The sequence below is a fragment of the Lineus longissimus genome, chromosome 2 (genome assembly GCF_910592395.1).
Source record: "Lineus longissimus chromosome 2, tnLinLong1.2, whole genome shotgun sequence".
Taxonomy (NCBI): domain Eukaryota; kingdom Metazoa; phylum Nemertea; class Pilidiophora; order Heteronemertea; family Lineidae; genus Lineus; species Lineus longissimus.
The window spans coordinates 7,805,605-7,927,500 of record NC_088309.1 but is presented as its reverse complement, the minus strand read 5'-3'; the positions used below and the strand labels follow the sequence as shown (position 1 = coordinate 7,927,500).

Sequence of the window (121,896 nt, the reverse complement as noted above, 5' to 3'; positions counted from 1 at the left end):
ACGAACATGCTTTAAGGATATGTATGGTATATAATTAATCAATTAATTAGACATATAGATGAGAGTAAGAAAGAGGAATGTACGCCTGATATGTCTCATCCCATTTTCACCAACTGCACCTCATTCAATTTGAGTCGACTTGACATCGGGGCCAGACGCGTTGATACAACAAGCAAAGCTACATTATCCTACAGTGTAAATTGAAACATCTTTTGATGAAAAAATCCTCCCGCTGACCAGCAGCTACTGTTTTTGGCCAACAGCCAAGTCGTTCTCTTTTGCCCCGGCTTCTAAGGGAGATGTAAAAAGGTTACCTCGACATAAGTTGTGATAGTCCAGTTCATGATCATGAACAAATGCCTATAAATAAACAAGCCTATAGATCTGATTTGGAAAATTGGTCATATTTTGCTTCAGATGGCTTGTTCTTGGAAATATGATGTTAGATTCTGCCATAATGAGTGGTTTTAGATACTTTGGACTTTGAAATTTCACATGCCAACATAGAACATTTTCTGGTGAAATCAACAATAAAGTGATCCCATGCTCAGCGCGCGTAATGGCGATGTAAGCTTGTTCCAATCATTGAAAAGGCTGGCACATTATTCATTTCCCTTCTTGTTCACGCACGCGACACAAGCTTATTCATTTTACGCTGCACTGCACCCAAACAAAGCTTTCGTCGCATGAGTAGGCAAAACGGATGATAGAGCATCATTTCATGAGACGTTCGAAGCGCAGTTTTAGAAAAAGATTGTGAACGATAATGTTCGTCTATCTACACTTTGTCGGCCAATATGGGTAGCACAAGAAATAGCACACCCGGGAAGAACAAAAAACGACACTTAACAATGACAATGGTTTGAGTAGTGGATGCAGACAAAACTTTTACCCGCTTAAAAATCTACAATACAAAACGAGATTGAAACAGCTTCATGAACATCTACGTGTAGCAATGTAATACAGGCAAGTCATTATATGAATTTCAAATTATTGTACATTTCTTTTTATGAAAACTTGACCTCAATGTTCTGAAGTTCAACACTGCAATCAAAACTTGAATTGAACGTCAGAACACGAAAAGTATTAATCTGCTCTTTGATACATGTATTTTGAATATCAACACCGACATGCAACACGTATCCAGGAGCAGAAAAAAACAACTTACACGTACATCTATGTACAAAACTGAGCGCTTTATGCACAATGCAACTTCAGCTCATCTGTACATGCCGATTTTGTACTGCTACGCCTTTATCAAATTCTATCTGTGCTACTTACTCTCTTGAACTACATGTATACAATGTAAGAAAAGTAAGATAAACCTAACTTATAAAGTAAGCCTATAGAATGTACACCTTATTTTCAGTTAAAACTCAATGTCAATTGAACGGAAAATCTTTTGATCACTTGAGACTGACGGTTAAACCCATGTTTGGATATTGTGACCACATCAGTGATGTCACTGTGATAGAGAAAATGAGAAGACATTCTTGCTCAGTGCTATCACTGACACTGCATGCAAAAATAACTTGTCGAGGAAATTGACTCGAATGTGGGCAACGCACAGACAAAAGTAACACCGCGGTGGTGGTAAATTGCATGATGCGCTGCATTTACTCACGCCGTGTAGATCGAATTGATTTGTAATGTGATTGGGTTGTGATGCGTATTTCATTTCCACCCACTCAATGTCAGTGCCCTTTCAAAGGACACGCAATCAGTGCCAAAGGTAAAGATAATTCATTTTTCGGGCGTATGATATCGTGATATTAGGGATAAAGAAGACGATTCAAGAACGAATGCTCTAAAAATACATGTAGTTGCGCGGCTTCTCGCTGCCCTATTTTTAGTTGACATTTAAAAAAATGCTAATCCTGTATCAGTTCAGTTCAGACTGAGCCCGTGCAGAAGAGCCTGACTTCTTTGTAGGTTTTGAAAACCATTCACATTTTTACTGCACCGAGACTTTTTACAATGAACTGCTGATTTAGTACATTTTGCCTCCACCATTACTGCTTTGCCTATCCCGATTCACCTTGCTTCAACGCATTACTGTGACTCTGGTAATAATCAAATAATGTGCTTATTGTATTCTTTCACAAACAAAAAGTCAGTACCAGTAAGATGGTCAATTTGTATCGTGTGACAATTGGTTCATTTGTAGAGAAAACTGGTTTTGGCCATGGAAGCCATGGATTAAATATAGCTGCAGTTATTTTGTAGAGAAAGTAGTGATGCCACTCCCAGGATCAAAGTATGCATATCTACTTGAAGGACTATTAGTACTTATCTTAAGTAGTTTGGGTATCGTATCAGGACATGGTGTATTTGACTCGTATAACTTTCTCCTCTTCAACATTTCAGTGACATTTTGAAAAGTCTGCTCGTCAATGTCGCATGAATCGGACACTCCATCAGGATACAAGAGGTAAAGCAGTCCAAAACGGCAACAGAAAGAAAGTAATGAAATAAAAATATATATGACCCGACCCGAGCAATTAGATTATTTTATTCAATCACTTATATGTACTTATAACCTCATTAACAATAAACTTGGTATGGTACCACTTTATTGCCTCTCAGAAGCCCCTTGTGTCTGTGACATGTTCAAGTGTGTTCTCAGCAACCTCTGGAGAAAGAGTCACAGCATAATGTAGCTCATTCTCGTCTAGCCTAATTGACTTTACTTGAGACTGACTGGTTGAGAATGTCTGATTGAAACTTAGAAACAAATCCAAGCGGCTCGTCGATCTAGCGACAAGTTAGAAGTTGAACCGATGCGTATTAATGGGGTTTGAAGCAACACCTAATCGTATAATGAATGTTTGAATTAATGTTCGAAACCAAACCAATTTCTTTTTGAATAAAAATAACCAGATTAAACTTCAGAAGGACCAGTTAAGTGGAAGGGAACCAAACTTTAAATTGGAAAGGCAGTCTTGAAATAACGTTAATTAAATCGCTGAAAGCCCACACGTCTGCTATAATACATCTTTATTGAAACAAATGTACATGTAGTGGCTAAATTGTTCAGATATACATGTAACAGTTAAATCAAGATACTCGAAGCTTTTTATCTCAGCGAGTCTCTGTGTTTTGTTAATATCATAGCAAGTGGCTTAGAAAACACGAGGACACTTGTGTCTCTGAATAAACTAATGATCACCAAGTCGGCAAATACGGTTGTGATTAAATTTGTTGTATTAATAAGTCTAATTGGCATCAGTTAAGCACTATTTATGTCTCGAGTTGTCGGTCTGGCAAAATCAAGAATGTTTTGTTACATTCGGAAAGAAAATGACAAGTTAGATGTTTTTGATATAAGTTTTTGTGTTATTACGTGTCAGTTTTCCTTTGATAACGTGGCCCACTGTACCTAGAAGCTGAGTGTAGAAATGTTTTCAAATCGCATGGAAACCTGCACGACCTGTGGTAGCGATATTATCATTATAATGGGTTACAATGACGGGAAGTTTCATGACTTGATGACCATGGCTATGTAAATTGTTCTACCTAAAATGATGATTGTGATGATGATGACTGTGGTGGTGGTTGTGGTGGTGATGGTTGTGATGATAATGGTTGTGATGATGGAGATTATGATGATGATGACAATGATGAAGATGATAATGATGATGATGATGACGATGATGATGACGATGACGAAGATAATAATGATGAAGACGATAATGACGGCATTGATGATGATGATGATGATGACGATGATAATGATGATGATGTAACCCTTTACATGCGGACAGATTCCACGAGAGACACTCGTACAAGTATGATTGCTTTCTTCGCGTTTCTGATGACGATACGCGATACGGCTTGAGTGAATCGTTTGATATTGGTTGAATACGTTTGTCGTAATCTTGAAAATCATGTCTTTTGAATGTAAAATCATCTATAATTCAATATCTAGCATCCTGTTAAGGAAAATGACCAACAATAACATGAAATAAAATGTGCACATCTGATTAGCTAGAGTCACTGGATTCTGAACCACGTGTTTGGAGGGCCCCGACCGAGAGAATGTCGCCTCACAATACATTATACAGTTACACGTATTATGTGGGAATGTTATAAATTAACTTAATTTAATAATAATTTGGTAAGAGTTCGCTGAAATGTATGAATTACATGTTTTAGTTAAGACTCTGGATTGGGAAGCCCACTGTACAATAACGCCGTATTCCGGTCATGTGACATTCGAACCTGATGCGCCCATCGACGACTTGCGGCGGCACGAAGCAGGAGTAGAGCACAACGCATGCGGCTGTTGAGTGGTATTTTTTTATTGTCGACTTGGTCGTTGGCTATCTAATTTCAACAAAACTTATTACTTTTTGATAGAAACTTAAAAGAGGAATGTCTCAATTTGATATAATGCCACAGCTAGCACCGATGATTATTCAGAGACCGTGTATAGATGGGATTTTTGATTGCATTAGTCATGATACTGTTCAGACTTATTTGACAAATAAACTGTACCAATGCCTTCGAATGCGTCTTGATATATCTACAGGATCTTCTACACAGGCGTTCTTTACAGCATTTGTGCCCTCCAAGCATTACCTCGCTATATGTATTTCTATTTAAAAAAATATTTAGGCCCAATAATAGTATATACATCTCCATATCAACTAAGTCACACGCAATGATCTGCTCCATGCACGTTCCCTTCTCTTACATTTGAACTGTGGTTTTGCTTTTTTTGAATTGACGAAAATGTAATTTGACCCCATTTTGCACTTACATTCTCAACTTTAGTGGTGTTGGTCCCAGTTTCACTCGGGAACTTCAGAGCAGAATTTCCAACAACATCTATGATACCATACCAAAACTCGATGGTCAGTGAAACGAACTCGCTATAACAGGATGAAATGTTTATAAAAACATCTTTATCGGCAAGCGTTCATTTCACAGCTACTCAAGTGAAGTTGCTCAAATGACGACGCCATTTTTCATTTTCTTGAAGTCCACGCGATAAATACAAAATGAGTCCTTATCAGAAATGAGATGTCTAAGCACGGTGTCTTGCGAATCGGCATCGTGTTCTATCTCAGTGTCACTTGCTATGTGCAAATCAGACATCTCGTACTCCTCAGCTATGGGCTTGCTTGTCACTTCAGAAAAGTGGTCATCAGCAGATCGTATCAGTTGAAATTGTTTGTTCTCAACCGTAGATAGGGTGAGCTCATTTGAAGAAAGGGAGGACAGCGTCGTATTTTTATGTGAGCCTTGTCTATCAATCTCACACTGCGGAGAGTTAGTTTGCGGAGCCTTACCGGCACTATTTGTTGGAATTTTAAAGTACCTATTTTTGGCATGAGTTCGGACCTGTCCTGCCCCGTGTCCTTGATTCGACGCATGAGAGAAGCTATGCTGTCTCCCGATACCATCTGTGAGGCAACAAGGGCATATTATTCTGATGAAAGTTCTTCGAAACTTCTGTCCAAAGGCACAATACAAGAGGAAATTTACGGTACTGTTAACGACCACTAAATAGTTTCTACAACTTGATAACAAAAAATAACTTTTAACATGATTTACGTCGTCTTGGTTTATAGCATAGGCAACATTGTATACTAAGGCAGGAACTTGACAAATTATAAACACCACAACTACACTCACGAGCATGATCGTGACGTTATTCTCGCGAGATTGCCGCACATTCATGTCCGATCTCTGTCTCTGAGACTCCCGAACTGCTCGCACTAAGAACACGTTCAAAACAGCTAAAACACTAAGTGGAATGATGCACATGACAGGCAAGTATAACCAAATGAAATATATCTCCTTGAACACTATATTTTTCCCGAATTCAGTTGTAACCATTGGGGCCGGTATGCCCGGTGGGACGTCTAAGGTATATTCAAACCAGCGGGGGAGATTGTATATCCATGAGCATATCGTTACACAACCTAAGACGACCCGCGCCCGCCGTATTGTACACATGGACGTTGCCTTTAGTGGATGGCAGACAGCTATATAACGCTCCACAGTGAAAGATACGGTAATCCAAATTGTTGCTGTTTGGGCTGTCAGCCCCACGGGATATACAAACGGAACCGCATAAGTAAGAGTTGGGAAAAGTATATAGAGGCTAATTAAATGAAGGGCGGTTAAGATGACGACTGTGTCCCAAATGGCTAAGGCACACAGATAGTTGTTAGTCGATGAGCGCATGCTCTTGTGTGTCAGCACCGTTATTGTAAGAATATTACCAAGCAGGCCTGGCGGAGTAATAACTATAGTCAAAATTGCAAAGATCTTGTCCAAGTTTGCTTTAAACAAGCAGTCATCATTGCAGCCGTCAGGTAGCGTGTTGGTATTATTCGACCCATTTTGATCCAGGGTAGGAAAAGGGGTCGAAAAGGAAAGTGTAATATTTCCAGAACCCGTATCGTACTGTAAGACCATATCCGGTTTTCTTTTAACGGCGCGCTCTCTAGGGTGATGAGGAAACTTTTTCTATTCTAAGAGCATCATGTAAGAAATGCACATCAAGCATATCACCTAATCACTTTACACATTCTTGTAAGTAATCGACAATGCACTTATCTAATGCTGTCAACACAATGTATTCAGCTACTATAGACTAACGTGTTCTTGACATATTATCCACTTGTAGAATCCTAGAATCATTATCCTTTGAATGAGCTCGGATATCCAACAGCGTGAAATCATAACCTACGCTTTCTGTCACGCAAACACCAGTAATTAGCTCTCCTCACATGCTCGACGCGTAAAGAGCATCAGGGAATTTACATGTAGAGTCGTGTTAAGAACAATAAAGAGAACAATCGTATGAAGGTAAAGAGAATCACAATAGAAATCAAAAGAAATCCGTCACGAGCACGAAATTTCACAACTAATACCTCCTTGGAATCATAAGTAATAGAACTCCTTTGATAGAGACATTTCGGGTATCCGTCAGAATATTATTCCTCACTGAAGTCATACCGTGGTGATTAACGTGTTGTATCCATTTTTGTTGAAAATGTGATTTGTAGAATAATGGCAGCTCCTAATCTAAGCTTCGCTCCTCGATAATGTTTTTCCAGAGACTATATCCTCAATCGATAGACATCGGGTATATCCTTCTATTCGTCAAAAGTTCACCTGTAAGGAAAAAGATACATTTATTCATAAAATAAGGACAGCTCTGAAATACTTCACGGGCAGAAAATGTATCTATCCTAATCTCACATTACCTCAGTCAATTGATTCTCTAATATTTCTCGGATGGTGTTGAGATCACTTTAGACTGTCAACACTATTTGATCAGTAAATATATCAGTATTTGCAAAACAATTCTCTGGAGTCATAGTTTCATTTATCTTCCTGCTTATATTGGATGCTCGAAATAGGTGTAAATACTGACACTTGGCGTTTTGTTAATTACACTTCAGGATCAAGATCGCATTGTTACCATAGGTGGAATTAATTAGGGCTTTCTCATTCAGCAGCTATGGCAGGTGGTAACAGGTGCTGTACATCATTTTCTGAAATATTCCATGGGTGTACAATTTGCAAAGGCAAGTCACCTTTGGAAGACCCCTTCGTTGAAATATCTTTAAATCAATATTGAAATACTCTTTTAAGGCCGAACTTCGTTGGTATAGGGGTACTTTAAAAAAATAAAAAAATAAAAAACCCAATAGTTCAGATTTCAAACTGTAGATGACCGAGCATGGCCTTTAACACTTACTCCGATTGACAATGCAAAAGCGATAAGATAACAAACTTCTGGAGAAATGTACCTACGAAAGATCAAATACTGCAATGAACTTGGGGCCTCTCACGTACCAATATGCACAAGCCAGGAAATATACATTCTCTCATCAACGACACTGTATGCGTATATTATTACCAAGTGTCTCTTATCTACATACTTGGTATTACTGGTAGGAGTGAAGCAAAATTATAACTGTATGATGAATACCCCAATGACCTTTGAGCCACCCACTCACGAGGTTATACATCTGAACAGTACCACATTACTTTGGGCATTCCCGGTCACTGCTGACATTTTCCATAAACAAACTAATCGACGGCAATCGCCCAAATAGCAAAGGGCACTAATAGACATTAGCACTAAGAGACATTCTGATCAGGGATCGGCCATTGTTTATTTCATTATAGCAGAAGCAATTGCCTCACTTGTCCGCAGCATCCCAATTTATGGCTATCAGATTTGTTTCGACTTGCTTTGACACATGAGACATAAATGAAGCCGTTGGTTGTTGCCCTTCGATTTGATCGATTTGGCCTCCTCCGGCCAGTTTGAACGGAACACAGCCCTCATATCGTCCGTGATGGGGTTGGCATTCTACGGCTTGTTAAGAATTGCAAAGAGAAAACGTAGACTCCGCATACATAATCACGCATAGCAAAGAAAAAATGACTTTCTTCCTGCAGTCGCTCAAAGATGTTGAACAAAGATTACACACAAATGTTTGTACATTCTATAAAGGCGTATAAAACGACAGGCATTTCATGCAGCCCAGTGCCCTTGAGGATAAGAGTGTTGGCAAATAAAACCAGAGTTCTCGAGTTCGAGTCCCGATGAGAGGACCTTTTTATTTTTTTCCTTCCAGAATTCTCTGCGAAGGTCCGCATCGTCCCACGGCTTGCTGGTTTGTGAACTCAAGCGCATCGAAGCATTGGAGGTCTATCATGTTTCAGGCTGTGTTCGGAAGGGCCTTTCGGTCGTTTGAATTTCTTACTATTGTCGCATGGGGTGCTCTGGTTTTGTGCATGCAGTTCAGCTTTAAAGTGACCAAACAGGGCCTTCTCCGTATGCATGTTTAGATGGAGGGAGTATAAGTATGTATCGAGTGAATTGTCCTGATACTGTCAGGATGGGTCGAGGAGGCCTCGTTGATTTAACAGAGGCGAGCCATAAATTTACAGTGCATACAGCGGATACTGTTTTATAACGATTGTGAGAACTATCATGTAACGACACAGGCCTGAAGCCTGTCCGACATACTTTCTATTTATACGCACCCTAACTATCACCGTTAGCCGCATTGCTTTGCGTGCTCAGCGTAAACATGTACATGTGATTAGAAACAAAATGTTGGTATAACTACAAGTATAGCCTACTAAAAATAGCAGCAGCAGATCTACATGAAAGTGATATAGTCAGATATTGATCGGACTGTTACACCACAGCACCCTTGAAGAAGAAAAAAACGCCTCCAACTCTTTGTAGCACCAAATTGAATTTGACAGCACAATGCATTCTTTATACATATTTCATCGATTGAGCAGTCATTTCCAACTGCAAACAAATGAACTGTCCGAAGTCTTCTAGCTACAAATGTTTCGAAACACTTGCCAGCAACTCCAACCTTTTAGCGATGGCCAGAGACGTATCGATTGTAACCTCTTATACGAAAACTATGTTCGTTGCCGTCCTTCTGATTACACTCGGGTATACCCATCGACAGACACGGGATGAAGGCCACAGCTTTTGTCACCTACAAGTTCTCTCTTATTTCTACTCCGAAGTGTAATTAGGCAACTCTTCTTACACATTCTGCTCAACTCGAACAGGGAAAAGGAGTAATATTACCACTCGACCATGTAAATATCCGCAAGCTGCTTTTGTGCCATGCTCTTCTGGTGCTGTGTTCACATAAATCTGCTGTGATGGTGATTAATTGGCTCTACCATCTGATTTACAAAGTGGGGTGAAAAGAGGACGTCTCGTCCTTTTATGTTTCACGGTAACCACCATTCATCTTCACTTTAGAGGCTTTGACACTCCCATGCACTACATGTACATCGAAAAGTGTAAGACACAAGACCTCGATGTGTATAAAATAAATTCAGGAGACCATCATTAGAAAGGACTTTTATAAGTACGTACCTCGTTATAAATCTATGTACTTGGTATCCTCGTAAAGCACGAGTTCCCGACTCAGTTATTCTGCAAAGAGATAGTAATACGTTTACTTTTTGTAAAAGTGAAAAAAGATTAAAGGTGAGCTGGGCAATTTAAAATTAAACTTCTAAGACCTTTCTACGTTAACGTACCGTATATGTCACGAATAAGGGATGAAATCGGTGCCAGAATCGGTCATATTTTCGTCCATGCCAAACTATTATGCACAGGAAGCACTCTGGAGAGGCCAGCTACTTAATTTGTCAAGTACATGTGGGTGACACGCCTAAATACTGTGTTCCGACCAAATCAATGTCAACATTTCATAGCAAAACAAACTCCAGTTATTGACTTGCATTATTTCAACTTAAAGGCAAGATCCAATTTAGCGGTGGGCTTTCTCACCGATTACTATTACACCAACAATAGCAATATAAATGAGAGCAAGGCTGATCCTATTTACTAAACAAATACAGACGTTGACAAGATTTGAGAAATACGAAAGTCAATAATGTCGTGTCAATATGGCTTACAGGTCTAGTTTTGAAAAATCAATCGAGGAAATCAAAGTCAATAAATTCTTCTAGTTTGCCAGCACGAGGAAATATTAGTAAAAGTTCTGAAGGCAGTGGTACACGTTCATGCAAGGACAAGAAAAAAGTGACAATTTGTGAAATATTGTGAAATGTACTGAACTCAAGCAAAAACAAGTGTTCATTGTGTAACGCACTTCTCGGTAAAAGTTTACCAATAAGACAGGAATGGCAAGGTCGTCGCCGAGATTTGGGGCCATGTTGGTAGTTTATCGGTCCAACCGTGTCGTGACATGCTAATAGGAGGTTTTCTTAGTTTTTTTCTTTTATTTATCTATTTCATTTTACGTGTACATCATGACAATGAACGTGTTACAAATGTACTTTAAGATAACAAAAATCACATATTTGGTATTGCAGCGCTCCTACAATGTAGAACATTCCTGTCATTTTGATTCTATTACTGTATCACTACCGACTTGCGCGCGTGCGGTACTCATTAGGCAATGGTGATACTGAAGACAGAAGCTAGGAACCATGCAAGTTTCCTCTGTGTTAGATGTTGCTTCCTGAATCAAGGAAAACAATTATCAAGCTTGGGAAGTTGCCCGAGGTTGAACTATCTACCTAGTAATTGCTCTGATAGTGTGCAGGGAAAAAAATCTACACTCATGGAGAAAATACACGTACACGACGTCAACTATCTATGAACAATGCCGATTACATCAATAGTATTCCTAGGTTAGGTTGAAATATCACGCCATGAGAATATCATTCGCATCAACTCTGACAAAGCACTCAAATGCAGGTCGTTTTATAAGCATGACTGTCACTCATCACTTCATATAAAGAGCGTCGTTTTCATGACGACAGCGCCTTGTTTCTTTTGACTACATACTTCTGTTCTTTCTATCACGACTATCAGCTAAGCTTATAGGTGATATCATCTAGCGCAGGGTTGTTGATCTTCCTATTATGCATAAGACAAGGCAAAAAAACCGTCTCAGAGCGGCGAATTTTTCACGAGTCAATTGTCAGATTTGCAATTAACGTGAAATGATTTCATGTGTGAAGATTGCAACACAAAATGGCTTCTATTCCTCGTAATTGGCTGCAAACTTGGCGCAAAGCTTCATGTGAATCTTCCACTATATGCCTCCAAACCATTCCTCTATCAAGGTGCTTTCTTTTACCGATACGAGCGCAAATAACTGCAAACCTGAAGATGTTGTGACAGTCAGAAAGGCTGAAAAGATGAGATGAAATGTCGCTACAAAAACTTTATTTTGAGTTCACAAATAAAGTCAGTAGTGTAAGTTTTTTAAACCAAAATCACTAGCTTTAGTAACAACAATATCGCTAGTTTGAACAAAAAGTTATGACCAACTGATAAATTAATACCAGTGCAAAGCCTCCAAGATTTAGGATGTTATATCTTACCACTACCCATTTGTACCCTAATACAGTGACCTTATTGCTGGCGTGTATAGAATAATCCGTAAGTGTTGCTAACCATAAAACATCACTGATGGTACTTCAATGCCTTTGGCCTGGCAATTATTCTATCAACTGGCGTTTAATGACTTTTCTTTACAGTCCAAGTAGCCTGATGAACTCGTATGACCGATACCATCCAAAGTGCAATTCACTGAGGAGGGGCTCTTATGGCTATGTGGTTAGTTTTTGTCTGATATCGCTAAATGAATTCCTATAACCGTTGAAGGCTCGGTAGTACGAAGGCCTTTCGCTAAGTTTCATGTTCAACTGTACAAATGTACAAATGTACAAATGTAGTTATTTTCGGCTACAACTATATCGTAGATTGTGACATCGTCGTCCAACGGTTTTCTTAATGGACCAAGTGACAATTGAAAACCACACAACATTATTGTTATCGTTTATGAGAGAGCTTTCATAGAACCACCACATCGTTGCGTTGCGACGCTGCCAGAACTCATACATTTCAGACATGTTAAATAATAACAATAAACGCATAACTGCTATCATTGTTTTCCTTTTATTTCTTCCGTTGTCCCTCGAAGTGAATATCAGTTGACCTACCAAAGTTATATACCTTCCTTTGGCGGCTCAGACTGACCAGCTGAGGCGCTAAAACATGCTATAAATGGATATGAAATGAAAACAACTTAATGGTTTTCTTCTTGTTATCCTCTGTTAATACAGCGGCCATTGGAATTTTCGTCTCAAAATCGATGTAAGCTTGCTCTCCTGTGGCGTTGAAGTGTGGGTTGTGATCGAGCTGCTGCGACACGGGCATGCCGAAGGCTTTCGTTTCTATACAGCCTACGCGCCAAGATATTGGTAAAAGGTTTGTGGTAAGATGTCGGCAGCTGGATCAGAGCAAATACCACCAAAGAAAAAGCTCTTTTTTTAAGACGGCGCGATGTATTGCTTTAGATAAAAAGGTGGTATTACCAATACGACTCATATTATAATGGTAGCTCATTATTCCCAACTGCGGGGATGGCTCGGTACAGCTATTTAAGTAAGGTTGCCGTTGGCTTTTCTTGAATTGGGCTGATGCTATTCCAAGAGAAAACATACAGTGGATCTGGGAACGTGAGTATGACTCAATTTTAATATTTCGTGTTAAGAATGAACTATTCTTAGACTCTTTAACAGTGTCTGTGTCACCAACAGAGATAGACTCCTTTGGTAAATGATACACAGCAACATAAACATATATAAAAGATATTGCAATTTTTCAAGAACTAAAGGGTATTAATTGGCATGATGTGAAACAGACATATTCAATATTGTCGATGAACAAACTATTGATTTCAAAGTATTTGATCAACACATAGAAATCGAAATGTAGTTGTTTGAACTGGAAGAGTATCTAATATCAAATGGTTAAATATATCGAAAGTGGTAGGTGTTGGGATCAATAGGATGAACTGACAGGAGAAATACTGCGCATTGATAACTATTATGACTAACGATGACTTGGTAATATACTGCGAAAACTGTTGTATGTGTTTAAATGATGATCTGACTTGGGGAAATGCTAACTGATGAGTCTTGAAACGATGACATGACTTGGGGAAATGTTAACTGATGAGTGTTGAAACGATGACATGACTTGGGGAAATGTTAACTGATGAGTTTTGAAACGATGATCTGACTTGGGGAAATGTTAGCTGATGAGTGTTGAAACGATGACATGACTTGGAGAAATGTTAGCTGATGAGTGTTGAAACGATGACATGACTTGGGGAAAAGTTAGTTGATGAGTGTTGAAACGATGACACGACTTGGGGAAAAGTTAGCTGATGAGTGTTGAAACGACGACATAACTTCGGGAAATGTTATGTTACCGTCTTACGTGACATCTCTTAGCCAATTATATTCACGGTTTCTCACTTGAGGTACGATACCAGCATTAACATCTCGACTAAAAAAAAGAATTTGAATGCAACCCGATTGTAACTCGGTAACAAACAGATTCTCTGAATTCCATTCATGAATATCATTGAGACAATCCCAGATAATCCCAATAAATGCGTGGTTGTAGATGCAATGCAGGCTATTTATGAGTAACCAGAACATGAACTACCCTGGTTATCCGTGGGCTGTTTCAGGAAGAACAACTAGAAAAATCGTTATTATCGAATGAATATGAAAGATATGAATTACAGGTAGTTTGAACAGCCGAAAGCATCATGATTTACTCCTTTTGAAATGTAACACAGCGTAACCGTAGATAACATAGCGCTATACGTTACAGGGACGCGCCGTTTGATAACTGGTATCATAAAAGCAGAAGTTAGCAAAAATAGAAACAAACCTGTTGGTTCATAAATGATGGTGGTGACCTTCACAGGGTAATTTTTCAATAAAAAACAAAAAATACCCGGAAGGAATACATGCATGGAAACTGGCCATGGTTACAAGCCGTCATGACAATTGTCATGTCACTTTTATTTCTTCAATTCCAGGAACGCGAAATCTGGACTGAAAAAGTACATTCGGACACTTTGATCTTACTTTATAATAGAGCATCAAACAGGGCTACATGAAATAAGTACACGTATGCAGCAAATGCACTACGAGTTATCCAAGATACAACTTTTGTTCTTATGTTGAAATTACCAATGGGTGGGACTGCACAACAATATATTCAACATCGGAAAAAATAATGTTAAGGTCTTCCGCAGTCCGCTGATCCGTTGTTCACTGGCGTTTTGTAAGTCCCGGAAATATGGTTGTATTACCACTATCCCAAACATCATTTCAGTCTCACAATTTTTGGTTTTGAAGTAATTACACCGAGTGAAAGGTCATGGCTGCCCTTGATACCGCCCCAGGTTCTTTCCCACAAACTGGTACAAATGGAAATAGTGAGCAGGTGAACGGGAAGGACAGGGAAAGGACTCTATTTCCTTACGTAAAAATATTGCCACGGGCTACTTTATCTATGATATTACATTATATCAGAGGAACAATACACCAGAATCAATAATTCATAATAATGATGAATCCTTCGCCCAAAGTGATTTTTCTTACAAGCTCGGATATCTCTTATCATAGTGGGAGGCAGTCTTATCGAGTTTGAAAGCAACAACGGTTTGAGCATATTATTGTCTGAGGGATTGGTTGAAAATCGGCGACATTTGTGAAAATCCTATGACGAGCAACGAGGAACAGTCCGATGCCGGACTCGCAGGATGACTGTCGTTCGTATCCTGTGATGAAGTGAATTGGAATTGTTAGAGAGCTGCCGACATGGACGAATCAGGACCGTATCTGTGAAATCATTTAAAGTGGTGCGCCGTTCGTATAGTTACTGGCGGTCCAGGTAAAAAGAAATACAGTTACATGTACATACACAATGCCGTGGTGCAGTAAATACTATGCATACAAATTCGCTGAAATCTGGTATGCGTAGTGTATATCTGTCTACGCCACAGCAATGTTGAAATGTTTATTCAGTACATAATTTGAAATTTTCAAAATAAATTACAAATTTCAAACATTAAATGTTTGAAATTTGTAATTTATTTTGAAAATTAAATTTTAAAGAACGGCGTAGGCCTTTACCAATTATCAATTTCCTACATGTAGCAAAACCTCACCAATCGCACCAATAACCAATGTTTTGAGCGGTTGATGCACATAATTGTTTTGAGGATGATGTTCCCGAAAAATATCTTCATGAATATAAAAAATCTTTTCTTCTGGAGGAATGTTTTTTTGATGAAACTATTGAAAGCCTGAAACAATGCAGACGATTGATGGTTTCTTAGAAATTATATTTCATTTGATTCTCATTAATGATTCATATTTAAAAGGCATTATTGAAGAGCAGTTAGCCTATCTTTTAACAAGTGAATTATCCTGAGTGTCTCTTAAAAAAGTGTCAACTTGACAAATTACCAAAAGGAAGAGAAGCATCATTTATTACCTATCAACGTGAATAATTTACGAAAGCCTTGTTCTTTAAGCAGAATGGTTGACTATTAAATTGGTAGGCATTATTGCGATTACTGAAAATGCAATGTTATTGCTTAACGTAAACGCAAGTACCTTTACATGTATTGGATTAAACTTTAAACTCGTTGGGTACTAAAGTACAGGACAGATGTTTTGGTTTTTCTTCTTTTTGTTTTTTAAAAATCATTTTATTCGATTCTGATAAGTAAAACGAAAAGATGTGAGTATTTCATAATCCACAGTTACATGTCTGGTTCAGACTTGTTCAAACAACAGGTTTAAAAACATCATCGGTAATATTTCTCGCGATATTAATACAAACGCGATGTGAAACGCCGGACGGGTGTTTGTTCCTTTCCATTTTGTTGTCATGTATTGCAACCAACAATGGAAACGTAGAGATAGAGGAAATGGACCGAAACAGCTGCAATAAAAATAACGATTTGCAGACAAATTCACTTCAGTCTCAATGACATTCACATCATCTCTCCAAAAACCGGAATTGAATGTGTCATGCAAGTTCAGCTAAATATTTGAACAAATTATACGAGAATCCCTCTTTAATAGTGCTTGTCTTTTGTTTTCATTTTCTTGCACAAGTTTTTTCCGAGATGATACAAAACGCACGCTCACTGCCATGGGCAGATCGCTAAGACATGAACTACAAAATAAATCCGTGCATTTTTAGCAGCAATAAATTAGAAACAGTCATATCATGTACTTTAACGTGCTATTTACTCTCTCAAAAGAGTACATGGCCGTCGTTCGTATTTACTGGTGGCGTAGGAAAATAGATGTGCAGTTATGCACAATGCCCTGGTGCAGGTATCATGAAACTTTGTAATGATAATCCAACATACACCACAGTTTATCCATCATTATGAAGGAAGAGCAGCAACAGGCCATTTAAAATCTTTGTAGTGAAAAATGTCACATTTTAAATTTCCTAGAAAACATGTGTCTTGTTACACGAAGTGAATATTAAGTAACAGTGCTACTTAAAGGGCTAGGCAGACTGAGATGGCCTGGGGACGAGTTGTAATTAGCACGTTTGTTGTGACGTGAAGAAACTCGACACCACCATGATTATAGCAACGCGCCTACGAAAGTTCAGCTAATAAGAGGGTTGCAGGAAAACAGAATCGACGAGTTCTTGTTAACAGCATAGGGTTGCGAGTCATAGTGGCATCCCGTAGAATCAAAATCCTGAACTTCGACCATGATGCTGTTCCGAGCATCTCACGTGGTACTGCGCAGTGACTCAGAGTCCCTGCATCGTTTCTCTGCAAAAACGGCTCTCTCCCGGTATACCTGCGTGAGCTGATGTTCGCATTCGGATCAAGTAATATTGTGCCTGTTGTGTACAGCGTCCAAGCACCAAAGCTCTGCTAAAATAGCAATAAAAAGCCAAAAAAGGCAACCAAATCACTGGATGGTTCCAACAGACCCATATAAAAAAGTGGTAGTGGGATGCCCAATTTCACCGAATCTCGTCGAACAAATTTTCTTAGAATATACAAAGACCCACCAACACAGAACGGATAAGATCATCAGCCGACGGAAATAGTACATGTTCTCAGTAAATGCATACAACAAGAAGAAGAGGATCGCCAACACGAAAAATAACAACGTTTGTCTGATTTGGCCCGTAACTTTATTCGTATTTACCAATAATGTCACCCGCCCCCTTCACAAAGTTCCTACTTCCGATGGATGAATGGGCCTTTCTATGAGACGATGTTCTTGCCTCCACCTCCTTCGAAAAAAGGCCCAGAAGCAAGATATGCAGACTAATGGAAGGTGTCTCGCTTTAACGATAACAATACGTTACTGTCTCAGTAACAGTGGGTGCATCAGTTGGTTGGTAAGGACTGATAGAAGATTTATAATATTCTGACAAATTACGTGTACACGTTTAGCGTTGTAGACATTTTTCGACAATGAACGGTGCAAGTGGTAATCCTTTTCCAGTGTCATACCAGAAGATCATTCAAATAATTTCCGTTTTGAAGACACTCAAAATATAAAGTGTTCTGTTACTTGTACGAACATTAAATTTACTGAACAATAACTTCACGTTCGATATAAAAGTATACCACTTAAGATGCAAGAGCATACGCGAAACAACCTCTTTACTACAATCAGACCACGATCGGTGCCTGCAGGCATGTCAAGATCGTGTCACCATATTGCATTCGTTTGACAGGTTTTAATTCGATTTCTGAGAAAGATCATCCTAGGTAATGGGCGTCTGGGAAGACGGTTATAGGTTTGTTGGATTCAAGATTTGTGTGCAGTTGTGTAACATGTTTATCATCCTCAACCTCATGGTATAATCCCTTTAACCGTAGCCGGGGTGTATCTCGATAAGATGCAAAAACATTGGTGTTTGATCGTGCTACATTTTCGTTGTACTCTTTCTACAATAGTTACAGGTTAATTTAGGCGATTCGAATAAACAACTTGCTTTGTCATGACTTGAAGTTCAAGACGCCCTCACTATGTCCTTGTGACTTCCCTTGAATGCTCTCAAAGGTACAGCTCTCCTCTGTCTTCTGCGCATTCTTTGATTAGGTAAGTACATTTTCAGAAACAATCTCTGTCATAGCGCTTCCAATTATTGATGGTAACGAATTGTTTGACAATTAGAAATCCACCAATACCATCAGCCTTTTGATGAATCACAAGCCTGTGGCTACACGCAAACACATCATATACCAATCCCACACAATTTACATTTACTTGATGAGATGACATTTAACCGCTGAAAAGTTGGGCGTATTTCAAAGTTGAAGTTTTATTTGATTAATTCAAAAAAAACAAATGTCAATAGTACCTGGGATTGGCTGAGAGCAATGTCAAGCCATGAAGCCTCACATCATAATTGCTGCAGGGACACCAATAAGGTACATAAATAATACAGCTTATTTTAGAAAAAAATCATTTATTTTTGGATCATCAGACAGGATCACTGAATATGACTAATATGCATGAGAGGCACATTATTTCTCAATGCATGACGAGACTTGGTGCCGTACACTTTTCAAAATAAAGGTTTGTAAGCTTTTGAATAATCTCTAATGGTTTTTCGGCCAACACAACTATGCAGTCAGGATAGGCTTTTCAGCGAAAAGGAGGGATATGTGCAGAACCGTTCCCTTAACAACTGCCCCGGCTCATCTTCCGTGATGACATAATGATTGTTTTTATGATGAGGCCATTTTATGATCTTGATGATGCGGGAAAAGAATTCGCAACGGTCTTGTAGCGGTGAATCAGGAGAGGCGAACAATCGATGCTTCGATATCTCGGCTTATGTTGGGGTTTAATCCAGCAAGGATATGGCGTTCATTTCGAAGTTTAATGAGATGGCGGTCTTTATAAAGCAAGGAAAGAATACGTTACGATATGGTAAAGGTCATCATGTCATTGGATCATTTGAAGTTTCTGTAAACACACTGGAATAAAAAATCTGAAATTCAACTCAACTAGTGAAATAGAGGCAACCTACCAATGATTTGATGTATCGATGTGGAGTATGATGTGGGGTTTAATCCGTTCACAACGAGATTGTGAAGCCGAATTAATTTTTTGTAGTAATTGAATGGCGGCAATATACGCCGTGAAAGGTCACCATCTCAGAGGAACAGTGTCTCGATTATGTTCAAAGAGCCACCAACATGTAAAATCTAACGAAGATAATAATTTAGTAGAGACAAGAACTCTTGCCACGATTATGCATAAAAGCCACCCCTCCTTGGTGCCAAGTATCATGCAGGCTTCATGCAAACTTAGTATTTTCATTCCGTCCGGGGTAATGTTAGTTCACTTTTGAGACGTCCTGAAACGAGGCATTTTTTATTGATTATGGGTTTTATACCTAGAGGATTAACAAATCAAACAAAATACTCCATGCCTCCCATTTAGATCTATCTACCAAGTATATGGCGTTTTATTTTTAAGTTAAATGGAGATTCAGAGAGATGCCTCAGGCGGACCATTTTGTCTCCATGACGATAAAGAGAGATGTCTAAACATAACTCAAAGAAAAAATCCTGATGACAAAAGCCAATGTGCCTATTCTACAGGGTGTGACAAAAAGTAATCAACATGACTTGGGCTAGTATTAGTGATGCGAATGTGTAAAGAACTTGACGCCACTGATAATGGATTGACCAGGAAGAGTGTGTTCGAGATTAGACAGACTAAGCTGCAACACCAAAGCGTGGCGCAAGGATTGATATTATAATTGAGTTGCCATTTGGCCAGTGTTCGTGCCGCAATTAGTTTCAACCTAATCGGGACATTTTAACCCAATGTCTGGTTGTACAAAACATTTGCCACAAAGTTAGTCCATTGGTGTGATCAGAAGTCTCTAAAAACCATCCTTTGCCACTGCCAGAACTGGCAGTTTTCATTAACACCGGTACGCACGGATATACACATTTTAGTCCCCCACGCAATGTGTCTGGTGACATTGACCATCATGAGTCATCGTCGTAATCACGTGTCGCTGACGAAGCTTAGGCTGTTTTTCATTCAGATGTCATTCATGTCATAAAGACGCAACCTTCAAACATTTATGTCTCCAAGCTCATAGTCGACCTTTAATTGCTAAGCCAATACATATCCATAATATAACAATATAGATTTAGTTTCTTTTGGAATACTCTTTATATCGTTGATATTACCATTCAGCTTGTACCGTAGGGTAAATGCAATATTGAATAAATTATCGATGTCTCCTGGCTGAGTGTTTGTAAACAGTTCTCTCAAGTGTAAATATTGAACAGGTTACACTTGCTTCTTTGTCTCAGTTGGACTCGCATCTCGGGAAAAAAATTAATAAACCATGGATGTTACTTTATTTGCAATATATAGACTCATCATTGCCACAGTTAATAGGTACAATGTTTGAGAAATACTTGACGGCTATAAACGACATTTGTACAAATTGCGATATATTGAGGCTATAATGTTTTCTTCATTAGACGTCCAAAAGTGTTTGTTTTACACAGCAGCATTCCATTTCGTAATATTTGAATAGTACTTGACGGTCATAAACTAGATTTGAATTAATTGCGATATACATCTATTAATTGATATAAATGACATAGAAGCCAATATTGACGCCAACATTTTGTTCATTAGAAGTCCAAAAGTGTTTGTTTTGCACATCAGCAGCATTCCATTCCATTCCAAAGGAATAGGTGAGATAGTGCTTGAATTTTGAGGACTACGATTAAAATCGAACAATTAAAAAAATGTCTTTCGATAATGAAAATTATGGATAGACACGTTAGTTTGCTCATCCGAGCTAAATGGTACATGTAACTCTGTAGTATTTGACTAAAGAGAAGAGCCAAAGAACTGTCACGGCAGTAATGGAAAATATAGATTATACACACGTCAGTAATTCATTCGCACTGATGAGTCCACATGAAGTGGTTTATCTCGCTACGACAAAATGAGTCCAAGCTTTTATTACCTAACTGCTCTTCAGCAAACCATTTCCCGCCTCGGAGAGCAAAGAGAATCCCTCAATACAAAAGTTGCACATCATTTACGACTCTCACTCCGACTTCAACTTTGAGAGTGAATTATAGTCGTTTAATGAAAATTTCGAAATAAACTGAAGAGGCAAACGCTTTAACATTTATGGACTCCGTGTGCGTGCACAATGATATTTCAAATTCCGGATCGGACCTGTGCATGAGGGAAATAATGAAGTCGTATTCCAAGTCGTGGTGATGGACATTGACTTGGTAAACGACCTGGTTACCTGTCCCATGCGCACAGATCGAATTTGGATTTTGAAATATTATTATGCAGGTACGCTTAGTTGATCAATGTGAAAAGGTTCGCAGATGAAATCAAATGGCCAGATAACTGTAACTCAACCTCGGAGTTGAAGTCGGAATGGGAGACGGAAGGGGCCACAAGCTCTCTGTGACCGCCATGACCTGTGAGACAGACAGGACAGCTAGTGCATAACTTCATGCGAAAACATACTTGCTGACCTCTCAAAGAAGTAGACTTCGTGGGAATCAAACCAACAAATGCAACATGCAGCAAATATTTCCTTTATTACATCAAACACTTGTCTTCGAGAGCAATGTTTGCAACTTATAATCGCAGTTGCATGACCCGCAAGCTATAAGAAATATTAAGTGCACTTTCTGCGGTACTGCCATTAATTAGCACCTTAGGTACATGATGCACACATGTTGCATGGCACTGAAGTGATTTGAACTGGGACAAGTTACATTTATAGGGCACTGATGCTCTTTTAGGATTGACATCAAGGTAGTAGTAATTTACATCAATATTGGCAGTATTTGAATCAATCCATAAAACGTCTGTATGTACATGTATATGACAACAATAGGTCCATTGATCCCTTTCTTATTGGCTATTGATCTAAACGCCATTCCAACAAAGATGATTAAGATAACAATAGGCACCTGGCAAGAAAATGGTGAGGGCGTCCGACAAAGGTTTTTGAGCTTGGCTTTGTCTTGCGTCGTTGCCCGAGACTATTGTTCAGGACAATTCTCATGCAAGAACAATAAAAACCCAATGTGTATGTACTTGGAGCGGTGGTAGAGCTGATGACAACAAACCGTGTACGCCAATAAAACGTTGTACATTTCCATGTAGCTGTTTGAGAAGCCAATTGCAGAAGTAGAGAAGAACGACCGGACGTTATTATGGTTACTGGCATCCTGAGTATACCCTCAAATGGTTACTCGTTGAACCTTTGCCAAACAGCACGACTGATTAATTCCCGCTGCGAGTTTCGTGTTCCTGATTTGGATGGTGGCTGCATAGAATTCTGCTCCTTACTTGAATATGATACAATCCTTGGTATTGGGCGCACTACTTGTTGGGATTTGGTGCAAAAACCCGGAGAATATGCATAAAGGGACAGCTTGGACGAGGGATTGATCTGGCAACGAGGATAATGCCCCTGCTTGACAAAAAGCGCCGCCACTGGTAGCATCACACTGATTCTGATTTTTGTTAATACTTTGTGTTAAAGCGGATTGATAGGTGCACAAACAATACATAACAAACTAACATACGAACATGACCTCACCCACCTCTGTAAAACGCCTAAGGGAAACTGGAAGTAATTTGCTAATGATGAAACCGAAGGGACCTCGGAAGTGTAACCATGTGGCTGTAAAATAAGTGTTGGTAAAACACTCAATTTGAAGCCCACCAATTGCTTAATGGGCTAAGCCACATGCTACCCATGCGGCGATCAGCTCGGGTACTTTAAAACTATGTATATGTAGCACTCTCACATTGTGAGTTGAAGTACATATTACGGGTTTAATAAGGTTCATTTAAGCTGGTCGTGATGTGTACCGGAAGTAGTAATGCGATACATTTAAACTGGCTCTCGTGTGTTAAAGCAAGTACTTAGATATCCGTCCTTTTTTCGCCCGGCTGCCACGATGACAGGTGCTTGAAAATGTTTAGATCCGGTCGAAATACCACACAGTTTCGTATCTTCAAGTGCGAGTCCGCAAGTACAAGGACCTACAATTCATTTAATTACTGACAAAAGTCAATACTGCCCAGGCTCTTATGGCGAGATGGATATGGTGTACATTTGAGAATCAATTCCCCAAATGACCGAGAATTCTATCTTAAACATGAGTATTCAAGGCAGGCCTTCCAACTTACCGAGCAGCCTGCTCTGATAGTGCCTGTGTACATGGACAATAATTTATAACATCATTCCGTCACTCCTTTTGACTTTTAATTGATTTGTTGAAAATAAGTTAATTTTACATTAGTTTTACAGGCAACAAGTGAATTTGTTCACAATTTATGAAAAGTCTTTTAATCATTAACTATTTAGAACGAGCATCTAAAACATATAGCACTACTTAGACTTCAAACAAAACGCCCATTTCGAATTATTTAATCAATACCTGGTACGATAGAGTCACAGAGGTTGATCTATTCTGTTGTGTGTAATACAGCTGTTCACAATGCAACGAATGTACATTTGACATAACCAACTAGTACTAATTGTTTTCCCTACAAGTTAACTAATTGTCATTGTGGAAACTCGTACACTATTATACAGGAAAGACGAAACCATCGGTCAGCTGCTTTGTAAGTTGCAGGGATGGAAGGCAAAACAACCTAAAGTCCTATGCATTAACCCCATCTTGCAGTTGCTCCTTTTTTTCAGCTTGTCTAACAATATACCAGAAGAGGGAAAACCTTAGGAAACGTTGAGACATCTGTTTTTCCTCTATCAACGCAGCATATATACATCACCCGCCACCCTTGCAATGTTTATAGCTTATAGTAGAATAGTACTAAATCTATAGCAATACTGTATTATAGGGCCGGGTCTATTTGGCAAGCCGCTCGCCGAACAGGCATCTTTTTTTGTCCTGTTTGCCAAACAGCACTAAAAAGCCACCCTGTTCGGCCAGCCGGGCTTGCCAAACAGGTAAAAAATCGACCCTGTTTGGCGAGCTGGAGACTTTACTTTAACATTAATGAGTTCGGCTCTCCATTCAGGACAAGAAAAAGTCACTGTTTGGTAAGCTGGGCTTGCCAAATAGTCACTTCCTATTTAGAATATAGGCCTTCTGCAAACATTCTCCGAGATAGTGTATACATATTGTTGTGTCGGCAAATGTTGACTGTGCATTACCATTGCCAACGGCGGCTATACCTTCATCCGTAATGCACCAAACCTATGCATGATGATGACGTTCTCTAACGCCTTTTCCCTAATCAACTAGGATTTATTAGAGACTAGCTGTCGAACCATACCATGTCTTCTTTGACAGGTTACCGTTCAAGGCACTGTCTTAAAAGCTCTTGTCAGCGAATGACCAACTGCTATTGATGATTTAGTCTGATAATAGTCTAAGCTGTTCTCCATTTTAACCATGATACCATTATAGCTTTTAAAGCACATGAAATCTTGCACGCCAGATTTATAACATGGTCTCAAAAGAAGCAATTGGTTCCTTCTCGTACCAAACACAAACGTCTTCCAAGTTGAACACAGTCTTATACTCTCCAAATGTAAAAGAGTAGTTAGGGACCACTCTTGCAAAAGAGTGGAATTCACTCCAAAAAGAGTGGAATTTCACTCTTTTGCAAGAGTGGTCCCTAACTACACTCTGGGTTCACTCTTTTACATTTAGAGAGTACTAAATCGAAAGTATTATTCCGTTTACATGTATACCTTATTTGTGTTTTATTTGAGACAATTTTTCTGTCATTATAACCCTGTAATATCTCCAAATGCAGACAAAACACGGATCTAAAACTAAAATGCATGTTGTTTTCCTAACGGTTAATGCATCATCAGGCAAGGTGATGTGTTACGCCCATCATCCAAGATACAGCATTAAATAGTTTGAATCAATAAATACACACTTGATGCCATCTACAAAAAACTTGACATAAATACACTTGAAATTGATGAACACTCGTGACTGTGTGTATGGAAACTCAACTGCTCGTACAGAATATGCTGGCAGTTGGTCCAGAATGTGACAAAATCTGATTGTCATGTTGTGAAATTAAAAAATGTGAGGGTATCAATTTACTGCGTTCATGTTCATACAGATGATACCAGGCCTAACGTAACACAAAATGCAGAACAATAATGCATCAACAACACATGGTGGTGATATTGTTTAAGTTTCTAAACGTAGATTAAGACATTTTAAAGGTAAAAAAAGAGGCAAGGAATGGATGCATCAATATTTGTATCATCACAGCAAAGCCAATGCTAGAGAAGCATGCATTTCACGTCACCAGCAACGAATTCTCGAGCAACTCTTTCTCCAAAGCAAACCTCTGATGAGCATTTATGAAATATCGTATGAATGTAGGAAAACTTAATGGAACCGAACGTCTTAACTTTCAAGATAGCTAAAATAGTTGGTGTTCCTAATGAATTTTATTAGCATCAGCAACTGACAATGCTAATTGGTGGTATTGATATATCGGCGTTACGCAACCAGAAGAAGCAACTTATAAGGTATCGTCCACATTTTCCCCGTTGGATCGATACAGGAGCACTCACATCCATCTGTGAAAAATATGAAATGACACTATCGCATTTGGGCTTTTAGCTATGATATATTTCGGCTCGGCCATTGATTTAACTATTTGTACAGTGTTTCAGTTGAAATAGAAGATTTACCGTGTTTGGTTCAGCGGAGGGTGGAAAATGCATACAACAATCTATGGGACAATTTCACAGCACTTTAAGACAACTTACGCCCAATCTTACGGTAATGATTGATTTGAAGACACTTGAAGATCCCCCCCCCCCCGGCAACGGTTAAGTCGTGTAGAAATTCCGATCTTCAGTATGAATTCGGTAAAAAAAGAGTCAAAGAAGAAAGGATAACGTCGTTGAGACTGAATAGACATTGACTTGCAGAAATATGCAAAATAGTTATAATGTAAACATACCTGTTCAAAATGAAATCCAAATCTTCGGTCAGATATTCCGAGAGCACTTTCACTTACGTGATCGAATTTTCGATTGCTCTTCGGAACTGCCACATCAAATCCCAATCATAACCAGATGCCACTATCTATTAGAACTAGGCTTATCAATATCACGACGAATAGCAGAGGTCGTAACGATGAACAAATTACCAAAATATTGTCGGTTTATGGTATGTCTCTTATCGTATGTCTCTTAAAGTAAAGAGAACTGCCAGTACTCCTTCGAAAAGGTATCATATTATGAGATAATCCATTCTACACAAATACACGTAACTATCTTGATAAACTACAGCAACAAAAAAACTTTCTAAAACCAGAGAACGATTACTCGACTGAATAACTCCTATCTAACAGACTGTGCGATAGCTTGAGTTAATACCAGAAAAAGTCAGCAATAGATCCGAATAAAAGTTCTGAAGTAGAATAGCTCCCACGTACGAGATGGAATTAGCTGGCGGAATAATCCTATTGCCATTGCTCAGCAAACGTGAATGATGCAGCCAGTTGGTTAGCTGATCTGGTGACATTGACGCCTCAACCTAGCAAGCGAGCTTCACACCTACACACCAACATAAAACCGATGAAAGAGAGTGAAAATGAGACATTAGAGTAACTGCAACAGCCGGGTGGCGTCACTAGTCACAGTTGTATTGAAAAGCGTTTGAACAGGTTACTGTTGTGACAATCAATGGTGCGAATTGATTTGCACCCGAGGATGGGCGCAGCTTGTTTTGGTCCTTACTATATCCTCAACTTCGCATGTCATTTTCTTCAGGATTTCCTTTTATTGGTTACAACATCAAACTTCTTCGTTCTTAATGTTTTGCACCACTTAAGAACAACATAAGAGAAAGAGGATCTTCGTGAAAAGCATAACGGTTTTTGTTTCTTAATACGTACGTTCTTTTATCACGTTACAAGATATCGTTTTCACAAGTGCTCGTACTATTTCTAAATCTTTGTCCCTGTGCTTCGTCGCGACATTCTGCCCATTCTCCGACTGTTTTTTTTCTTCACCTCAACAAAAATTAGAGAAAAGTAGGACTACCCGTTCGTTTTTACTAAGCTTGTCCATTCAACAGCACTCATATTTTCCTTTCAACTGCATGGAAGCTTTCTGTAGTAGAGATGTCTCCCCGTAATTCTCCAACGTTCATCCATCCATGAGGATGAAATCTCAGAAAAGTGTCCCCTGAACGATATGTGTATTTCCTGAACCGTAAATACGAACAATATGGCGCAATCGTTAGGAAGCAACCAACAAGCATTCGGTATGACTGCCTTTTAAATGGTAGGTACTTGAACGGTTTAAGTAAAATAACAGAGAATTCTTGCGGTAGGGGTAAAGGCTCACAAAATACTGCAATAGTGATCCAGTTTGTTGACACATCACAGTAATATCTGCATAACAACACTGATTTATTTCATTCACTGTTAGAAACTCAATTGATACGGTGCCAGGCGCTTGAAATTCGGTCGGAAACATCTGCACTCAAGTGTTTAACAATTAACACAGGCTGTGAGGAATTATTTTCAATGGTACTCGGCACACCGACGTGATTTGACAGAATCTATAACAAAGTTCTCAGCTGCACTCGACTAGTGGTATTTTGATGACGGCATGATCAAATCTCTTTATCCAGCCCTGGTCTCTGTAGCAGCTGCCGAAACAGAAGCACATAACGCGGTCCTTCATCCAGTAAACATCGATCCTTCTGGCAGGAACTTCGGCTGAGCCTGTAATGGAGGACGAAGTCGTTTGCGATAGCCTTGTCTGGTAAAGATCAGACGTATCTTCCCCAGTGCTCACTGACTCCATGAAAGAAGTCAGACACATCGATATAATAACCCGATGCCACATCGGCTGATGAAGCTACATTCGCCACCACAAACCGAGTAATCATTATCCCATGTCTCTATTGCCCATCACTTTATGACTGAACGGCCATTAATTGCATGTCATTTGCTGACAATTACGACTTGTTTATTAGTTTATGGCTGGTATAATAGTACTCCAGACATCCCCAAAGGAAAGGGCTGTGAATCTGACAGCAAGATACGCCGCAAGCGGATTAGAAGAAAGTACTGACAGTTAAATATCAAATCTTAAAGAGTAGATGAGTAGATATTCCAAGAAAACAAAATTTTGCACCAGATATTGCGAGTCTACACTCCTAAAAATAAACCTTCTTGAGGTTTTGAAAAACCCTTTGAAAAACCTCTAAGAATTTTTCAGCCAACACAAATGTGCATCCCGAAGAAATTTTTCCGAGAAATGAAACCCCCAAAAGGTTTTTGAGCCTTTAAAAACCTCAAAGGGTTTTTCACTTCCTTGAAAAACCTCTACGGGGTGCATATGTAAAGTATACCCCCGGGATATAGAAAATATCGGCCCTTTAATTTCGTCGAGTTTAATCTTATTTCTGCATGCTGCGATATCGGACTATTGGACAGCAATCTTTGTAATTGGATAATAACTGAATTAGTTATTATATTGTTAACGTGGTGTATCGAATGATTTAGTATCATTCAGCGGAAATACTTTTGTCGGGGATGCGCGATTTCGTGCCTAAAGACTGTCTATTGAGAAGCAGTCGATTTAAACGTTTTGTTTGTTCCATAGTTTGGCAAATTGCTTATTCATAGCATGCGAATAGTTTCATAATTTTGTAATTGCATGCAGTTAGTAAAATTTGTATTTAATACTGATGCCTTTGCGAGAATAAGGGTTAGATTGGAGAAAGCTTTAGAAATGTTTCGGCTTTGACTACGTCCTTGTAATCAAATCGTGGTAACCCCACGTAACCTGGAAGAAGGCAGAAGTAATCGAGTTGCGGAAAAGGAACGAGAAGTTTTCACATATTTGTGTTTGGTTGAAAAGCCCTCAGAAGGTTTTTCAAAACCTCAAAAACCTTTATTCTTAAGAGTGCAGCCACTGCTCTCGTATAGTTTGCTCTTTGGAGTAGATGGCTCTGGTTAAGCAGTAGCAATGTTTGCCGAGATGAGGATTGAGAAGTAACGCCGGGGACGGAAGGAGTCTCCTACTCTTCGCGAAAGCTTTGATCAAGTCTTCGGAGCATGCACCACTCGGCTTTGTTATCCAGTCGAACAACACAGGTGAAAGACACATCAGAGAGATTTCAATTAGTTGATTTCATCAATTAGGTTTTTATGCCTCTTGTCTTCATGCAAGAAGTGGTACACGATTGAAAACCTCGTCAGTGATTCAGAAAGCTGTCGTCTTTGATCCTTTCAATCTTTTATGGATCAACACCCAGTATCAGCCACAGCCGGTTCGCGTAGTGGTTCGCCAACAGGAGATAGCTTTGGCCAACAAGAAGCATGGTGTCAACGGTCTTTGAACCAGAGATTGTATTCACCACACGTAATGGCATGCGCCCGGTACAAGCAACTGGTCGAAGTCCGTTTCCCTATCGATATTCCATCCTCGCGGAGAATAATCGGATGCACCGACCAGAAAATGTCATTGTGAATCATGAAGAGAATCTCTGGTGGATAGTAAGCAAATATTGACGTATTGACGATCAATCCAAGGGGACATGTGTCTTTTAAAGTTTTTATCGTAAGAGCTGGACATGGAATTTTCAATGCAAAAGCAAGATGAGCGCAATCGTTCTGGTGTCTTGGCGTGTGGGAGTCGTGTCTACACTTTTACACCTGATAATTGGAACTTGCTACTTAGTTATTTTCAGTATAAGACACATGTAGCTTAAAAAATCTTGGTTGCAATGTATTACCGTTCTCAATTATTGAGAACGGTAATAGCTTTTTATATTACATGGTGATAGCTATTTATATTACATGGTGCCTCGTTTTTTGGACAGTTGCTCTAAGCGCGTGTGCTGGTACAAAATATTGAAGCTGTCGAAGTAGCATTTTATTTAATTCTCCTAACACTGCTCGGGTGGAGCTTCCGTTTCGCCCAAAACTGTGGCGATGCGCCTTGGTATTTGCCTACATTTTAACTTCACCCCCGTGTGTTTGAGGAGGGAGACAACCAATACATCAAGACGGTGTCGACCCATTCCGCGGAAAAAGCCAGTGAGGGTCAAAAGAAGATATCCTAAGACCAAGAGAATCTAGACCATCTTCCCCTGTCCTCTATACATCATACGACAAAAGGCCTCTAGGCAAATCTTTGGTCTATCAATATATGTTCTTGCCGCATCGCAGCCGACACACAATTACCATCACGACATCCGCACAATCAGCCCACCGCTAGCAGGCATGGCCACAAATACTACATTAGACAAATGGACATCTCGAGGCATGGCACATAGCGAAAAGGGAAAAAAATATAGCAGAGAAGAAGTCAAGACCGGTGATGGAAACTTGATGATTGGAATACAGAGCAAAACTGCGTATACTCTCGGTCAAAAGTACATGAAGATGACCAGTAGCAAATTGTTTCTTGTGCTTATTGATTGATGCTGGAATTACACTAAAGTTGAGCCGGTATGGCCAATTTTCTCTAAAAAAAATCATCGATGAACCACAGTCTCATAGTAGTCTGGAAAAAAAGCCAGAAATATATATATACAGAAAAAGATGCACTGGCCGGGTTCCATTCCTCTGGAGATTTATAGGTGATGCATTCTCTCTCAATCATGCTAGTCGACCACAGGTCCAGACAGAACCAAAAAAAATGGTTAACGAAAACATAACTAGGACCTACATGCTTGATCTCGTATATTTGTTGTTCGAAACATGAGGCTCATTTCGAATTGTGATATTTCCAGAATAAATTCGATGTTGTTTTTTTCATCTGGAGAGCTCATGATTTGAGCCTCAACTTTTGTACATGTATTCTTACGAAGAAAAAAAAGGTGTTATTTTAACCGAGAGTATATATCATTGGCTCCAGTCAAACAAACATACCTTTACATATATTTCGAAGTCTGGAAAGAAGAAAACATGGCGCTCATTTACTTTCGCCCGGAGTGGACTTGGCTCCATTCAGAGAATGCCATAAATCATCAGGCGTGGTGAGCTGCCACCGCGGAAAGACAGACCTTCCCGAGGTTGCAAGTAAATAACTTAATAGGGCCGTAATAACTGCAATTTCGGATCGATCGGGTTTCACTTTTGCCCTTTATTCTTTCCGGGCACTCATCAAGTTCCTGTTTTTCTAGATTTGCTGCGGGTTATTAGACTGACACTCTGAACTGTACTGATAGAGGCAACGTTGTAAGCTCTAATTATTGATGATTTGGAGCCAAAAATTAGCCGTCGTTGGCTATACACCAGGAGAATACAGGAAGTGCGTAACTGGGAGTTCTTGATACGGCACGTAAATATCGGAAAAGGTATAATTGTGACTGTACTGGTCTCACATCAGTGGTGCTCAACATCTCAATGTCATCCACATGATTTCCAAGTCCATTGCACAAATTCATGGTGTGAACCACTAGTAATCAAACCACTTCTGAGACAGCCAATCATTAGTGGTAACCCAAATACTGTATTTGAACCAAGGTATATATACGGTTAATCAACAAAAAACCTTCTTATCTCGTCAAATTTGACGGTTTCAAAGTTCATCAACCGGCGGCTTTTGAAACTAGACACGGTAGGCTGCCTGCTTCGAGTAAACAGCCGTGAAAATTTTGATTTTTTTTCTGGCGTTTTAAGCGTAAGTTAATCAGGTTGAATAAAATCCACTAAACTACTAAGTTCATTTTGACATGGAACTTACATCAGTGTGATATATCCGTATAAATCGATTATTGATTTTTACGGGTTTGAAAACAGCGATTAGGGTGAGAGTGGGGAAAGTAATTTAACGCGTTACCTAATATTTTAGAGTCTAATAACTTGCACGCTGATACGAATTTTATGAAATTTGCAAGCGAAATCCAACCCTTTCTGTTTTTATTTCCGAACTGAAACCAATGGCCATAATATCGCAGTTACGTTAATGGCAATTTATTTGATTAAGTTTAAAAAGGCGAAAACCCATTTTTCTCGGATGTTGGTTAACATCGTACATTAGCGAAGGCCGACTGGAATTCAACTGACTCCTCTTTTATTATTTAACCAGACGACCAGTTCACTCGATAACCATGTTCACTGATGACCATGTTTCGGGCTGAAGTGGCAAAACTCGACCGTACTTATGCACACGTGTTATCGAACGAATGGCTACGAAGCGGGTAACAGGAAATAAACATACGGAAAAAATAGCGAAGCACTGATGAATGATGTTTGAAATGGTACTTCAGACATTTCTGCGACTTCCCCGCAAGAGCAGTTCTAAGCAGCCCCGTCGGTTTGTAGTACAACCCAGAAAGTGTAAGCTAGCAACGACAATTGTTTCGAATCCATGATTTCATTCGCTAAGATGATAGAACTACCACATCTACATGTATACATGAAGCCGCACAGTTAGCTTCAAGAAAATGACACGACCCTTTGAAATGCAATCTACATATCGAGGCAGATGTTCGCATCACTTAATTTCCCGCATTTACACCTGACGAAAGAAATAAAGAAATCACAGTTTGATCTTGCGCTGAAAGGCAAGGGAGTCCCTTCGTAGGAGCATGGGTGACGGAGTCGGAGGTAAGGGGATAACATGATTAATTGTTATCGAAAGTCACGCACGGTCTTTGAAACTGACTTTGTGCTGCATTTTTTGCAGGAAGGTAAACCATCTGCCTCTGTTTGGAGATGTTCTCTCAATGATGCCAATAAAGAAATCTCCTTGATCTTGTTATATGGTGTGTTGTTTTAAGAAATTGCTCAAAGCTTGTTTTCGACTCGTATTTTTATTTCACTTCGATTTTCGGCGCCGTCTTAAAGTGCATTCTGCTCGAGAAAAGTAGGAAGCATGATCGTCCACAGTTCCATAGATCATTGTTTTATCTCATTTAATACGGGAATCATAATTTTTTTGTGATGGCGTATGTCATCATGATTTAATTTGGTATCTATGCAAATGCGGGGAAATGATGCGAACAAATAGAGTTGTAGTCTTGAAGACTCATATGCTCACGCTAGAAAAATTGATCCAAGATATAGTAATGGCAATCTAATACATCGAATTGTAATTGATGCCTAAGGCCCACTGAGCGATACCGTGAGACAATGCATCTGCTGGTGTTTACTTCATAATTCTGCTAGACATTGATCGTTAGAGTGTGTTTTTATCTTTAGTCAACTTAATGCAAGACTCGTTTAATTTGAAATGTATGTTTCGATTTGGTGAATATATTTGTTCTGTACACGTCTACCTGGACATACTGGTACATGTATATAAAACGAATACTTTAAATACATTTTCGTCTTATATCTTGCGGTTGGGTGTTACAGATCTGCGACAATCAGCAGCCTACACAAGATGCAGTTGAAGCTGTTTTTAACGATGTTGTCAAGCCTATTCTTATGATGCCAAATATATGTTTGGCGAGGAAAATATCCAACCTCAATAAAATTTTATCTCGGCCGCATCAGTATGAGCATTTACTACCCCTACATAACAAATAACTTAGCCAATGTACTCTTTCGTCCTTTAATGCAACCAGTACCCAATTGGCCACACCGAAAGTAATCCACAAACAGAACCAAACCAGAGATGACATGATTGTCTCTCTGACAAAACCTTCTCGATAACCGTCGCGTATGTTCTTGATATCGTTTACTTGCACACGTTGAGTGTCTCAGTCTCTTAGCGTGATGCTTGTCCGAGTTGTCGAGGCTAAATCTCATACGTGTCCTGATTTCAAAACACCGGATTACCCTAGCTCGGAGCAAAGTCAAAGATCAAGAAGCAGGAGCATACAAATACCATCATCTCAATGGCTTGACGGTGGACAGAGGCAAGGACAGAGGTCATGGATAAGAACAGGGCGGAATTAGGACAGGATGTACATGTACATGTAGCATTCTCTTTCAGTAATGATGTTATCAAACAACCTGAAGGTACAGTGTATTCTTTTTTGAGGAACGTAGCTTGACCCATTTTGAAAATGAGGATCAAGATTTTGATTATTAAAATTTCTGGTTCATGCCGGTTTTGAGAATATTACGATTACGACTTTGAAATCGTAATTGTAATCGTAATGTTAAGCGATGCGGAAACTCCCTATTGTCGGAATGAACACCTACACTACCTGTGAAGAGACTGGAAATCTATCGTGAAACGCTACATGTATCTATAGATAAATTGTACTAAGATTCAAGCTATTACCCATCGATCTTGTTGCTACCGAGGGATGATCTTAAACATCTTAACACAATGATGGCAACATCTCCCATCTTTCAAACAAAGTCAACAATACCATGACAACTATTAGTCTTACTATCATATTGATCAAAACAAATGTGTGCATGTCATCGGGGACAATTACGACTTCCTCAGGTTACAACTTGATCTCTATTCACTGGAGAATGCCACTTAATCATCCTTACGTCCTTTGCATCAATATTCTGGTTCAAATCTTGCCACGAAGATTAAGTGATTTGTAATGAGGAGTTATTGCCAGTCATTTGCTACTTAGACAGATGGGGTCGTGTCACTTGGAGGTGAGAATTGGTGAGGTGTAGGACAGCTGTGCAGGGTAAGGTGATGAACACTCGCGAACATTAAGAAAATTGGACTCGGACTTTCGGCATCTATGTACTTAGATTGATTGAAAGGACGAGTTGGTAATCGGCCAATGCCCCTTGGACCACACTTGGTATCACAGACCACATACCCCACTCATAATTCATGGCGATTTCTTTTGATGTCCGGCTTGACCTATGCTCCTTATTTGGAAGTACGTGTAGCAGTTATTTTTGCCTCGAAGCTGTCGTGACAGTCCAGTGTATCCGACAGAAATAGCTCGTTTTATGAAGCCATTGTCAAGCTTTGGCAAAGTACAATATCGATCACCTTGGTTGATTTTCATTTGCATGGCTGTGACTATGGATCTGACGATGGAATGTATATCAATATATATCAATATTGATCAATTTGCTGTGCTCATCATATTGGAGATGCTGCGAAAGATATTATTTCTTTATATGTCTCTGCATGTAATAAATGTATGAATGGTGACCTGATCGGCCACACGAAATACATGCACAGAAGCTCACACCGATATACATGTACATGTAATCGCTGCTGATCATTCTGCAGCATCATCTGTGCTGTATATTGTTGACCAGTTGACCGTTGGGTACACCATTAAAAATGAAGATTTCTGGGCTTTTCAAAAACCTTCCGGCCAACATAAAATATGCACCCCGAAGAGCTTTTTCGGTGGAATGAAAAACCCCTTACGGGTTTTGAGATTCTGAAAGACTACTACCTTAAATGTAATTTTGTTGAAAAACCTACAGGGTTCATCGTTGTGTTGGCTGAAGACCCGTAAGAATTCTCAAAATCTCAAAAACATTTTCTAGGAGTGCACCGTGATTTTTTTTGCCGTCCGAGTCTGTGAATGAATCACCGAAGGTTTGTATTCATTATCGATTTCATCCAGGTTTCCGACATTGACCAGGAAATCCCACCCCAGGATCAAATTCCTTTACGTTCATTTGATGGAGTTCAATATCAAAATTAACGAAACGTTCTGTTCCATTGAGAAATCAATAAAATCGATCAGTCGATTGTGATGGATTCATAGATGGATCGCCAATATAACATGACAACATAATAAATCAATGATTTAGACAGCTCAAGGCGCGGATTGGCTTTTGATCGGATTTCAATAGTTCTGTTCGAGATATTTCAGAATGACATTTACAAATCGAGTTTTTAAGAAAAACAAGACAGTTCGTGGGCAGCTGATATTCAGAATTCGACACCTACGCGCAACAAGTAAGGCCTACACACCGTCTTAAAAAGATGTGAATGAAATAACATGAATGGTGTGGACATTCGTGTAAATAGCAATGGGGTGTAGGGGGTGCAACGTACGATTCTAACAAAATCGCTTTCAGTGGAAACCTGTACATATGCTTGGGACGATTCGCTGAAAGGTGGAACGTTCGTTACGTTTCAAGAGATAAGCAATCCGATCCAGGCAATCACGCCAATATAAATATTTTTGGATGCTGTTGTAAACTTGCCTAAGGATATGTTTCCACTGGATGCCGTGTTTGCAGTGATGTAGGTTTCCACTACGATTGCGACAACTCAAGCGTCACTACTTCTTGACTGTATTTTATACGCCCCGCCGCATACCCGAACATCCAAACAATGGATTACGCTCTGTGATTACCCATGCCCTGTACGATTCAGGCAAAGTCGGTTTCAGTGGAAACCTACTATACCCTTATGTCCAGCATCGCATGCGGCAGATCTAGAGCAATGCTAAAATCGCATACGCTGAGAAATTCGTGCTAACTCGCGTCAACCAAACGCTGCTCTCAAAAAGAGGCCTAAATTTGATTTGACTTGTTTCGTCGTTAAAAATATCCAACGCCGATTATTTGGAATCATTCAATTTGCATATGAAATCTCCATCTTGATCTTCTTCATTCAGTACTGTGTATCATGTTTTATTAACACACTCAACATACATCTACATTCAATTGAGTCTTCCCACGTTCGCATGTATAATCATGGCAATTCAAGATGGTGACAGTTAGGATTCTGATGTTTTACGCTGTCGATATTGTATTGATTTTCCACGCAACTATTTGCTTTAGAAATTCAAACCTACTGAGTGTCAAGAAAAAAATGTTTTACTTTTGATTTTCAAGGTACGTACGGTGCCATTAATTGGTCAATTGGTCAACTGTAACCCTGTTAAATATCATTTCGAACATAAACACAACTCGCCGTGTCCAGTTCTCATGTAAAAACAAAGGAGTTATTTAGAATCAAAAGTTGTACATATTTTTCGTGACACACAGTCCATCATATTGCCACATGCTCATGCTCATACATAAAAATAAATCTCTCCTTGGATTTGTTAAGGTTTGTGTTTGGATAGTGCAAACCAATCACAAACTTTGACGTATTTTTCGTGACACGTAGTACATACTCTTTCCATATGCTCAGGCTCATACGTAGAATAATTCTTGCCTGGGATTTGTTTAGGCTTGTATTAAGATGGTGCAAATCAAACAAAAACAAGAGGTATCACATTGTTCGATGTTGTGGTACAATTGATTCAACTGTTCAGGAAACCACACCCACCAACTGCTAATGTAGAGATCGGATCATTAGAACAAAGTTATAAATTCGACGAGCTCAAAGTAGATTTCCTCTTATGCAATTCAAACAATGTAGTTATGACACAGACTGCGATTGTTAATGCATATTAATTGAAACCTTATGTGGAATGTTACATAGAAAATGCACCAGGAAAACTGACTAATATGACATGATGATTACATTTCTTTACTGTGGAAAAACATGTTTGTTTAGGAGTACCATGCATTTCTTTATCTTGTGTAGGATGCATCAAAAAAATCTTGAGTCGAATCTTGATCTTTGCCTTTTAAGTTACATGATGTTGTTGCAAGCTAATCATTACATCATTCCTCACTCTTAATGCGAACCGCATGACGTTGTAGTTCATTCAACCTGGGATATTTGCACCGTGATATTTGCCAGAGGTTTACTTAAAAAACTTGCGAGCAATGCGATATGAGGTATCTTTAAATACCCTTAGGTGACCACACGTTTGCATCGAGGAACGTTACAAAGAATGAACTAAAAACAAAGAAAAGACAGAGCAAAGAATCTAAGCAAATTCTCAAATAACAGATATGAAATATAACAATTTTTATGTTTCTTTTCTTCTTTCTTTTTTTCAATTGCATTGAAAATAATCAAATGTACACTTCAGCGTAACTGCCTTTTAGAAACAACATGTTGTGTAGTCTAGACGACAAGGACCTCTCACGCCAATGGCGGAGAAATACACTGCATGGGCGCTAAATTATGTCGATTAATGAACTGAATATCATAATTTCGAGCTAGAGATTTTCAAACAATGTGTATCAATTGAGACAGAAAAAAGGCCTGAGACATTTATCATTATAGAAAGCAATAACAATGTAAATGAAACTTGCGCTTACCAATTATATACGTTCGTATCCTAGGCCACGTGTAACAAGTAAAGATACATTTTGAAAAATCCGACCTCTCACGCTTATCTCCCAATACTGGTTGTTTCAGTAAGCTATCTCGATGGCCTACAAATGATTACTTTCCAGCATGTATATTTTGCCCAAGGCTTTCCGATGAAAAGTAAACATGTCAGCTTTATCATCAGCAATTTTACTTCTATAATTTCCTTTATTCGCGCGTAGCTACTGGGTCTTGTTCCGTTATAAATTATGTATCGTGAGAGAGTTCCGTATGAAATCAATAGATTAAAAACAGTGATGTTATTAAATTCTCGATCATGGACACCTTTTGATAAAATACTTGCCTTGTTTTTCTAATCGGTGTCATTACATGTATATTACACCAAAGCGTTGTGTTTTACGACACACTGGAACAAATGCACTGCAATGTACTGCACGTTTACATGCACCACTACAGCAGTGTTGCATGCATATGGTTGGACTGTGCCAATTGCACTGCTTATTATATAATTGATTGACCCATCACTGACTGAAATAATCAGACGGATAAACCCGATATTTTCTGCATCACTTTGGCGTCTACAGGATGTAATTCGATTATCTAATCAATCAATGATGACATTGCGATGCCCTTGGAAGAATTTAAAAAAAACAACTTAATATATTTATTTTTTCTGCAGCTCGTCTTAATAGCAAAACAGTCACGTCTTTTGCAAGTCTTCTTATCTCGTCAAGATGGTGATAACGAAGTAAGAAACTGATGTTTGAAAAGCTTCAGTGGTAACTGCGAACGCTTTAATCTTCAAAATCCAAATCAAATTGTTGTTATTAAGTATCTTCAATAAGGCAATTCTATCCTTTAAACACTATTTATTATACATGTATTACCCTTGAGCTGATCAATCATGATGTGGAAACATTTTATCGTAAATGTCTACATCGATTCTAATTGCCAGATTCGGCAAACCTGTTTTGTATTCCTCTTATTGATGCACTGACCACAACCAGGGACATAGAGATTGGATTTCTGTCATTTTTTGACTGAAATTTGTAAACAGTACCGCGAGAAGAGGAGAAACAATACGACACTTCGGAACTTCGGTCCCGGATATGACGATATACGGTTTAAGCGTTACCTCGTGTCCACCTGATTATGCTTGATTTGCAGTTGGATAACGACTTCGTTATTTCCGTTTCATGCACATGTCTAATTTGCAATTTAAAATTTTACTCTAAAGATGCAGGTGCAACATCAATATAAAAACGTTCGTCATTTAAATTCAATCCAATATATCACCAGATAAATATTATTTAACCTTGGAAATGAACGACATACTATCCCCATAAAGACACGGACAAATGATGATGCAATTTTCGTGCATCGTGCATCGATTACCTGCGATGCTTTCCTGATGGCTGTTAACAGTGGGTGTAGTAAGGCAGTCCAATATCGATCAGGGATCGGTCTATTGATATAACTATCGATTTGGATGTTTACATATCTGTTGCCTAGATTACTTCGTTCGCCCCGAGGGTGTGCAGACCTTTTACTGGCGAAAGGTTAAGTATCTTCAAAGCCGACCCTAAGCAATAATCTAACACAATCAGATATTTTCAAAAATTGTTCATGTCTGTTGGTTTAAACAGCGAATTTGTGATTTTTTTGCGTTTACCGAGTGAAAAAGATGTTAAACAAGCCCTTCGGCGGGTTCACTTGGTGGGAATGGTGGTGAAACACTTAGCAAAATTATAAAATGATTTCATAGGCCCATGTATTGTGCTTTCAAGAAAGAAAGTTCATGTCGGCAATTGACCTTTTGAGACAAACAAGCCATACACAGAGGAAACCTATCCATCCTGTTCTTATCCTACCCTTGCTGGATTATCACAACGCATTTTTCAAATTTCAACATATCCAAACAATCTGATACAAAGCAACTTCCCCGGTGTCTTCAAATTTCTTTTTACCCAAGGCCATAGCTGAAGGGGAGAAATGAACGAAACTGTGTAAGGATAATCCAGAAAACATCCCAACCTACACGAACACTTAAGATGAGCAATTACGTCACAAATCACGGTATTTACCAAATGTCAGTACCCCCTGGCAGCTTTCTATTTTACGTTTGTGTCATATTTGCAAAGATTGCAACCTAGGTGATGTAATTCTATAATCCTCGTGATCACCTTCAGTAAAGCTTGATTGCAATGCGTGTTGGATCTCGGTGTTGAAGAGAGTAAATTATTCTTGATGTTAGAGATTCCTTACAGCATATTTCTTTTTCTTCTCCTTCTTCTTTAGACTTCCCCAACAATGACATATCAACTGGCTGTGGAATACTATTTTGATGTCGAGATGACAAAATGTTTCATAGAGGGCCATAAGCTTCGAGACTGCATGCAAGAAGCATCAACACAGTGTTTTCTAGTGGTATTTAGGTACAGATGAATTGGCAACCGGAGAATATCGGGAGGTGCGTTGGTCCAATGCTCTGGAGGTCAACCTGAAAAAGCTTCGTGTACTTGCACACGAATGGGCTTTTTTAGTAACGTACTGCAATGGATGGTGTGCTATATATGAGAATATACAGCGCGCGGGTCAAAGGCCCTGAAATTCCAGCAGTATTGCCTGCGTAGCTAGCGTTTGGAAGCTAAACAGTGCCAATACATTGATTGTTAAGATGGGCCTGATCAGGAAAGGAGTGTACTTTCTCCCATTTGGCAAGGAGCAAGTTTGTTTATCAGTACAGAGTTACTTTCGGCAAATGAATATTTACATGTGTCTTCAGTGACACCATGGTGTGTAAGGTGCAACCGTCAGCATCTTTACACAAATCCAGGCCTTTACAACAAATTGCAAATCGCTGACGGCATCTTTTGCCTTTTTGATTCGTCATGAATGCTGATGTTCAGAGTTACCATGGTAACCATTATTAAAAATCTACGCCTAGGCAGAAATGCTGCAGACAGCTTATTTGCTAATTTTCTACGGCTGTAGCAGTCGTTTCTTGGAAAACACCGAAGGAAAAGTTTTCTCAAAGAATGAATTCCTTACTCAGTCGAAAAGGAAACGAACGCGCAACCTCAGGTTCATCGCAATTAGGCCTACTGCAATGACAACTGATCATGCTGTTTAGATAACCAGGCCAATTATACTAGATCATGATCATGATGGCGATGACGACCATGACGGTGACGGCGACGACAACAACAATAATGATGACGTTGATGAGGCTGGTATAACGACAAGACAGGAATAGTTGCTTTACAAACGATATCCACTTCCATTCAGTAAACATAACAATTTGTTTCGCCCTGATTGTTTTCTTGTACGTCTACCCGGGGTGAACTAGAACATTCCATTGACAGCGGTGCACTTGTATTGATAGAAATTAATTACAAGCTATAATCTCCGTTCACTGCGAATGCAAGAACAGCTGTAATTTAAAAGGATTGGATGTCTCCATATTGATAATGAATGTCTCTATCATTACTTGTTTTCTTGGCGTTTGCTGATGTTATCATAACTTTTTCCCTGATAAATCAACACTAAATGATCTTAAACGGCAAATTAGGAAGCAAGGTGACATCTCTTTCCGTATACAGGATCACCATGTTTAGTATTGGCGTAAATTTGTTTTTGTAAATAACTAACTTGTCATTTAACATGAGAGCTGAAGGCAAGGACCAGACACGTAACATTCTGAATAAGGCCAGATATCCTCTCCGTATCACTATTAGCACTTTACATGATTTGTCTTGCTAATGCTTTAATAGAAAAAAAGAAGATACACAGGCCGATCTATTAACAGTTTAATACATGTAGGTGCACATCATGATGTATGGAATGCTTATTATATTTTGTGATGACTACAGCATTTACAAGTCATGATTAGGCTAGCTTACAACGTCTCGGAGACGAAGGAGAAAATAATAATTCATCTCCAGCAATAATGCATTATCATCGTTGTTTACGGCGACACGTACTACGTGGTAACAGATAATCACAATTATTCATGTGTTGCAGGTGCTCATCATGTCATGATGTATGAGATGAGTATTCTATTTTATGTTCACCACACCATTGCATGTTTGATTAGGCTAGTTCACGTTCTGTTTCATAGGTGACTTATTGGCCGCCTCGAATAGTAAAAAGTAACGGCCTAGGACACAGCCAAGATCGCCCACAGATAAATAGTCTCGGAAACAATGGTAATGTCTTGCAATAATGCATTGTCATGTTTACGCGGACACTTTATACAAACGAGAGATCAACAGATTCATGTATTACAGGATACATCATTATCGGATGATCTAGAAATTCAAAGGAAACATCGCAATTTACAAATCTTATTATAGCGAATAAGACAATCTGACAAACCAAAAGACGTGCGGACGATATTAGTCGTTTCTAACGGCCCCTGGGTATCCAGAGAACGTAGAAGATAAGGTATTTTGTACCCTTACGAATGCGTTGGTGAATTACTTTCTTGCTGTATTCGTAGACGAATAGCTAGCCTAGAGCTCCAAGATACGGTTACTAGTCACTTCTTATACTCTGTAGAGCCCATTTCGCAGATCGGAGGATATTCTTGGAATCGTTTGAGGCACCATCAGTAAAGAAGGCTGTTGTTTTGTTTCGGGCAATTGTTTGACACCATTTAGAGTATGAACTGAGACTGTGCCGCGGATAGAAGAGAGATACAAAGATATATATATCATTTACTTTAGAGAAAATTTCATACTTATTCCTGGTATGACGTAGGAAGGATTATGTCTGTTTCTTTGGGTTCATCACCACGTTTGCTCAAATCAGAATTGGCTGGTGCAGTCTGTGTGATGTACATGCACGACAATTTTGAAATATTTGGTCAGATGTAAGACAAATTAATTCAAATTTTGTCAATATACGAAAGTAAATACGATTATTAATGAGGAAATCGCCATCCCTGCATCTTATGACTCCCCCGCCAATGACAAGAGCTATGCAGTGACAGAAATCACCATGATAATTTCAAAAACCGCAGGCAAGCTGCGGCGTTATTTGAGCCAGTGAAATCTTCTAGGCATTTGATTTGTAAGTAGTATTGAAGGAAGTTAAGATCGTTTGATCTGGGATATCTCTTATCAAAGCAACCTTAAGAAGCAGCGACCAGAGCAACTATAATTCCCTTGTGGAACCTTGTCGCTAAAATGACCAGAGGCAAACGGACCAGATATGCCAAACTTTTCTTTTACGCATAGATCCATTGAACAAGCGGCATAGGTCTGTAGTATTCCTATCGAATCGCACGGCGTTTGTTACTGATCAATATTTCATGACTTCTTTTATCACCTTGGTCCTATCGCTCATGCGGGTGCACGCAAGAGACTGTATTACATAGATAAATCAGGCTCACACGTTCGCGTCTCAATGAAAGACAGGTCAGCAAATCTCTTTAAGTGAGATGGTCAGTCTACTTTATCATGTATTCATCACGGCACTCGATCGCGAGAGCAGATGGAGGTGAAGGGATTAACGCGGTTGGCCCATCCTGAGGGGCAATCAAATCAGACATGAAGGTCCCTTCTCTCAATTGATCGCGACCAGTAGTGGTGATCAGATTCGCCATCAATGGAGGACATGGCAACTAAGCAATGTCATGATTCAAGTTGCCAAGCGATGACATGCAATTTGGTGGGTGGCGGTTATCCTCATTAGGCCAGGGCAACTTTGGTCGTGGAAGGGGTGGGGGGGGGGGGGGGGTGGCAGAATATCTCGTTCCCTCCACCAGTCCTCTGCCAATCGGTCAAAATCTGCATGGAATATACATTTCTTTGCCCATTGGGGGACTTGCAAGCCATCTGTCGCGCCTCTACCTACGGCCATGCCCATCAATTGACGTTAAAGTGGTAAAAACAGGTCTCTTAGAGACTGATGAATACACTGATCACACGAAGCAGCGAATCGCCTCACGCTAATTGGCCTCATCGAATTGTAGGAACGCACTGGACTGGCGTGCAAGACATTAGTTGGGACTTACCGTATACGTATCCACTTACCGGCCTGAAAGTAAAACGTTCCACACCGTTCCTTCAATTCGATGACGCCGTGAATGCTAGTCGTTGCTGTCCAAGGGCAAAAAGCACGATGTCATTGTGATGCCAATGACATCGCTGCTTTCAAAAATATGGTTAAGTGCCCCAATTGATATCCATTATCACCTCTAAAATAATGAAATACTCATATTTTTGTATCTATATGGTCTTTCACTATCTATATCGTTTTAAATGGTGAATAAAAATCTGCCTGGGTCAATATTTTCACTTTGTAAGACTCCGATATACGGTAAAAACATGTGTCGGGTATGATGGATTGAGCAATCTGCCAATTATTTTTCCTCTGTTGAGTCTGTATTTCCCATCATGCCCATTAGCAAATGCGATTTTTATTAAAACAACACCCCAAGAGATTGCCCTAGTCCTTAATTAACCCTTGTGATTTTGCATTAGCAGGTTTGTCGATGATGCGATGAATCTAATCGCATTCTCAGAAAATCGATATCACTTTGCACAAAAATAGAAATATCTTCCAGGCAAACTAACAAACGTCTAATGTATTCTCAGTGCAATTGATGTTGGAACAAGTTATTTTTCCATTCATGGGAGGGGGGCGAGGGGTTGCTTGGCTCCCGCCTAAGTAGATCTTCGTCAATACGCCTAAGGCTTCCTATCCGAGGAAAAGTAAAACCTGCTGAAGGGCAAGGTAGACTTGGACTTTCCAGAACAAAAGGTCAATGTTTTTATTTGCAGTTGTAGCTTTTTCTTGTACCTTACGGTGAAACTCGCGTAAACAGCTTTTTGTCATATATTGTTGCATAGTAATTTGTTGAACAAAATCGTTTGTTAACTAAGATGTTATGAATCACCGGGGCTTTAGAGGGAATTTTGGAATGAAATAGAATTGTTCCATCAATGGTACTTTTGGGCATTTCTGAAATTATATTTTATCGGTGTTCCATGGCGTTGTTACGAGACGTTGACGTCAGAGTCAATATCATTATGCCTCACAATTGGACGAGATATTCATCACTAACATTAACTTTCTCAATGGTATTTCAGACGTTTTCCCCTCAAACTCGTTTGAAACGCAACAAACAGCATTTTACGTTACGAATAGTGTGCACTCTCCCGTCCTCAGTCTTTTACCAAATTAGACCAAACTTCAAACTTGTGCACTTTATACATCTGCCTCCACTTAACAGTGAAAGAAAAGCTTAATCAACCGTTACCGATGGCGAGACTCGGAGATTGGGCAGGAGGCACGAGGACATGCGCATGCTTTTCCTGCTCCTCAATACTGATATCTGTTCTGCAAAATAGTTTATGGGTAACGTTAGATTGCGGTCCATTAAATGTTTAAGTTAATGCTCGATATTTTCTTTGAACTTTGGAATTGGTCACACTCGCTTCCTTCGCATATTGGCCGCGGAGTAATAGCTTGCTTCGAAGCGGAATAATGGCTAGGTGATCCTTAGCGACAAAACGTAGGTCGATAACAAATCAATCTAAAACATTGGATTTTATCTGAACTGCGTGGCGGGGAAGCTGAACGAACCAATGTGAACTGCTTTTATCCGAGGTCAGATTCGTTAAATAATGAAGAATAGTCCAATAACTTGATCAAGCCCTGTTGGAGTGTACCACGTTGTCATGCAATGGTGCACTCACCACCCAATATAGAAACGGAACAAATTAAGTGTGAAATATAACGAATCCATTTGGCTGATGCCAGAGATACTAGAAAATGTACGCCTGAGCTCTTTATATCGCTGTTTTCGATGCCAGATATTATGTCCAAAGTCCTACAGCTTGCATTAACCCGATTTGCACTGGCGATCTCATGAACTAATTGTGTTTATGGGTTCAAAAATGGTATAAATTTGATGCAACTGATAAGATGCACAGACGTGTTGCGGCTGACAACTTTTAACAAAGCAAATATCAGAAATATTCACGAGATAAACACAAAATCCACGAAAAAGCAGTATTTCCTGAATTTTGTGTTTATGTCAATGATTGTGATGACTTTGATTCATGAAACGTGCTCCTGCGATCAAAACACAAAACAAGAACTCGGTGATCAAAGCCCTTTTCAAAATCTTTCAACCTTTGCTTAACTTACCCGATGTCGGCAAGGACACCAGCCGCGTAAACAAATGTTTTTTCTGTCGCGTGAAGCCGCTGAACGCACCGCCGTAACCGACATTTCACTCAACCACCCCGATGTTTCTTCGAACCAATGCTTTTAAAATCTGTCCGATTGAACAGTTCAAAGTGCCAAAGAAATGTACTTACAAGAAGAAGGCGATGATTTCTCCTCCCACTGTCGTGGCTAATCCTTTAATCCGCGACAGCCCCATCCAAAAAGAAAGCAAGCAAGCATATTCAACGAGCAACAATTATGAGTTGGTGACTTACAGGTGTGATGGAGGTACAAAATTTACCTGCAATCCATATCATTCATTGCTGTCAATGGTTCACTTGTTGCATTACAGAAAGGAAGAGTTCATAGGCTATGATATTTGCTATGCAGGGGCAGCAAGTGCACCTACTAAAGCCGAGATATCACCCAACCTTTTAGAGTAGACATTTTCCTAGCTGAGTGGAATCGACCACCCTGAATGACAAAGAAGATGGTCAATGGACACTTCTTCCTGTACCATTGTCCACAGTGTATTTAGTCTATAGTTGACCTAGGTGGGTGATAGAGCTCTTCTACGGCATTTACTTCAAGTAGTTAGTGGTGTTCGCTCTCAACTCTGACAACAGATAAAGAAGTCATATGAAGAAGCAAGACCCAAACAAGAATATAAATTTACGTCATATTTCATTTATCATAATCATTCAACAGGAAGAAAGAACCTATCGTTTCAGTCTATCATGTGTTACAATCATGGAATCGGCAATTCGTATATATATATTTGCTTATTCTTATAGTCCAATGGTGAAGTAGCGGAAAAGCCCACCACCACATTTCGCCTATTTTGTCATCGCGCATGGCGTTAGTACCTTTTTTTACGTTGGACTTAACTTAGCAATGCTACTGTCTGTCGCATGCACTAACATAACGGAAAGAAATTTGCGATTGAATCGAAGAAATACGTTTTGTTCTTTCGCGTTCACTCCTGCTGGCAGTACGCTTTAATGGGATGTACACGTAAACAAATCTTTCAGCTGCTTGCAATCCCAGCAGTTTACATATTTATCGAGGTTAGCGGGAGTTTTTTCAATTGATAATCAAGGACATGGAACCCTAGGCTTATTTCTAATAAAACGACAGGGACTCTACTTATCATACAGAAACCCATGGTCTGGAGGAAATGAGCTCAGTCCAAAGGAGCAAAATGATGAATATCTTCTCAGGGTATATCTTCATAACAATGGCCATCTTTCAGAGCCTGCTGAACCTAGTTTATTATTATTTTCCACATTCTTATTAGAATACGTTTAAAAAGTAATATGACAGCTGAGTCTACCCAACATGCTTTGTGCAACGTTCATAGATATGTAAATATGTAAAAGAACATTATACATGCATGTGTTTGTCAGTACGGTACATCCATGTTTAAAACATGTTTTTGAAAGTGAATTGTCAAGGTGATCTGCGCTGCCATACATGAAAACTGAACACCGAATTGACAGACTTGTAATAGATAATCACAATTATTCATGTGTTGCAGGTGCTCATCATGTCATGATGTATGAGATGAGTATTCTATTTCATGTTCACCACATCATTACATGTTTGATTAGGCTAGCTAACATTTTGTTTCATAGGTGACTTATTGGCCGCCTCGAATAGTGAAAAGTAACGGGCTTGGACGCAGCCAAGATCGCCCACAAATAAATAGTCTCAGAAACAATGGTGATGTCTTGCAATAATGCATTATCATGTTGATACAAACAAGAGGTCAACAGATTCATGTATTACAGGGTACATCATTATCGGATGATCTAGTAATTAAAAGGAAACTTCGCAATTTGCAGGTATTGCTCTTCTATTGTTCTTCAATCAATGTCGCAATGTGCTTTATATCAACGATTGTTGGAATACGGCGGGTACCAGCAGATTTGGCTTGGGTCTGACAGAAGGCTGCTTAGTGCCACAGACACAATTCCATCTTTAGAGCTTCTACCAACCACGATTACCCACGTCCTTAAGCCCGCAGCACACTAGCCGCCAACTTCGGCGTTCACTGGCATTTTTTGCCGCAAAAGCCCTGAACGCCTGAAAAATCCCTAGTCTGCTACGAACGGCGTCGGCGAACGCGACTTGCCGCCACTTGCCGCAACTAAACGCCAAATATCTAACATGTTTGATTTTTGACGCGTGTCGCCGCGTTTGAACGCCTGAAGAAGCCAGGTGTGCTACGGCTGGCCGCCTGACTTGGCGTCGGCGGCGAGGCTATGGCCAATCACCTTGCGTCTTGATGTCACATGATTTCAAAATGGCAGCCTAAAGTGGCGGAAAAGACGCTACTGGACGCCGATTCTGGGCAGGTGTGCTCTGACCGGGATCCACTGGCCGCCAACTTCGGCGTCGAGAGGTGTCAGCTGAACGCTTCTTGTCGCCAAAGTTGGCGGCTAGTGTGCTGCGGGCTTTAGGCAATGGAGTGGTCTGACATTTAGCACTGGACTAGCTCCTGGAGCTTGTAGAATCAAATGCTCTAAATCATTTCACATTGTTTGTGCAAAACACAGCAAAATGAGTCTAGAAACAAGCATCAGTAGTGTTATGCCCACGATTTTCCAAAAAGCGCCCACAAAGGAATGGATGGGCCTGAAGCACTGATATGACATCCTGTTGCTTCTATTGTGTGTAACCGAGAAAAAAATTCATCTACCGAATCTCTTTCCTCCTCTATTACCAATAACGTTGCACAGTAAAATAAGTCGACCCAAGTAAAGCAACATTAATAATAAAGCCTGATGAGCTCTCTTGAGTAATTTCTTTCGATTTTGTACTTTATGTTGAATGAAACGCTGGATACAAGCTTCCAGTACACAGAATGTGTACTTCTTCTTTTCTTGATGTGGATATAGATTGCTGTACTTTAGGAGGTTCTAAAAGTTATTGGTATTGAAACCAGTCTAACGACATCAAACAATTTCAAAGGAACCTACTTAACAATATTGCAATTTGATCTATACCAGTTTAGAAAATACCAAGAGAATTCCGGGACATGCAGCCATGGACTGTGGGACAATTTATCAACTAACCTCACATCAATCTGATATACATGTACATGTGTATACTTCAGAAAAACGTGTCAATACATTTTTCAACGCAATAAGTTAAATAGGTTTTTTTTTCAAATATTCCATGCGACGGAGATGTTTGCCTGTGTATAGTTCATCACCTCAGGTAACCTTCACGTAACTAATACCAGCACATGCTGTTTCTTAATTAATCCAATGCGTCGGGGAGGATAGAGACTCTCGGGGAAGGACACAGGGAAGAGAACTGCAAAGCCATGATATAACCTCTAGGTATCCCATGTAGCCATCAAATGTGTATCCGTTAGCAAAACCCTACATTTCATGCCGCAGGCAAAGAAAGATGAATAGACTATGCCGCAAAGGAAGCAATCCTCACAGTTTTTACCTTTTCAGTATTCACGGTCATTGCCATAAACAATCTATTTAGATCAGCAACGATAAGAGCCAGGAAGCGGAAGTGATTGAGGTCTTTTGCCTATCAAATCTTTTTCTCTCATGGAAGAATCCTGCGCGGATTTCCTTCTAAGGTAAAAGAGCTTCACGTGAACGTTCATGAAACTTAATAAGTTGTAGGAAACATCTACTATCTCGAAGGAGTTCTAAATATATTTTACTACACTGAATGTTCTTTTGTCGAAGAATGCCATCTACTTCTCTATAGCACAAGAAGTCTCTATTGCTGCTGGAAACTGCCTACCTGAGGTTTGGCAGGACAATTTTTTTCTCATTTAGGAACTACAGAAAGATCCAACGAGAAAGGGAAAGCTTAAAAATCACCTGTCCCAGCTGAACGCATGATTCGACTGATGCTTTCTGAAAAGTGCAAATTGAAGACCAAAAAAACCTTGGCCGATTAGCCCTGGAGAAAATGTTCAGTGCATTTTATGGAAGAATAAGTACGTTCTTAAAAATGAACGATTCTGTCGAGAGTTTTATTCCGATTATCCGTTGAAGCCTTATCCCGCGATGACTGAGTGCTGGTGACTTCAATGGCCTCCTTCAGCGTCCCAAGAAATACTGATCGGTTCTCAAGGAAATTGTATTGAGACGAGAGACAGTTACATTTGACATTGATAAACATCTTAAGGCAGCAAATCGAAATAATATCACAGTAGTTATATAAAGAAATTGACAGTATGATAAAGCGGTTTTTTATGACACCAATTTAGATAGAGAGGCTCCTCAGTATCTCTTATAGCTGGTTTGGCGACTGATATCTGCTCTGACTCTTACCAGAGACTTCATAGAATTTTTATGGAATATGTATAGTGAACGATTGATAATGTTAGTTTTTATCATCTTTCGCACCACATAATGCAACTGTTCCCACTTCGATACATCCACATAAAGAACAGCATAATTTCTGATGATATGCGATGTTGGTATGACAACATAATATAGTCTAGCTCAAGGCAAATGAGAAAGAAAGCTAGTCACTAATATCGTTGTCAGTCTAGTACCCTCGCTGTGCATCTTGAATTGCTTATTCGCAACAAGTTGTGAGATGCAAAGCCGGACTGAGATAAACGAACGATGCTGAAATTCGTTCTTTTCGGCATTAGCGTTTTTGCGTTATTACCATGAAGATGACATCCGACCATTACGGGTTGTCTTGTTTTCTGAAGACATCAAAGATATCTGAGGTGGAAATCTTCTACAGATCAGTGGCAGCCGATTAGTTGCTACAACAAAGAATGTACGTTGAATTTTAAACTTTTCACGTTTTAATTTTGTTGCCCCGTGTCTCGTCAAAGAATTCAGATCTAACCTAGCCAACGATCTATTGTCTTTAAACAAAGCCCGCTCGCACCTAGGCCTAAATTCCAATTGTTCTTCAATCTTCTCAAAGGGTTATCAGGACAACTCCTGATAATATCGGCCACACGAAACAGCTTACATGGGAGTCGATAGACCTATAGCGGTAAGGGCGAATCAACGCATTGAAAACATTCGAATCGCTCTTTCGACACGATACATGTAATAAGGGCCGAAAACATCAAGCGTAAATAAAATCGAGCTCATAAATTGTAACCTTGGTTTGCATGAAAGTGCGGCTACTTTTATCCACTGATTAGGTAGACTACTTTGGCCGGAATTATTTATCACCTAGTCATAGGAAGCTCATTCGTCAAAAGAAGCTTTTTCTTCCCCAAAGATGATAACATTACCATAACCTGGCAAAATCAGTAGCAGCTGTGGTTGACCGAGATTTGCATGTATATTCAGGCACGGCACGGCACAAGTCATAAATCATTGGGGGAAGATCATCCCTTCCGCGCCGGACACAGACGAGGACGTGACTCGGGGCATGTAAAGATGTATTGTTATCATTCTGAAACGGCTAAGTCACAGGAAGGATACCATTGTTATTTTTCTGATGAAAAATGATAATACAACGGGAGGCGCTGCATGGGTCAAGGAAATTATTGGAAGAAAATGACTCTGGCTCCACAGGTGTGGTGTGTTAAGATTATTTGATGATGGGAACCAAACACCATCAGTTCCCATCAATTGTGTAGAGTAGCATTGTACGTATTCAATGAAGGTATATCCGACCATGCCACCATCCAACCATAAATCATAATCATGTGACGAATCCACAAAGGGAAGGTTCACTTATTCACACATTAATAATTAACGAAACCTGCCAATTTTCATTTGTTGACCTCAGAAGTGATTTCCTCCTACGGAACCAGGTGACTGCAATGACAATGAAGTGATGGCCATATTCCACTAATGAGTTCCATTACCACAAGTGAACAGATTTACACATAGATAACGGGTAATGGCTTTCTTTTGACTCATTTTTCAGAAGGGTTTCAGAGATGGCAAATTGTGATGGCGATAATTGACTTTTAGGACGAGGTGGGTTATCAAAAGGCAACCGGTAATGTACGGAAGTGCCAAGTAGCCAAAAGCAACAAACAGTCGGATGTTTATATATAACGCCGTTCCTTATCTTTCTAGACAACCTAGCGTTGCTTTGCATTCCTAAATGAAAACGTGTCTTTCAAAATTTAAGGCGGTTACCAGCTTTCATCTGGCATCGAAGTGAAGTTGAAAGATCTATAGCACAACTTATCGAAAAATCCGACAGACTGTCACCGACACTGCAGCGTGTAATGGTATTTCGTTCAACGGCGGATCAAAGAAGTCTTCGCTCAGAAACATTACACCAGAAGATTACACGTGGTTAGCTATTTCGCTGACTCTTTTCTTTGAAGTTTGGTTGGGTAGTTTTGAAATCATCAGTCAGTAGTTGTCTCAGAGTAAGTTGCTCTCCTGTACGAATATAAGAAGGCAGATTTCTGGGTCTGTTTTTGAAGTCAGGTTTAATAGCATGGATGTAATTTGTCTGCGTCTGTACTTGACGGAGCGGTATCATAAAAGTACTAATACATATCATAAGAGTGCAACATCTAAATCATTGCTGATACTGACCGATAAACCGATAAAATGAGATTAAAAAAAAGAAAAAGCAGGAGGATGACAAAACAAAGGAAGAGAAGATGGAGAGAAAGAATAACGAGTAGAGGAAAGAGATGGAGATGGAGATGGAGATGGAGAAGAAGATGGAGAAGGAGATGGAGATGGAGATGGAGATGGAGATGGAGATGGAGATGGAGATGGAGATGGAGATGGAGATGGAGAAGGAGATGGAGATGGAGATGGAGAAGGAGAAGGAGAAGGAGATGGAGATGGAGATGGAGATGGAGATGGAGATGGAGATGGAGATGGAGATGGAGATAGAGATGAGATGGAGAAGGAGATGGAGATGGAGATGGAGAAGGAGAAGGAGAAGGAGATGGAGATGGAGATGGAGATGGAGATGGAGATGGAGATGGAGATGGAGATGGAGATGGAGATGGAGATGGAGATGGAGATGGAGATGGAGATGGAGATGGAGATGGAGATGGAGATGGAGATGGAGATAGAGATGAGATGGAGAAGGAGATGGAGATGGAGATGGAGAAGGAGAAGGAGAAGGAGATGGAGATGGAGATGGAGATGGAGATGGAGATGGAGATGGAGATGGAGATGGAGATGGAGATGGAGATGGAGATGGAGATGGAGATGGAGATGGAGATGGAGATGGCGATGGCGATGGAGATGGAGATGGAGATGGAGATGGAGATGGAGATGGAGATGGAGAAGGAGATGGAGATGGAGATGGAGATGGAGATGGAGATGGAGATGGAGATGGAGATGGAGATGGAGATGGAGATGGAGATGGAGATGGAGATGGAGATGGAGATGGAGATGGAGATGGAGATGGAGATGGAGATGGAGATAGAGATGAGATGGAGAAGGAGATGGAGATGGAGATGGAGAAGGAGAAGGAGAAGGAGATGGAGATGGAGATGGAGATGGAGATGGAGATGGAGATGGAGATGGAGATGGAGATGGAGATGGAGATGGAGATGGAGATGGAGATGGAGATGGAGATGGAGATGGAGATGGAGATGGAGATGGAGATGGAGATGGAGATGGAGATGGAGATAGAGATGAGATGGAGAAGGAGATGGAGATAGAGATGGAGAAGGAGAAGGAGAAGGAGATGGAGATGGAGATGGAGATGGAGAAGGAGATGGAGATGGAGATGGAGAGGGAGAAGGAGATGGAGAGGGAGCGGAGAAGGAGAGGGAGAAGGAGATGGAGATGGATATGGAGAAGGAGATGGAGATGGAGATGGAGAAGGAGATGGAGATGGAGATGGAGAAGGAGAAGGAGAAGGAGATGGAGATGGAGATGGAGATGGAGATGGAGATGGAGATGGAGATGGAGATGGAGATAGAGATGAGATGGAGAAGGAGATGGAGATGGAGATGGAGAAGGAGAAGGAGAAGGAGATGGAGATGGAGATGGAGATGGAGATGGAGATGGAGATGGAGATGGAGATGGAGATGGAGATGGAGATGGAGATGGAGATGGAGATGGAGATGGAGATGGAGATGGAGATGGAGATGGAGATGGAGATGGAGATGGAGATGGAGATGGAGATGGAGATGGAGATGGAGATGGAGATGGAGATGGAGATGGAGATGGAGATAGAGATGAGATGGAGAAGGAGATGGAGATGGAGATGGAGAAGGAGAAGGAGAAGGAGATGGAGATGGAGATGGAGATGGAGATGGAGATGGAGATGGAGATGGAGATGGAGATGGAGATGGAGATGGAGATGGAGATGGAGATGGAGATGGAGATGGAGATGGCGATGGAGATGGAGATGGAGATGGAGATGGAGATGGAGATGGAGATGGAGATGGAGAAGGAGATGGAGATGGAGATGGAGATGGAGATGGAGATGGAGATGGAGATGGAGATGGAGATGGAGATGGAGATGGAGATGGAGATGGAGATGGAGATGGAGATGGAGATGGAGATGGAGATGGAGATGGAGATGGAGATGGAGATGGAGATGGAGATGGAGATAGAGATGAGATGGAGAAGGAGATGGAGATGGAGATGGAGAAGGAGAAGGAGAAGGAGATGGAGATGGAGATGGAGATGGAGATGGAGATGGAGATGGAGATGGAGATGGAGATGGAGATGGAGATGGAGATGGAGATGGAGATGGAGATGGAGATGGAGATGGAGATGGAGATGGAGATGGAGATGGAGATGGAGATGGAGATGGAGATGGAGATGGAGATAGAGATGAGATGGAGAAGGAGATGGAGATAGAGATGGAGAAGGAGAAGGAGAAGGAGATGGAGATGGAGATGGAGATGGAGAAGGAGATGGAGATGGAGATGGAGAGGGAGAAGGAGATGGAGAGGGAGCGGAGAAGGAGAGGGAGAAGGAGATGGAGATGGATATGGAGAAGGAGATGGAGAAGGAGAGGGAGATGGAGAAGGAGATGGAGAAGGAGAGGGAGAAGGAGAAGGAGAGGGAGAAGGAGAGGGAGAAGGAGAAGATGATGATGAAGAAAGACTTCGTTATGACCGAGGGTTCAACCAAACAGACACGTCCATTTATAGAAACGACGGGAACGTAAGGGCTCAGTTTATCACTGTCAAGGTCGATACGAGACGAGGCCATTGAATGAGACAGCAGACGATATGAAATCACCTTTAGATTAACAACTAGATGTATCTATATTGATCCCTTAAAAGGCCAGCTGCCTGCGTGAGGAGAATAAGATTTGAGTAAGTATCGTGCGTGATTCGCGTGATTAGGATGGAATGCTTCATTTGGCGAGACGGGGAGGAGACGTATCCAACCTTAATGCCTTGTCTCATTGCCGTGCTGCAAAAACTCTCGTGGAATCAAGTCTTGACCTATTTTTATCGGCGATGGATTACGTATGGCCAGTGAAAACAATGACCATGACAAAAGTGCATGGTTTTAACCTCACTTTTACAGATAACTTAACATTTCGTTGTAGTTGTGATTTAATCCCGATAAAACTAAGCTGGGGAGAAATTATGATCAAATACATGTACCACGGAACATTTTTCCGTGCAACAAAACACTGATGAATGAGATGTTATGTCTTTCCATTACATCATAATGCCCCCTGGAAAAATCTCCTTCCATGCTGCATGATGATAGACTACGGTACATGACATTGTATGGTTGTATATTGAGACCCTTGACCATCAATCTGTGATCAAACGCGCATCAGGAAATAATTTGTCCCCGGACACTTTATCCTACGGACAGATTTTCCTGCCATAGGGACAGGATTACTATCATGTACAGTCGAAGCGACCAAAATCTGTGATACAATCTGTGGGTGAAATATAATCCATCTTCGTTCAATATGGTAAATGGTAAATCATACCACCAGAGGGGATCAATCATGCGTGGAAATGGCCTTTTCAGGCAACCCGATTGGATTCTCGAGTTTAAATTCGATTCCTTTCGGTGGAGTAAATGGATATCATCGTCTTATTGACCACTGGTGGACGAGCTATACAGGGTGGAAAAAGAAATACTATGGACAACTATGCTTTCACTAGAGATACCCAAAGAACATTTTCGTGAAGTTGGGTGTAATTTTGCAATTGTCTCAATGAATTCAGTTTGTTTTCTTTCGGCTAGGCCCACATTTTTGCTTCACAGAATTGTCATTGGGTCTAAAACTAATGAGTCGAATCAAAATATCTTGCTCTCGATTTTCTTCTAGGAAGTTTCTCAAACCACTAGTACTAGTGCGTAAAGTCTCCTGGTGGTGAAAGTATGGTCTTCTGAGCCTGTGTATAGCTTTTATCAGCAGCGTATTCTTTCATATAGAAAAGTCGAAGCTACATAGATAAATATATTTTGCTTTTTCAGGACAAGATATTCGTAACTTATACTTTACACTAACATGCTTCTTATGTTATTATTAGCTCTACATATCACGGGTCGATTGGAATGTATGAAATCATTGAATTAAATGTTGTATTTGACCAATGAGTAACAAATTATTATCCTGTCCGTTGTCACCGAAATATCATTAGCTGTCCATATCGGACTTTACCCCAATAGTTCGTCCCTGAACCATCACCAGACAAACCCGATCAATGTACGGAGGATATTGGTAACTACGACACCGTGCACTATTGACAAGGATAAGTCAATGATACTGTCGACCGATCCAAGAGGACAAGCCTGTCGCGGACAAATCAATCTGAGTAACGGGGCATGTTCGCCTCGGGGCAATTACTTATGAAAATAACCTGATCATAAGCAGCAGCTTTGGAATAGAGATGATTCAATTACCGGTCTGATTTGGAGTAATAGGCTTGACAATGAGATATGTATGCAATTTTAGGGGGCTAAAACAAGGATTATTGAAATCCAAATTCGTCTTACCTTTATTTCCTGTTGCCGGTTTAGGACTCCCCATAAAGCTGTTTCGCGGGGGTTGATATTATCAAGACTTGTCCTGATAACCCTTTGATAAGATAGAAGAACAATAGGAATTTAGGCCGAGGTGCGAGCGGGCTTTGTTCAAAGACAATAGACCGTGTATTTGGCTCGGCATGTATTAAAGTTAACTGCGAGGTAAGAGGAACAATAACGTTTTCTCTACACTAGTGATTATTTTCAATAAGGACGCGGCACCTGAGCCGCAAAGAAGGGGAAATGTGTTATAGTCGATCAAGAAAAATATTCGCCAAAGAAATCGAAGCATATTCTCTCTGCCGACACAGATTTCAATTACGCAAAAAAGGTCCCGGGTGTATAACAGGTGCGTGACATATCAGTATCAACAGATCGATCGGTAACCACAAAATTGACAGAAAGCACGCATAGCACCTGGGCATTAAGAGCAAAAATGCGTAGTTTTTTTTATAAGTTGTGTGAACGAATTAATTCCGAGATGATCGATCGCTATCCTTCTGTTGTCTTCACGCACTCAATTTACATTGCATTTATCATCTCTTGCTGGTTTAGGCCCATCGACACCCAGCTGTTTCCTGGGGGTCGATGTTATCAAGATATGCACAGATAACCCTCTGATGACACAGTGGGAATTTAGGCCTAGGTGCGAGCGGGCTTTGTTTAAAGACAATAGAATAATGAAATACGCTTTGAGAATGTTGTACATTATAAAGCACTGGTGGAAGAACTTTCAACTTTTTATCTTTTTATTTTATCGGGCTGGGCCTGAATATATTTAGCTGCGAGGTAAGCCCTAACAGGCCAAAAAGCGTAATGTCTACTCCACCGTTACGAGTTGTGGAGTAACTGATGCATACTTTAGTGTTTTGTCCATTACGAGTATGCTGAGACTCGCCTGCTCATAAAAGAGAATATCGACCATTTCCTATATAAGTTTGGCGATTAAGCCTGCACCACACGGTGAAAATTTGCGTGATGCAAGTGACACGCGTGCATGTTGCGACAGGCAAATTCTCACTGTGTGGGGTCGTTTTTTTGCTGCGTATCTTCCCTCGCGAGTCGAGACGCAGCCGATCTAGCATGTTTGATATTTTCTCGACACGCGAGGAAGTTAATCACCGTGTGGGGGCTACCTGCAGCAATGTTGCGCGAGTTCGACGAATCACAACAAGCAGATCGGTCACATGATTTATAGGTCAGTCACATGATACCAAAATGGCAGCGCCCGGGAACTGTCAAATCCTATGAGAAGTATTATGGACCAAGAAGACCAAATTGCCCTTATTCTCCTGCTGTTACTCCGTCGGAGGCGGCGGCGGAGGCGGCGCCGCGTGGACCCAATGGACCCCAGGTGACCAACAATGTAACTTTCGTGACGTGCCCTGTTGAGGGATAAAGATGCATCCAGATAACCAAGGAATTTTACCTACCCGTTGCTAAAAAGCGCAGGGTTACAGCAAGTCTCTGGCCAGGATCGATACTGCGTCGCATTACTGTATCCTGCCTTTGTATCTGCGGCCCCACCATCTCGAGCAATTCCTGAAATTCCTCGACCCGCACTCTGTGGAACTGGCGATACTTCATGGGGTCCTCCTCCCGCAATTCAGCAATTAGATTTGCATAGGCCCCCTTATCCTCTCTTCTCTGAATCCATGGCCTTGTCCAAAGACTACGGTCCACGCGGCGCCGCCTCCGCCGCCGCCTCCGACGGAGTAACAGCAGTATCATGTGACTGACCTATAAATCATGTGACCGATCTGCTTGTTGTGATTCGTCGAACTCGCGCAACATTGCTGCAGGTAGCCCCCACACGGTGATTAACTTCCTCGCGTGTCGAGAAAATATCAAACATGCTAGATCGGCTGCGTCTCGACACGCGAGGAAGATACGCAGCAAAAAACGGCCCCACACAGTGAGAATTTGCCTGTCGCAACGTGCACGCGTGTCACTTGCATCACGCAAATTTCACCGTGTGGTGCGGGCTTTACGACCTGACATCACGCACTGCAACCAAGTTATAAGCAAGTCATTTAGTCTGTAGCAACCATAACAATTTGTCATACTATCTACAGGGACACTCGACTTCATTGGTATGGATTAGCCATCCATTCCCTTGCGGTATTCGAACGATTCTCTATATCCGAGTAATGCATCAGTTACGATCTTCACTACATGTATACGTGTTTCACAATCGATGTATCCGAGCATTTTGACTGCTTGTACTTGTTCAGGATGTTCAGCCAATTAATGAAGAAATTTGCAAAATTCGAGCATTATGTAATTTACTTGAAATAAGCGTTGTTCTAAGTATTTGATTGCGTTCTTGAAGTTTTAGATAAATATTTTCAAACAACGGCTCATTTATCCCCTTCGAATTTTCAAAGGTTTTTGAGCTTTTTAAACGTCGCCCTTAATTTTTTTTCAGTCATTAGAAATATGCACCAAATAAAGTTTTTTACAGAGAAATGGAACGCCGTAAAAGCTTTCAGTAATCCTGAAAAACCTCTTGAGCCCATTCCGTGACTTTTTGATACCATGGAATTACTCACAAGTGATGTATCTGGCCACTAAGCGAAGAAGTAAAAGAAAATTGTTTCAGAAGTAACATGTGTGATGAATGTAGATTCGGTGTGGTCTAGTGGTTTCTCTGCTGTTTTAAATTAGTGGCGTAAAAAAACAGTATTGCCTTCCAGTTGAAAGCCGCACGCGTAGATTGGAAACTTTTGGGACCTTACTAATTATAATTTTAAAGTACGTTACGGCAACTTTCTATTCTGCACCAAGTACGAAACTGTTAGCAATTGCAACTGTAGATATTGGTGCATGAAGTTTTCAAACAGTCTCCCACAGGATATTCCTACAGTTTTAATTTGTCTGGAAGTTTTAAATACTTTTGGAACTTTTAAGCCGATGTTCATTCACCACTGGAGCCAGAAGGCTTGTGGCGTACGATACAGCAATTTCGGCGAAGCAACATTCTCAAAATAGCAAGGCAGGATTGGATTAGAGAAACTGCCTGCATCACTGCTGAATCACAGACAGCAGGAAAAGCTAGCTGTCAGGCGTGAACGACGTAATTTAATAAGGCTGATTTAATAGTACATGTAAGTCGGGAAGACTGGCTTTTGACCAGACTCCAAGATAGTTCCAGTTTTAGCTTTTACTCGATTCTGCGGCACATTGGTGGTACAACGGAGATACGTCGGATATTTTTTCCCATCACAATCAATACAGCTTATACATGTATTTTCATATAGTAAAAAATTGAACACAAAGCTTTCCCAGGTATAACAAACATAATACATTTTCCTGTAGTTCAGGAACTTTTGCTAGAACGAATCTACCACCAAATCCGACCCTTGCCCAATAACTCGTTTGCATCGCTGATATCAGTGAGAAAATTAATAACTGTGGTTCATATCCAGGCAAAACATTGGCAAGCGCGCAAACTCAATCGAGTCAATTCATTGTTTAAAGTTTGGGACGATTCAAACGTTTAAAATGCTTTATTTAGCCATCAATCTGACGTATCAATTAAAACCATTGATCGAAATTGGTCAACTATGACAATTCTACCGGAATGTGTCGCCTTCTCAACGACACGCGCTGACGTTTCCGTGGAAACAAAACGTGATCCACACAGTGATTTGTTTGCCGATATCTTTGCGATGGGAAATGCTGCATCGGGAATCGTTTTATAAACGAGGTTGGATTCGATTGATTTTTCCTTTTTTTTTTCATCGTTTTTTGCTGTCTTCTTTAATGGCCCTTGTCGTCCCTAACCTTACATAAAGTGAGTTTTTTTGTCGTAATTTGTCAGCTTTTTTTCGATTGAATATGTTGCCAATATTGTATTTTTGATCAATAAGGTGAAAAAAATAATGCTAAATCGCAAGTTTCTGACCAGAAACCGTTGTGGCTCCTCCTATTTTGTGACGAATAATTATGTCCACCTGATGTAAGTCATAACGGTGACGCAGGGTTAAACCAGCTTTGTACATGTATCCTTATGAACGTTACGAATGACTGTAATAACATGTATTAGTAGAGATATATCTTTCCATATGATGGACATTCTGACCAGTCCGTATTCGCAAAACCTTAACGAAAAGCTGCTTTTCCTGTCCTGTCTGTGGTAACATTCTATTCATCAATTATTTCCAAATCGCATTTCGCGTGACGAATATCAACCAGGCACATTTCTTTTCTATCAAAGTCAGAACGCATAACAGACGGTAGTCTTTTCTCGGCATAGAAGAAGTATTACAGTCGCGTAAAAACCAGACAGCTGTTTGGTTTCAACAGCAATAAAAACGATGATAAAAATGCTTGGATAAGTTTATCGATGACTAAATGAAATTACTAGTATGTGTACATAGAGAAGTAGAAAATGAAAAGCAAACATACACAGGAAATCTGCCATTGGCAGCTGCATCCAGTCCAACCGACCACTTAAGCTGAAACCCGGCCATGAAGTGTCTCCATTGACTGTATCGATATATGCTGTGAGTAACCACAGACCCAACGCTCAGGGTGATCTCCAATACGATTCCATAAACCGCTCTAACATTTGAAGCTTGTCGCCTGTGTAGCATCACCATTATCGCTAAAAGGCAAATTAAAGTTTCCAAGCGTGAATACGTATTGTGGTTAAACCTTTAAAGTGCTCAATCTTGAAGCGGTTATGCTGTCTGTCTCCCATTTCGTTCCTTGAGCAGGGGAATCGCAAAGAGACCTTGTGATATTTCATTAGTCATGTAAGGCAAGCGTGTTGCTAATTTTTAAGCACGCATTTCCGACCATCATTTTGTCGATTGGCGTGTAAAGAATGAGAGCGAACGAACTAATTCAAGGTAAAAGACTGGAAATTGCGGCAACATGATGATAGACATAGTAATCAATCATTGAGCGTAACCGAGGTGAAAAGAAATTGTACTGATAAAAGAAGCTTGATGTGGGTGCATGGATGCACATTTCTGCTTAACAACTACATCCTCTGCCGACTACAAAGTTATACTTACATGTAGTACATCATTGAGAGAAAAACGATTACAACAGCGTGTTCTAAAACACCTCTAGTTACAATGTACCACTGTTTACAGCTTATAATGCACCAAAGGCAACCATGGCTGCTTTGGCTGGTGCGAAATATGGAAGCAGTCAAAAAGCAGTCAAAACACCGCTTGGTGAGACGACCAATTTCGATCCATTCGATTGTTTTTGAATTTACATGAACATTAGTAGGCAAATTTCCCATCTCTTTCGGAAAAAAGGATTTGTTGACCTTTTAATGATGTCTCGTCAGAGTGGGTGTATTTTAAATACAATGCACACCCCCATAGAGTCACACCATTGTTACAAGAGATATTTGTAAAAAACCTCCCCGCTTCCAGTATTAACGGACGACAAATAAACTACCATGCCTAATGTTTTGACTATAGGTTTGATATTTTTTTCTTTCTTTGTAAATGTCAATTTAGAATCCGCCAGTACGAGATGTGAAAAGAAGTGTGAAGTGTTTGTCAAGTACAAATTCACATGTACGTTGTTTAACAAATACTGCGATTTCTAATCACTCGCTATGACCTTTGGGATTTTCAGCCTGCCTAAATAAAATGCCACACTTGTGAAACATAATAAAGTGATATGGATATAACTGAACACACTCAATGCAATGAAATATTCACTTTACATGCACAGTAAAGGTTTTACTACATTAAAGAATTATCAGAAACACTTGGTGTCTGATGTCCAATGCCGCTAACTCCCCTGTATAATACTCCCTTATAAGTAAGTACTCCGAATCAGATCAGCTGTCGGCAGAAGCTGAACATAAATTCTAGATACTGTATCCGGTTACGCATGCGCATAGAGAGGTAGGTTTCCTGACCCAGTCACCTCATGTGATGATCAATAAGCAAAAGGCTGATCTAACAAGGTATGAGCAATAAAGAAGACACGTGTTTGGTGAAGGATGTATAGCCTGATCAAATAATGAGCCAGGAAGAAAAGGGATGAACCTGTTATTTGACCAAAGAAGTGTTGCTTTTTATTGTTTTCCGAATGAGCTGACATCGGCCAGGAATAAAGTCTTATCATTTGGTGAGCAAATATTGGCTGCGGCGTTCAAAGCTTTGTGGGGCATGATAGGGTAGATTGCGACTATGGACCAGCGAGCTATAAGCTGACGAGAAAGCATCTCCTGTTTTTCTCTGCCGGGCTTTTGGGCCGCGTGATCAGTCTCCTGGCCTTGTTATTCGGAGTTACATCCTCCTTAATGACATAAAAGAGGGCCGAGTGTTGTTTTCCACTAAGAGTATGCCCTATTTTCCCGTCTTCGGTTACAATAGGAATATAAAAAAACCCAATGATGTATAGTACAGTCCCATCTGAATGAGCTCATGGATGGAGGAATAAACAGCTTGGAAATAAATCTTCAAAAAGAAATTGATTTTTAGACTAGCACGATTACATACAGATTCAGTGAACATCAGACTTTCCAAATCCTTTTCAAGACAAATAATACTAAGCGACAGACAGCTCAGAAAAGCTAAACCTCTCTTTGTTGGTATCCCACTATCCATCACAATGTGTCGAAATACTTCAATTTCAATTAGCAAACCTATCTTTAAGGCATTCCTAATTCCTAGGATTAGCGGAGACATGCGAAATAACGAAATTCGATTAAGTGCATCAGTACCAAATTACTTCTTCTCAGCAACAGCAGTCGAATTGCGGTAGATTTGAAAAAAATCCAGGGAAAATTGCTTGGAGTGTCAAGTTGTCTACCACTTTTTTCGTTTTGCGATTGCTGAAGGCTCGTCTTGCTGCGATATGATGACATGATTAAAGTCTGGGAGCCCTTCCTGTGTTAAGAATGTTGTTGTACATTATATTGCAGTAGCAACGTTATGACGCTTGTAGTGCTGCACTATTGTACAAATATTGATACGTACATGTTTTCATTTCTCGATTTCAAGGTGATGGCGTTCCTGTGATGGTCATGAAGACAATTTGTGTTTGAACGGCGATACGAATTCTTCCTTCGATACAGAAGTTACAGTCAGAAGTTTGCCGTTAGTATCAAGCACTACGTAAAAAACGTAAGAACTGACATTCTACCCACTCACTGCGGTAAAACCTTTGGACGTCAGTATTTCAAAGTCTTCTCAGTGAAAAAGATAATTTTCCAACCTTATAGCTGATGCACAGACTACTGAAATACTGAAAAAGTCGCATCTACAGTGTGTTATTCTTGTATCGTAGGTGGTACAGCCGCCGCGTAACTTGATTTCGAGTGAGAGAGACTTCAGTCTTTTTGCATTTCTTCAAAGTGTCCCGAAAAAACCCTTGTAAAAAATAATTTGCATAATAGCAACTGACCGGGCGGACGAATGCGTTCGCGTTTTCGGAAGACACTATGTTATTTGACATTTAGCAGAACCAGTTTTACAAAAAAATCACGAGCAGTAAACAAATACAAGATTCAGTCCCCCACGGCTCATTTTACAGGTACCCGCTACTTCCGGTTTTTAATGATTGGCTGTCAATTAGCTCTGCATTCGGCGGTCTTGTGCTATGAAGACATGTTTTTTTATTTCACACGCTATGTGATAACCATCGGAAGTAGTCATCTATATGAATAGCAGCCACACAGCAGTACGAATGGTTTTGTTGGTGACGCGTTCAGTGTAAGACAGCCCGAAGCTTGAGTTGAATAAGATTAACTAGTACTATTTGTTCGGTTGATGACATCGACTGAATATTTTTCAATATCAATTGTAAGAACGATGACGCACTATAGAATACGCAGTTTTCAAACTGGTGAAATTATTCACCAAATTTGGTTATTCTACTATGAATCGGTTTGACGCACGCAGCGGTCCCTTCCATTATAAAAAAATTAACGGAAATTCCGAAGGACTTACTTTCTATCTTTATTCACATCAACAATTTTCAACAGTTTCTGTTGTTGTAGGCTAGCCAAGTCTGCAGACTTCTTTGGAAAGTTGCAAAGTATGGAATAGAACAACGCGGATATATATTATTTACAGCTTTTTTTGTCGTTTCCTCAATTTATCTCTACGCTGTTTTCCTAACCACTCACCATCATAACCTATCTTTCACCCAGGATAAATCCAAGAAAAATCATCTTTTTGTAACCCAAATCTGCTGTCACTGCCGACGCACATAGGTCATCACCAAACCCAGTTGGCCACTCGTGATATTGCCGTCATTATTCTTATCATGATACTTTCACGTGAAATCATTAAAACAACTTTGAGTTGACACTAGCCCACACACTTCTCTTATTGACAACTGATTTACATATCAAACTCACTCGCAAGAATAACAATCCGGAATTGTCAAATAAATTGGCTAGAATAACATGATACTGAGCTATAATGAAACTGATATTCATTTCAAGAATACTATACTTCTAATAATCTCAGATTGTTATCTTAACGCGAAATAATGATTTTGTATGAGACGTTGGGATAGAATTTTGAAGAAAAATCATTGAATGTTGGACAGCGGAAATTAGAAGTATCGTAAAATCTTAATCTGATAATCAGCGCATCGGGCAGACTTTAGTTATCATCTTTCGATTGAAATAAGTATTCGAAAGCACTATTGACGACCTAATCATTCCGGATGGAGATTCAAAGTCATCCACTCGGGTGACTCTCGTCCTGACCACTTTGGGTGACCCAGAATCATTCAATTTGACCTAACCGATCTCGCGAACCCCTCCATGCCGAATGTCAAGGTCTGCTCGCCTCCTATACGCGAGGTAAAACGCTAAATGTGGCATTAGGGCTATAGGAAGTCTTCTGTCGGGAGAAACAACATAATTATGTTGCCGATAATATTATGGACCCCCATCCAAAGATCTTTGCCATATGGTATTGGTAGAGTGATAATTCCTCACGATATATCTCCCGAGTAATCACATTACCAGCACTCTCTCTAATCAAGTGATTAGGAGGAACCCACATTGATTACCTTTGCCACACAACTAATAGTAGATAATGCGAGCTTTTAAGTCCGATTAATCAGGCCTGTTCAATGTAAGTCATTGCAGCAGTATCATACGTACACTCAGTGCAGTCATCAGTCACATAAGCAGAAGTAATGCCAAATGAGATTTTATCGTGACAAAGACAAATAAGGAATGCACTTTGGTTTAGAATAATTTTAATGCAGTAACGGGAGAACTGCATGGTTCTGTGTCACATTACCGTCTGATAGATGGCAATCGGGTTTATTTCATATCATTCATATCAATTCTTACTCTTATATCTTCAGAATGACCAGGGCCCAGTTACTCAATCAGCGTCAATTTAACGTTAGCCTGAAGAAGCGATATCTCCTTCAGTAAGCTTTAGCTGGCTCCTGAGACAATCTCTTTCCTCTCTGCATTAGACGGAGAGCAAAAGTCCGATGAGATCATTTCCTAAAGCAGCACGTAGAACGTTTAATTCACGCATTCGATAATCCCAAGTGCATGAGTAAAGAAGCCATGCGTACAATTACCTTATGATAGAAAAATGCAATCCAGCATCCAACTGACACTGTTCGCAGCACAATAATCTGTTCGGACACACGTCACCAACTTGTCGGACAAGCCCTAGGTAAACACGACCAATATATTACCGTGCCTTGAAGCTAACGTTGGCAATCAACCGACGATCAAAGACCGTACCAGAGCTAGATCAATCACAGTCATTTCCTATATTATTTCAGGACGGACGTCGAGCAGCCCGATATTTTTTTGGACGCCGGCGTACGGAGACATGCTGAGAGCAGTAATCACGAAGGGAAGAGCACCTGATTTCTGATGGAGAAAAATCTCATTAGGTCGATCTCCAGCTTTACAAGACAAAGGTCTTTATTTGATGGGTCTTTCTTCAAACAAGTAAACGGAATAACTAACTATTGCTGGTCGTATTTCATCGTTGCTGCAATATTTGGTGGATCAAATTCAGTGTTCCGATGAGAATAGGGTATACCTAACTTTTCGGATCTGAATTTTTCTGTTGTTGTAATGTTTCATACATGTAGAATGGACTCTGTGATGTTATTCATGGTTTCACCCAATAATACCTCCATGGTGCAAGCACCACACTGGATCACTGATGGTGGATGGTGTCCTGTCAAGTGAAAGCCTCCCCCGTCAGTTATTCATGCTCAAACTACGTTTAACACCCAATTACTAGAGATTGTCGTGTTACTTGTGCATAATTCATACGTTGTAGCTCAAAGAGCCTGCTTCGTGGCTCTAGTTACGCGATTAAACCACAAGACTGATATTTACCACGACATGCACCGTACGGTTTTTGGCGAAATCACCTATACGTATACGAGGTGGTAGGGAATTATTAAAACGCCTTCTTCGTCTACGCGTCTTTAATTTGATTTCTTGACCAGCGAGGAGCTTGGGAGTAAATAATCGCCATCTATGCATTATTGCATTAATAAGTCTTTACTGAACCAATTTCACGAAAAAACATGGCACTGCAGGCAAAAGAGACCTGAAATGGCTAAAGAATTTGTCAGTATTTCATTTCAAATGGCTTCTTCTTGATCATGCTTTGTCCGATTCTGCTAAAGTATGAATTTAAGATACCTTGGACGTTGATGTTGATCAGATGACATCCTTAACATTTTGTTCCAATATGTCGTTTTCTGTGCAAAATAATCAAACAGCAAAGTGCCATTTTTTATCAAGTATAGTCTCATGAAATTTCCGGATTCTATTGCACGATGATAAGAATAACAATTACAAACATCTCTCTAGGCGTCATAGCCCACGACAGTGAATACTTAGCAATTAGTATTCGATTCGGATGCCTAAAAGAACTTGTACATGTACAACAGGGCGACGAAAACTGAAAACTATTAGATGATTAGTTTTCTGTTCTATTGCGAAAAGAGCAAAATGATGTAGACCATTACAGTGTAACTTTCCCCGCAGCCATGCAAGAAGGATTGAATGCGCTACTTGGGTGTTTTTGTTCCATTCACATATAAGATGGATGCACTCTTCATGTCAATGTCATTGTTCTGTTCTTGAAGATACATTACTGGTGATCCGCTTGGAAATGATTGTGACCCACAGACAAGAAGAACGACTGCATTCAATAATGCAAGCGGCTTCCAAACAATCGCCAACATGCTGTAATCCGAAAATACAAAATCCTTATGAATTGAATGTCAACTGGTATTTTTAGTCATTACATCTATTTAGTCATTCACTGCTAATGTATATATATGTCCTATACATCTGGAGAGAATAGACAGTGCGTTAGATTTAGTTTTTACTGCTTTTAATACACTTCACGGACGGCCTGCCTTTCAGTTAGCAGGTCTTTGTACGTCCGCGATAGCACATCAAACCACTTCAGCATCAAGAGTTACGAATTCTGGCCTGGAAACACTGATAAATTCATTTTGTAGTTTACGGTCTGTTCCGTGAATCATATCAAAACTTTGGCGATAAAGGCGCCCTCACATCAACTCTAACTATGGTTAGGAACATGGCCGATTCCATTGTGTCTGCTGAATTATAAGTGGAACATCTTACAATGCGTAGTCAAATTTTACTTTGATAATAATGGGCCCCTCTCTTGTGGTAATGAACATGACCGATTCCATTCTGTCTCGCTGAAGCATAACCAAGAAGAACAATTTACAATGTGTATGGTCTGTACGCACAGTTGGATTCCGTGGATGTGATGCATGGATGGCGCAATACTGTCGGTAGCTGCTGATAACAATATTCGATGTCAATCAAACCATAAAACAATGGTTCTTATTCACATAAGATATCAGGTGAAGCATTCGACTGAAATAATACAAGGCAAATAATTATGCAGAACAACGAATGCGCACCAATCTCGCTCTTTTTTATCATAAAGTACCAGGATATGAGGAGGAAATTAAGAAATATTTCTGCTCTCATCAGTCATCTTGGAATAAACATTAAACGTCCGGTATTTGAAGTTTGGACATTTAGAAGTTTGCGATAAAGCTTCCGTCTTTTAACATTTGCCGTTGCTTTTTCGGCTTAAAGAAAATCAACCGGCATTTTTGTTTTCATTCAAAGCTGGCAGCCAATACATCACTTGGGAAGACTACTTGGAAGTTCGGCGAATGGATTGCTTTTTATTTTGTGAAAAAAAATAATAACGCAGGCTGTTGGACATCATCAGAGCTCTGAAAACAAAAGCACTTTCAACTTCAAAGCCCAAGACTGCCAACTGCCAGCAAAATCACTCCCTGGTGTCGGTTGTTTAACATATCTTGAAAGCATACAACCAACTATACGGATGGCAAACGACCGTCATTCAAACCAACATGTGCATGGTTGCAAAATCAATCCAACATCCGATCGATCATCGATACGTTTGCTTGCGTCTGGAGAAACATTCTTCATTTGGGAGAAAATATAAACTTTTGCAAAAAACGGCTAATACACCTGCTCTCAGTGTTGATGTTGTTTTTAGAAGATTCGATTTTTCAATTTGTCCACCCCGATTGTGTTCTTTATCTTTGTTGATAGTTGATGGACGTTGGTACCATTTCCTGGCATTTCATTAGCCGGGTTTGCCGCCTAATGATGACGATCGCATTGCGTGCGGTATAGTACAGATAGAGAGGGCCGGGATATCTAACAGCTGTTGGACAGTTTGACGTCATGCAAATGGTAACCCCTACGAACGACGAACGACGAACTACAAAGGTTTGTCGTGAAGTTCTGCGCTAATTCATTTGATACGAGATATATAAATACTCTTTTCTGTTACTGTTGTACGAGCAATATCGGCAAGATGTTTTGAAAAGACGGCGATAAAAGACATCTACGTGTAACGACATGTAGTTCGAATATTTCGTGATTCTTACTGATATGTACATTTATAGCAGGTTACGAAAGATTTTTTCGGTTTTTCCATTCAAAAATTATTTTTTAGAGATTTCAATTTTGCGATTGATTAAGTACGCGAAATCCGCGAAGATAAAACGCCCGCGAAAATATGGCGGTTTTTCAGTATCATTTACATGTACTGAGAAACCGAGCATCGACAGATTTTTCTTTCTTCAGAGTCTTTGTCTTCTCATCAGCCTGCTTCAGGCGGGATTACGATTGCGAAGCTAACGTAGAAGACATCTCCAAGCCTCTAGGCAAGACAAAGCTTAGGCGAAAAATCAGCTTTGAGGATTTTGCAGCGAGGTTGCAATCTGCTGGCAATCTAGCTCAAAGGACGATTTCACTTAGTACCAGCTATACGCACTGCAAGTGATCTCATTCACTCAGAAGGCATTTCTCATTCTCATTTCGGACTCGCTGTTTCATCGCATTGTTTGTTGGAAAAGCCTAAAAAACAAGTTGACACGTTTCTCTCTGAGTCCCTCGATTAAAGTCATGGTATCTTTACATGTAGCTGTCCATTGTTAAGAAACATTCGCAAATGGGGAATATTCAAAAAACGTCACAACGGTATAACGTTTTTGAGTGTCCGTTCTAAGTGTTTCCCCTCAATGTATGTACATGTACGTTTAAAGACAGATTGACACATTCTTCTCTGTTTACCCGAATCAAAAAGTCTGTAGTTGTTTTTATGGTATTTATTGTATACATATAGGGCCAGGGAACAACCAAAAATGTTACACCGGCATTACTGAAGTAACTCCCGATTCGTCTCCTCCTTTATCACACTTTATTTTATTCAGCTTACACCAGTACTGTACGCAGATGTTGACAATAAGTGGAATCTAATACCATCAGCCCAACAAAATCTATTCAAATATGACCAAGTGAATCTGCGGATTAAGTAGATTCAGTTTTTTTCCTGTCATCCCGAAGGATGGTTTTTTGTTGGCTCAAGCAAATGGATTACTTCTCTTCCCTTTGTATGCAAGCAAACATTGCGTGGAGAAGACCAGTCCTTATATTTTATAACGGATATTTATCACAGTTCCTGTTTGCCCTATCCAGAGATGGAGGCTCAATTCAAATGTTTCTTTTCAACAGTGCCTCTAACGACTGGGTTTAAACGTGTTCCTAAAGATATAGGAGTAGAGAAGCATTGGTATTCTTAATCTATTGCCTACATCATTTGTTGCAGTGAATACGACACCATAACAACTGAAAGTGATACACGCGTTTAGGCAATGTCCGCGCGTAATGCAGACCAGTATTTTCCATGCTAAAAACTTCGCTTAATTGGAAAAACTCAACATAATTCTTTCTTCTCCGGATATTCTATCCTAGGACATTTCTATCCCGCACCAGGACAGTCTAGTGCCCTTGAGTGATCTTATACAGCTGCATACTCGCCACAAAATGCAATAGGAGACGTTTCCTGGATGATGTGAATAGGACTTTATATTTATTAAGTGAAGTTGACTTAATGATAATCAATCAAGAGCATTATGCATGTGCTAGATGAGCAAATCGAAGTATTTGCGCTCAAGTCACTATTTGTTCGACCTATTCACCACGAACATGCATCATTGAACCCACTGACCGGGGATTGATTTTTTCCTGAAATGTGGCTGGACGCATTTCCATCAGGTAAAACTTGACTTGAACTTCAAGAAAACGCTAACGTGACTATTGAGCTATATTTAACTATATGTGGACGTTTTCTTGAATTTTGGTGAGTTTGAATTAGAGCATTGCCGCATTATGATTCCCTAATCAAAACTATTTTTATGATGAACGAGAAGATCGCGCTCAAATAACTATTTGTTCATTATTGTTCACGAAATTGCTTTATTGAATCGATTGACCAAGGATGGATTCTGTTCAGAGGTTGTGGTGCATGACGCACTTTTCTGTGGAAAATCAAGTTGTTATACCAAACAGAATTTGGAAATGTCTAATTTTTAAAATCATGTTAATGACAAACCTCTATCGGTAAGAAAATCTTGAAAATAAACTACATGTAATTCTAAAATTTACCTAAGTCTCCCATTTCGAAACTAAAATCAGTATTGTAGTGGCATATATAACGGATACCCGGAAGTTTCCCCCACTCAACATGATGTCCTGTACTACGAACGACACAACGTTCTGTCTACCATGTATACAAGTATTCATCCTAAAATTAGTGTAGTGTAATTGTATTTCTGTCGTAACGTAAAAATAATCGTACGACTCGTCTCTGCAATATCGTTCGTTTTCGAAAGCCCACCCAAGTTCACCAAGGGAATCCATAAGGAATAAAACCATGAAGTTTTACCTGCTGTACAAGATATGCATTTGAACGACAAATATGTACTTACCCTTGGGCTTGAGAATGCGCCCTAACAATGTCTTCAACCAACAAATACCTATCAAGTTCCCGTACCGTCGATCAAATGATTACTAGTGCATGTATCATTAAAACGGAAAGAGCATATACTCAGCAAATCGTAACAAAGTTTCCAGAATCCCGACAAAAAAAAGAATCATTATCCAAGAGAGTATGCTTATGTTGCCATCAAATAGCGTTGACCATCCAAACACTCTTACAATACCAAGTTATATTCCGTGACCATACAGACTAGAACGATGCCTAACATCGGTACGGTAATCACCGCGCTTCCATGCCAGTCTGCCGAACACGTGGGGATGGATCAATGTTCAATAATATAACGTGTGTCAACCGCTAGGAGTCGCTTTTTAGTTGGGAATAAGTTCGTTTTTATCGTATGCAGAATCATGATGACTGTTATAGTTCCTTGGTTTATATCATCGCATCAGCGGATGGCAGTCAAGCCACGTCTTTGGGAATTTTTTTTGCGTGGTACTTACCTGACTAGGAGGATAATACCCGTGCTTGCCACCATGCGCCGCCACGTGTAGTATCACACAAAATGCTGTTTTCGCGAGCGTTGCGAGGGAGGTTTGGACATAGCTTGTGACTTTCAGGCAGGCCGGCTATGGTTACACCGTATCCTAGTGAATTGTTTATTGCCGGTAAATGATTTTTCAATGATCCTCTTAAAAAGGTCACGGTCCTCCTGGAAGCCAGTTTTGCATAAATAACCAACATACATGTATCTTTTATGCCAAAGTTGTCCCTTTAATCATTCGCATGCGGTGAAAGTACTTTTACACGAGCACATCAAAGTGTGACTAAAGAAAGAGTCTGCCGGTAGTCATTCCAGTAGGTTGACAAGTATTCCAATATGCGCATATCCTTTGATGTCAGTAATCATGGTAATAGCCTCTCCTTTTTTTCAAAACACCTACCACGGTATGCTCATTTCAGTTCACCCTATCGCCACTGAACTAAACTGAAACTAAACGAAACAGCATCATGATGGATATTGCCTTTTGAGAACTTAACTGCCAAAGCTTTTTTTATGCTTACGGTCTGTCATTGAGTCAATATTAGGTTTTAAGTGACCATAGATCATTGCATTTACTGATTACGTCAATTTGAAAATAATGAAGAACAAAGATGACACCAACATAAAATGCACATGCATCTGGTTGTTGCTTCCAAGATGGAAGCGTATGTTGTTTAGGACCTTAGGTTTTCTCGCATTTTTGATGGCTTAAACCTTCATCTTGCATTGAAGTAAAGTAAGTACGCAGATGTACGCTGAAACCGGTGACACCTGCCACTATACCACGGAGTTTCTCTGTGGAGGCCTCGTATAGTGAATGCTGTTGTGATGCGCTTTGGCACAGAAGACACTGGTCAGTGGAAGCGCTATAACCGCCATTATGAATACCAGGCACAAAGCCTTTCTTAAGCAAGGAAGGCTTGTGTTACATCAAACACGGTATAACCCAATAAAGAATCTGGTCTCAACCAGGCTGTTCCCAGGCAAAGTAGGTTCGTGTTATGATATCGACACGGTATAACACAATAAAGAATCTGGTCCAAACCAGGCTGTTTCCAGGAAAGGTAGGTTCGTGTTACGATATCGTCACGGTATAACACAATAAAGAATCTGGTCCAAACCAGGCTGTTTCCAGGAAAGGTAGGTTCGTGTTACGATATCGACACGGTATAACACAATAAAGAATCTGGTCCAAACCAGGCTGTTTCCAGGAAAGGTAGGTTCGTGTTACGATATCGACACGGTATAACACAATAATGAATCTGGTCCAAACCAGGCTGTTTCCAGGAAAGGTAGGTTCGTGTTACGATATCGACACGGTATAACACAATAAAGAATCTGGTCCAAACCAGGCTGTTTCCAGGAAAGGTAGGTTCGTGTTACGATATCGACACGGTATAACACAATAAAGAATCTGGTCCAAACCAGGCTGTTTCCAGGAAAGGTAGGTTCGTGTTACGATATCGACACGGTATAACACAATAAAGAATCTGGTCCAAACCAGGCTGTTTCCAGGAAAGGTAGGTTCGTGTTACGATATCGACACGGTATAACACAATAAAGAATCTGGTCCAAACCAGGCTGTTTCCAGGAAAGGTAGGTTCGTGTTACGATATCGACACGGTATAACACAATAAAGAATCTGGTCCAAACCAGGCTGTTTCCAGGAAAGGTAGGTTCGTGTTACGATATCGACACGGTATAACACAATAAAGAATCTGGTCCAAACCAGGCTGTTTCCAGGAAAGGTAGGTTCGTGTTACGATATCGACACGGTATAACACAATAAAGAATCTGGTCCAAACCAGGCTGTTTCCAGGAAAGGTAGGTTCGTGTTACGATATCGACACGGTATAACCCAATAAAGAATCTGGTCCAAACCAGGCTGTTTCCAGGAAAGGTAGGTTCGTGTTACGATATCGACACGGTATAACACAATAAAGAATCTGGTCCAAACCAGGCTGTTTCCAGGAAAGGTAGGTTCGTGTTACGATATCGACACGGTATAACACAATAAAGAATCTGGTCCAAACCAGGCTGTTTCCAGGAAAGGTAGGTTCGTGTTACGATATCGACACGGTATAACACAATAAAGAATCTGGTCCAAACCAGGCTGTTTCCAGGAAAGGTAGGTTCGTGTTACGATATCGACACGGTATAACACAACAAAGAATCTGGTCCCAGCCAGGCTGTTTCCAGGAAAGGTAGGTTCGTGTTATGATATCGACACGGTATAACACAATAAAGAATCTGGTCCAGACCAGGCTGTTTCCAGGAAAGGTAGGTTCGTGTTACGATATCGACACGGTATAACACAATAAAGAATCTGGTCCAAACCAGGCTGTTTCCAGGAAAGGTAGGTTCGTGTTACGATATCGACACGGTATAACACAATAAAGAATCTGGTCCCAGCCAGGCTGTTCCCAGGCAAAGTAGGTTCGTGTTATGATATCGACACGGTATAACACAATAAAGAATCTGGTCCAAACCAGGCTGTTTCCAGGAAAGGTAGGTTCGTGTTACGATATCGACACGGTATAACACAACAAAGAATCTGGTCCCAGCCAGGCTGTTTCCAGGCAAGGTAGGTTCGTGTTATGATATCGACACGGTATAACACAATAAAGAATCTGGTCCCAATCAGGCGGTTTCCAGGAAAGGTAGGTTCGTTTTATGACATCAACACGTTATAACCCGATAAAGAAACGGGTCCGAACCAGGTTGTTCCCAGGCAAGGTAGGTTCGTATTGTGATATAAAAACGGTACAACACAATGAAGAATCTGGTCCCAAACAGGCTGTTTCCAGGCAGTAGGTAGGTTTGTATGCTTTAAACTCGAATCTAAAAAAAATCAATATTTTGTCTTAAATTAGGCCGACATCCGTTTGCCATGTTTAACCCAGTTCAGGCACATACTAGTAGACTCAAAATCAATTTTCAAATTGTTCGCATTAATGATTCAACAGAACCACGCTTCCAACGCCAGAGCAGTTAGATACGAAAAACTTGTGACACATGACAGGTTCTGATTTCTCAAGAGACTACTATCGGATTTCTAGAGTTTCAATGAGTGAGTTTAACCATTACATTGGTTCATGTTCAGCAGCATCAAGTAGTAGCTGAAGGTTAGGCATGTCAGAGAGATGTGATCGATGTTAGACAGTAATGTAATTTTATGATAGTTTAAGGTTACTGATTATGTTCTCGTTATACATTTTCTTGGGCGCTTTCCAATTTAAACAACTTCATATAAAAGTGACGTACTCTGCGGATATGACTGATAGCTTAAAACAGGTTTTTTTGTCAACTCCTTTAAAAAAATTTTTTACGATTTCTTAATGAGAGTCGAATAAGGAAAGAAAGAAAAATCGTACAACGGTTTCTGTTGACTTTCCGGGAACAAATTAAGATTGAGGTCAATATAAGCATGAAAGGGCAGAGAAAATACTCGTCAACCTGCGCTGAAAATGATTGAAAGACTCTGAAAAAATCGAAGAAGACGCGACTTTATTGACATGGATAGAACTACAATGTACAATTAATGATGATGTGGACAGAACAGTTCATCGCAAAAGCAGACATATGATCATTGCTTGGCAAATAACAGTCGAAGAAAGAAATACTTCTCCTCTTATTTGGTTGCGGTTTTCTTGGAACTTTGCTTAATGCCAAACTCTTGTTTATTGAGAATTTTTCTTTTCTTATCAAGTGAGTATATTGACACTATTTGTCTGACGAGTCTCTCTGGAGATGAACACAGGAGTGATGGGCCAACATCATCACGCCATGAATGGTAACATCTCTCGACTTAGGAGATCGACATTACCTTAGTCTATTGATGTGCAAAGATAATACTTGCTAGTGCAACAAATATTGGAGAGGGGAAGGGATAGGATGAACCACTCGGGGGCAATTTTGATACGCAACAGAGAAACTGGACATTTGTATTGGCTCAACTGCCATATATACGATTTAACAGCTTACTCGGTTTTGAGTATTTCGAACCTATTGACACATGGCACGTGGTATATCAATGATTCGCTCAACCATGTACAGGTATGGTTTCTATCAGATATGTTCTAACCGTTGAGATACTTAAAGAAGGCTGCATGCCGGTTACTATAGATTGTCACACTGACATATTTTGGAGGAATTGTTGAAAGCCCGTGCTTTCGAACATACCATAGCTTTCAATTGGTTGCAATCTGACTAAAAAACATACTGTATCAAACGCTTGGCGAGGTGCAACTGGTTAGGACCCAAAATTAGCCAGTTACATGTATTGTACGTGGTATTCGCATCTGTAGACATCGTGAGTGGGCACTGACCTTAGCCGCATGCGGCTTCTCAAAGGATAATACGCACGATGTCATTATTAAATCTATTTGGTTGCCATGATCACAAAAGGCCCTAGGCAAAGACACAGAGTGATAGTCTAATTCAAATGTTCCTTTAATGCAACTTCAAAGAATCAAAAGAGAGATATATGATATTCCAGGCGATTTGAAGAGTAAGAGAAACAATTGACTCCAGCGAATGTTATATTTTATAATTTGATGCTGTAGGCGTGTAATCAATATGGTGTTTGATATCGTGTCTTGTTTCCTTATTGATTGTATGAGATTGCTGAGATCGAAAGCAACGATGAATAAATAGCCAATGGTTATAACGGTAACTTTGGAATGATTCATAAAGTTAAAGTATGACATTGTTTGAAATCATCATGAAACATATTGTCATTCTGCCATTTGATAGTTTATCGGATTTCGTTTCTTGGTCATGCAAAATGATTCATAAAGTAAAGTACAATTTAAAGTGGTCGACAATTACCATGTAACATTGTCATAAATACTGTATCGTTGTAGTCTATCGAATACCATATTAATAGGATTATATGTGCTGCAATTAAACGGAAATATGATGGCACTGCCAATGAGTTAAAATTATAATGGCAGCCTTAGTAAGACATATAAAAAATATCATAATTTTTTAAAGTATACTTTATAATATGTAAAATGAGCGTGTAACACGTTGCCATTCTGCCGTCTGATAGCGTGTAACGAATTTCATTTCTTGGTCTCTAAGAACTATCATAATGTTTAAGTTCAGTTTGAAATAATGGGCGAAAATCATCAATGACATGTTCCATATCGTAATAAGTGTGATTTATATAGATATAGAGCGAGACAGCAAAGCATACTTGCTGTATAACGATGTGTTGTTTGATTGACATTTCAAATTACTGAATATCCCAAATTGGTCTTCTGATGACGAGGTCTTAACCATAATGTAGGGATAAGTTCCCCTTGATGGGAAGAACGGCGACCGTGCTGTGATGCCCGCAAAACAGATGGGTTATCAGCGAGCATGTAGGAACTTTAAAAAACCACGTATTAGTCGCACCAAAAGAGAAACCATTTCTCCACTCCACTCCACGATAGAACTTCCGATTTGTCATGTTTAAAAACTTTCCTCCAAATCTGCTGTCTACGGTGGCCCATTAGGGACATCATGTTTTTTTTTAGATTCAAATACGATTTTTTTTTCTCGAATTTTCTCCACGGAATTAAGTATTTTCTCCACGGAATTAAGTATTTTCTCCACGGAAATAAATACTTTTCTCCACGGAAATAACATTTATCTCCACGGAAATAACATTTATCTCCACGGAAATAAATACTTTTCTCCACGGAAATAAATACTTTTCTCCACGGAAATAACATTTATCTCCACGGAAATAACATTTATCTCCACGGAAATAAATACTTTTCTCCACGGAAATAAATATTTTTCTCCACGGAAATAACATTTATCTCCACGGAAATAAATACTTTTCTCCACGGAAATAAATACTTTTCTCCACGGAAATAACATTTATCTCCACGGAAATAACATTTATCTCCACGGAAATAAATACTTTTCTCCACGGAAATAAATATTTTTCTCCACGGAAATAACATTTATCTCCACGGAAATAAATACTTTTCTCCACGGAAATAAATACTTTTCTCCACGGAAATAACATTTATCTCCACGGAAATAACATTTATCTCCACGGAAATAAATACTTTTCTCCACGGAAATAAATATTTTTCTCCACGGAAATAACATTTATCTCCACGGAAATAAATACTTTTCTCCACGGAAATAAATACTTTTCTCCACGGAAATAACATTTATCTCCACGGAAATAACATTTATCTCCACGGAAATAAATACTTTTCTCCACGGAAATAAATATTTTTCTCCACGGAAATAACATTTATCTCCACGGAAATAAATACTTTTCTCCACGGAAATAAATATTTTTCTCCACGGAAATAACATTTATCTCCACGGAAATAAATACTTTTCTCCACGGAAATAAATACTTTTCTCCACGGAAATAACATTTATCTCCACGGAAATAACATTTATCTCCACGGAAATAAATACTTTTCTCCACGGAAATAAATATTTTTCTCCACGGAAATAACATTTATCTCCACGGAAATAAATACTTTTCTCCACGGAAATAAATACTTTTCTCCACGGAAATAACATTTATCTCCACGGAAATAACATTTATCTCCACGGAAATAAATACTTTTCTCCACGGAAATAAATATTTTTCTCCACGGAAATAACATTTATCTCCACGGAAATAAATACTTTTCTCCACGGAAATAAATACTTTTCTCCACGGAAATAACATTTATCTCCACGGAAATAACATTTATCTCCACGGAAATAAATACTTTTCTCCACGGAAATAAATATTTTTCTCCACGGAAATAACATTTATCTCCACGGAAATAAATACTTTTCTCCACGGAAATAAATACTTTTCTCCACGGAAATAACATTTATCTCCACGGAAATAACATTTATCTCCACGGAAATAAATACTTTTCTCCACGGAAATAAATATTTTTCTCCACGGAAATAACATTTATCTCCACGGAAATAAATACTTTTCTCCACGGAAATAAATACTTTTCTCCACGGAAATAACATTTATCTCCACGGAAATAACATTTATCTCCACGGAAATAAATACTTTTCTCCACGGAAATAAATATTTTTCTCCACGGAAATAACATTTATCTCCACGGAAATAAATACTTTTCTCCACGGAAATAAATACTTTTCTCCACGGAAATAACATTTATCTCCACGGAAATAAATACTTTTCTCCACGGAAATAAATACTTTTCTCCACGGAAATAAATACTTTTCTCCACGGAATTAAGTATTTTCTCCGCGGAAATAACATTTATCTCCACGGAAATAAATACTTTTCTCCACGGAAATAAATACTTTTCTCCACGGAATTAAGTATTTTCTCCGCGGAAATAACATTTATCTCCACGGAAATAAATACTTTTCTCCACGGAAATAAATACTTTTCTCCACGGAATTAAGTATTTTCTCCGCGGAAATAACATTTATCTCCACGGAAATAAATACTTTTCTCCACGGAAATAAATACTTTTCTCCACGGAATTAAGTATTTTCTCCGCGGAAATAACATTTATCTCCACGGAAATAAATACTTTTCTCCACGGAAATAAATACTTTTCTCCACGGAATTAAGTATTTTCTCCGCGGAAATAAATAATTGATTCCGCTGATATGATTGGTCCTGCATTTTAGAGGACGAGGTCAAGGTGAAACTATTAACCCTTAAACCCCAACCTTGCGGTAGGCTCGGGAACCAAGCTGTACAGGCGCTGCCCGCTGGAACACGAGGCCGCTTGTCAATCCCGTTTGACATTGTCAGATCTGACTATACGTGTATAGTGTTGGCATGAAGACTGTGGAAGATGTAAGTAACACGATGATTGTCAGATTTGATACGTTTTGAATCATAAAAATGCAGTTGGTAGCATCTTTGTAGAGTGGCCTAGTATCAGTGAAGAAAACGGTACGTGGAGACCCACTGCCGATGTTATGTATAGCTAGCTACTGCGCGCGATAGCTAGCTATACATAACATCGGCAGTGGGTCTCCACGTACCGTTTTCTTCACTGATACTAGGCCACTCTACAAAGATGCTACCAACTGCATTTTTATGATTCAAAACGTATCAAATCTGACAATCATCGTGTTACTTACATCTTCCACAGTCTTCATGCCAACACTATACACGTATAGTCAGATCTGACAATGTCAAACGGGATTGACAAGCGGCCTCGTGTTCCAGCGGGCAGCGCCTGTACAGCTTGGTTCCCGAGCCTACCGCAAGGTTGGGGTTTAAGGGTTAATAGTTTCACCTTGACCTCGTCCTCTAAAATGCAGGACCAATCATATCAGCGGAATCAATTATTTATTTCCGCGGAGAAAATACTTAATTCCGTGGAGAAAAGTATTTATTTCCGTGGAGAAAAGTATTTATTTCCGTGGAGATAAATGTTATTTCCGCGGAGAAAATACTTAATTCCGTGGAGAAAAGTATTTATTTCCGTGGAGAAAAGTATTTATTTCCGTGGAGATAAATGTTATTTCCGCGGAGAAAATACTTAATTCCGTGGAGAAAAGTATTTATTTCCGTGGAGAAAAGTATTTATTTCCGTGGAGATAAATGTTATTTCCGTGGAGAAAAGTATTTATTTCCGTGGAGAAAAGTATTTATTTCCGTGGAGATAAATGTTATTTCCGTGGAGAAAAATATTTATTTCCGTGGAGAAAAGTATTTATTTCCGTGGAGATAAATGTTATTTCCGTGGAGATAAATGTTATTTCCGTGGAGAAAAGTATTTATTTCCGTGGAGAAAAGTATTTATTTCCGTGGAGAAAAGTATTTATTTCCGTGGAGATAAATGTTATTTCCGTGGAGATAAATGTTATTTCCGTGGAGAAAAGTATTTATTTCCGTGGAGAAAATACTTAATTCCGTGGAGAAAATACTTAATTCCGTGGAGAAAATTCGAGAAAAAAAAATCGTATTTGAATCTAAAAAAAAACATGATGTCCCTAATGGGCCACCGTAGCTGTCCATTAGTTGTGGATGTTGAAATCATATTTCTTCATCGGATGTGAACAACATGTAGTCATGTAAGTGTTACTAGGGTAACCAAGTGCAGAATCGGTTGGACCAGTCAGTCGTGTCATACTTAGAGTTTATATGAATATCTTAGTAACATGGTAACTATCTTTCGCATCAGTTTCTTTTTTTATAACAAATTTATGAAGCTCTTTTTTGTAGTGAATAAACAGTTTATATTCTCATCGTACTTTATTGATAGAAATAGAAGTTTTATTTAAAGGATTTACAAGAGCGTTCGTTACAATCTATATCCTTATAAATAAATCGAGTAAGCGTTGACGTCCCCCTATGACATGTATGAGTGTAACGTGGCGGAAACGTTAGGATAAAACATATGGTCATCTAAAGGCATAACTGGGAGAAGAATCATCAGTTTCTGCTAAATTGTGACACGCGGAAAAAATTTACGCATCATGACGCTGTCACGCTGTTAGAGGACGTCGGCAAAGTGGCAAAACATCACGAGGAAGCCCGAAAAGAAGCATTTCTGACAGCCTGTATCCTGCCATTAGAGTGGTACTCAGTTTCATGGGAAAAATTTCGGACAGTCGCGAACGCTGGATTTTAATATATTGTCCGTGCTAATTTACAAACATGTAATCTTTACAAACTGCATTTTGTGTTTGCCACTTGTGCATTCTTATCGACATGCTGCCATTACTTCAACAACGCCAAGAAATATCATTACATGAACTCATTTCTCAGACGACAAAATATCATTTAATACTTAGCATGATTTAGTAAAGGTTTGTTGGCGTCTTTTATAACTACATGTGTAATAGGCTGTCAAGGCGTCAACATCGATCAGGTATAAGCTCAATCAGAAGTTCCATAAGAATAATGCCAATATTGGCATTGTAATGTTCCCAGTTCCTCTCGTTTGCTGTTTCACGGTCAGATGTGAATCAGTCCCTACCACAAATATAGATGTGATCCTAATACTTACCGTAGGCAAACATGGTTGAGATCAATTGGCAGCTGATTTAACCTGGTAACATCTACCATGGCGTGGTCTCCGAGGAAAATGTCGTTCCAGCAGGTGTTTTGCCACCCACCCAGCCATCGAAAATAGCCTTCCGGGCGTCTGAACAGTCTGACATATTGCTAAGCCTTTGGAGTACGCGCCCTCGAATTCGAGTGAGCTTACTCTGTTTTTTCTGCTCTGTTAGATGGTGACCTCGTGCAGGAGGGCAGTAGAAGTAAAAGCAGCTGATATATCACAAAGATTAGTTTGAGAAAGCAAAGCCTCATATATCATTTACCTATGCTAAGCACTGTTACAATACGCATGTGGTTTACACGACGGTGCTGTCGTATAAGCAAATGAGATAAATGAAATAACAGAAAACATTCATTTCAGGTAATTTCTTTCTCTTTTTGTCATGTTCCGTGGGCAGGCTTTTTTGGCGTTTGCTAAGCATGACACAACTGGCAGACATGGCCTTAAGGCGATTTGCTGCACCAGCTTTTAATTTCCGTTATCTGCCATCTCCGAATAACAGCTATCTTATTCTCAGTGATGGCATCAGCAACATCAAAATGAGAGATATTACTGTCATACATTTTTGAAGAAGTCCAAGGAATTAAGCCGATGGGTGGTAATCATTTGAACCTGCTTTGCAGATCACGGATTTGACGGGGTTGGATTTATATGTCAAGGCGTGTCTAGTTCTCGTGAACGTACGCAGTTACTAGCCAGTAAAGTGTGATCATCAGGATCTAGTGGCGAGAGAGGAACATCCAACACCCATTCCTCAGAAACTACCTGATCTTTGATGCTGTCTGCTGCAAAGCACTCGAGGGACCCAAACTAACCATGGCATTTTTTGGAAGTTTGAATCTTCTCCATCAGAATGCAGGAGAACTTTGGCTGATTCTGGTGCTTACTGACATGACTGACAGTCACGCCGGTGAAAAGCTGGTGGTCACCGAGATGCACCATCTAATTGTCACGTACCTAATAGAGGATGACGGCTTGATAGCTCTTACTCAGAAGATAACGAATGACAAAACCATTTCTTTCACTGTCCATCAACGTCAAATGGTAACACTGATAACATCAACACGATTCTAGACCACCACGTCAATTTCGAGCCGTTTTTCCACAAATTCCCCGCAAATTAGGCACTTTAGCTAGGTCATTTGTTACAAGCTACCGCGGAACGAGCCTACATTGTCAGCCGTCAGTAACATCGGGGACATTTAGCCCTAAGTGCCACATGCCTCGTGACACCATCAACGATTAAAGTGACAACTTATCAAGATCATCGCGGTGATATAGATTTCTTTTGGCTGCAGCAGTCATTTCTCGTCACCTTACTCCCCAAAGAGTCCACTCAGTTAGTTAAGTGCCAATCGTCCGTTCGATTTAGGGCGATTTCGCTTTTTCTCTTGTCATTTGCGCCGCATATTGATTTCAGTTGCACGCACAAAACATTCAGTGGCTACTGCAGTTCTCGTTAACTGCATGAAGAGTCTCTTGTTGATATTGGCTAACCTGGTTTATAACATGAGACAAGAATCAAGTATCATATTCAGTAGGTCATGGGTTTGGAATGTTACATTCAATCGTGGAGCATATCGACCATCTATGAAGCTGTTCCTGGGTGTCAATGTTATCAAAATTTGCCCTGATAATCTTACGATAAGTATACAGAAAGTGGGAATTTAGGCCGAGGAGCGAACGTGTTTTGTTTGAAGATAGCAGACTGTGTTTTGGGCTAGACCTAAATTCTTTTAGCGGCAAGGGACATGTGAGTGGCAATATATAACGTAATGTAGCCTGTGTACACTGTTTTACCCAGCCTTTGACTTGTTCTGAGATTATGAAAAAACTAATCTAAGAATAATTGTATGCGTATTTTGAGCCACACAAGCTCCCAACCTGGCTTCACCACGATACAGACAGATGAAGGTCCCGGGTGAATCGACACCAAAGCGTTGGTTAGAATACGGGAGCTTTTTTACCCATTACGCGATCGACGGAATATTTTACGAAGATAGTCTAGCTGTTTTATTCAACTTTTGCCATTGGCAGCCTTCTACAATCTGCGAGATCCCAACCTTGGTGAAATCCAGAACAGAATTGTAACAAATGCTAATGCCAGACCTAGCCTCCTCTAGGAAATGTTTGCTGGGAGCTCACAGGAATAAATTGGATTTTCGAAATTACATCAACACGAACACGAAGACGCATCATTACGGAATGTTTCCCGGTGACATTGGAAAAAAGGTACATGATGAGAGATACCCTGACACCGAGAACGATGATTGCAGTAAAAAAAAAATCGGCGGAAGGATGTGTTTTGAATTTTTGAAATCATTTGATTTTCATTGATGAATATTTATGATTCTTCGTACGATTCATTGAAACAAGAAATGACAGTGATTACACGGCACTACAGTCATATGCTCCGAAATTCTCACGGGAATGTAGCAGCAAATAAAGGGTTTCACTGGGACTGTCATGTTCGTACGACCTTGACATTTGAATTGTTCGAGGTAAATCGTGATTTACTTGGCTGCGGATGTGAGTCGCTTATGGTTTCTATCGGTAGCTTCCCAGAGACAATTTCAATTCATACTTTTTCAAATGATATATATAATAGTTATGACAGTAAGATTTGTAACGGGTAGACGGTAGAACATATTGACGATAGTCAAGCCGTCAGTAATGTTATGTTTATCGGATCTTAGCATTATCTAGAGATAGAAGAGCAAAATTGGATTTCTCTAAACCAGGTAGACCACTTTGAGGTCTTGGCTTGTTAGCAGAAGTCGGAACAAAGTTTGCAAGTTGTGCATCCGGCTACGCATGCGCTTTGATATATAACGAAGGTATACCCATTCTTGCACATGCACGTAAAACTTGATGAAAAAACTAGACATTTTTATCGAACTTCTGACGACCGCGATGCTGATTCAAAAACGAGGATAAAGTCGTGTGAACCAAGCCCACTAGCATGACGCCGAAATATCCATCAAGTACTTACTTATTCAGGTCATCCGAACTGGCCATAATCAACGTGACTTCACTTTCGAGTAAACGTCTGCAAGCTCAATGTTATTCAAGCCCGGGCAATTCGTCATGATTCGTGAACGGTACCATCAAACACCTCCTAGACGCAAGGCAAATGTTTAACTTAGATTCTAAAAGTAAGAGAGGAATACTTGATGTGATGAAGCTAAACTAGAGCCTTAGCCACATGGGTGCCCAGCTCCTAAAACAGGAGTTGGAAGTTAAATCTAGAGCGAGGGTACGTCCCTCAGGCACTGTATAAAGATGGATTTATTTGATTTCTCTCAAGTCAATATTTCTACTTGACTCCCATATGGAAACAGAACGTGATCTGAATTCTGCCAAATCCGGGACTAATTATTTGTTCAACTCATGAGTATAGATGTAGTTCACAACGTCCAAGAACCAGGTATTTCTGTAACCAATGTCGGATTTGGATCTTGCCTTACTCATCATCTGAAGCCCTCAGTTTTCCTGTATGCTACACGTTCAATCCAATATTGCTTTCCTCGTCCGTCTACGTGACAGGCAATGATGAAAATTTTGATAATCGATCTTACCACTGTGCAATTCTGACAGTCCCATAAATGTCCTCTGACCATCAGGTTTTGACGGATACCCTCATTTAACAGCTCAGTTTGTGAGTATATCCGGGAGGGCAAATTGAAATTGACCTAGTTACGAAAATTCTTTCGACTTAAAACATTACGTGTAAGAGAATATACATGTGCCATTAATACAACTTAACAATCGGTATCAAAAGGTCTTTCCGAGAAATAAAATCTTTACCTAGATCACAACGTAACTTTGAATAATCATTTTAAAGAGGATATGGTATGGTGAATGCATTGAAATTGGTTGCACTCCCTGACTCCGACAGCTCATGAAAACTTTCTATCGTGGTTTCTGTTGTCGTATGCTGACTGGCACAATGATTTCAAAGCAAGATCTCGGTGACAGTTATGAAAGAACGAAATGATTAAAAAAACACGTCCTAGCCACAACCCAGTTTGTACAGCTGTGTGTTTCGCACAATCGGACATGCAGGAGAACTCAGATGGGGATGCTATTAGAAAACATACATAAAGATAAAGTTTTTTGCGCCAATGATGTCAGCAATGGCGGATTTGTAGTAAAGTTCGAGTCCATTCCCTTGGAGTCACCGTCTGCATCCTCTTCTTGTGTCAATCTTTGCTTTTCGGATGAGGAGATCCATATTTACCCAGGTGGTAAATAAGGAGAACCGCGCCGCGGCTATCTGTACAGGTATTTGCCTGTCTTGACTACTGACGCGTGAGATTCTTTGCCAATGCAATCATGATAGACGACATTCCGTTGTCTACGAGATCAATTTATTGACGGTTTATTCGTTTTACACGAATGGTAAAAATGGTTGGTTGAGATTAGTTCAAATACCAAGAGTTTATATATACAGGCTAGTGAGAAATTATAGAGACCGCGTAAGGTTACAATATAAGACGTCCAGTTCTCACATTTGAGACACTTTCTCTGATTGGTTCCAATAGTCATTTTATAACCACAAGGAGGGACGTTGATTTGTTCCCGATTTTAACAGTGCTTAGAGTGATATTATTCCTGAGAAAAAACTATTAGAGATAATACTGACATGAAACGTTCACCATTCAATAAAACGTATCAGAAATTTGCAAGTTTGAAGAGCAAGTCACGCCCTAACCGGGCAGATTTCTCCAGTGACAATGTTTCTGATTGTTCACAAACCCTTAGCCTTGTTAGTGAAAAGAATTGCGGGTGGCATGACGTAGATTTAAGGGTCTGTAGCAGCATTTGACTCCTGGAAGAGTGAGACGGAAATCTTCCAAAATAATGTCACTTCTCCCCCTCCTGATCCTTTGGGCCATGATAGAGCCGTATATACAATGGTCAGCGTGAGGCAACTGTACACCTTGCACTATTGAGAGGTAAAGATAGTGGTTAATACAAAGGTCAAATGAGGGGGAAGGGTAATAGGTTAATTCTTCATGGCGATAACACGTCCTGGTAAACGAGCACGCATTGCCAGGCAACCAAACCATTAATTTGTCATTTACGAATTACGGGCTACTACAGGACTTCTCGGTGATTAGCCAAGTATTGACATGAACTTAAGTCTCACAGATTTATTGCGCCAATCACGTTGGACATTGGACGTTGGACAGCTCGCTTTAAAGTGTCCTTTTCACGCCAGGCAAATATTCCATTTTGTGGACTGCAAAAGAAGAACTTCCTGTTCGTATCATTCGTTTTTTTACAGCGTGTGTCTCAATGATTTAATCAAAGGGGATTTCAGCCTGCTTCACTGACTTTTATTAGGTGTGCTATGGAAGAATTATTGATATATAGTGCTTTTTCACAAACTATACTTAAGATACGGATGAATCGAGTCATGCAATCATATCATGACACCTTTTGTTGGAATTGCCCTGGCGAGCTTTCCACCAGCAAGCCTCACCATGCATTGATTCCACACCCTCCCCGTTCCTCTCCTCAATGACACGCACACTAAAATACGGGAATTTCATCACCCACTATGTCTTCTTTCGATATTGGAATTAATTCCTCTTAACCTTTACATCTTACCAGCTTAAATCATAATTAAGATTCCTTTTATCGAAGAAATGGCAAGCGATAGAAGCTGAATGTCAATTGAATAAGTTTCCAGGTTTAATCATATCACCTTGGCTCTGATGAAAACAAAATAAGCGAGGCAATGGATGCAACGGCGCGAACTACTTTTGATTCTATTTACAAGGTAGGAGTGAATTCAATGAAGTTTATCAGGCAATCACGAATGTGAGTGGAAATTGCTGTTATTTGCGAAGATACAGGGCTCGCCATGTCAAGGCGCCACTAATAGAAGAAGGCTTTTTTCGACGGTTTTTCTAACCTTTTTTCTGATTTATCTGACAAAAGTCCGACATTGTCTGACTTTTCCCTGAAAGGTCAGATTTCTAATAAATCCGCGAGGTGACCTATTGAGTGAGCTAATCAGTATTCACGTTGAGTGTCAGGATCACTCTCAGTGTTTGGCAAGCTCACACCTCATTAACCCCATTCAGCAGAGGCCTTTGATCTTTATTGCCCTAATTTGGGAAGCCCTGATATTTTTCACAGGTCTTTGAAGAAAAAAAAAACCCCGACCTCCCAGGGAAAAGTCGGACTTTTGTCGGATAAATCAAGGAAAACTTAGTCTACCGCCATAGAGTAGGAAAGGACACTTTTTTCAGGGGGATAACTTAAGATCTGATCAGATACCTACATGTACATCCTTGTTAAAATATGGTACATGTATCTTTTTTCTGTGTACAGGAGACCGTTATTGACAAAGGAAAGGGAACAGTGTCACTGCAACTAAATCTGCAACAAATTTCGTCGATGCAGATCTGTGTGTAATTGACAAATGCATTCCTTGACTCTTGTGGCATATTGGCCTGATTGCGTCTTAGGAACGCATCAAGTGGACTTACCGTAACTACACACATGATATTAAGGAGATTTATTCTCACCTACTGGGTGATGACCTAACTCGATTCTCTGAATTAGTTTTCCGATACCGTTGATACGGCAAGGTTCCGAGAAAAGTTATTGAAGAACATGTCCGTTAATGCATTTTATCGCAGATTTTTGAAAATGTCCCCGATTCCTCCATTCCCACTGCTGCCAAGCGGGCCGTTTACACGGGACAAAACCAGACCAGACCAGATCAGATCAGATCACATAATGCTCACAACGTCATGAATGACGTAATGACATCGGTATGAACACCGAATCAGACCATATCACATCCATACGCGTTTACACGGCAAACCAATCGAGACCAATCCAAATTGGTTTTAGATCGAATAGGTCCCGTGTGAACGGCCCTAATATATGAAAGGTGATTTACGAGTCTCGCGGAAATGAAATAGTACAGGACAGGATTACACCACTGTACTGACCTTCGTCGTTCGTCCGGATTGCGAAACCTGTCAGTTATAACGATAAAAAAACAAATAATCAACATATCTGTGCCATATCTGTCGCGGCTAATAAGCATCTTTGTTATCTCACTATTTCCTCTACACATCCCGGAACGTCCATATGAGAGAATTAAAATTGATGACTTCATTTCGAGACAAAAGCAGATTAGTGTATTATTCAATTAATCACAAACCTGTGGCGGAATAAAGGTTCCTCGGTGAAATTACATGGAATAAGAGAAGAAATTAAGCTGAAAGAAATTGCTTAAGTAAATTATGATATCATGACAGCTGTTTCTTGCGCAACTGAATGATCTGTAATCTTGTGTCTTAGTTTTTATGAAAGCGATAATACCCAAAAATTGAAGTCATTACCATGAAAGTAAATTGTAGTTCAAACGAGCGAAACAGATGAAGTGTGTGCCATTAAAAAAAGATTTGCAGAATGACGAAATTGGCAAAAGTATTAAAACGTGCATGATTAATATTGTAACAAACATGACTGTATACAATGTATTCTGGCAGGAGGCATCGTTTATTACTACATGACAAAAACCCAGTAGCCTTTGCTGTCGCATCTCTCATGAATACTGTCTGAGAAAAAAGAGGGATGATATTGCGATTAAAGAAGCGGCCCGATAAGCGGAAATTAAAACCTGTCACCAGGAAAGGGTTCATTGCTACAGGAGTAATTGATGGCTTTTTCGACGCATCACCGCTGGGTTGTGACATTTACACTTGAGTCAAGTTTTTTTCTATCCTCAAAGTCAAGAGATTAGGTCGTGGTATTTGTGAAAGGGATACACATAATTTTGTTACGTTGTTACAGAGAACTGCGACGCCAACGCGTACGCTAAGCTAGTTTTTACTGATTTTTGCTTTTTTATTGCTCGATTGAGAGCAGTGTTTGCCATTCATTCGTTGAATCACCAGTGGATGGGTTATGGCATCCGTGCTTTTATAATCCCCGAGTTAGTTTAGTATAAATATTGACATTTGTTGAATGCGTACATGTCCAAATCGATTTGATCTTAAACTTTAGTTCTGTGAACAACGCAATTGACATCTGCTGTCTTCTGCACTTTGAATCTTGAAGATAAAAGTCAAAGGATGCGTATAGCTTTTTGCTTTCTCCGAACATGTTTTTCTTCACGGGTATAAAAACAGTGTTTGAAGGGATATCAAACATTATTACACTTTGTGTGTCCTCTTTAGATCTGTACGGCACTCCTGGTTATCTTTTTGCCGTGTTTTGAGGTTGTTACTACATGTACAAGATAGGTAGAAGCTTCATGTGAGATATTTTATTACAATGTGTGCACTCCTTGCTTTTCAATATGTCACTCGCCAAATCAGATTTCACTTGATTGATACATGCATACAATTATCACCCCATTAAAATACTACACAGTATTATCCTTTGCTTGACAAATTAATGTTACCATTGGCACGTCTGTTACTACTGTGACAGATGCTTTAGCCACATGCGAGATTGTATTGTACATATACTCTGTGTACATTACTTTCGCTTCGACAGGCCCTTCTCCAAATAAGATATCTATAACTTCATTAATAAAATATGACACACCATTCGAATACTATACTTTCACAGTCTGATGCCGCGTGAGATGTATAGGGTTTATGCTGCTAATGTTGATAGAACGTAACTGTCACCTCCAGGGCCCTAAACCACCATTGCATCCTCCCCTAATGGTAACCGTCGGTCTTGTGCCTGTAGCAGACAGTTAAACCGCTCATGGTAAACCGATCAGATCAGATCCGCTCCGATCCTAACTCGCTAGGGCCGTTTTTAACTAGGTTATATTATTTCGGCGGCTATCAGAGTAAAAGCGCAGTTCAGGCATTGGATTTAAAAGAGGGTTTATCTCTCCGAATATGCTTAGCTCAACGGTCGATATTGTCTTTAAAAGATTTTTGGTTTAGGAAACAGCTGCTTTTTACGTACATTTTTGTTAAAAATGAAGCCGGTGAAATATATACGTCTTTTAATGCATCCAAATCTCACTTACGATCTACTTTTTTTCTCGATGGACGATATTTAGTATTTCTACATCAAGAAACAACCATGTAAATGTTGACAGCTATGGATCAGATCAACTGGGGACAGTGATTCTCAACTATAATTGCCATTCGATATCCACTAGTTCTCAACAAGGATTTGGCGATAGCGTCAATAATCCTCTCTTGGGTTTAGCTGGTTCCTGCCGTCATTATAGCTGCAAGCATGCGTCTGGCGTATGGAATGAGCTTTGGTAACGCGTAATAAGGGCGGCTGTATCAGCCTGATTGAACGGAAATGAATGAAACGTGTATCCATAGACGGGGTGGTGACTATCGTGGCTAACAGGGACTTCAAGGGATTTCAGGGCTGGAAGTCAACGCTGGCGTATACTGGTAATCATGCTCTCGAAGCTTACAGTAACTGTAGGCCTAATGAATCGTGTGCAGAGATACACTATACGGCAAGAACATGGGTGGTATGAATAAGACTTGTAAGTGATTGTCATGTACTTAATCACTGAGCAGAAAGGTCCAGTGTAAGTGTTTTAAAGTTTTTGAGCAAAATCATTTACTAGTTTTCCTATCACGAAACGCCGTAACTGCACTTTTCTTGTATACTTATTGGTTGCTATTATCTTTTGTGGTATCGCCATAGTTCTAATGTAGTACTTTTAGTATTTTTTTCTCAAGGACAGTCACTCAAAAATCGATACCCAAAAACCTCTCCTGCATATCGATTACATCAAATCTCCTTTGTCCAGTACGTAGAGTTATTGATGAACTCATTGTGTACGCCTCCATTGTTCACGCCAAATATAATACATACCACAATTGTTGTTGGTACAATGGATTAGGAATAGAGAGAGCACCATTTTTGCCATCGTTTCCGCTGTTTCAGGGAGAGCTTGAATTCAAAAATCGATAACTTTTAAACTGTCTTCCTTGTCTGGTGCGTTTTGTCTGATTGTGAAGTGCATTGATTTCATTGTTTGCAGGACAAAGCACTGAAAGGGCTTGTGAAATATAAACTATAACAGAGTTGCTTATGACATGAATAGAGATACAGAAACGATGCAAACTCCGAATCAGTTAGATCAGGTCCTTTTCGAGTTCAGAAAATATCGCCATCAACAATTTTCAGCTAACGTCATCATCCAGGAAACATCGACTGTAAAAACAAACACCTTACATACACCGATATGACGATGTGAAGCACGATATCGAGCAGAAGGAAAATTTAAAAAAGAAAAACGTTTGTAGAGACAACATGAGCTTGAATTGCGAATCACAATATCAAAGTGACATTATTTCATTTTTATTGTTCCAATCATGTTTACGTGTCGAATTACACCTTGTTGAACATCAAAGTGGAGATTGTCCACCGACATTTAGCTGGAAGCCCACCACATCGACAACTACGTACGTTATGTCTAGGTCTGTTATGTTGACAACCCTCTGCCTTGGTATTATACTGGAGGAATCACAGAAAATAGAAGCATTTAGTAGCAGAGTTCCTGCTTCGACAAGCCTGTGATGGATCGGGATTCATTTGAAATATCAAAGGTCAGTTTCTAATGTCCGACACCTCAACACATATCGATGACAGGCCGTAACACCAACAATTCAAAACTCTCGTAGTATACATAAGAATCCTCGTTGTAATTTGACCTATCTGTCTCTTCAATGTTCCTATCAATGACAATGCCCTCTCGAGACGAAAATGTTGCAAGACAAATTACAAAACACAAGTTACCACAGTTCCGTGTCCGTGAATTTCATCACTGTTAATCGAAACACGTATGATACCAACCGCTTCAGGGTGAATCTGGATGCCAGGTCTGTGATAGATTGTGTAGTTCACTGTGCCACTTGGAACGCTCTGATCTTCGTCTACCATGAGGTGAGACGGAAGTGCCTGCTCGGCAGGTCAAGGAATGGGACTGCATGTGGAAGGAGGGTGCTTATTGAGTCAAATCGGAATTGGAAGATGATGGCCCGCAAGGTAATGTTAGATGAGATAAGGTTTGATTTTCTTCCGATAAAATATTCGATTCTTTCTTTGATCGAAATAGTTTGCATTTTGGACAGTTACTTGAAGTAACACTTATTATTGTTATCAAAGAAATGCTATTGGTAATGGTAGTTTTTTGTCAGCTATTCCGACGAAAATGCAATGTATGCTTTGGCAAACAGTGAGAAGGCAGAATTCATTGTTGTAACAACACAGTAGGTATATGAAAGGAGACAGCAATGTCTTACCCTGTCAGTGAATATAACATATTAACGCATTTGATGTGATTAATATGTTGCATGAGTAATGCGATCGCTATGTAGATTTGCCAGCTCTTTATGACATAATCACGGTCACAACATATTCTTGCTTTCAAAACAATAATAATTTTTTCTTTCATCTCAACTAGGAAATAAAAGGTATGATGACACGTTTCTTTGGTTATTTTTTAGTCACAGGTTCAGTAACAGGTTCCTATATAAATCATGGCAAATCTATTTTGAAGGAGATATCTCCCCGATCACCACATCCTAGGATTCTTTCTAGGATGCTTATATTTCGGGAATCCGTGTGGCCTTTGCCTTGATGACATTGAACGAGTTCTGTCTCCTTCATATTTACAGGAAAATTGCCCGGAGACCCGTCCCCCGACAGGGTAATTCCCCGCACTCAAATTAGACATATTAAGAAAAAGAGTTATCTCTTGTATTCGACTGTTAGGAAAGAGCTTCTCGAGGTGTACGATGCAGTAAATGACAGAAGTGAACTCTATGGTTACATACGAAATGCATATTCATATGCAGATAAACAGAATCGAATATGTAGCTTTGACGGTGGTGCATCTACGACAAGTATCAGTGGGAACTATATCACTAGTTATTCGGAATCAAAGCGCAGGTGGATCGTGTTTGATTTTGACGGTAACACGGTAAGTATTTTTAGCAAGTTCAACCTGAGGACACCAACCGAACACTGTGTCTGGCATTTTCCCGCAACTAAAGATATAAACAACACGCCTGGTGTTATAATAGAAACTGGTCGACGAAAATATTCACGTTATTACGGTAGGTATTCGTACTACCGTCGCAGATTGAGTAGAAGCAGGTGTTGGGTAGTCATGTATAGGTATCAAGGCCTGACGTCAAACATTACCCCCACAAAACTTAAAACAATTCATTACAAGTACGGGAGCATACATCATTGGTTAAGTAGGGTATCTGTGTGTATGAACAGTTACACAAATGACATTTATACTTTGATAAACCTCAAATACTCTAATTTAGAAATTACCCAACATTTTCACAGTGATGGGTATCTGACAAATAAAACAACATTTCTAACCTATACCAACCAATACATGTTTATTACTGTTTTCGATACCGTGACTTATCGTCTTTTACTATTCGGCGGGTCAACGATGTACACAATCATGAGTCTTGATTTAACATGCGCAGATTATTCACCAATTGGGTCCTTAAGACATTTTATGGCGTTTTCCTACCGATACCGTATCAGGATAATTTTTGACCCCAAAGGACATCTGATCTACAAATACCACGAAACAACGAGCCCTACTGTCATCTGTACCATTATACCTAGATTATTGGACACACTTCCATCGCCACAAAAATAATTAGAATTAGCGGTTTAGCCTATGAGACGTGAAACATGAGAACGTGACTCTTTTTCCATACACGTTCCCTTCTTTTTACTCTTTGATTTGGTCATAACGTACAGGAACCAATTCCATGAGACAAATAATTCTCACTGAATTTCGTTTTTTCACTTGTTCGGTCTTGCCTCTGTTTACATAAACCATGGTACCAAACACCTACTTCCAACATGCCACCATAATGCTCTTTTTAATAACAGAACTGAAGCATAAATGTTTTTATGACGCTGAGCCAGACACGTTGTGCGTGTTTTGTTAGGCGGCAGCGGTGCAGCGGTGCAGTAAGGCAGTCTGTCTCTTGAGACTTGCGATCTTGCCAATCAAAAAGGAGAACACGATTACCTGACAGAGCAGCTAAAAAATACAGTTTTCAAAAGAAGGTGGGCGACGTGATTCCCACTAATCAAGAAACAAGTCGTCAAATTCGGACAAGAGGGATATTTTGTTCTGTCGCTGTCATAGAAAGTGTTGAGCCTGGCAAAATATTTCACTGGCCGTATGAAATAATGCGTACAGAAAGTGCAACAGATACTTAGTCACATTTTGAAGAAAAACATTGCTCGCATCAGAAATGAAGTCTGCATCATTCCAAGTAGATCTACCAATAGAAATTAGGTTGTCGATTGAACCTGGCCTGAAGAAGGCAGTGTGGATCATGCACCAGAACTACCCTATGGATGTATCAAGTTCCTAGGGTGGTTCGCCTGCGTCATCCTGCTGAAGAACCAACTGAATACTGACCTTCCAAAAGATGGGAAGAAGATCTCTCGCCATAAGTGATAAAGGATGCGTGCTTAATCTTGGGCTTGGACCTCCTGGCAGTACACACGCATGTGTCGAACACAATGGCATATAAATGGAGGTTCATACCGAACACCGGATGGGACAAGCTACCTATTTCCATTGTCGTGTCTTCAAAGAATGGTTTTATCAAATAGCAGCCCTCGCGTTCGTGGCGAGACAAACCCATTGCGTGTTTACTGTTGTTAAGTGGAGTGTTAAACGGTTTATTGCGTTTTAAATGGATATCGACCGTTATAGCTATAGCAGAATTATTAGATCAATAGCTAAGAGCTCACGTTCGGGATATTGATACCCAGGTATCAACAACGCTGTTATGTGTTTAACTTGACGATCGACCTTTCCCTGTCGTCGACGAAGACCCTGCCTGTGTGATGACAATCACATTCCGTGATCGGGATGTTGTTTTCTTGGCTATATTGAGCCACAGCCACAGCCCTGGCGGCTGTAAAGCAGGTTTCAGGGTAAGTCACATGCCCGTTAGTCCTGTGACAAAAAAATGACCAATAACTCAAGTCATCAACCTGGAAAGTAACGTTGGTCAAGCCATGTTGTCAGTTGACCACCTGGTAAGTCACGAAGATCAAGCCAGTTGACAACTGTTTGTGAGTTGATGAATATTCTAGCCAAAAAGCGACAAAGACAAGTAAACCAATGAACATCGTATGAGCAGTGACATATTGAGTACAGAAGATAAACAGTAACTCTGAGTTCTTGTGTTCTTCAAAGAACTATAAGCACACAGAACTGGAAGCGGAAACAGTGCACCCGGGTAAGGTTGAAGTACTCCATCATGCATTCACGACATGTTAAAGCATTTGTACGAGTCGTACATGAACAATGGTACCTTTAGCATGTAAGGAAAGGTTAGGGTCGGTGTTAGCAGTTTTATAGAAAGGGGTCAGCAATACATGGTAGCATTACGTAACAAGTACGAATCCCGCAACTACGTACAATAATGCATATGTACATTCTCATGAAATAACTTCAACCACTGCCTTTCTGTCTATAAATTACAGTGTCATATGGGAAGAATGACCACTTGGTCCCAGGGGATGATTAGATTCTATTAGGTTGTCATTGAGTAATGTGACCAGTAACATCCGCGAGGGAAGCCTCTGATCATCGTTTATTAACATACAAGTGATTGCGAAGAGCTTGGATACTGGAGATTTGGTAGGCGACAGGTCAGCGAAATACACATCGATCACTCGGGGTTATATTAATAGTGACATTTTGGTTGCAGGGATAGGTCACAGGAATACACATTGATATCTAATGGAGATTACCATAATACTGAGAGTATAGGCCACAAGTGACTTTGGTGTGTTCTGGATACAGTGACGATTAGTATAGAACTGGGTTAAGGAATTATACGCAATTAACTCAGTATTTCAAAATTAAATACAAAAGAGGGAATTTACTTGCGAGTAGGAATTTTTGCGGAAAACTATTTTAAGATAACAATAGTTTTACAAATATTGGTATGACTCTTAAGTGTCACTGATATCGAAAGGTATGATGCTGCAAAAGGAAGTTTTTCGTTTTTGAAATATTTTTCCTAAGTATTCAAATTCATTTCGTTTCTCCGCCGTTTGTATTGTCGACCTCGTTTCTCTCCACATTTAGTTATAGAATGAAAATACTGCCAGCATTTCTTTGGTTCCTTTTCCTCAGGCAATATCCAGACTGAGTGACGTATCTACTAAAGAATCTTCTATTTTTGGTATCAATACTGAAAACAAATCGGAGTCACATCCTTGAATTTTTTTCACCGAGCTGGCATATTTGCCGTTTGGCTATGACTACTGATTGCATCAAAGAAATCGATCCGATTCCCGATCACAGACCGCAGGGAATAGAACATGATATAAAGATTTGTGGCCGGTCAATTCATCGAGAGAAGGGAGTTCCAACGTTGACTGCGCCTCTCAATGGAGGAATATCACTATACCCTGGAGTCGGCAAAGATGATGTAAGCTTGATCTCATTCTTCAGAAAAAAGGTTCACCGATAAGAGCTTGTTCCTTACATGGCAGATATTCACTTGAAATTTTCTGACGTCGAACGTCATCAGCCTTACATTTACATGAATTAGTTAGATCCTAGTCTGCATTGTTGTTATCAATGAGAAATAATCTTTTTCGCGGAGGTACTGATATAAGTAACCAGTAAATTCATTCAGTCTTTCCCGTCGTAATTTGCAATTTGCCTAAAAAGCACCTATCAAACATGGCACCATGATGAAGATTATTCATTCACTGGCAGTTTCGCAAAGCACCAGTCATTCATCTTACGCCTAATTTGATTTCGCCAATTGGCGATTCTTGTTGGAGAGTTACCACCTTTTTTTTCATCCACAGATTCAGCTCAAACCAAGGCATTAGCAGATACGTTATCTAGAATTGAATCAAATGGCATCAAACCAGATAAGAAGCTCAAATTGATGAGTTGACGCCAACTGGGACACGTTTTCTTGCCTGTCTAATGTGTTACCAAGCAGTGCGTTGTACGCAACTGGCGTCAATTTAATTATAATAGATATTGCGAGAAATCTAAAACGTGACATACAATTTAATACAAATTGCACATGCTGCTTTAAATGAACCCGACTTTAGACAATCCAAAAACTGACTGTTGTGTAGACGAATAAGCAACTAATCTTGCAAAATAAAATTTCTTTATTGACCCATTACCGATGATCACTGAAAGAATTTAATTAAGGAAGATTGAACTGTAAAAATGCAGCATCATCATTTAATTGGAAACTCAGAGTCTGTCGTTTTCTGCATCAAGTGGATTATTGCCTGATTCGAATGGGATTTGATCCGTTTGTCCCGAAAAACTAAATGTGACAAATTACGGCCATTTCCATAAAATATCAATCAATGTTTTATTGGCTCGATATTTCATAGGAGCGACAGTGACTGAATTATGATGATGAAGGGCGCCTGTGGTTTTGATACCGGACACTAGAATTTAGAAATAATTCACTAGTTATGGTGCGGTCAAGTCTTGTTGGAACAATATTTTTTTGTGACACGCTGCATTTTATCCGACCATACGAACAAGACATCAGTTCAACGGAAGAAATTTAAATTGCTTCTAACAGTCTGATTACAAAACTGTCCTTTGAGACCAATGGGCTGATGAGCATTGGCGTTTTGTGTGTATTCATCGGACAGCCTGAGAGATTGAAGACAGCCGATCCATCTTTTTCACCGTTGATTTCAACAAGGAGGTGATCTCGAAATATGATGGGTAAGCCGAGGAAACGCAGTCGATTAATGAAAAGGTTATTCGCCGCATTTTCATTAATTTGAATACAAGCTCATACTAAGTACATCAAAATTCCTGTAGCGTATAGTCATTAAGTATAGGGGTGCCTTATGGCGATATTCTAGCAGGATTATGTTCCAAAATGAAGGCATGATAACATTTTGCCTGTGGTTCATTCAGCCGCGGATCAGCCAACGGAAGCAAACGCTGAAAGCACGATGATGGAACTGGCTGTGTATGATGATTAAAACCGTGGTGCGCCCAAGCTTATAGAAAAATCAACTTCCATGTAGACTTGCTCTAAGGTTCATGGATATACATGTACTACCATACATGTAGTATATATATTTGAAGTAATTTTTCAATTCAAATCTCAAAAGATAGTGAAGTCTAAAAATTGTGTTGAAGTTTCAGATTGATTGAAAGTTGGTCAGGTCTGATAACCGCTGGCAAAAAAAGAAATAAGGAATGACAATATTTATCAATCTGTCAGCGGTCTGCTTATAGTTTGGTGACTTTATTCTCGAGATACTTGTTTCAGTCCTATTCGAAACAGTTGAAAAAGCAGCTGATGATTGAGATACAGTGTGCCATTAGCGACATTTCAAAAGACGTCAGTGCCTCTTGAAAAAAAATACATGCAACAATCAGTAGCAAGTCCGCTCGGCTCTTTCAATTGCGATAACGATGCCGATCAGAGTAGCGATACCCGATAAAAACTGTCCCCGGTAACAATATCGGAAATGATGGCGATTCATCCGCTCTGTTGCCGCGCTTTGATCATTCTCTGATTGACTCCACTCTCCTCCAAGCAAGCCAATATAGCCGTATATTTGCCCACCCTAGCTTCATTTCGGCTTTCCCCAAGAAAGGTACACACATTATATGCCGATGTGACTTCGTTACGCTTTGTTTTGTTTTGTAATGATTGCAATAATGTAAGCCTTGTTGTATTTGATAGAGGATCTCTAAACTACTGCTGCGGGCGAATGAATGATGGAAAGCGAGAGTCAGTTCGATTTATAACTGAGCACAAGGTTACGTGTTCATGATGCTAAGTTCAAGGTTGATGGTGATTATTATAGATCCTGGCTCCACCACCTCTCCCCGCCACCCCCACCCCACTGTGTCATTCCTGTTAAAGAAACCGACATGTTTCTTGAACGAGCGTCTGGTAGGTTTACTAAGTAATAACTAGTACATGGGTCGTGTTCAATGTTTTGACACCATAACAAAGTTAAGGCGCAGCTGCGGAGACGTTTTTAGCAAGCTTTTGTTGTGACTTGATGGGTAGTAAAGATGGTATGTTTTGGAAATGGACATCAAACGAGAGAGGAACACGCCGATATATTACCATCATGTGTACTTCGTTGAACTCTTAATGGAGCCAGACAAACAGTATACAGTCTATTTCTGTTAGCAAAGTGCACATGAAGAAGTATGAGAAACGGCATCTGATATCTCTAATGTATATGAAATATAATATGCCATTTTGTAAATGTCTGCTGACTGCCCTCGTGGAAAAGCACATGTTTTAAAGGTTATATTCTATATTCATCAAAGACTGCCTGTCGCACTAAACGGTTGGCTGGTATAACACGGAAAAGAAAATTCGCTGCATAATGTCAATTTTTTCAAATTGTGGCCGTTTTGCGCAGATTGTTTTCACGACTTCGATTCTCGGAAAAAAGCGAAATATATTTTAATAGGAAAATCTGGATGTGAATAACTCGTAATCCACCACAATACAATTTTTTAAAATGTCATTTTCGTAGAAATTATCGCAAAGATGAATAGGCAAGAAAAGCTAACAGCATTTCCCCCAAATGAACTTAAGCATTGGAGTTACCTTGTGTGTGCTCCGAATCTTTGGTAATGCTGTCGATAAGGCTGGGTCAACATAGAGTTACAAATTCAAATAAGTTTATTGTTGCCTTATGAAAGTTACATTTCATATCAGCAGAAGTTACAATGAACTGGTTTAAGGTGCAAATAAGACAGGTTAGAAGGTATTGAAGCATGCTGAACATCTGTTCAGACTATATTAAGAGAAGAAGAAGTGCAGTGGTGCAAGACTTGGTTTAGTGTATGGAATTGTACAAAATAAATTCGACTCCATGATATTCGGTATTGTCGACACGATACGAGGTCTTCGCGTATTGGAATGACTTAGATATTACTTTTTCTTAAAGTCACACGCGAGGTGATCATGAAGCGCTATTTAGAAAGCCAACTGGAAGGTTTTATAATGACGGATTCCGCAGTTAATGGTTTACTTAACCACCCGTACGATCCATCATCATCAATTACTCCTAGCTAATAGTCCCGAGTGTCCATAGATCTTCCAATATCCCGGCAGAAGCGTATGGTAAATGTTTAAAAAATAGATTTGTTTAAAAACACGCCATAAGAACGAATAAAGACATTCTCATTTATCATTGATCCCGACTGTGCCGAATCGGATTCTTCGAGGGGGGAATAGATCCTTTTGCGGAGAGGCTGGTGATAACAATGTCTGTCTGGGTGCGAAGAACGGTAGTATGTGAATATTGAAACGAGCCAAATGAATCAAGCCAAACCAAACGAGCCAAATAAGCGTTTTAAACCTGAAATGAAAGATCAAGTTTACATGTAATATTCGTTGCCGGATTCGGTCAAGTAAATCTATGGAACAAAATACGATATTATTCACACAGTCCCATTCAATTTGGTTCATTTCAAGCATTATGATGCACCATGGAACGTTTTATCTATACCTATTTATTTTGGCTTGTGTAAAACTTGACTGGAACTAGCCAAATTATTAAGTGGGCCTATTTTGATTAATACTAATTAATATTAATTTCATGCAAAGATCAGCCTAAAAATCATATCACATCTAAACATGATCACCAATATTATGTTTAGGAATGTATATTTGGTTCGTTTAGCTTGTCTTTTTTTATTTTGGGTCGTTTCAACTTTTACATACTACCGACAAAATATGAAACAAGGGTCTCCAACAAGTATTCAACTACTTGTTTTCTGGCTGTGTCACCAAACGTGCCAGTATTCATCTTTAGGGACTGCGTTTATAGGTTCTGCGTTCCTGGCTGGTGTATGGTACTACCACCAGACATGTTAGTCTGGCCATCATATCTGAAAAGCACCTCGCCAATAGTCCACTATTGCCCTATGTGATTGATCAATCACTGTTACCGGATCCTCGCCAAACATAAAACCTCGGTAATTACCCGGCCAGAGGAGTGTGACTTGAAACTCGATATCATCAACGAACAGTAGAAGGTGCGACACAATAGTCTTCGAGAGGCAATACCTGTTACAGCCATTGACTGTATGGTACGAACATAATCAAAGGTGACGGGTTAAGGTGGCCCTTGGATCAAGAGTTGAACCATACCAATTACGCTTATTTTGTACGACCCGACATTAGCCTAGGAGCAGGCCCTTGAAGTATATAAAGATAACCGTCAAGGTTTAGCACAACACCTGTTGAGCTGACCCCATATCCGATAAAAGTATGTATGATAAGAATGTGTACTGCAATAAATGTTTTAAGAGGCTGCTCGTTTAGGTAACATGTACATCTGTTATAAGATTCCTGTACAATTCTTAGCTACGGTCTTAACTGAAAATCTCACGAGAACCTAGTAACGAATGTACACTGTACATTTACACGCGATCTAACCGAACAAGATCTTAAGTAAGAGCCCTGTAAGAGTCATCTGGATTTTTGACATGGACAGTTTTTATTGAACACATAGACAAGTGTTTGCTATTTGCTATTTGTTACTTGTTCACGCATATCTAATGACTGGTATATACACTCATGAACGTATTGAATGTGATACCGGAGTGGCGGAATAAGTGACATCCTGATAAGTGATATCGATGTCATGAAGGCAGAAAATACATCGTTTTGGTACATGCATATCAATTACATCGGATGAAAAATAACACCAAGTCGCTCTTCAATATCACTTACAACGTTTTTAAAAACCGATATCACAATACCGTTTCCTATATAAAAAGATGTCAATGAGTGTCTTCAACATATTTACTCCAATAAGTTAGATACGAGACTCTCTTCCAGGACTCCACTTTACTGAGCAGCTCCAAGACACGTATTGGTCCTTGGCATGGAATTGGACTATTATTCATATGGTTTTTATGGTAAATATACAAACTTGAATGACTTGTTAACTTGTTATTTTAGCACTGACATGACTAATAATGCTTAAAAAGGAAGATGGCGTGACGCGTATATGTACGAAACCCCCGGAAATATCGGTCAAGTGTAATGGGGGAGCTTTGCTAAGTTTTTCTTCAGGGATGAGTGTTTATGATACGAATATAAAGAGGCATGAGCGTGCGGGGGAGCGGGCTAGATCAGCTGCCTCTTTGGTTCACCGTTTGTTGGTGGTGATGCCAAAATGGCTAGATCTGTCACGACACTTCATAAATAAGCTTTGTTCCAAGCACCCTATCGCTTTTTTAAATTCCATTTAATGAGGTCGGAATCAGACCTCGAGCCCCTTTCAAAATATTTCACGTCGGAAAAGTTGTCTCCTCTGACTAATGACATATAACATGAAAGATCACAGGTTCAACCTGTTCGATATATCTAGAATGTTGATAAACAACGTTCCTTCAATCATCAAACTTTCTTCCAAGTACTAGCAATCAATACTTGCTCACAGCGCCTCGGCATCCCGGATTAGCGCTACGCTTCATTCACACGGTCCCTGTCATCAGTAGTCACCACAAGCCACCTGATCAAACAGACGACACAGAATCAATCCAAATATTATGCCGTACGGACGCATTGATTTTCCTCTGTTAAGTCTCACCGCCGCACGGGAGCAGCCGGAGATTGATTCAAACAACGAACATACAATAAGGGCCCAACGGCGGTACTCTTTGTGTTTGTGGGCTCCCTCATCGGGTAATGTAATTAGTCAGAGACGTTTGTATGCTCAATTGTCCCTGCCCAGGAACCTAACTGATTATAATTCTCAGCTGGCGTAACTTCTTCGAGTCTGACGTGTTTCGCATTTCAGATATAAGCCGATTAGAAGCTGCTAAGTTTATATTTTTCTATCTACTGATGATAGATGTTATATAGCTGCCTATTTTGCTAACTTGGATAAAATTGATACCACTAGTTTCAAAAATGCGCCGTCCGTCGAACATTATCTTTGTCAGCTACAACAGAGTCTTACATCAAAACATGTACAGTGGCATAACCTTCAGAACTCTCGGGTTCTAGCATCTCATCCAACGATCCAGTCCTAGTTTGCCTTCACCAGATTTTGTTTATAATTAAGACGAAGAACACTTTATCTTTAAAATATTTTTAAATGCCAGTCTAGAGTGCAGGCTACTAATGTAATGGGATCTAAAACAGATCACAATTGTAACGCGAACTTGCCACATACTTCCCTTAATGTAGCTATTATCCCCGACCCCATCAATCCTTCTGGCATCTCCCTTCGGTACACCACACTGACGCACATAACGCCATCGGTGTCATAATTGCGAGCCAGTACATGTCCTGGTCATCATCGGAAGTGCAAAAATGCGCACTTCTTTCACGATCGTTGATTGCACGGTCATATCTCCCGAAGAATGTTAGTGCCGTGGATGGCATGCATCGTATGGTGATCTTCGCTCGCAATAACCCTAAAGCTTGAGTCGGCTATGGGATAACTTGTGCACAAAGACTCATTATATGTTTTCCTTGTTACAGTTTTTAAACAGAAGTATCCGACTCTTTTTGTCGGCTACTGTTACTCTGAGTAGTTTGGACAATATTCAGACATGGCTTAGAATAACATCATTCCAATCTCCAATGTAGACAAACCGTGCCAAAGTGGAATATTTTACGAGATTCTTAGGAAACATTAGCCCGTCCAGCAAAAGGATGAGACAATGAGTACCATGACTGTGCGTCGGCACTTTATGTGGGCTAAGTCCGATAAAAAACACTTCCTCGTCTTAAGAGGCTGGTACGGACGCAGCTTCTCAACCGTTTTACCAACGCATGCAACAAAAGTCTTTTTCAATATACGTCACTGAATCTCAACGTACATGTAGTTTTATTGGATGCATTGATATACATGCAGTAGCGTCGGAGCCGGAGCGTTTTGGGGGCTTTAGCGTTATGTCACTAAAACCCTGTGGGAAGTGTCAGCAACAATTTTCAATTCAATGGCAGTATCGCTTTCATTCTGGGCAGAAAATACCCCAACAGCATTAGTCTATTTGATCATCTTAGAAGGACAGGGAGCAGCATGATCATGAACTAGGCGCTTTGAAGGCTGATACACGTCCAAGCATTATTAGAAAAGATACAATAAAAATGTCAGTCCACGAAAGCATTCATAAAGGAGATTTTCTCTCATGCCGTGGTAAATAGCCGCACACTACAGAACAGCGGCTGAGGAGGTGACAACAAAACAAATCATTTTCAGCGAACGTGTAAGAAACGCGGACACGCAAATTGAGAGTCATTAAGACACAAAACGCTAAACGAAGCTGTCCACGGACGTGCGAAATACAAATCTGCAGGCAATTATGTCTTTTTTATCCCTTGACCGGCGATCTTATCAAAGGAGGAATATGCGCAGCGGGCTGTCATCAAAAGGTTACAGGGAGATGGCTAATGTGTTGACGGCACAGCAAGGTAACTCATTGATTAAGTGCTCGCTCCGATCCTGAAAATGCAGTTAAGTTGAAATCCTGACTTAGTAGAGTGGTACGTTACCATCGCAGGGATCAAATAGCCTGAGGTCATTTTGCTGCTTTTAATTTATGTTCTGCCTTGTGCCCTTTTGCAAGGATCGACTAGCTTGCAAATAAGAAAATAAAGATTGGTTGTTGTTGAAACCTCCCACAAGTTTTAGGCTTTGTGAAGGTCGTAGGTTGGCATACATGTATAGGTACATGATTTCTAGAGGGATTGGGAACGTTCTCCAAACATACAAACAAGGCAGTTAACTGGTCAATTATCTTCGAGATGCAAGCAGAAAAAATCCCTTTGACGCATGATTTTATAGTTGTATCAGAGAACACAGATATACATCCATCGACGAACCTGGTGTTTGATTAAACCTTCAATTTTATGAGTACCGAGTCACTCATAACAGGGAAAAGAGCATTTGTGATCGGATATCACATTTTCACCGGAGAATCAAGCAACATTCTCTTTTTGGATATTTTTTTCATAGAGCGGTTAATGTTTCAGCGACATTTAAATATAATGGCACCTGATGTCATCTTTGACACTAATGACAAGCTTATTGACCAGTTTGGTGATTGTCAGAACCGGGTAAAAGCGGCAATTTGGCGTTCTACACTCTGCATCTAAGCCAACATGAACAGGCTTAACAGCGTAGGAAAGACGCGTTAAGCTTTCTAGACAGATATTAGGCGTCCTAGAATAGCGGCTGTCAAAGCGAAAGGCGAGGTGAGATTATCGATGCATTGAGAAGAAACAGCTTTTTCTCATAATCGTATCGCACGGTGTAAAACAACGGTTACATCGTTTATAACTGCACTGAAAGATTGGTTGCTAACAAGCGTAGCAAATGGATTGGCGGCGGCAGATGATTTAAAAGCTGAGGGGTTCTTAGACCCCTGGCGAGGGTCTGGGAAAGGAAGATCGAAATCCAAGTTATTGCTATTGGTATTGGTAGCCTTGCACATAAGATCCTAAAAAGAATAGTAGGGCAGTAAATGACGGTTTTATTCCTTCAAGTAAATAATTTTCTTTCGCATCGATCTTTAACTTGGTGGCTGGGAAAGGACATCATGCAATTTTGTTTTTTTCAAAATAATCTCGGAATTCCGACTTCTTATTTTTTCAAAAAATAAAATTGCATTATGAGATAAAAAGTCGGAATTCCGAGATTATTTTGAAAAAATAAAATGATTTCACCGTTGCATTGCACCGTTCCTAGTGGACACGTTTATGGAAATCCATCGCCATATTTCTCGGGTGTCCGAAAAATACCCAACTGCGGTCAGTTTTTACACTGTATCATTTCAGCACACTGCATTGTGCTCCGCAACAATTCACAAAAAGGAAAAAAATCCTAGAAGTTAACAATCTTTGGTCAAGGTGCTGCTGATTCCATAATGGATGCTCACATCATCGCTTCAAGCGGCTGCCGTTATGACAAGATATAATCCCTTTTCATTAACAAATGAGGATATGGTCTTATTGATCAATCAAACTCCTGTCAAAAGGATTGCTGTCTAAAGCAGCAGATGAGCACTTTATATTATTGGTCCCGGATGATTATCTGCTGCTACGTTACGTATGAACCGCAGACTGACTCACCGGGGCAAAAGGTGCTCAATTTGAAATGATTGTTTGGGCTGGCCATTCATGCTCTGCAATCTGTTTTGTCTACGCACGCTACAATGCGTTATGCACTATGCACAGCACACAACAAACATCTCGCAGCATGCGTTTGCAAAACGGATCAAATGAAATGAATTGATATGAGCCAGTGTGGACATTTCAAAGTGTTTTCTATTCAGAGTGTTCATCCCCGCGTTGTTTGGGAACGCTTAAAGATAGATTGACACATTTTTCTGTGTTTTCCCCGAAGTCATGGTCTCTCTAGCTGCCTATTATATGGAAACACTGAAACGTGTGGAACATGCACAGACGTTACACCGGCTCTGTGCTCTGTGTGTAGTATGGACGTGAATTCCGGAAATTAAAAAATGACAATGGTGTTGAGGCTGATGTTATTGTTTTTGTACATGTACTGGTTAAACCGTTCAGTAGCAGCATTGTTCAACATTCATAATGCCCTCTTCAAGAAATGTCGAAAAACCAATGCGTATTTACGTTCTTTCCCCATTTGACTTTTACGAGCTTTGCAAAGTAACGAGGTTTATTGCCAGTAAGAGATTTGGTGAGATAATAGCATTTTCTCTTCATGTGTAATTGCCTTATTCTTATGAAAAGATGTGGATTTCATGTTCAAAATGACAATAATCGCATTTTTCGCAAAGCTCATTACTTTTCTTTTAGTGTACAGCTGTATTAAAGACGAGCGGATAAATGGCTTAGTCATGTATTCTATTCGTGTATAAACACAACATGCATTAAGACCGTTTGTCTTTTAATTCAGTGGTGTCGTGACATGTCGAACAAATAATATCCAGAAATTGTGGGTGAAGTGACGGGCGTTTCGGTTAGAAGAAATTTTAAGATAAAGACTAAGATTTTTAAGCAAGTCTTTGATCTGTATAAGACCTGTAATGTGGTTAGTGGTCAACTGGTAAAATCGTATAAGGATACTAGAGAGGTTGCACGCCCTTTGGCTACGCCATCAAAGTTGAACTGGTCGTGGGAGCCGTGAATGGTGCACAACCTCTGCACTGACTAACCAACAGCCGCCTTCTGATTCTTTCACACCCACTGAGTGATAGCGCATTGGAAACTGTAATGACATGCTCGTGGGCTACCGTACAGTATCCGGACACGACTCGGGGTATCCTGAACGCTACGAATCGCCAAGCACTTATTTGCATCGGAAAGATTCCCATCGTATTAGATATCAATGATGCAGCAGTGAGGAGGAGGTCAGTGAATTGGAAATCAGTGGAATGTCCAATATGCTTCACTCAATTAATTCAGACCTCGCTTATTGAGTGACCGCCACAAGGATCTGTGGAGCGATATCTGGAGAAGGTGGTCAGTTGACAAGCTCGATATAGTGTACATATTGAACAGTTGTCGGAATGTAGGAGGGGTATCTCAGATATTTTAGGCCAGTACTTATGAAACTTACAGAGTTCTACTGAAGGGGTCCGGAAAGTGCGCACAAACATTCGTGCCACTGGAATGTTTTCGAAATGTATTTTGATACCAGGAGCGTTCTCCGTTACAAGAACCTACATGTCAACCGTGTGTAGTAGTTGTTCCCCATAATATTTCAAGGTTTCCTTACAACAGATAGCTCAAGAGACCATGACTCTTCAACGGGAGAAGCACAGAAACATAGGTCAAAAACGAACATGAAAGTGAATATGTCACGAACCTCGCAATTACGAAAATAGTTGTTTTTTCTGCCAGCTACGGAGCCACTATTGATAAAGTCAGTCCAAACAAAAAGTTTGGTCCTCTTGGACAAAATCACAAAAGTTCTAATCGAATTTGCGAACAGTGACTATAAAAGGGAAACTCATGATATCTGCGGCCAAGCGAATTGGGTTTTGTCCAGATGAAAAATCTTCATAACGACCTTCGAACTTGTCGAGCGACATGGTCATTACCTGCTGCATTTTCGGCCAGGGATCCATCATTGCTTACGATCCGTTTCGGCGGATATAAGGCCTTTTTACACGGTGCTGGTTCAAGACAACCCTCCTGAACCGTCACGAGGCGTGTTCGGTTCAGGACGGTTCATTTCGCTTTTACACGGGGACGGTTCGACGATCTGGCCTCGATCCGGCTCCAGGCCGGTTCGTCACTAACATCGTCAATTGGTGGCGCTGATCAATCCTGCTGGCGGTGGAGCTACGAAAATATCACAACCTTCAACAAATAATACAAAATGGTTCACGATGGCGCCGGTGAGATGCAGAGTTTTTGCTTTGGTACACAGCATTTGTATGGAAAGAAAGCTCTTGCTCTCGATAAATTGAAGATTTCACAGCAGTTTCTTTCCGCGGAAAATTTCATGCCAGGAACACGGCAGCTATTCCCGCGAATGACGTCACGCGAGTACCGTGTGCAAACCGGCTCGGAGCCGGTTCGCTTTTACACGCATAAATAAACCCTCCTCCACCGGCCTACACCGGCCTGCACCGACCCGAGACCGGCGATCGGAACCCGCCTCGGACCAGGAGGGTTCAGGACGGTAGGTTCGCTTTTACACGAGGGAAAATGAACCGGCTGGTACCTGAACTAGTCTCGATCCGGCTTGAACCCGCACCGTGTAAAAACGCCTATAGGCTATTTCTCTTTGCCAATCAATTACCAGTCAGACAAGTGAACAAGGACTAAACTGATATAAAGGAAACACAATACCTGCGGCCACGATTTTTTTGGTTATTGTAAAGATAAAATATCAATACGTTATAAAAGACTTTCGAACTTTTGAGCAACACAGTCATTACCTATTGCTTGGCAGGATATTCGGTTTTTTTTCTTGCCAGTGCTGTGATCAGTCATAAGAAGAATTCCTGTGGCCGAGGGTTTCCGACAACTGTCAAGATTCGAAACTGATTTTAATATACCTAATACCTAATGCGTACAAGAATCAAAGTACCAATAATTCATCTATCGATATTAAAATGTTCTCCCTCCCTGTGATGTGGAATTTCCTGTGGCTACGATGTAATCATCACGAACTAGCCAATCCACGACCAATGCCGGAAATTCCATTACAATACCATGGTATCCATTTCCGGCGATTCCATGCATATCATCACAAGGAAGACCAACAAAGTTAGTTGCATGAGAAATCGATGTTTCATGAAAATGTCACGGTGGTTTGAGCTGGAAACTTAAAACCACCAAATATATTCGCGGGCGTTTTATTTTCGCGAATTTCGCGAATAATTCAGTCAGCCTTGAGGAGAGGTCTCGGAGTTGTTTGCTGTAAGTATGGTGCAGATAGAAACTGTATCTAGAACCATTGCTAATAGTGGCGAGCACAATGAAATATGTACATTATATGTGAATTAGGTACATGTAAATAATGTTTGAATGCCTGTTTTTCATGTTCTTTATCCAGTGACTGTCACGCTAATGTCGAAACGATTCATTAGTCACGGACATGTAATAATCAAAGTTTAGTATTTTCGTCAAACAGTGACGGATTTAAACAATTTTTGATAACCTCCATATAAAAACCCAGTCACCGTTGAACTGAATATATCGAAATCCTACATCTACGATTTTAGACGTTTATTTTTGGACGTTATTTACCCCTTGCCAAAGACCAGAGGTTATTCGAAACCCACGCTTTAAAAGCATTGATCCGTTCTCTTCGCTTTGGCAACTGTCGATATAGGTGACATTTCTGTTCGCAAACCCGATCCACCACATATGTTTCATCGATGATAAACCAAGAACTCTTGACATGGCAAATTCATATGACAGCTTGTCTCTATTCACAAGATTCACAAGTGTTCTCAACTGGTTATACGCCACTTCATTTGACTGCTTCGAAAGGAACCCGATGAAAGTAAACATGCAAATTGAAACAATGTGGAATGGACGGGGCTTGTTCTCACCAATAATCATGTTCATGACAATTAACTTGCAAACTTAACATCTTCCAACCTTTATTGGCGAACGGTGTGGAATTTCTGCCCAGTGCCAGAAACAAGGGTCGTGTGATGCTTACTTAACTCTAGAGCCTTTCAGCGTCAGATCTAAGTTGCAACAGCAATGTCTCAAGCCACTTTGACACCGTGATGCATCAAAGGTCACAAGGGGAATATCCGGTGGTAGGATCGGCAAAGTGAATTTCTTAGCCTATTCATGAACGTAGCCAGACTTTCAAGAGAGGGACTGTTTTTTACAAACCAGGAGCGTTATATGGTACATTTTCAAGATTATCATCAGCGGAAGGGACTTTTTCTTGGCGACTTGAAAAATGTTGCCGACCGCTGATCGGCTACCCCATGCTGTCATAATCATGGTCGCCACGGCCATCATCAATAGTGACGCCGAACTTTAAAATGAGCTCAGTTTGTCAGATGCTCACCAAGCATGCACGGCGTGATGACAAATGCCATTGGTGGTACATTGTAAATGCAGATCAAGAAATATTCGTTCATGGGAAAAGAGCAGAATAAGTCATCATGGCCACATGAATGCATCAATATTTGCTCTACTTAATGAAGTCAACTCCTAGCCAACTAAACGAAGGCTGAAGGGATCTTGGCGAAGAGTAGTGTGTGTGGTGGGGAAAAGCATTAAGAATACGCCATGTCTACTCGTTGAAGGCTAAATTTGAAAACTTAGTCTGATCTTAACACAAAATGATGCTTAGTCTAAAGGCTTGAAAGCATTGGATTTTCTCGAACGACAAGCTATCACGATATTGCCTTGCTACTCGGAAGTTGATCTCAAGGGTAAAAAACCCTTTGAGAGCATAATGGTATTTTGGTTCTCCAAATACATTTTCTTCGTATCCTGAATGGAATTCTCAGTTTGGCTTTATGCTGCTCATAGAGTTTCTCCCAAGATATGACCTTAAATACGTGCAATCAGCTTGAAATTGATCTTTTGGAAAACATCGGCTTAGAATTCTTCAGTTCGAAAAAACAAGGACTTGTAATTGCTTATCCGGGTGACTGTGTCTCTGCTCCTGTGGTGGTCATAAAGATGGCACCTAGACTAGATGACGACAAGCTCAATCCAATATCCCTGGACGGTCTTGTCAGTGGAGTGATTGAAATGAATATGCTGGTTACGTGCCGCCGGAAATTGACTAGACACACCGGAGTCCTTTGTGGTTTGGGGAAATTGAGGGGCGAAAAGGCTGAGCGGCACTCCTGATCAGTTCCTTTTGCCCCTCAATTTCTTTAGACCACAGAGGAGTCTGTTGAGCCTCTCTTTCTATTTCTGACGGTCGTACGTTCCAGGGGATGAACACTTAGAAGATGTGCCGGAAAAGCCATGTTTCACTCCGAGCACAAAATGATCAAATCACAAGCAAATATATGTAAGAAAAGAAAAAAATTATCCTCCGCTGTGCAAAGTCGCGTGTTCGTCATGTTCCTTCAAAGCAAACCCGAGGCTGGTGACGGAAAAGTGGAGGGATCGGGTTACACTGTTTGTAGCTTCGACATGTCATGACTTGGATTTCAAACCGATGTGGTTGGGTCACTTATGTGCCTCCAAAGCAAAGTATGTCGTTGCGTTTTTGTTGATGTTTGAAGTCTGGCGATATTAGTAAGAAAAGGTATTTACATAATATGTACATATTAGTTGGTGGATGAGTAATGTAACAAATGCATCATACATGATTGTATAATTTTGTTTATGTGTCTGAAACATCAGCCTTTAACTTGACCTACGAAATGCGAGACTGTCTTGTCCGGCGAAGACATTTCATCCTTTACTTTTATGAACGATTGTTACTTCTTAAATACGAAAGTGCATGATTTTCTTTTAAAAGACGTGACTTGAATATTGGTAGCAAAATATCTCTCTCAATGTTGTTTATTTAAATCGCGTATACACGTATAATATGTGCATCTATGCACACGAATTCCTAGTACAAGTAATGTATTATCGTAAAGTGGCCGACCTAATGTAAGCTACAATATAAATGTGGAAATGTACATGTGCTCATTGCATTAAAAAGCCTTCCGTGGAATACAGCACATTACGATAAAACCTCACGGAAGCCTGTTTTAAGCATCTGCAACTGCGACAAGTCATGATTTTTATAATCGTGTATCACATCAATCATCTTGTCAATACCGGCAGTACAATTTACTGCCACCAAGGTTATTGATCATGCTGATTGCTCTCATTAATCATTTATTATTGCACAGGTAAATGCTGTGTGTTTGGCAGTCAGCAAATAAGATATGAAAATGTTGATAGATTTGATATCAAAGCAGAAAGATTGCAATAACTGCATAGATTTCCTGTTCGAATGATCGGCGCCAGTAGGGGAAATAGCATGTGATTTTATTGTCATGGGAAGGAGGTTGAGCATTAAGTAAGTCTTTTTTAAAGAGGGCGGCGATTTCTGCAGCGTTCCATTTGCATGTTGGTTGCCATTCGCAGGTGCCATCAGTCGAAAGGAAGTAAAGTCAGTGAGTGGTTTCAGAGAGGGCCGCGGCCATGTAAGTCCCGCTCTACGACTGCGCATGCCTCTGAGCTACGTTCATGCATCAGCCGTGGTACTTTACTTGTTGTTTCGGTTGTATACATCATCTTAACGAATCCTACACTATTACCAAACAGTCGCTCAACCGTTATCGTCTTTGCTCTTGCTTTCCTCTCGATCACTAAAAAAAGCTGTTTCCCCATTCGTAGAGGGAAAACGTCCTTGCCATTAATAACAGAACGCAAAATGTCACAAATGGTTCTTTCCGAGATGTCTACAATTTACGCTCACCAGCCCAACGGCAATCCCATTCAGCTGGCTGTTCAAATATAGCAACTAATAGTCCGCGGTCTGGAGGGGCTCACCGGGAATGTCAGACAGCGTGACCAACTACAGTAGAGTAAGATGACACTCTTCGGAAAATATCTAGGACCCAGTAATCACGACTCTGGCTACTTGCCTCAGAGACGAGGTCATGGTTAATTAGACCAGGGACCATAGGACACCGATCACACCCATCACCACTCTTTGATGGCGACGCCCATAATTAGCCTGTCGCCGCTTTACGGTATGGAGTCATCCGAATACTAACTCAGGGAGCATCAAACACGGAAAGAAGACGGATACCGTGGAGGTTACTAATTACGGCACGAGCTTTGATTCTTCGAGTCTAATGATCATAATGGCTGGGGCCAGCGTTCCTCAAGGAAGTCCTAATGATGGCTTAGGTACGTGGAGGAAATGCCGGAAAGTCTGGGTTAAGAAGGATGGCATTGGATTCGATAGATCGTCAATTCAGAAGATACTAATAGAGGTTCATTTTCGAGGTTGATCATTTGTTTTCGATTTAATCTTTTCAATATATAAAGGGAAATTTTCCATTAAGATTGTATTCCAAAAGACATTGGATCGTTGTCATACAAAGTCACCCTCTCTGCCCTGAGAGAGCTGATTTTATTCAGGCGAATTTCCAATCGCGTCTTCTGGCCTCGTGTTCTCTGTTCCCGCAACTAAATCAATGAAGGAATGTCGGCTTTGGTCTCCTTAACGGTTCATGATAAAAAATACCACTACAATTTGTGGAACCATTCGGAACTGCAAACCTTTAGAAAATCAATATTTGATTTACCAGTGCTGAGCAGAAGATTGGATTTTTGAAGCCACAGATCCTATGAAATTTTAAATTGCTGACACACAAAAAAAGTAAAAGGGATTCGAAGCATCGTTTATTCAGTAGACAGATTGAAACAGATAATGAATTTTCTGTAAAATGAGTGACCCGCCAATGCAAACAATGTCTCTTGCGAACCTTCGATTAGAAATTTTTCTGATCTTAATTGCAGCAAAAAGCAAGGAAATAAATTCTTGATACGTATATCATTTCTTTCCAATTATTAGTATATTTATTTTTGCCATGTCAATTAATTGTATGGTAATTTACCATAATTTAAAGTTATTTTGCTTCAGTGTTTGATAGTAATACGCTCGCTCTTTTTAAGTCCAATTTTAGCGGAACATTACACCAAGTACAGTTTCGTAGCAAATGAGTTTAAAGCGTTGTCAGATCGATCTGGCCAAAGGTACCTGGCCGACCTCTTGTCACTAAACTGCAATAGTGTGACCACAAATAGCAAGTTACACAGCCCCGCCTGGGCAACCCAAGGATAATCTATAGTGTTGTGCAACACCACTATCTGTTGGTAATGTGATAACATGATAGCAACAGCCCGGAGCCCATGCACGACCTCAGGGTTATGAAGAGCCGAGGCACAAGTGCCAGGACTGACAAGTTAAAAACCACCTGAAAAAAACAACAATCGAAGTTTGTCAAATTTTAAAAGTCCTACCTTCAGTGATGTTTATTCTTTATAGTAGCAACAAGAAAGGCTTCTTCGGACGAATATTGATAAAAAGATGAAGTTTCCGATAAGAAAGGCAAACTTTGCTGAGAATTATTCCTAAAGCTTTTGTCCGCATAGATAAGGCCACACGAGACAAGTTAGGTCGAAAATCCAGTAATTGACAAGGCACCGTCAGTACCAGGAGACACCTCGCGATAAATTGCTGAAGCGTCACGACAAGGCAAAACAACAAATCGGCACAGCAATCGGTAAAACAGGTGTAACAGGAATGGTCGTGCCCCAGAATATTCTGTGTCGACGCTAGTTAGGCGGTTGAAGGGTACCTTTATAAAAGGCCTGTCTTACGTGAAGAAATAAGCCTAACATGAATCAGAAACAGTCACGATATCACACTCATTTGTTCGTTGACCATAAAAGGTATCGCCTATACATCAGATGTCCTACTCTGTCTTCAGTGAGTGTACCTAGGAATGTGTGTGATGGGTGAAAGTGCAAGGTAACAAACGACCAATAAGACTATGCTTATGACGAGAAATTTTAAATCAAAAACTCGTAGAATAAAATATTTTTTGTTTATAAGAGAGATAAATCAATCACTATTTACAGTTGAAATGCATGATAGAAGACGCCATGTTATTTTGCCAAAACAAACAGATATTTGAAATAGACTATTAGACACAGGCTTTGCTAGGAGACCTATCGGGGATGTGGAGAGCGAAAATAAATAATATGGGAAATGGAAATACTGTAACATTATATTTGGTCTCAAGACGGCGGTTATTCAAATTGATCACCGGTTACGGACCACAATAGACTCGTCTGAATCCTTTGTCGCTGGTGAAATCAAGGGACGAAAGGAACTGAAAAAAGTACCTTTGACCCCTTTTAAAATGTCTTGACAAAAGTTTCCGGCTAATCTATTATTGCCCGTAACCGGTATGATTAATTCGAATCACTAACGGTGGTCTTGACTTGTGTTATCTGGACATGTCATGTCGTACATCTTTCCAAAGAAAGCAGTCGTCTTGTAAAATGTGGGCAAGGGCTTCGTTAAAAGGTTTGAAAAAATCGTCCAAAAGTTTTCTTGTTGATGCCTGCATCGGGCCGACATCGTAACTGTATTGCCTGTTCGTGTTCATTCTCGGACCTTCAGCTATTTCTTTCAGTGTGTCAGGCGGCAAGGCGTCTGGAGTAAAAGAGAAGTTTCAAATTAATTACCTGTGCACTTTTGAGGAAACAACTGTGCAATTGAGGCAGTACATCGCAGTTGTAATATCTGTAACGATATTTTGCAGACAGTATTTGTGTATTGATGTACATGTAGCGGCTGCCTCGATCTGGCCACACGAAATCCGAAAATAGACGGAAAAGAACAAAAGGAGTAGGAAAGGGAAAGAAGGAAATGGCGAAAGAGAAAAAGAAGGAGATTGAGAGAGAGGAGGAGGAGAGGAGAGGAGAGGAGAGGAGGAAAAGAGGCCAACAAGGCTTATGGTTAAATGAAAAATCTTCTGTCTGAACTCACCAACTTCTAAAAACTTGAATATATCTTGCAGCACCCCAGCTGTGTTTCGTCCGTAGTCTTCCGTTCGGACCACATGGACTTGACTCCGGGGAAAGACAGTTAGCCAGTCACCGATATAAACTGAGTACAAGTAGATAAACAGGCGGAGCTGCAAATAATGATTGAAATATCATCAACCTTCTTTAATGTGCAGCATTCAAGTGTCATCTTCTCTCGTCTAACTTCATCCACCAGAACGACAGAACTTGGCCTTTACATTTCGAAACCCCTATACGAACGAAGAAGTACGATCAAATACGAAGGTCTGTCGTGTCATCAAGTCATGTGCCAATTCATTTTCGCGACACTCGTAAATCATCTTCTATACATGTACATGTACGTACACCCTTGTCGGAAAGTTTATGGACACCAGTTTTTGCACATTTTCTCAAAAACGGCTAATCCTATTGAACCCAAATATTCACCAATGGTGGAGAATCTTCCTGGCTATCGAATGACGTGATAGTTGATATCAGGACCAATTGCATAACAAAGTTATTACATAATTTTGAGAGGCATCTATTTTTCACTTTTTGGTTGATTTTTTTAAAATCGAAGTATAAATCTTGCATCATACAGATAACAATGCTAAGACTTTCTGTGAAGAAAGTATTTGAAAATATCATTTACTTTTCATGATATATCAAAATATCAAAATTTTGAGATTCTGAAAATTTTGAGATTTTTCTGATTTTTCGATATATCCTAGTAGTACCCATGTCCCCTGAATGAATGGTGATTTTTTTCTGATTTTCAACTAAAGGAACATCTTGAAATTATAATATGAAAATTTTCATACTACCAAGTATCCACCTTTTCTCAGCAATATTAGTTGCTAGCTGTGCTAAATTGGTGCCAATCATTATTTGGGTATGACTTCTCAATGATACAGTTGCAAAAAACCCAAAAATATCAAATTATCAAAATATCAAAATTTTGATATTTCGATATATCTCAAAACCGAAATGAGATTTATCCAAATTTTTTTCACAGAAAGTCTTAGCTATGTGCAATATATACTGTAGGTTAATTTGGTTTTGAAAAATTGATTAACAAAAAAGTAAAAAAAAGATCCCTCTCAAAATTATGTAATAACTTTGTTATGCAATTGGTCCTGATATCAACTATCACGTCATTCGATAGCCAAGAAGATTCTCCACCATTGGTGAAAATTTGGGTTCAATAGGATTAGCCGTTTTTGAGAAAATGTGCAAAAACTGGTGTCCATAAACTTTCCGACAAGGGTGTACATGTACTTACTTGTGCAAGGAAACGTGGAAATAGTTTTTTAGAGTCGTCGATGGTACATGCACATACGTCGTGCTTCGTTATGTGTGTAGCTCTTCGTATGTGTTGCGAAACTTGCTTGTTCTATACATTAGTTCCCAATATGCATGATGAAACAAGCTGTTCGTTAACGACAGAGCTAGGGCTATCACTGCAATGGTATAATACATGTATCAACATGGGCCACCATCGAGTATATGTTTGCTCACTACAGAATAAAGTAGCTTCACTTCAAGACAAATAATGTCAACATTTCGTTGAATGTCTTTACCTCATACTCACTTCATTACAGCCAAGTTCCGATTGCAATATTTGCATTTTTGTTTCTCTTACCTTTTGGTCGGTGCTGTGTAAATAAACATTCCCATTATATGCGCAGGCCTTAATAGAAGTAGTGTTTATGCACTCGTGGAAGTATTTTATAAGTTCTATAGTCCTGTTGTGCAACTCTTCTTTATCTCTATAAAGTTTTTTGACTTTGTCGACACCATGGTAGGTGTAGCCAGAATATACGCTAAAAAGGAAAAGAATATAGATATTTCACAGGACTGTGTAAGATCACCGGCTACGTTAAGAATTGTACAATATTTTGAAAGCATATAGTCCAGTATTGTCTCAGTTGCAGTTGTTGCTTACCTATCCGACGGATTACGAACTAAAACGATAAATTTTGCATTGGGCTGGTACTTGTACATCAGATGCGCGTTGAGAACCTTTGGCGGCTTGTCAGGTAACCCTGGATCCTTCCTAACCTTTCTCTCAAGGTAGCTGATATCCCATATCGTCGAGGGACTCCCGTCTCCTTCAAAAACGCAAAGAAGCATAGCCAATGACCGTGTATATGTTTTTTTACAAAAAATCACCTCAATGTACAGGACGGTATACACACTCCCGTGTTAAACCCATAGGACATGACCTACTCACACAACCTCTCCACCTTTAGAAATGCTGGCAGTTTCTGTTGACCTAATACCCGTAGCAACATTTGGCTGCATAAATTCGCACAAGCGGGCGGATAATCTTGCGACCTCGATTGTGGGGTCATCATAGCCGTGTCAACTACAGTACAATCGCGGATACGCCGGTACGCAAACCTATGAGAGGTTTTATGACGTGAACAATAGCTTGAGACAAATACGAAGGATACTAACCCATTAGCACCCGGGTGTCGTTTCTCGCACGCACCATGTCCCCAAGCTTCTTGGCATACCTTGCCATCGAATAACCTGAAAAAGGAAAAAGAGAGCTTCAAATCCGCGGCTGAAATGAGATACTTGCTCCTTGTCCATTGATGAAGTCAGGATTGGTCCTCAATCCATAAGCTTTGAAAGCACGTATATCTTAGCAAAAAGGAGTTTTAACTGTTTAGAGATGACGGGGGGGGGGGGTTAGAAACTGCACGACCGCCCGATAAAAGCGATGCTATCATCTTCGGTACAACATCCTTCAGCCGCCTAGAACAGAATAGAATAGCCAATGTATTTTCCTAAATCCTTTACGCCACAATTGGGAATCGGAATATTCCATCCCTGGGAAATGCCCGGAAATATTTGGTTTGGTGTATGGACGCGCGCCTCAGTAATCACTTACGGTATCTTAATCTGGTCCACCAATGCAGTTCCTTCGCCCATCCCTTCAGCTGGTGATGTTTCGTCAGCCGAGTCCACAGATCAGTGGTGGCACACTTCGGAAAGCCAATGATATAGAACCCGGGCAGGCACATAAAGTTGGAAGTAGTGTTATGCTGCCAACACGGAGTTCTCCATTTGTTCATAAATGGCAGTGGTGCCTGAAACAGAATATTGCAGTTCCTCTAAAATCGAAAAAAATCTTTATCAAGATGTTTGGCTTTGGACAACATCCATATTCTCTCATCATGTTAGCTGAAATAGAAAAGAGAAGGCCTTACCCATTTCGGACGAAACCATCACAAGCTGACTCGACCTCGCTTTAAGGCCTGTGTACACTAGCAAAATATTAGCCACATTTTTACAACATTTGCGGTTGCAACAAATGTTGCAAAAATGTTGCATAGTGTGTACAGAACAAAACGCGTCTTACAACATGTTGTAAAATTGTTGTAAAAATGTTGCAAATAAAATGCAATGCAATTCTTTGTTGCATGTTGTAAAAATGTTGCAAACTCTTCAGCCAATCAGAAATA

At 40.0% G+C, this 121,896-nt stretch overlaps 2 protein-coding genes across 5 annotated transcripts in view; both read right to left on the bottom strand.

The window, feature by feature from the left end:
- Positions 1 to 3,846: 3,846 nt before the first annotated feature.
- Positions 3,847 to 73,011, bottom strand: LOC135482490 (FMRFamide receptor-like). 4 transcript variants are annotated; one of them, XM_064762558.1, is made up of 3 exons: positions 72,841 to 73,011; positions 9,890 to 9,949; positions 3,847 to 7,131 (listed from the first exon to the last, which is right to left on the bottom strand). In XM_064762558.1, the coding sequence occupies exon 3, from the start codon at positions 6,427 to 6,429 to the stop codon at positions 4,951 to 4,953; it is 1,479 nt and encodes a 492-aa protein (XP_064618628.1). In that variant the 5' UTR covers positions 6,430 to 7,131; positions 9,890 to 9,949; positions 72,841 to 73,011; the 3' UTR covers positions 3,847 to 4,950. The 4 variants fall into 4 exon arrangements, with proteins under 4 accessions (XP_064618628.1, XP_064618629.1, XP_064618627.1 ...); XM_064762559.1 differs by lacking the exon at positions 72,841 to 73,011 and adding an exon at positions 38,443 to 38,482; XM_064762557.1 differs by lacking the exon at positions 72,841 to 73,011 and adding an exon at positions 26,365 to 26,537.
- A 43,209-nt stretch (positions 73,012 to 116,220) lies between these two features.
- Positions 116,221 to 121,896, bottom strand: part of LOC135499313 (uncharacterized) — a 14,468-nt gene continuing 8,792 nt past the window's right edge. Inside the window, exons 12-17 of the mRNA XM_064790045.1 lie at positions 121,323 to 121,521; positions 120,884 to 120,958; positions 120,369 to 120,534; positions 120,066 to 120,246; positions 118,407 to 118,554; positions 116,221 to 118,070 (exon numbers count right to left, since the gene is read on the bottom strand). Coding sequence (XP_064646115.1) covers positions 117,862 to 118,070; positions 118,407 to 118,554; positions 120,066 to 120,246; positions 120,369 to 120,534; positions 120,884 to 120,958; positions 121,323 to 121,521 — 978 coding nt within the window. The 3' untranslated portion in view covers positions 116,221 to 117,861. The remainder of the gene's footprint in view (positions 118,071 to 118,406; positions 118,555 to 120,065; positions 120,247 to 120,368; positions 120,535 to 120,883; positions 120,959 to 121,322; positions 121,522 to 121,896) is intronic.

Coding starts and splice junctions, on each gene's coding strand:
- LOC135482490 (XM_064762558.1), bottom strand. CDS start 6,429: ATGGTCTTACAGTACGATACGGGTTCTGGAAATATTACACTTTCCTTT.